Source organism: Delphinapterus leucas, chromosome 3 (genome assembly GCF_059928025.1).
Source record: "Delphinapterus leucas isolate spDelLeu-1000000601 "Yukka" chromosome 3, BTC_Dleu_Yukka2, whole genome shotgun sequence".
Lineage (NCBI taxonomy): Eukaryota > Metazoa > Chordata > Mammalia > Artiodactyla > Monodontidae > Delphinapterus > Delphinapterus leucas.
This window is the reverse complement of record NC_143131.1, coordinates 33,052,624-33,194,428: the sequence shown is the minus strand read 5'-3', so window position 1 is coordinate 33,194,428 and position 141,805 is coordinate 33,052,624. Positions and strand designations below refer to the sequence as shown.

Genomic DNA, 141,805 nt, shown 5'->3' with positions numbered 1-141,805 from the left:
AGCTGCTCTGGGCTATGATCGTGGCTGTGGATGGCTATCTCTGGAGGTGACATCCTTGAGGGCAGAGGAGGAATGACTGGACAAGGGGCAGAGTGTCAGACAAGGAAGGTGCCTTGATGGGATAATGGTCTCGTGGGGTGTTGGGGCAAAAGCAGGGTGGAGAGGAACAGGAAGATGAGAGGAAGGAAGGGGTGGTCAGGAAGGTCAGGTCCCGGCCCTACAGCTTTGGCTGGGAATAGGCTCACGTGATTCTGTGTCCCTATCAGTTCTGGGATGTTCTTAACAATTCTTGGGAAGAGACTAGTTCACAGATCCAGTTTGCCTAGAAAGTGACCAGTGTTTCATCTGCAATAGGAAGAAAAGCAACCAGGAGGTCCTTAAATAAAAGGTGAGATGAGAGTAAACATAATTTAGTATTGCTCCTAAGATGGCACTACTGGAAAAAGCTCTTTATCCATTTTCCTGTCACGTGCACCATCCCTCTGCCTCACGAGCATGGCCTGGAGCTGCAGAGTGCATTCAGTAGTGAACAGTGGAGGGGACTTTTGTCTAAGGCTTCCCAGAGCCTGAGCCAGACAGCAGGAGATCAAGTTTGCCCTCCCCAGGCAGGGTCTCAGAGCAGTGGGCGAGGAGCAGGGTCCATGACACTGACTGCTTCACCAGGCCAGGTGCAGAGCAATCCAGCCCCGGCCTGTTCCCTAGAAAGCTGCTTTCCCAGTCTTTTGTCCAAGTTTCCTTCTTTCCCTCACTTGCCTTGGATACATTGATTGGTACAAGCCAATCACGATGGTTCCATTTCTCTTGCAGTGGCTGGTTTAGGGGTGGGCATGTGACCCACTGTTGTCCAATGAGACAGAGGAAATTTATCAGGAGGATTCTAGAAAAGACTCCTTTCCTTTTTAATAGAGTCACATGAAAAAAAAAAAGTTTTTTTTACTTGCATGGGATATTGCCATGATTTATAGCCATTTAATGAGTATTTATGAACAACTATCTTATAACCACAAAGGGTATAACCATTGGAAAATACGCTGAGGATAACAAGGCAGGAAAATGGGTCTTTGAATAATACCATTGATTATCTGAATTAATCAACTCAGGATCCAGTCTAAGTCTGGACAGCTTGTTATGTGAAATAATAAATACCCTCCATGTTTAAGACATGTTGAGCTGAGTTTCCTGTTACTTGCAGCCAAAGGCATCTAACTGAAACAGACCCTGAACTTGACTTTTACCTGCAGCTTCACACACATGCATACGTACATGCACCTACATATATGCGCACAGGTGCCGCTGGGCTTTCTGCTTTGGGGCACTGCACCTCCTACTTTCACCAAACCCCTCTGCTCCCAACCACCCAGGGCCTCTCACTAAGCACCAGGGGGCTAGAAACTTGGGCCCTGTTCACACCCTCCCAGTTTCTGGGGACTGAACACCCTTCCATCTCTGGGGAAAAAGGGCTTAAGAAAGAAGAGGGTTTCTCGGCTGGGAATCCATTTTGCCTAAGGCCCATGAAAGACAACCTTGATAAACATAACATGGGATTAGAGAAACAAAGCCCTGTCTGTCTGGTGTGTGTTCAGAGTCACCAGGGACATCCAATGCCCTAGGAAAATGTCTCTCAACCTCTTTTGTTCCTCGAAAAGCCACCAAATTCCACCCTAAGAACTGGATGCCTTTGGCTTAAAGCATTGCCTTAGTCTGTGAAGATGTGATCAACCTGAAGAGGATGGAAACATTCTAGAATGATTGTGCTGGTGGTAGGGTGAGGGATGGCACACTCTAAACTACAAAGAGCTAGGGGGGAAGGAAAAGAAAGAGAAAAGGGTAAACTGAAAGCGCTGTTGTCTGGTGGAGGGTGCCCCAGAACCCTTCCTCGGCTGGCTTCTTCAGACCATGGCCACAGAGCAGCATGACGCTGACTGCCCTGCTGGGGAATCGGACTCATATAACCTTGGCTTCGGGAGCATCAAGTTCTCACTGCCTCTCAAAGCCTGAATATTAGAAATCCCGGGGCTGGGCACGTCCCTTTCTCTGGGAACGTCCCTTGGACCAGAAAGGCTTTGGGTTGTTTGTCATGGGCTTGTTTCAAAGGTTGCATTTTTGAGTTTGTTTTTTGTGTTTTGTTCTAGTTTCTATGTTTATTTTGTATGTTTTTTCCCCTCTGGGACTATGGCTAAATTCTCGTGCCTTTTTGGAGAACTATCTTCTGGCACGGAAGATAAGGAAAAGCTCTGGGAAAGATATTGAGAAATTGACCTACCAGGAGATAAGGAAGGTGCCTGTGGAAGCTTCTTACCTCTTGAGGATATCCGGATGGTCATATGTCAGGTAACTGCGGCCGATAAACTGAGGGATCTCAATGGCTTCTGTGATGGCTGAGACAGAACAGAAAATGGAGGTTACATGCTACATGGCTCTCCTGACCCCTACGCTCCACCACGTGGCAGGAAAATACAAAGAAAGCCAGTTCCTGGAAGTAGGACATTTATCAACTTGGCGGCCCCTTCCTCTTGGCTGCACAGGCACTTGGCCTGGTTTGGGACTGCCCGGACTGATGGCCTGTAATTGGCATCTCCCTGCTGTCCCCTCTCTGGGGCTGGCCGTCACTCCTATCGGTCTCAGCACTGCCGAGAAGGCCTTGCAATATGCCAAAACTTGAACTGTGCCCAATTATTCTTGGAAGCCAAAGGGCAGGTCTTGGGCCATGCGAGGAGCAGCTGGGGATAACCCTGTTCTCCAAGGGAGGCAGAGAAAACAATCCCCCCAACAAAACCCACCAGGATTTCTCTAGCTGAAGCCAATCTGGTCCAGAGCCCTTTCAGCCCTGACCTCAGACACTGGTGAAGCAGAGGGGATGAGGCTTTGACAATTGTTTGCAAATCACCTTCCGGTGTTGTATTTCACAAGATTTTCACCACAATCACAGGAAGGAGCAGGGAGTGCGGGGTGAATGGGAGGGTTTGATTGTTCCCATTTTTATTTTATTATTATTATTTTTTGCGGTACGCGGGCCTCTCACTGCTGTGGCCTCTCCTGTTGCGGAGCACAGGCTCCGGATGTGCAGGCTCAGCGGCCATGGCTCACGGGCCCAGCCGCTCCGCGGCATGTGGGATCTTCCCGGACCAGGGCACGAACCCGTGTCCCCTGCATCGGCAGACGGACTCTCAACCACTGTGCCACCAGGGAAACCCCCCATTTTTATAGACTAGGAAATTGAGGCATAAAATCATCAAGGATTTGCCCAAGATCATACAGCTAAGAAAACAATAGACCATGAGCCAGACCGACTCTCCCTAGTTCTGGCCCTGAGCCCACTTTTTACTTTTCAATGTTTTAGAGGTGTGTTTCCTTCCTCCCAACTTCTCATCTTTGTTTTCTTGAGGAATCTCCTTCTTCCATACAGTCAGTAAAAGAATAGGCTAAGGAGTTGTGTTTGGTGTCACAAATTAGGGATAATTTAGGGGATTTCTTCTAAAGAGATTATAGCAATATCTCTTTTCTCTTTAGAAAGACACAAATGGCAGTTTAAATAAATTAAGGTAGAGTGAATCTCATGTTTAAAGAAATGTGCAAAACGAGAGAGAATAAGCCAGCTTATAAAACGAGCTCTAGCTTCACAAAAATATGCTGTTGGTACAAAGACACTGAACTAAGGACTCTATACCCAGGGGAGAAAAACGTATAATTATTGACACTACAAACGACAGGAGGGTTTAAACTCCACTTCTAAACATTAAAAGAAAGAAAGAAGGAGGGAAGGAAGGAAGGAAGGAAGGAAAGCAAAACACAAAACCCAATGACATTGGGCCCCCAAATATAGGTTCCTATGTTAGCAGGTCACCCACAGCATGCTCGCATTCTCTTCATAAAAAAATGAAGGAAGGAAAGGAGGAAGGGAGAAAGAAAGAAAACAAGAAATGCAGAACAGAAGTAAAAAATGTTAAAGACAGTTTCTGAGGTAACTAAGAAATTGCTTCACTGTCCTGAGGCAGCACAGCCCAAGACAAGGGCCTGCTGACCGGAGGGCCTTTAGAGACTGAAGTGAACAGCTCTTGCATCTTAAATTCTGGGCTGTACCACAGGCCTGTCTTCCTCTGCTTAAAGCGAGTAGGAGGAAGAAGGAAGAAAAGGGAGTCGAGAGAAAGGAAAAAGATGCAAAATGGCACGAGCAGAAAGATGGTGGGAAGAGGGAAGAAGAAGGGGAAAGTAGACGCCAGAAGAGGAGAAAAGAAAACCGTGGAGAAGGTGTAAAAATGGATGGCAGCCCCGGGCAGGGGAAGGAGAGGGGGATGGGAAAGGTGAGGCTGGGAGAGACACCCAGAGGAGCAGAAATAGAAAGGAGAGGGCCAGAAGGGGGGATGAGAAGTAAAAGTGCGGAAATGCAGGAGGGCAGGAGAGCTCTTAGCTGGGCTGGTAGGCCCCGGACTGCAGGCTGCTAGTGCTGAGACAGGAGGAGAGACTATCCCACCCAGAGCTAAACATCACTCCGGCGCCCCTGCTGGGTTAGGCTGAGCCTCAGGCAGGGCCTGTCCCCGCTGTTGGGTCTGTGGCCAATAGTCCTCATTCCCCTGGACTCCTTGAAATGGTCAGGGCTCGCTCTGCACCTGGACCCTCAAAGGGGTGTGTAGGAGCCCCGTCCAGGTGCCTGCTAAGCCCCCCAGCTCAGGAGCTCAGGGCTTCCCGAGGTCCAGCTGGGGGACAAGTGTGTTCCCAGGGCCGGCGATTTTGGAGGGAGGATGCCCACCACCCTGGGAGGTGTGTCCCCCTCATTACCTGTGCAGGTGGTTGGCCTGCACTGTGCCCGCAGCCTGCCTTGGCATGAGCCCAGGGCACTGTCACAGCTTCTCAGAGGACTCGCTGTACTTACTATTGAGGCAGTAGTTCCCACACTCTGCCAGGTGCCAGCATGAAACAGAACAAGGAAGGTCAGAATCTCACAGTCATTGTAAAATCCCAATTACTTTGGTTGCAGATTTCTGGGAACCAGCCTTGCTGCCCTCGTGAAGCCCTGCAGGAATTCACATTCCTCTTACGGAATGTGAATCTGACTCCCAACGGGAACCACTGGAAATCTGCATGGTTAGCACCAAGTCACCCAACACACCTCCCCAGTCCCAGCTCACGAGTGGAGGCACAGGTGGTGGTGGACCAAGAAGATGTATGTAATAAATTGTCTGACACCTCTGAGGCTCCCCTGAGCTTGTGCTGACAATCCCCATTTAATCTAAACCTGGGGAAATAATTCCTTGCTAAAGTTACTTACCTTGTCAATGACCATTAATTTTCTTGTTTCCAGGCTACGTGTGAAAAAGGCATGATAAGCCAGCCAGCTGCCTCTTTTTTCTCTCCGTAGTGGAAAATATCACGCTAATTCCCACCCCACCCCCTTTGCAATATTTCAGAGCCCTGGTGATGTGGTGATTAACAAAGAGCAGGGGAACGCTCTAGAAATGACACCACTGAATACAAAAATGGTGAAAATATACTCAGTGTCGTCAGCATATGTGGATAAATATTAATTCCGTCCTACAACATAGCAGCTAGAAGTGACCATCTAGCCCTTTCTGGCCCTTTGTGGTTTGTTTAAATATTGTAAGCACAACTATATTTGATCCTAACCCTTTATATCTACTTTCTTCTACACATTGTCTTTTTTTCTGTGGCAAAGGCACTAGTCGAAAAGTGTTTTTGGTGCTTCCTCACATTTAGACCTAAAAGCTCGTGCCATCTGGTGACACAAATAATACCCACAATGAATAGCAGCCTGTAAGCTAGGCAAAGCATTTTCCACTGCAGGGACTTGAAATTTCCAATGGACCATATGACGAGTTAAAGGGAGCTTGCTGGCTCCTTCATAGTCCCAGGACCAGTGAAGGAAGGACCTGGGGTGTTGTAACCTAGCTTTCCCAGCAGCCAGGACTCCTCTCAACAACCCCCTGAGAGATGGCCATCCAGCCCCAGGGAACACTTTCCACGATGGGTAGCTCTCTCGCCCATAGGGCAGCACCCTCCCCTGCTGGACAGCTCTACTTGGAGCAGATATCTTGGTTCCATGAAACTGACTCTGCAGCCATAAAGTAAAGAACAGCAAAAAAATGTTTTTCAACACTACCAGTCTTCAGCTATCTAAACATGAACATCTAGGTTGAACACCCCCCCAAATTTTCCATTGTTTATGATACACCATCAAAAGAAAGCAAATTCCCTGTAGTATGCACAATTTCTATGCCTTATTCACTTGTGTTTTTTCATACTGAGTTTTCTTAAATTATAGCCCATACTTAATGATGCTATGTGTTTTATGCACTGGGACCCCTCTCCCCGGCCAAAAAAAGCACCCAAATCACACCCAGCAATACGATGTGAATTTACTAGACACAACATAAAATGTCCAGAATGTGGGAGATCAGTATGGACCAGGCAGGTTCACATCTCTGAGGACTGCGCATCCCTGACAAATGTGTGACCTAAGCCATTAGCTTTTGGTGTCGGTAGTGAGTGTAGAGCAGCTTCAGCTGCTACAGAGAAACAACCCCATCTAGTGGCCTGCAGGGTCCTGCATGGTATGAGCCCAAACTCTAATGCAGGGAAGGGAAAGGAGGACCGGCTCAGAGGTCTTTCCCAAGTGGCCTGTCTGCTACGGGCTGGGGGAACCCCAGGATGAAACAGCTGCATCCTGCACCCCTGTCTTGGACACGCAGAACATAGCAAATGCTCTGAAAAGTCCCACAGAAGAGACAGTGGTTTGTTTACCCAGGATTACCCAGATTTATTTGACCCCAGAAGCCCCCTCCCATTTTGTGCCTATGAATGTATGCTGTCTGTCTCTCTGTGTGAGAGCAAAACAGCCATCAGTATTCCTTGGAACTTAAATTTTTACACATGCTTCGTGGAACTCTGCTTTAACTTGTTAGTAACTTAAATACAAGAGCCCTGAGGGACTGGGACACAGGTGGGTAAATGTGGATGAGAGCAGAGAGAAGACAGAAATCTCTAATGATGGCGAGTATCTTTTTGAGGAGGGCAGTTTTTTTGTTTTTTTTTTGCGTTACGCGGGCCTCTCACTGTTGCAGCCTCTCCCGTTGCAGAGCACAGGCTCCGGACGCGCAGGCTCAGCGGCCACGGCTCACGGGCCCAGCCGCTCTGCGGCATGTGGGATCTTCCCGGACTGGGGCATGAACCCATGTCCCCTGCATCGGCAGGCGGACTCTCAACCACTGCGCCACCAGGGAAGCCCAGAAGGTGGCTTTTGGACACCCCTCTGGTGAGGTGAGAAAAGGGCCTCGGTACTGGGGTACAGCATGGGGTGCTGAGGTTTGAGGTGGAAGAAGGCACCTAAGAGTGACAGCCCCCGAATGGAAGGTGAGGGGACAACCAAGCCCCGTGGGTTTTGCTGGCACCTGGAGTCGCGGCTGGGAGTTGGAAGACCCTCTGGCTCCTCCTGCCCCGGTTGGGGACAGAGAGGCTCACTTTTCTGCATTTCAGTGGGAGCCCGGTGCCCACCTCCATCTGGGCTCAGGCTCTGCTCCTGCCTCTGATTTTTCCAGAGACAAAGGGCAGGATGGGGGCCCCAAAACACCCTCAATGTTCTGATGGTCTGGGAGCCTGGACCGCTCCAGGATTTGTCTGAGTTTCTGGCCCCAGCCTGTCTGCACCACCAAGAGGTGAGAACAAGTTTCCAATCTCCCGACTAGGGTCCCAGTGGAATTCGCCTCTGAGGAGGGTAGAAAGAACCAGACTCACTGAGGATCCCAGAAGCTAATTTCCTGACGGAGAAGGTACGCCTTGGTATGGACTGAGCGAGGCCTGGTGCTGGGGGTTTCTACAACATGCTGCTCACTGTAAAAGGGCTGGTTTAACTTCTGTGGGGAGTGCTAGGAAAGGTTCGTGCTTTTGAAGCATGATCTCTTAATCAGGGAGGGAAACAACCCTTAAATATATGAGGCTAAGAATCACCTTGCTAGGGCTTCCCTGGTGGCGCAGTGGTTGAGAGTCCGCTTACCGATGCAGGGGACACAGGATCGAGCCCCGGTCCGGGAAGATCCCACATGCCGCGGAGAGGCTGGGCCCGTGGGCCATGGCCGCTGAGCCTGCATGTCCGGAGCCTGTGCTCCGCAACGGGAGAGGCCACAGCAGTGAGAGGCCCGCGTACCGCAAAAAAAAAAAAAAAATCACCTTGCTGGATCAGACAGGATCCTCTTTGACAACTGAGGCTGGCTTCTAACCATTCTTTGTCTCTCTCACGAAGAATATCCCCCAACTTTTAGACTGTTCTCCTGCATCTCTGTGGAACCAGCTCTCCTCCCTTTATTTCCGATCCTTACTCAGGACTAGAGGCTCACCTCAAAAGTCTGTTTGGTAACTGTGCACCTCTGAGAGCCTGCTGGGGCCTGGAAAAATTGTCCTTAACGGTCCTAACCTGCACCCAGAGTCCCACTAATCCTCTCAAGCCACGTAACAGGAGAAGTTGTTACGTGACACGGGCCACACGTCCTATAGACGAATCTTCTTAGGATTGGTAACAGTTGCCATTTTGCCAGAAACACCATCGTTACTTCAAAGCACAAGGAAATACTGACATAACACAAGGACAGCTGATGTTCCGCCTGGATTTTAATCTTGGCTCTAGCCTAGGATGTTGAAGAAAAAGAGCCCTGAAAGCCCCCCAGAGCCCCCGCGCCACTGTCCATCCCCTTGGATCTCGTCAGGAGGCCCAGGCCCTCATCAGCGATCTGACTCTTTACTCTGGGGAGATTTATTTCTCATTGAACCCGAGCCTATAGTTACAAAGCTATGCACGTGAGCACTTTATATCTGTATGGCTCATGTTCTGTAACAGGAAAGGAGGGTTAACACGATCACAAATTATCCTCTCCTTCCTCCTTTAATTCCCAAAGCTAAACGTTCACTTAAGCTTGGACTTTATATATTGCCCGTTAGTGTCAGCATTTAAGGCAGGAGCAAGCTTGAATTTGCCTGCAGTGAAATTGAAGACCTAGGAGATTCAAATGCTGATGTGTGAAATCCAGATCCGGTTTTCAGAGTGAACGGGCCACTCGAGCGGAACCTCTTCAAGTACCTGCTATTAGCTAAACAGTGATTTGCTTGTTAGAATTATAATCAGGCTCATTCACAAATGTTCTTCTTCTTTGGGGGTTCGTCACCAAGGTGAGCTATGTTAATAAATATATTTCATATGATTTGCCATGCAGGTTTCAAAATTCATTTCACTATACTACTACCCAGTCTTCCAGCTGGAAAACGGGCACCTTTCATATTTTCCAAGACTGCTGCAAAACAACCTCTCCTAGCACTCCATGTCCCGAAATAGCTACCTGTTTTCCTCTAAGCCCCACTTCTAATAAAAATCAGGAACCTGGAAAAAAATAGGAAGGAGAAAGAGCACGTTCCTTCGCTTAGGATGGCAGCCTTCTTTCCTTCAGGCCTGTCTACCTTTTCTAATTAGTTCCCAGACAGGTGAAGTCACCTGGCATTCTAACAAGAAGGCCCACATGGCCCGACATGACACAGCTGCACAACGCAGGCCTCCTCTGGACCCGCCGTGGCCTCCGCCTCCTTGAGCGGGTGTGGAAAGCTCAGGCCAGCAGGGCCTGTGGTCTGGGACCTGCTCTGATTTCACACAAGGGCAGGTTGAATGCTGAGCGGCTCACAGCACTTGCTGGTGCATTTTATTTTTCTCACCAAGAATAATAACGTTTAATATCGGTTGAGTACTTACCAGGCGTTCTTCTAAGGAATGTGCACTGCCTCATTTAACCTATGCTACAATTCTCTGTGTTAGACAACATTGCTCTATTATTCCCATTTTACAAATGAGGAAACGGAGGTACAGAGGAAACATATACAGCATGGAAAATAGTCTACAGAAGGTTATTCATATTTTTGTTTGGAGCAACTAACGTACAATTCAGATTTTGCCATACTTGGCAAGATGTCTCAGATTTCTCTTTGCAGCATTCACAGATAGGAGTCAAAAATATTTAGTCAAGATATTTATCAGTCTATAAAGCCCAGGCATCCACCTGTCAGGATAGGCTCTGGGAGTGGCTCAGAGGTAGGAGTCCTGGAAACCTCCCTTACCCATATTATGAGTTAAACTTTTTCTTTTTAATTTGGCTGCCTGACCAGGGATCGAACCCGGGCCCCAGAGGTGACAGCGCTGAGTCCTAACCACTAGACCAACAGGGAATTCCCTATGAGTTAACCTTTTGATTGCTAGAACATGAGGGGATTCTCAGGGAAGGAGCCATAGTAGGTTGGGGGAAGGGGGGGGAACTATTTACTTACTGTTTACAGAACTGTTTCAACATTTTAATTCTTATTAAATAATTACAGTAGTTTATATATAATTCATCATCTAATATGCTATTGACATCACTGATAAAAATAATTGGTATGGCTGTCCCGGGGTTATCAACTGGTCCCCCAAACGGTCTGTCCATTCCCTCTGCTCCCAGAAGCAGCACCTGAGTCCCCTCTCCCCCTACCCTCCCTGTGGTGTACCTTTCTGACAGTGCAGCCCCTCAAAGCCCAAGGGGCAGTCACACTCATAGCCCTCCTTCCTGGGTCGGCAGCTGCCCCCGTGGGCACAGGGGGCTCCCACGCAGGGGTGAGCTGCATTCTCCACGTTCACGCCCCACGTGAAGTCATGCTTCACGTGGATGGTCCGGTCATTCAGGATGATCTTAGGAAAGAAAATGTAAAGAAATTCAGGAATTCAGAAAACGTCTTTTCGGTCTTCTACAGCTTTCCTCAGCTAATGTGAACTATGCCTAGTGAGGGAGCTTTAAACAAAAGAGAGAAAGTCCGGTTGCTGCTTTTATAGTCTTGTAAGCAACACAGGCACTGCAGTGATTACATCTGGTGTTTGGGACACTCTGCATCGCTTCTAAGACTATACACACAGCTTCCTCTGTCTCTGGAAGACCTGGCTACTCAGTGAGGTCGTAAAGAAGTCCCAATAACCACAAAATTAGGGTTCTAATTCTACATATTAGAATCACCCGAGGTGGAGGGGGGGAGGGTTAAGAAATATACTCATGCCCAAGCCCCACCCAGATCAAGTGAACTAGAATCTCTGTGGGTGAGATGGAGTCATCGGTAACTTTAAAAAGCTTCCCAGGTGATTCTAAGGTGCGGCCAAGGTTGAGAGATGCTGCTAGTAAAGCCGAGTAAGGAAGAACACAACACAAAATGCTACACAGGCAGGAATCCAAGGGCGGGTGACCGCGTCTGGAGGCGGTGGAATTGTACTGCTGTATCGTCCTGGCCAGAGTTCTCTGCCGCTTCTTCCGGCTCCACCATCTCGGCCCCGCAGTTGCCCCCCTCCCTCCTGCTTCCTCCCTCCCCTGACACTCTGGAATCCCCTTCCCGTTCACATCCTCTTCCCTGGAGTGAAACTCAGGTCACATTCTTAGCACCGCTGTGCATATTCACCGGACGAGAGAGCTCTTTGCTCTCACCCTTTTTCCCTGCAATGGGGCTTTAGTGAAACTGATGAATTATAGGGTGAGGTTACTGGTCTCCCCAGACACAAATAAACGGAGCGTGCCTTGGCCCTGAGCTGTTGGTACTTCAAAGTCTCACAGGCTTTGCTGAACTCAGAGACAGAGAGAACACATCCCCGGGGAAGGTCCACCACGCAGGGGGTCCTAAGAGATTAGCAATGGCACTTCCAGCCACTAACCCATGTTTCCACAGGTTTGCCTAGTTGTTAGAGAGTGTCAGGAGAGCTGGGAGAAAACTTTTCCCTAGCCCAGAATCTCAGAAGCTGCCGGACAAGAGCCAGAATCTTTCCGCAGTCTCCTCTTCTTGCTGAGAATGCAGGACTTGAACAAGCCACGAATGGCGCGGCCCACTGCAGGGTAAGGCAGAGCCGATGACTGGGTCACTGGGAGGGGAGGAGGGCCTTTCCAGGAAGTAAGGAGGAAAGGCTTGTGCGTGCTGTGTGAAGAAGGGGCAAAACCTGACACAGTAGGAAGGAAGGTGAAGCCTCTTAGCACCTCAGCCTGCTTCCTAATTTCAAACCCGTGATTACACACGTGGCCGATGGGGGCCATGTCCCCACCCCCATTCCGGGAGGGACAACGGTCCGAACTGAGGTGTCACTGATATCACAGTTCAGCAACAAAGGGAAGCACACCAGAGAGAGGAAATATTGACTGGGCCCCTTTTCTGGGCCCTACACTGGGACACAGAGTACAGAGCCCCAGGGGCCCTTCCCAGAGTCCAGATGTGCAAATCGTGAGAGGACCCTCCTCTCTCACTGTCCCTCCATCATCTTAGCCTCTCCTGGCTTTGCTGCAGGTCTGAAAGGGATCAGTGGCCCCCATTCCTCCAGTGGTTGCTGAAGGGAAACAGGATACTGCTAACATCCAGGAAACGGATGTGCTTTTCTTCAAATTCTTTTCCCCCAGTGTTTAGTGGTCCTGGAAATCTGGGTTGGTGGGTCAACCTGCATATCTGTTGCAGACAGAACATAATCTCATGACTGGAGGGATCATGGACAGCCCCAAGAGAAGGAATAAGAGACAGATATGAATGGGGTCAGCATCCTGTCTCTTTTACTAGCTGAGTGGATTTTTTCCAGACCTTCTATGGAAGGACTTTAATCTGTGCTCAAGAATATGGTTACTTGATTGATGAACAACTGTTAAATCATGGTGGTGGGGATGGAAGTGGAGGCGGTGAAAACAATTGGGTCTTGCCTTGAGCAGAAAGCAAAGTGACCCCAAAGAGAAGCAGGAGTCCCTATGAGACTCCATCCTCTTCCTTCCCTTTTGTAGAAGTGTCTATAGCGACCCGGTGCCAGGTGCCTTCCTCAACAATCCCAGGATATTTTAGTGGATGTGTCGTACAAATTCATCTTCACTGAGTTGCATTCATGGGATGTCTGCTGGATATAGCTAGGAGCAGACGTTATAAGAAAGTGGGGTTGCAAAGGTATGCTCTGAGCACTAAAAAATATAGTTTGAAAAACGTTAAAAATTTCTCAAGCTTTTTTTCTTGGGTGCAGCAGGTTGCACGGATCAAAGTGCTCAATTCCACTGTCTGCAGTCAAGGTCACACAATACACATGAGGAAGGGAAGCCTGTACCTTCTGGATGCTCCCACTGAATGGCTTGAGGACGCCTGAGTTCTTCTTCACGTCATCATAATTGGGGACCCCGCCAATGAAAATGTCCGAGTTGCACTTAATCTGGGTGAAGCCTCCCTGCCAACAGGTGAAAAAACAAAACACGGTGCAACTTCAGAAAAAAATGGTTAAGATTATCAAAGGTACCTTTGGTTTCCTGTCAGGGAGCAAATGGCAGAGACAGTCTCAAGACTCATCATGACAATCTGTCTACACATTGGCTTGACCTTTGCCTTGTTTTGCATTGCTACTTACCACCTGTTGGAAAGTAGATTTCTTGACATTTCTGAGACTCAGTTTCATCATCTATAAAATGCGAGCGAATATGGTAGACTGTTCCATCATCAATACCCCTCTCCCTGTAGGAAGATTACCTCCAACCTGTCAATCTCAAGTGGGGCTATGTAACTTGCTTTGGTCAATAAAGCATGAGCAGAAGAGAAGTTAATCACTTCTGGGCAGAGGCTTTCGGAGCCAGGAGGGGTTCGCCATGCCCTCTTCCCCCACGCCCTGTTCCTTCAGCCTGGGTCTCAGATGAAAGCTGCAGCTGACCATTGACGGACATGTAGCGTGAGTGAGAAATAACTCCTTATTATAAGGTGGTGCTATTTGGGGCTTATGTGTGCAGTACGGTCTAGCCTGTCCTGGCGGCTGAGATTCCACTGATTTAGCACTTTGCCTAGAGTTGGATGCATATTCCCTAATGGTAAAGATAGAACCTCTTTAGGCCAAGAGAAAGGGAAGGCATGGCAGGTGGGAGGCATTCCTTGTTATCAGATACAAGGGCAGAGAAATTCTTTTCCAGCTTCTCGGAGAATTCCCCATTGTCAATCCCCAAAGGCTTCCCCTGCTTCTGGTCACTTCAACAGCCTAAACCCAATGGCTGGGCTAGATAACAAGCTGTGTGTGAGATGTAATGTCTAAACTCCTTTAAACATGAGTCTTAGTTAAGTAAAATGTCCTAAGATAACACACATTTGAGACCTCTGGGGGATGAACACACTTTGGGTAACTTAAGTTATTGTTTCCTTTATGATCAAAAGAAATACAAACAATAGCAGCATTTAATAATTTAACAAATATTATTGGGTACCTACTATGTCCCAGGGACTAAGTGCTGCACAGACAACAGTAAATAAGAAAGCCCAGGTCCCTGCCCTCCAGAGGCTTACGCTGGGGTGAACACAGACAAGTGGCCGGGCAGGTAAGATTAACCCTGTGACTCTGGGTGCACCTGGCGGGGAGGGGGCATCACATACTCTACCGCAGACATAGGGAGTGGGGAGGTGCACTAGGGAGAGTTAGAACTGAGAAAGACACTGGACAAACTCAGGGCTTAGGGGGCACGTAGGTATAGGGCAGAGGCAAGGAGGGACCAGATCATGCATGGATAGAAATGTGCACTTCACCCCAAAAGCAATGAGTTTTCAGCAGGAGAGAGAACAGTCAGACTGTGTTTTAGGAATATAACTGGCCAGAGGGAGGAGAATGGATTTGGGGTCTGGTTGCGATGGAGACAGAGAGGAGGGAGCTCCGTCTAGGGGAGCACTCACGGTGGTGGGGTCCAGCCAGGTAGAAGCAGAGAGGTCTTGGATTAAACAGATTGAACTGCCTTCCGTCAATAACCTTCAGGCAGCTTCGAGGGTTCTTATTTAACTAGCGGGGAGGTGGAGGGGGGTGGTCATCAAAGAAGGGCTTTCGCGAATTCTTGTGGCCCCATGAAACAGAGAACCAGACAGGAGCTGTCAGCACACACCCCCATGAACCCATCTCCATCTTGTCTTTAAAATAAAATACTAGGAGGAAAGCAGGAAGCCTGCAGGGTCAAAGGGATTTCAGAGAAGCAGGCTGTTTTGAAAACACTTGCAGTTTCTTGGTTGGGTCCAGCGAACGGGGCGGGGTCTCATGGGGTGAGAGGCGTCCCCTTTGGCTGCCCATCAAAATCCTCCCCCGCCGCCCGCCGGTGGATAAGAGGCGGAGCTGCAGCGGCCACGCCCACGCAGGACCGCAGGAGATAAACAAACAGACCCACCAAGGTGGGCCTGTTCTGCGGTGGGATGCTCTGGGCCTGGATCTGCCGCTTCCGTTCGGCTGGGAGTGGTTGGAAAACCTGAGCAAACGCCCTGGTTGGGTTTTCCTGAAGTCCTGGGAAGCACTGCCTTTCCTCTAAGTCTGCAGAGCTTGGCTCACCGTGCACTGTTGGTGTTTCTCAGTGCAGCCAGGAATCTGGCCCGGATACTTAGGGGCTGGGATAGCCCCCAACAGTATCCTCTAATCCCTGACCCCACCCATCTCTAAACTCCAAGACCTCTGCCCCTCTCAGCCACACCTTTGAACATGGTGTGGACAGGACAGCTGCGGGGGCAGAGACCCCTGCGGGGTGATCTGATTAAGGTTTAACTCCTGGAGCTCAAGCACTGGGCCTTCCCACTCCTGTCTCAAGGCAGCCTCACAAGAACCACCCTCAAATGCACACACAACAGCCACGCCTTCCCTCCCACATGTTTATACTGCTTTCCAGGTGGGCAGCCCTCCGGTCAGCTCCATCCGTTCAAATAGCCAATAGGGAGGACACAATTTTACCATATTGTCTAATTCTCATTCCCTGGCGTGCTAGTAACAGAACCCGAGGTGTGGTTTCTACCTTTGTGTTACCTCTTCACTGTAGGATCCCAATGGTAAATATTGCCTCCTGAAGTGTTCCTTATTTAGAATCAAAGGCCTTAAGCCCACTATTTACAAACATGCCCATCCTAAGTTTTTGTTACTGTTTTACAGATGTTGGTAACTAGAGCCTAAAGCGATACAATGCTTTTTTGAATTTATATTATTAAGTCAACACACAGTCAGATCTATGCTTGTGAGCTTCTGATCTTGTCTTGGACTAAAGTCAGCTGTTAGAGTTTTCTGGATTGCACAAGAAGTGACTCCAATTCTCCCTTTAAAATCCATTTTCTTTTATTCATCTCCCTTCCTTCTTCCCTGCTTTCCTTTCTTCCTTCCATCTTTCCTCCCTCCCTTCCCCTCTCCCTTCCTTCCTTCCACAAATATATATGGGATGTTTTCTAAGGTACTCGCCTCTTGAAGCAGAGCCCAGTTTCTGATTCTTCTAATTCCCAAGGAGGTCCTTGGTTCTGATAGGACCACCCACCATTGCTGTCCCCAAAGCTGCCTGCTTGACATGTGTGTCCTTCTTTCTTCTCTCCTCCTCAACCAAATACCTCTTACCACCAAGAGTCCTTTTTCCTTCCTTTTCTTTTCTCTATCAATTCATTTTCTTATCAGAACACCCACATTCATCGATGCCCCCTTTAAATCTGTGATGCACAAAATGAAGACTGTTGTAATGAACATCCTGGCTAATCTAAAGTCCCCTCTGTTTTAGGGGTCTGTAAATTTCGTACGTGTACAGAATCGCAGTAGGTTACAGTTTAAAGCAAATCTCTCTTATCCCTCCTTAAAAGTGTCATTTTTCCTTTGAACGTGACCTTGGAAATAAAATCATGGATGAAAGTTATAAACTTGAGTGGAAATTCTGAGCTCTTGAGGCTATTATGATAGCACACTTTTAACAATAAGTAAAGCTACAAAGTGCTGGTCATATGCCAGGTTCTGTGGTGTTCTATAAATACAGTTATCCTAATTCTCACAACTCTTTGAGACAGCATTATTGTGTCACCGCTACCCCATTTTTTAGATGCAAAAACACCAACTCGGCAGATCGAGGGACTGGTCTGAGTTCACACTACTGGTGAGGGATAGAGCTAGATTTTGAGCCCCGTGAGTCTGGTTTCAGAGTCTGTCAGCTGTGCGACCACCCCATCTCTGGCCCTGCCTTGGAGTTGTGTTCTGAACTTCCTTATACACGAACATGAACAAAGGCAGAGGTTGGGAGGCATGGAGGTAGCCGGGCACATTTTCTGAGCGCTACATTTGCATTAGCTCACTCCATCCTTCCAACCACCCTATGAGGCCCCTCTTATTATCATCCCCATTCACAGCTGAGGAATTGCAAAGCTAAGGAACTTGCCCAGTGGGAAGCTTGGTTGTTAGCCCAGGTAAACTGGCACTGTGTTTAATCATTATGCTGCCACTTTCATCTCCAAGACAGGGAGGAAATAGTAACCCCATTCACATAAGCCGTTAGGAGGTGATGTCCTTCTTACCTCCGCCATTCCCTGCACTATTTTCTGCTTATCCACCTGTAAGATACCATTCTTCGCTGTGCGGGACACGTGCAGCTCGTGCCAGTGACCCAGGGTGAGGGGCTCTTCACTCCTGTTGAAGGAAGGAAACTGAGCATGGGTTAGCACCACTGGTGTTAGAAATAATGTCCACCAATCTGGCTCACATGAAACGTGCCAACCTTAGGCACCTCACTCCCTTCAGCAAAAAGAAAAACCTTCTTTCCTTCTTGGTAAACACAGCAGTGCTAGCTCCATTCATGGGACCCCTTCATGGAAGGAGTAAGTATCTCACTTATCATTTTACTTATTCCTTACAACAAGTCTGAAATGGGGGTAGGATCAGTCTGGTTTTCAAGATGAGGGGTGACATGAGGCTAAAGTGTGATCAGAGTTGCATACAAGCTTTGGAGAAGAGAAAATTGTATAGGCTATGATGTAAAACAGATTCCTTGATGTACTGATATCTGTAGCATCCTCTGAAATGCATAAAAAATAAGATGGGTGGATGGATGGATGGGGAATATAAAGATAAATAGATACATGATAAAGCAAATACAGTATAATGTTAATTGTAGACTATAGGTGGTGGGTATAAGGATTTTACTGTACAATTCTTTCAACTTTTCTATATGTTTGAAATGTTTCATAATAAAATACTGGGGGGACAGTTTCCATGTTGTCTGATATTGTGAAAAGGATTAAAAGTACTTTAAAAATTCAGTTATTAATTCAAGATGGAAACACTTGAAGTTTAAATGATATTGATAAGAGTTTTACATGTTACATTTTACAGCGAGGTGTGTAAAAGGGTATAAGTATTGCATTTGTGTTTCTAAAGATGTCTCTATAGTTCCTGGCCTTCACTGAACCTCCCAATTATTTTTTGGTCCTGGATCATCTTTAGAAACCCACCAGGAATACCAATGGGCACAATTATTGAAAGGTCTCCACCCTCTCACTTGATTTTTTGCTCTGGCAAATGCTTTTGCCGTTTGTCCTTAGCAATTAGAATTTAATCACCTTGGCTCCATCAATATGCAATAAAGATCTTGTTCAGCAGCCCATCTCCATAATAACTAACGGCGCCTGAGCCTGTTCTTGTTGCGTAGAGGTCATTCCCCGTCCACACGCTGCTTCCCTCAGCAGAGTGATACTGACTGTGGCCATTATGAGCTCACTGCAGTTGTCTCGATTTTTGAATCAAGTTCAGACCACCTTATCCTTTTCCTAAAGTGAAAATGATTTGGCCAATTCCGCAGCTTCCTGTAGTTGAGCCTTTCACTGAATTGTCTTAATGAAGCAGGAAGTCTTGGAACTGGTTTTCAGAATAAACATCTTCCAAAGGGCCGTCTGAAACACTAACCGTGATCAGTGTGGTCAGTTACACTGGAGAGGGGATGGCCCAGGGGAGCAGACGGTGGTCTGTTCCTTGGAATCTCTGAGTTCTTGCCTCCTTTTCCTCACACCTAATACTAAAGAATTCTTTTTCCAGGAGCCCTTCCTGACAGGCAGGGAAGCAATAACTTATGTGAAAAAAAAAAGAAAAACACCTCTTGTCAAAAATAGAAACAGAATTATGAACGAGGGAAATGCTGGACTTCTAAGGTTCCACTGTGACCCCATAGCTGGAGCTGCCACTGTCGAGGTGCAGGGGGCAGGGGGCAATCTGTGCAGGAGGAGGGCCGATGAGCCCTGACCCTCCCCAGCCCTTTCTGTTCATTCCTCATCCAGGAAGAGGCCGTTTGAAAGTACAAGGTGATATTCAAGGTGTCTTCCTTTCTCGACCTGACAAATAACTCCAAGTGAATTGCTTATACTGTTTTGCATAATCATATGTAAATTGAATCAATTAAATACCCACCAAAGTTGTCTTGAGACATAGGATGTTCTTGCATAACCAGAGGTACGAAAGTGTCCATTCCCCAAGGTGGGAGGGCTCACTGATGTGTAGGAATTCAGCTCTTGAGGACAAAAATGAACTGTCCTTTTAAAGAATTGTTGAAACCTAATGCAGTAAGCACTTCCCATCAGCCATGAAAAATGATCAGCAATTAAGGGCAACGCGTGGCTATAAGATCTCAGCGACAAACTCTTTCTAGAAACGACAGTCTAGCAATATGAATTGTGATTCAATACAGCCCACGATTTCCTTTAACACAACGACAAAGACTAACCGATTTCCTGCTGCAGGGCACTGTTGAACAAAACACCACAGTGGGTTTCAAAAGCGAAGAAATCACCAAATGAGGCATGTCTGCATTAGATTAGCAGGCCTCCCGCTTGAAGGTAAAAACTACCATGGGAGGAACACGGTGAGAAGAGGGAGACATAAACAAGTAAGAAGAATATCTGCACCTCCCAGCTGCAGGCTCTGAGGGATTCACAAGGATGCTACCACACTGTATGGGAACAATCCACCTGCCAAGTCAATGAATAGTACAAACTAGATAGCAGAAGGAAAGTTTTGATAACCCAGAACCCAACCCGCAGACACCAGCAAGCGCTTTAGAAGCACTCAGTTACTCCATGCTTTTGAATCCAGTCATCACACAGCCTTCACGAGCACGATGGTCAGGGACGGGTCTTTGCAGTTGCTGGTGATTTGCTATCAGCTTCTCTATATGGAGAATAAGAGCCATGCCAAATAACTAGTTGCCACCAAAGAAATAAAGCAAGAGGAAAGTTAAAATTTAAAGCGAGGCCACCCCAGTCTATCGATGCACAGCAATGAATGATTACGTGACAATTATGTATTTATTCACGTATGAGCACGTGTAATGTAATGCCGCGGTGGGTTCACTGAATGCTGGTGAGGAAGTCGGTGTCCTTTTGAAATCCTCTTAATCTAATGGAAACAACTTGTTAAGCTTCTATCAATAGGACGTTCGTGGGGAATAGGGAAGATGAATAATAATTTGATGTTTTTGTTTTGTTTTCTGCGGTACGCGGGCCTCTCGCTGTTGTGGCCTCTCCCGCTGCGGAGCACAGGCTCCGGACGCGCAGGCTCAGCGGCCGTGGCTCACGGGCCCAGCCGCTCCGCGGCATGTGGGATCCTCCCGGACCGGGGCACGAACCCGTGTCCCCTGCATCGGCAGGCGGACTCTCAACCACTGCGCCACCAGGGAAGCTTTGTTTTTAAGTGATTGTGGCCCTGATACACACTTCCAATGCACAAAATAAATAAATAAAGTGAGGTCACCAAGGAAATTTCTGTTCATTACATTTCTATTGGTGCTTTTTAAACTAGTTGTCATATATTTGCCCACTAAGTGATGCTCTGAGCAAGGTACTGATTGACTATTTATCACGTTTCTGCTGATTGCGTTGCATGATCTTAGGTGGAGAGGACTGGGTAGTTATTCGAGAAGAGGAAACCTTGCCAGTAGGAGAGCATCATCTCTGGGAAGCACGTCATCTGTATGAATCAGGACAGGTTTCAGAAAAGATAACTGTGTAAGGAAGACAGGAAGAGAGCAAGCTGGTAGATGACAAATTTGTCTTTCTGCAAAGTGACTGTTGTCTGGCTTTTGAAGGGAGGGCGACCCTGACGGTCTCAGCCCTTACCTGAGAACACCAATCCCAGAGCCGCAGTCAAAGCGGAACTCCACGTGGCCCCCTGCCATGTTGATAGACAGGAAGTCTTTGCTGCCCGTGTCATAGCTGTACAGGAGGACACCGTCATCCGAGTCAGGCCAAAACGTGATCTCAAACGCCATGAAGGAAAGGTAGTGCCTGGGCTCCAGTGGCCAGGGTGTTGCAGCGTAGGACCTCAGAGACTCTCTGAACTGAGGAATGGTCAAGGTGAAAGCTGAAAGAACAAGCACGTGGTTAGAAATCCCTCCGTGCCAGAACCAGCATCTTCTTTTCCTCCTGGAACTAAACTCTATTTCTCAGCTGCTCTGAAGATAGGTGGGTGGTGTAGCTGAGGTCTGGCCACTGGAATGTGGGTGGGAGTAGTACAGAGAATTCCAGGTCTGGCCCCTAAAGCTTCCCTCCATCCTCCACTTGCTCTTTCTTCTTCCCCTGCTGGCTGGATGCAGGAATCAGTGGAGGATTCTAAGGCCCCAGCAGAGCCACTAGAAGGCAGGCGTCTGCGTCCCCGAATGACTACGTGGGGCAGAGCACACTCCTCCCACTGACCTTCAGTGATGTGAGCAAAGATCAACTGTTAGTGTGTTAGGCTACAGAAATATGAGGACGGTGTGTAATGGCTTTGGCTTACTCTGACTCACAACGCCCTCTTCTAGGTGACGAGAAATTTGAGATTATACAGTGTTAAAAAAAACTTTTCCCCGGGATGGTGTCTTAGGGTCAAATCTGAATCACTGGCCGAAAAGTTAAAACATGTTCAACCCTGCTTGGGTTTTCCAAAATCTTTTAAATCTTTCAAAATTTCCATTATTATATGTGTGTATTTGTGTGTGCGTGTGTGTTTATATGTATGTATACATATATGTGTATATAGATAAATATAATCAATATATACAGTATTGAGAGGTAGAATAATTCGGCAGAACAGTACAAAGAGAAAGAAACATCACATTGTTAATGCTTCTGTGTGTACCTTCCCGACATTTGCTCTGAAACCATCAGATATTCTAAGGAGCCTGGGCTGTGAATGCCTCAAATTCTGACACAAACTACACAAATATAGGCTTTTCAAAGCTATTTGAGGGCCAAGATGAGCCCACCAAAGCCTGGCCCAGGACCATCTTAAAGAGAACTTGTCTTCGGCTGGTTTGCCACTCTGACACTTGAAGACCCTCCAACCTGGTTAAAGAAAAGATTCTCCCGTCCCTCCCAACAAAGCAACATTAATCCCATAAAAATATATGGGACCTTGCTAAAAGTACATTGATGAAAAATTACATCAACATGAATTAACAATGCAGACAAATCGTCATCAGCTTGCTTCTTTCTCACCATCTTCACAGTGGCGACCTCTAAATCCCAGGGGACAGAGACAGATGTAGGAGTCAGCTTTGCTCGCTGTACAGGTGCCACCATTGATGCAGGAGGCTTCATCACAGAGTCCACTGCTGCATTCCCCTAAATACAGAATGGGAATGACAGAGCCAATTCATCACGTGAGCCAGTCCAAGACTGAGCACGCCCACAGCTCACGATTCTGAACAAATACAGTTCATGCCCCACTCCTGTTGATTTGCTCCTCTGCACAACTGCAAACCAGCTTTCAGGATAAGTGGAACTTCCCTTCATTTTAATTTGATTTTGGTTTACTCTTTATGAAGAGCCACAGGGATGCTTTAAAACATGGCGGACACAGTAAATCAACTAATAAATAACTGGGCAATTTTATGACCACTGACAGGGATGACAGAGTTGTTTCTGCCTGTAACTCATCTCACTGTTGTTCTCACAAGAGTGTGTTACCATCCCTCCAATGTCAGCAGAGTGTTTATGTTAAAAGCGTTCTCATTTGTTTGGCCCCAATTACCTTAAGTGCTGCCCGCCTTCTTGGTTGAACGTTGGGTCAAGCAAGATAAGCACAGAAGGAGGTAAGGAGCCTTGTCGAAGCTTATTAACTGCCCTGGACTGTCAACTCATCTGTCTGGAGCAGGGAGGGGAGGGGGGGGGCTCCATAATACCTTAGCAGGGGGTTCCAGAATCTCTACTTCTAAACTCAAGGTTACAGTCTTATGAGGGACAGCAAGGTGACCGGAAGTAAAAATTGCTGAAAGGTTCAACATCAGATGGGTTAGTTCTCTCTACCAAACACACATCGGAGAGACCTGTGAAGGGTACACTTGGTCTTTTTCAAGTGTAGGTCACCAGATGAAGTGAAAACAAACTGACTTTTCCTGGGCTGCTTTTCTTCTGCTCCTTTGCTCTTCCTTTTCTCCTTGCGTATAAGAAATAAATTAGGCAGATGGGCCACAACCTGGCCCAGAACTACAAAGGTGAGACCAAAGCCCTTTTTCTTGGGATGGAGGCAAAGGGGTGCATCTCTGGTTGAGCCACGAGGGGTCCAGCTCTGCATCGCACAGTCTCCAATGTGATGCCCATGGGAGCTGGTAGCCGCCCCCCTCCACCCCTCTACCACCGCCCCCCACCGCCCCGTGAGATGAGGAACCCCCGTGGCCTGATTGTGTCATCTCAACAGGGGAGTCTCTCATCCTTTCGTCATCAGTCATCTGTTTTTGTTGAACGGATCCAGTCGTTTCTTTTCCGAAAGCCTCCTCAGGAGGAGGGGGAAGGGCTTGGCATACCTTGTACCCAGGAGAGGAGAGCCACTCCAGGAGCTGATAACAGAATTTGATTACAGCCCTTCCAGATGGCTTGCCCCTCCAGCCAGGTGGGCTGGCCTCTATGAATTCCAGCTGGGGGCCACTTGAAGTCCAGGCAGAAGTGACGGTGGTCTCTTTTTTTTTTTCAGCCACAGCCCTGAGAACATTGCCAGCAGCCACAGCCTCCATAGAGAGGCAAACTTGAATTTAGAGAGCCAAACTCTCACAGGTCCCCATGCTCCACCGATTTCTGTGGGCTGGGAGGCTTTCTCAGAGAAGGGCTGGTCCCACAGGAAGAAGTGGAGTCCTTGGCTTATCTTAGATACACATGGGGAAAATTATTTTACAAATTTGCTTTGTAACTATTTTTTATAGGTGGGAGTTGACGGGGAGGGGCGTTGAAAGCCAGCCAGAGATGTTTACTGGATGAAAGCAGTGTTTCAGCAAGATTGTGCTGGCAATGGTATGCAAGATAGATTGTGAGCCATGGGGGTGGGAAAGAGGAGAGAAATCCTACGGGGAGGTAAACTGCAGCTGGAGAGGGTGACCGCAGAGGAAACGGAGAGAAAGTGAACAATCAAAGACGCACAGGGCAAGCAGGAGTAGCCAGTTCATTCTAGAAGTTGAAGGTGGAAGGAGACTCCAGCATAACCTCAAGGCTTCTAGCTGGGAAGACGGAAAGGAGAGTGGCAAGAGGAAGGAGACGAGGGAGGCTGCGAACAGGACCTGGCTGCCAGTGAGCAGCGCAGCTGGCTTTCGTTCGACTTAAGCACAGGGTGGTGGTGGAAGGATCTGCTGCTGAGCCCTTCCTGCACACAGGGGAGGGCTGGAGGGGCCGCAGCAAGGTAGGGGCGACCCTGATACCAAGCACATGTGCGCTCCTTGAGAGAGGACAGGATGGGAGGGCCCCTGGAAATCCCAGGGCACCAATGGAGGGTGAGGAACTGGCAGAGAAGACAAGGGGGGAACAGATGCAGGACACAGAGGACCCAGACAAGGTGGGTTCCCAGAAGCTCAGGGGAAGCAAAAGCCAAGAGAGGAGTCAAGTGAATACCGCTGAGAGGTCCAGGAGGGGTTTGCAAAGAAAGAACCACTCACAGCTTCAGGGGAGCAGCTCTGCTTTGCAGTGGAAGGCAGAACCCCAGCACAGGAAGTTCAGACAGGGGGCCTGGAGGGTTGCTGGACTCAGGTTTTGAAAGAGAGGAGACAAGTCCGCAGGGTTCCCGAATCAGAAGGGTCCAGGCTCACGGAAACATGGCACTGGTTGAAGCTGGAGAGGACCTGAGTGGGTGTGAATAAGCTAGAGCAAGGCGTCCATGAACTTTGATGGGGAAAAACCTTTATCTTTATTTTCCATGATCTCTAACTGGACTTGAGTATTTCCCTTACTTATTAACGGAGGTAACGAATCTCCAGTATTAGCAGTTCTTGTGAATTGTGCCCAATGGACCTGAGAATGGGGCGAATCACTTTCCACTTGCTGCGGGTATCTCAAAACACCATTTATTCTCATCGCTCCTTTGAGAGCATGGTCGTTACTGCACCCACCATTGAAGAATCCTGTTCTTTAATGCTTTATAAAGAAGCACATACATTACTATAATAACAGAACTTTACTATATAGCTTTATTTCAATATAATTTTTTCCTATCATGTATATTTATTATCTGCATTTGAAAACATCCTTCTTTTTTTTTTTTGTGATACATGGGCCTCTCACTGCTGTGGCCTCTCCCGTTGCGGAGCATAGGCTCCGGACGCGCAGGCTCAGCGGCCATGGCTCATGGGCCCAGCCGCTCCGCGGCATGTGGGATCTTCCCGGACCTGGGCACGAGCCCGTGTCCCCTGCATCGGCAGGCGGACTCTTAACCACTGCGCCACCAGGGAAGCCCTGAAAACATGCTTCTGAGAAGAGGTCCATAGATTTCACCAGACTGCCAAAGGGGTCCATGGCATACAAAAGCTTAAGAAGCCTTGGGTTATTGAGAAGTGACAACCTCGGCAGCAAGGTCCCAGGAACGTAGGGAAGGATGGGTGCAGAGTGTAGATGAAAAGGTTAGTCTGAGAAAGGAGAACTCTCAACTCTGAGAGTAGGAGGAAGGAGGTGCCAGATCATGTGTACAGGGAGCTGGCAGGACCGCATCATCAATATATAAAATAACTTTTATTGACACTGATACTTCCTATACACCAGCTGTTATGTAAGTTTATGCAAGAAAATGAAGTGAGGGGCAGGAGAGAGATCAGGCTCCCAAGGATGGAAGAGAAGGTGGAGTGGAATACACTAAGAAGCCCACGGACGGCGAGGAGCCTCCCCGCCCCTCGCCCCCCAATCCAGCGCAACAGTGAGGCTTGTCTATTTCCCATCCTAAGGATCTGTCAAGTGTGTCACCACCACCACCCTGGATCAAACCACCATCATCTCTGATCTGAACTCTTGCACAGCCTCCCAGCTGGTCTACATGCCCCCCATGAAGACCCTTTCCAAAAAGCTGTCTATAGTCAGAGGGATCGTTGCAAAACACAGACAAGATCATGAGACCCACCTCCCCTCATACTCCCACTGGGACAGGGCATTTCCTCTGCCTGGAATGCACTTCCCTCTCATCTCTGCTTTTTAACTCCTACTCTTGCTTCAGATATCAACTTCACATTCCAGCCTCAGAAATGCTTTTCCTGACCCCCAGCCCATAAATCTCCCTATTATACATTAGTATTGCACTTCCCCTTTGTAACAGTCCAAATTGTAATTTTACATTTATGTCTGTGATGTTTATTTGATTAATTTGGTCTCTCCTAGGGAGAGTTATGACGGGAGGGATGAGCTGAGATCCTGTCTTGTTTATTGCTTTATCTTAAGCACCCGGTGCTGTGACCAGCACAGGAGCTTAAATCAGTATTTACCAAGTGGAAGAAAGAGTAAGAGAGTGATAAGCCATAGTGAGACCCGTGGCCCCTGCAGACCTCATGAGTCTTGAATAACTTGGGAAGTTGGCTCTGTGACACTGCAGGGCGGGGATCCAAGAAGGGATTGGAAAAAATGAGTGGTGGTGGCTTAGGTTGGAGAATTTGGGTGGAAATAATAAAAGAAAAGTCTGGGCCAGAGAATACAAAATTTTGCTGACTATTCTAGAATGTGAGTTCACAGAGAATCCAATAGCTGGACATAATTTAATGAAGGAGATGAGGTGGGAGGGGTCGAGTAATGAAAGGCCCCTTGGAAACAGGTTTCTTGGGTTTGGGGAGGTGGGACAGAGAAAAAACTGTGGTTGAAGCCGGCAAGGCCAAGTTAGAGATCAGAGTGAAGGAGCCATGACTTGCAACTGTCCTCACCCTCTTCTGGAAGCCTGCATCTCCATGGGAAATTAACCGCTGTTTCCAAGAGCCCAGTCTCCCCCATGGTGAGACTGCATTTAAGTTATAGGAACTTGAACTTCCAGAGGACTTATTCAAAGGAAAGCAAATATGGAGGTGAGGAAGGATAGCCAGCCCTGTTCTTGTACCCCAGGGGGGAAAATGGGAAGAAATGGAAAAAAAAAAGGCCATGTGACCAGTGCCTGCCACTAAGGTTGACAGAGAGCAACGGAATAATCCAATAGCTGCTCCCAGGGATCCCAGAGCCAGCAAGGTGGGTCCTCCGGGTTCATCTGCTCCATGGAGTGGTTAGTATTGTACCGGGTGAGAACTTAAAACGCTGTCAGAAACTGGCCCTTACTCAATCTTGCAACTTCTTAACTACCTGTCAGAGATTACAAGACTGCCTGATCTGTCCTTCAGGGCTGTTTCCCTGTGAGTTCAATGAAGAGAGAAGAAACAACTTATACCCTGTGGATTGGTAGAGTCAGATTATTAATAATAACATCAACAACAGGAAACACTTACAACATATTTGCTGTGCAAGGCTTTATTCTAAGTACTCTATGTGCACCGTGACTCATCCGGACAAAATAATCTTATGAGGCAGTTACTATTTATAGATGGGGATACTGAGTCTCAAAGAGGTTAACTGACCTGCCAAATCCAAGCAATCTGCCTTCAGAGTCCAGACTCTTCAACAGCACAGGAGACTTCTCGTGGGCTTGCTGGTTCTCACCTTACCACAGCGGGAGCCTTTGTAATAGCTTTAGTCACTACTGTTGTTTGCTTTGACCAAGTGATCAATTGAGGGAAAAAGTAACATAGGGAATAACAGGTGGAGAGTAATCTTTTCCTTTCAAGTAAACTCCATCTTTTGTAGTTTTAACAATGGTGTCACCTTTAGGAGTGAGAAAAGTAGAAGGAAGCAATTTGAAACCAATTCGGGAGCCTCTGACGTGGCAGATGTGGTTAAGAGGGCAGGCACTGGTGCAAGAACTGCTGAGGTCACCATTTACCAGCTTTGCCACCTACTAGCTGTGTGACCTTAGGCAAGTTACTTAACTGCTCTGAACCACCAGCTCTCATCTGTAAACACTAAGACTAATCATAGCACCTACTTTGTAGGAATCTCGAGAAGATTAAAGTAGTTCTGGATGGTGGCTACATGTAGTAGGTGCTCAACTAATATTAGCTACAAAACAAGCAAACTGTACTTGGAGTCATGAAGATCGAATCCTAGCTCTGACTCAGAAATGGAGAGAGGGTGGAATAGGATCATATGTGGTAGAGCAAACGCAGGCAAATGTGAATGGTAGAGCTAGATTGTGCGCACGTGGTATTCACCATGCGTTCTTTCAAAATGACATCTTGAAGATGGAGAACAAAGAGACCCAAGAAAGGAACTTGCCATTTCTTGCAATAACAATGTCATATGAGGATGTGATGCTCAGGGTTGTGGCACCACCTTGGGATTATGAGTGAAAAACAAGAGAACCACTGAGATACCAACCCAGAGTTCTAACGTCATTGAGTCACTGTTAGGGACTGAAGTGTGTCCTCCCAAAATTCATAGGTTGAAGCCCTAAGTCCCAATGTGACTGTATTTGGAGTCAGGGCATTTAAAGAGGGAATGAAAGTTAAATGAGGTCATGTGAGTGGTCCTAATCCAATCTGACTGGTGTCTTTGTAAGAAAAGGGAGAGACACAGGATTCAAGCACAGACAAAAGGCCATGTGAGGGCACCGTGAGAAGGTGGCCATTTGCAAGCCAAGGAGAGAGGCTTCAGGAGAAACCAAACGTGACACCACCTTAATCTTGGATTTCCAGCCTCCAGGACTGTGAGAAAATAAATATCTGTTGTTTAAACCACCCAGTCTGTGGTATTTTGTTACGGTGGCCCTAGCTGACTAAAACAGTCATTGACTTAACCAACCTTAGAATTATCTATCTGCTGCCTTCAGTGATGGAATAAATGTCCTTATTTCTTTAAAAATAATCCTAGTCTTTTCAACAAATGGTGCTGGAACAACTGGTCTTCCACATACAAAAAAAAAAAAAAAAAAAGATGAATCTAGACACAGACCTTACACCCTTCACAAAAATTAACCCAAAATGGATCACAGACCTAAATGTAAACATGAAACTATAAAACTCATAGAAAATAACATAGGTGAAAACCTAGATGACCTTGGGTAAGGCAACGACGTTTTAGATATAACACCAAAGACAGAATCCATGAAAGAAATGATCGATAAGCTGAACTTCATTAAAATTAAAAACTTCTGCTCTGTGAAACACAATGTCTAGAGGATGAGAAAACAAGCCACAGATAAGAAAACATTTTCAAAAGACACATCTGATAAAGAATTGTTATCCAAAATAAGTAAAGAACTCTTAAAACTCAATAAGAAAACAAACAACTCAATTGAAAATGAGCCAAAGATCTTAACAGATACCTCACCAAAGAAGATATATAGATGGCAAATAAACATGTGAGAAGATGCTCCATATCATATGTCATCAGGGAAATGCAAATTACAACAACAAGATACCACTATGCACCTATCAGAATGGCCAAAATATGGAACACAGACAACATCAAATGCTAACAAGAATGTGGAGCAAAAGGGACTCTCATACATTCATGGTGGGAATGCAAAATGATACAGTCCACAGTTTGGTGGTTTCTTACAAAACTAAACATACTCTTACCACATGATCAAGCGATCACACTCTTGGGTGTTTACCCAAAAGAGCTGAAAACTTATGTCCACCCAAAAACCTGGATGTTTATAGCAGCTTTATTGATAATTACCAAAGCTTGGAAGCACTCAGGATGTCCTTCAGTAGGTGAACAGATAAATTGTGGTCCATCCAGACAATGGAATATTATTCAGTGCTAAAAACAAATGAGCTATCAAGCTGTGAAAAGACATGGAGGGAACTTAGATTCATATTACTAACTGAAAGAAGCCAATCTATTAAGGCTACATAATGTATGATTCCAACTATATGACATTCTGGAAAAGGCAAAACTATAAAGAATATAAAAAGATCAGTGGTTGCCAGGGGTTGGAGATGGGGGGAGGAGATGAATAAGCAGGGCACACAGGAATTTTAAGGCAGTGAAAATACTCTGTATGATACCATAATGATGGATATATGTTAGTATACATTTGTCCAGACCCATAGAGCATAAAACACTAGAAGTGAACCATAATGTAAACTATGGATTTGGGGCAATTATGATGTGTCAACAGGGTCATCAATTGTAACAAATATACCACTCCAATGGGGGATGTTGATAATTGGGGGGTGGGGGGCTACCAGAGGGCATATGGGAAATCTCTGTGCCTTCCCCCCAATTTTGCTGTGAACCTTAAACTACTCAAAAAATAATCTTAATTTAAAAAAAGGAAAATAGAAAAAACCCACAATCCTAGTTCTGCCCTATTTTAGATAAGTTCTTTAACTTTTACAAGTCCCAGTGTCTTCATGTGTAAAATAAGTATAATAATAATCTCTACCTCCTCGAGTCAGTATGAGGAATAAATGAGAGGGCGTCAAGAACGTGTTTGGCACGGTGGTCAAGAATTGGAATGTGGCCATTTCTTTTAGAAGCAAAGAGTATATGAAAGATCTTTCTACATTATAGTGTTGGTTCTTCCACTGGACTGGGTGAGGAAGGGTCAAAGGGCTGAAATGCTGTTGCCTTGTCAGATGAGACCAGGCTGCGTTTCATGAAGAGGGCCAAGATGACAGCAGGACACAACCAAGGGTTTGGTCCACCCTTGGTCTTATTTACCACATCTGAGTGTTCAGATTCAAGGTCATCATGTCTTCAGAGCACCAACCTCACCCCTCAGGCCCACCTCCCTCCTAAAGCTCTGCATTAACCATCTGCCTAGGGTTGTAGCCCATGAAGCTTCTCCCCACCCTGGCCCAAAGCAGAAAGGCAGTCCCACGAGAGCATCCCACCCACTGGGCAACCACTTACCCACATCGGCCCCGCTGAGTGCCTTCCCCAGCGGCCAGGGCCTCAAGTCCATTCTCTTCCCATTAACAGTGAGTGACTGTACACAGCCTTGAAAGCCTCGGTTTGTCCCTGTTGCTCTCACCAACCAGTAGGCACGGGGAGCCCCACCAAGATAGAGAGGCGTCTGGAAGGTAATTTTACTGTACTGGCCCTTTAAGAAAGATGAAAACAGTAACTCACTACACAAAGTCAAAAGCTAAAACACAACAGGTTTTCATGAGGGACACGGTTAAGATGCAATTTATAGCACCAATGTTTTCTTCCATCTGTATTTAAGTTACTGTCCTACTGGAAAATTAAACCCACGGTTACCACAGAAAACTCAAGAGAGCTTCTCAGAGGGCTGTCTTTCGAGAAGGGATGATTTTGGAACCTAGAAGGGAAGGGAAGGTGGGTTAGAGCCAGGAGCAACCCAACAGGCAGTGTACCACGATGGGCATCCCAAAAAAAACTTTCTCTTTCCAGTCCTGACACCAATTTACTGTGTATCTTGGATGGGTCATAGGGCTATTCTGTGTCTCAAAAGGTGATAATGCTAATTTTGTGTATACGTGGGCTAACGTTTACCCTTTTACTGTCCTAGTCACCTTTATACTATATCCTGCAAGAGGCATTTGCGAGGGAGAGGGAAATTGCCAAGACTGAGTTGCAAAATATTTTGAAATTTGCTCATGGATACAATTTTTTTAAAGTGTTATGACAGCTAAGTAGGGACATTTCCAGTCTTAGACTAAACCACAATCTGGATTGTAGATTTTGAGGTTACAAAATACAGAGCTGAACATTAGGTGGGACAGAATTAAGGTGCTCTTGGTTATTTGTTATTTTTATTGCAGAAATATCTCATTTGCTTGGATTAAAGGGTAGAGAAGGAGGTTGGGAAAAGGTATGCTGCGAGAAGTTATAAAATGTCTAGAATGTAAGCCACTGAAATGTAATCTTTACCCTTTATACTTCTGTTATCAGTAAGTAAAACATCTAATCATTGCTTTTCTAATGAATAGATAAGAATCAGTTGTAAATAGTATAGTAAATATGAGCTAGGCAGCTTTAAAGTATTTACAGTGGATTTTAAGGATTAATTCTTTGCCAGCCACTGGCATACAGCTTTCGTGAGATGAATTGAGTGCCCTGTTGGCTTATTTCACCAAGATCCTCAGGATTTACTTCTTCTGGATCCCTTCCTCACCCTTCTGGCCCTATTCCCTGATCCAGGACCACAGCAGGAGCCCAACAGCTAAATCCTTTTCTCCTTGTTTGGAACATTAAGTGCATCAGAGGGGTGGGTAGCTCCTCTGAAGCTCCCTTCACAACATCCCAGGCAATAGTGTTTGAGCCTAGCCTTTACCTTCCTCTAATGAGGGTTGTCTTTGGGCCTCTGGAGGCTGCTTTGCCTGCCCATGCAGAGAACTGGTGGTATCCTGGAGTCTGCAGTCCCCTGGCACAGCCCTTAACAAGTTTTAATGGGTGCTTAAGTGTGGAAGTCCAATTCCCTTGCTTTGGGTTGGCATCACTCCGTGGTACTACTTGCATGCCAGAGCTCCCCTGTGGGATCAGGCTAAAGCCAGATCCTGATGAACTTTGCCTGAGATCTCACTCTTACTGACTTCTGCCCCTCCCCCGTTCGTCTTAACCCCCTCTCTTACAGGTTTCCTATGGGATCCCTTATTTTTTTTTTTGCACGGTACACGGGCCTCTCACTGCTGTGGCCTCTCCCGTTGCGGAGCACAGGCTCCGGACGTGCAGGCTCAGCGGCCGTGGCTCACGGGCCCAGCCACTCCGCGGCATGTGAGATCTTCCCGGACTGGGGCACGAACCCGTGTCCCCTGCATCGGCAGGCGGAGTCTCAACCACTGCGCCACCAGGGAAGCCCTGGGACCCCTTTCTTCGTGCATCATTTGCATAAGACTCCTCATCTCAGGTCTGTTTTGGGGGAACCCTGACTTAAGACAGAGTCACTATCTCTTGAGACAGTTTTCTCAAACATTCCACATCTGAGGTCCTGCTTATACAACTTGCTTAGCAAGTCTTGGTCGTAGAGAGGCAGATGTTGCCCTGAGTATCCACAAAATCATATGCTTTTTGTAATTAATGCTTACATGCATTAAAATCATATACTCGGAAGGCAATCCTCTTCGAGGATTAGAGTCCCTGTTAGAGTACTGCAAACTACACACATAGGCACCAGAATAGAATAGGATTATCACCTCCATTTTCCTAGATGCTATGCCTCTATTAATGCAGCCTATAATTTCTTTAGCTTGTTGTTATCACATGGCCCTATTTATTAACCTTTATTGAATTTCCTTGTTTTAAACCATAAGACATTTACACATGTGTTACTTCTGTTACAGCTTCTCCACCTGTATTCATGTTAGTATTTTGGACCCAAGTTCAAAATGTCTTTATTCCTGTCAAATTTAATTTTAACCACAGTAGGCCTATTGTTCTGGCGTTTACGTGATTCTGCAGTGCATTTATCCCATCTTTCCCTTCCTTAGAAATATATGCATATCTGCATAAATGATCTTCCTGGATTCACATTCACTCTATTTGGATTCTTGTTCTTTTGGAACCACTGGGATTCAAATGAATGAGATTTATTTTTTCTATTCTTTTTTTTTTTATCAGCAAGTCATGACCCTTAATATAACATGTCTTGTCAGCAAAGAATAGTGAAGAGCCCGGGCAAGGAGAAAGCTATACACATATACACAAAGGCTTCTTTGCTACTTTTTTCCTCAGAGAATACAGATGCTTGCCTGATTAGAATTACAGGCTCGGTTCCTTGGCGGGTTGCTAATCCCAGCTGTTTATTCTAAACACAGTCCTAAACTTGCTCAGAGCATGACAAATGTGTGAATACCTAGTTACGCTGCTTTACCACTTCCTATAATCATGGCCCCAAAAAGGTGGATGAATGGATTACTCCTGAATATTGAACCAAGTGAAACTTTCAGGACGATTTTCTATAGCTACAGGATTGCAACACCTCTGCCTTAAAAGCAAGCTTTGTGTTTGGCAGTAATAATGGCTTCAATTCTTCCAATATGGGCCTTCCTCCACCCCCTGGCATTGATGTCCTTGTAGAAAGAGAACACGTCCCCAGGCACAGAGCCTACTGCATGTCCCTGTGCACCCAGGGCCATGATGCTGGCAGTCACCCTTCTCCTTGGTACATGTGGGATGGACACGTGCCCTGAAAGCCCACCTAGGGTGGAAAGCCGGCAGGGTCACATCAGAGCCAGGTTGCATGGGTTTGCCATGAAAAGCAGCCCATCTGCCAGGGCTGTCAGCTCTCTGCAGTGGGACCCTGCCAGGGTGCTTGTGGTGCGTGCTGGGCAGGGGGGCAGGGAGTGAGGCTCGCACTCACCTGGGACTGGCCTGTCACCGGGGTGCCGTTGTTCAGCTGCAGCAGCCCGTTCAGCCCATCTCTGTAGAGCGTAACCGTGTGCCAGCCCCCTAGCTTGATTTTGGTTTCACTTACGATGATGGCAAGCCCAGTTCCACAGTTAAACCTGTGGGAGAAGAAAAGAAAAGGAAAATTCTTAGATCAACCAGTTCATTATGTTTTCAGACTCCATGGACATCACTTCCAGGGTAATGGCTTCTTGGAGAGCCAGTCTGTTCAGAGTTAGGTTTACAAATATCAAGAGCTGTTTAAATCTACACATGGAAGAACTAGACGCCTCCTTCCCTGGGACCTCCTCAGCCTGGTTGTCTTTAATCTGCCCATAGAACCTTTCAGTGTGGAGTCTCCTTTAACCCAACTTTCTCTGCAGCTTAGAGAATCCTGGGCAACTAAGATCTTCTCTCTCCTTCTCAGCAATGACCAGATGCTGAACATGGACTCAAGGTGCAGAGACTTAGAGCTTGAATCATTCTGCTTCCGGGGATTTCTCTGGGGACTTCCCACAACTCCGAAATGACAGGCTCAGTGATGTTAATAAAATGTAAAAGAAAAAGAAAAAGAAACCAAGTCTTCACACTCATTTTGACAAGCTGGCCAGCAATGCCATCTGTGTTCAGCTGGGCCTGAGTGCAGGGATGGTTTCCATGGGAGTCTCCAGCTCAGAGGGGGTGTGGGTGGAGAACGAGCATTCTCAGACAGTTGCATTATTCTTGTTTTTTTTCCCAACCTCCGTATGGCCTGGGGTGCCCTCTGGTCACTATGCCTGACATGTAGGATTCTGACCTTTTCCAGGCAACCTCCAAGCAGCCACCGTGCCATGTCCCCCATGAGTTCTGAGACTGCCGGTGGGGAAGGAAGTATGGCGGGTGTTGCCAGGATGTGCACTAATTGCAGCCCACTTCTCATGGCCTCCCTTTGTCTCCTGATCGTCAGTGGAGTGGAATGGGGTGGAGAGGCGTCGCAAAACAGGCTCACATAGCGGGGGGGATCTCAGAATCACGCAGTAGGAGTTGCAGAGATGGAGAGCTGCTACCAGCAAATAACCAGCGGGGCTAGCGGGAGTCAATCAGATCCTCCAAGGGTTAGATCCACATAAGGTTAGGGCCACTGCCCCAGATCCTGCTGGCTGACCTCAATCTCCCATCAATCAATGCATTTAGCAAAGGATGCGGGGACGGGGGTGGGGGCATTTTCTACCCCACGTGAGATGCTTGACAGTCTCATCCTTCTTAACCGAAAGTAACTTTTGTGCTAAAATAGTGAAAAGACAATCGTGGTTGGTGCTTACTGAGTGCTTTTGCTACGGGTCAGGCGCTGCTCTAAGTACCCTCATGTTTTCATGCATTTAATGCCCACAGTAGCCCTGGGAGGAAACATGCGCTCGGAGAGGTTAAGTCATTTGCTGACGGTCAGGCCGCAGGAGAATAGTGTCATCAGGATCTTAATCAGTGAGCCATGGAGAAGCACCCAGCTGATCCCCACTGGTTGTCCTCTAATAGGCGCCGTGTGCACCTCCGTGAGGGTGGTTAAAACACTCACACGTCCACAGAGCTCTGTGCGCAGAAAACCACACATAAACCAAAGGTGGCTTCCAAGGTGCGTTGGGACACAAATGATCAGGGCAGAGGAGGTAAGTCAAATAGCCCACCACAGCCCCGAGGAAAGACGAGGATGGGGCCTGAGCCTCTGGAAACGCTTAGGAGGCTAGGGGCTCCTCTCTGGGCTCTGCGCTGTCAGCTGTACCTACCGCAGGGGACAAGGTGGAAGTCCCAGCCTTCTGCCCATCGCATCCACCGAAGCTCCAGGAGAGAAGGGACTCAATCGCTTTGGCTCACTGCCACATTCCCAGGCGCTGCAGCAGTGCCTGGTACAATGTGGCGGCTCAAGAAACATTTGCTGTTGAATGAATAAATGATTACAAGGTTCCAAACTCAAATTTGAGGGGCAACCCTGCAATCCTGATACCCCAGTATTTAGTAAACTGGTCCATGCTCATCTTACACACACCGTTCCTTTATTTACAGGGATCCATTGTGTACAGATTTTGTTCACACTATAAAAAGGAAAACATAACATAGGGTAGTATTAAAAATCTGAGGGGTTTTTGGCAGGAGTTACCTGAACTGGAGTGAGCGCTGGACGACAGCCAGGGACATGAAATCCCCCCTCCCGTGCTCATTCTCCCCGCAGTAGAGCAGTAAGCCATCCTCCGCCTCTGCCTGTCATTATAGGAACGAAAGCCACACGGACAATGAGCGCCTCTTCCTCCATAAAGGGCCACCTGGAAACACTCATGAATACGAAACTTGAGCATCTCCACTGTGTTCCTATTTACAAGCATGTGGACTCCAATTACTTCCCAGGTACCTAGTCCCAGTTCACTTTCAATAAGCAGAGGGCAGCGATATAAACAGTGTATGAGGAATGTTGCAGTGACGTGAGAGGAAGGTGGCCCCATATCTGACCCCCTCTTTACTTGGCTTCATGGATCCACCAGCAGAGGCTCTGGGAAACCATGTGCACAAAGACCGCAGTCACACAGGGGCCTTCTCTCATGCTCATCAAATTCTATTCTCACCAAAGAGCATTTTAGTTTTTCCTTTTTTAAAAAAATTTCCCATGCAAATTTGCTTCCTTCCTTCCATTAGGAGAACATGACAATACAAACAGCCCATGGACTAGTTTAGTTTTCACCCATGTTGTCTGTCCTAGACTGGGACAGATCATCTTTTGGACCCTCAACACTTTGACCGTGACCTGAAGGGGACTTGTTTCCATATCTCCAAACCTTTTCCTGTCATCTGAGATACCCAAAAGGATCACTTTAAGCTGAAGGCGATGAATTCTGATCCACAGCTGATTCAGATCAGAGAGCATCTATTGGGCCCTCACTGTGTGCCAGGGTTGCATATAGTCATTTTTCTATCTGTTCAGTTACAGTCATAATCATGAACGTTGTTTGGGCTTCCTTTAAAAGGAATTTTGGGCTGGAGAATGCATTTATACCTTCTGAAATCCTGGTCTGAGAAGTGTCACTATTATGAGTGTTGACCGAAAAAAAAAATGCACAACCAGAAGTTGAGGATTATGTTTTATTTGGTGGACTTGCTGAGGACTTTAGCCCGGGGAACAGCCCCTTAGAGCTATTGGGCTTAAGTCCTCAGCAAATTTGCTGAATAAAACATAATTCTCAACTTTTAGGTTATGCATTTTTTTTTTCAGTCAACACGAGCAACATGTGTGGGACCCAAATATTCTTCCTGGGAACCTTCAGGCCAACCATTTCCATAGTTCAGTAACATACAGAACCCACCCTCCCTTTGCTGCCGCCCTTGAGTGTGTAAGTGTGCCCATCGTTCTCGCTAACCTGTGAATGGGTTTACCCCCTGCTTCCTCTCCCCTCTCCTCCTCCCTTTGATGTAGTACACTGCTGTGTTACGGTGTCCAGTAAGCACTGATCAAAGGATTAACCCTTCTTACCCTAAATTCAAGAGTAATTTGAAATGCCTGATAAGAGTTCTTCAAAGGTTCAAAGGTTACATAGGAGTGGCCAAAGAACTGAGGATACTGTATAACAATATCTGAAAAGAGAAAAAGACAAAACCAAAGCATGCTGTTTCCTCACTTCAAATGCAAAAAAATCAGTACACACCATTGCCTGGATGTCATTAAGTAAAAACCCCTGACAGTCTGTTAAACCTAGCTTGCCGTCTTCTTCACTCTACTCTTTACCCCCAGGATTCTCATTCCTGGGGACTTTGAGCTTCTGAAATTCTTAGGGAGAAACTGGATCTTTGGAGCTGGTTACTTGCCACCCTAAAGAGAAATCTTTAAGTGGCTTGAAGGCCGCTGACACCTGCTTCCTAGCTGTACATCTGTGTGATGTAAGTTGGCTCAGCAGAGGTGTGATCAAAGTAAGCCCACCCCCAAGATGCCATCAGGGTGACTTATTAATTGCTCCAAAAGGACTACATGTTTGGCACATGTAAGAATAGGGCTGCTATCTACCTAGAAGCAATGGAAGTTGCCTCACATTTGCCCTGTGTAGCTAGCTAGCTGATTTAGTGACTAAAACATGGGAGAAGGGGCTTATCTTAGAAAAAGGACTTGAAGGAACCATGTGTGGATGCAAAACTGCCCTCTGGCTCCCAGTAGGGCCAACGCATGACCATGTTCCCCACCCAACCACCCAAGGGCCTACCTTCTGAGCAGCTCTCACCACCTTTGCCCAGGTTGCAGTGGCATCGAGAGCCCCCCCAGGTGTAGTCATTGACACAAAAGCTGTCAGCAGAGCAGAGAATTTCATCACAAGACACGTCAAAAAGCCTTGGCATCATAGCCGCACCATTCTTCCCTTTCCTCTCCACTGGAGTGGGCTGAGGAGCCACCTCAGTCATGGGGAGAGATGCTGGGGTAGCGGGGACAAGCCTAGAAACGGTCATCGGGTTCGATCTGGGCGCCATCTTGGATTCCACCCAAAATTTCTTATTCCCTTCTTTGATAGCAGGAAGCGGTTTAACCTGAAGACAGAGAAGGAAAAGAAGTTCAGGATTAACACAGAGCACGGTAATTAGACTGCCTTATTTATAGCTGACGCCTAACACTTGAAAATATAGTCACTTTTGATACTTACCAAAACCTTGGAATGTACAGAGGACAAATAGTACTGACTCCAGTTTTATGGATAAAGAACTTGAGGCTCAAGGATTTTAAGTACCTTCTCCTGTATTACTCAGAAAAATCACTGCTAAAGCTGATATTATGTGATTTATTATTATTACAATATCACGAAGATGCATTTACCTTGTCAAGGAATTGTTCATTTCCTTATAAAAACTGAGTTTATAAAATTTCATTTGGTGGGAATCTAAATACGTTTTTGCCAGATTGTGAAGTCAGCAGGCAGGAACTGACTACAGAGCATCAGCATGGTTGATACCTAGTTACTATTAATTTATGATCACCTGGTGCCTAATAGTCAGAGGAAATAAATGTGTTAAAAGCAGATGAGCCAAGTTAAGTAAGTTTTAAGTAAAACGTTAGTGGTCCATTGACTAAATCACCTTGTTCAGCAAGGAAACAAAAACACCCAGGTTTTCAAGCAGTACTTTTCTTTACCTCCTCAAAGGAAATATCCAAATCTAAGTCATCTTCATATGTGTCATCCTCGCTGACTTCTGTGTCGGTTATATAATGGGGTCCATAGCGCCCACTTCCTGATTCCTCGGGGCCTTCAAAGAGAAAAGCAGCACGCCGCAGTCAACACATGCCTTCGCTCCCTTTTTTACGCTAACGCAGCCACATACAGAGCTGTGCTGAATGGATGGAGATGTATCGGAAACACACAAGGAATTCAACACAAAAGAGGAAGCAGCACTGAGCAAAAAGTATGAAAAACATTTCATCTCCTAAGTAATCAAGGAAATGCCTGTTAAAACCAGAAAGAGCCGCCATTTTATACCGACAAGACTGGCAAATACAAAAGTTGGGCAATGAATATTACCAAGGATGGGATCAATGGAGACTCATACTCTGATGTTAGGTGTGTAAACCGGTACATCCCCTTTGCAAAACACTTAGAAATATTTAATGAAGTAGAATATGTTCATAGCTTTTGATGCAGCAATATCACCCCAACTTACAAAATCTGGAGAAACTTTTCCACACGTGCAAAGAGACATGTGCATAACACATTCATAGCATCAGAATTTGTAATTGTTAAAAAACCCAACTTTGCTATTTTTATAATATCAAGTAATATCCCAAAAATCTATCAACAGATAATGGATAAATGAATTATAGTATATCTATGGAATGGGATACTATGTAACACAGGAAATGAACAAATGGATATTTAATCAATCAAGATGGTTTAATCTCACAAGATTTCATGCAAAAAATGCAAGTTGCACAGGAACATATCCAGTTTGATGCCATTTATATAAAAGTCAACAGCAAGAAAAACTATATATTATTTAAGGATATATATATACAGTTGTCCCTCTTCCCTTGGCATCTGAGGGGTGGTTTTGGTGCAGGACCCCCTCAGATACCAAAATCTCCGGATGCTCAAGCTCCTTATATAAAATGGCAGCGCACAGTGGGTCCTTGGTATCTGCGGATTCTGCATCCACGGATTCAACCAACCACGGATCAATATGGACGGCCGACTATGTTCAAACTCTTGAGAAAAGTAAGGCAAGGACCAAAAATACATGGGAAAGGTTAGAAGAGGGATATGAATGAGGTGTGACACACAGGGGCCTTTGATAGTACTCTATAATATTCTATTTCTTAAGATAGATGCTGGGTACCCATGAGTGTTCATATTATTTTTATATATTATATAAAAACACAAAAGTAATATCACATATATATATATAAGTATATATATATATATATATATATATATTTATACTTTTGACGTATGAGATATTTCATTAAAAGTTCTTCAAGGGGCTTCCCTGGTGGCGCAGTGGTTGAGAGTCCGCCTGCTGATTCAAGGGACACGGGTTCGTGCCCCGGTCCGGGAAGATCCCACATGCCGCAGAGCGGCTGGGCCCGTGAGCCATGGCCGCTGAGCATGAGCGTCCGGAGCCTGTGCTCCGCAACGGAAAAGGCCACAGCAGTGAGGGGCCCGCGTACCACAAAAAAAAAAAAAAAAAAGTTCTTCAAAATAAGAAAGAGACATTATACTAGAACAAACATTCCCACACCCAGAAAAAAAAGGGTCCCTGGGTGGCTTCTTGCAGGTCAACCATTTCCAAACATCTTAGCAGGACAACAGGATCTTTCAGAACTGTAAGGTGGGCTGAGAAAAACTCATAGAGGACAATACAGGGTATTGTTCTTTGGGGGATGGTCAGATTAACATTTTTATTAAGTTGTCATCCACAAAGTCTACTGATCCACAGTAGTCCTGACTTAGGCTAGACACAGGAAGCTCTACCCCAGGATCTGAGAGCCTTTCAAAGTGCTGCTCCATAGCGCCCCCATTTCCTCCTGGTGGCTTTGGATAGGCACAGGTACCAGCTGCCTTCTCTAATCCAGTCACACCAGGCACCAGGCTTTACGGCTGTAACAACTGTGGCAACAGGAACTGACTTTTGTAGGTCATTGATGCCCATTAGTTATTGAATGATTAGTTAAAAAAAGAAAAAAATGACATTAAAAACATAAATTGAACTTAAAGACAATTCTGCTTTCAGAATAAGCTAAGCCAAACACCTTTCTCACAAAAGCAAACTCACCGTCTTCTAAGCAAAGAGCAAGCAGATTGAACACGAAACTAAAGGAAATGTCAGAAAGGAAGTGTGGGATGCCTGCTCAGTGGGCACGCTGCTGACCGGATATCTCCTCCTGCACCAGGAAGAGGGAGACGTGGTCGGCAGGTGATCCAAAGACATCGGAGAAGGTCCTGTTCTCAGGTATCGGGCACATCTTGGTGGAGATGTTCTCACCACCTCCACACCAATTCCCCAGTTTTATTTAAAATAGCCCACACGTCAGCTGAAAATTCAAGCCAGTTGATGTCAGATTTATACCTGGATGCAAATTCTCTTAAGCCACCTGCATCCAGCCAGCACAGCTGTGTGCCAGATGTCTTCACACAAAAAGCCAGAGGCCCTTGAAAAGAGCTTCCCCTCTCTTGTCTCTCTGTATCTTTCTACCTCTCTCCCTGCCTCTCTCTCTTTCTCTGGGCCTCTTTCTTCTCCCCTTCCTCACTCTCCATTTCTATCTCTGTCTCTCTCCTATTTTGAGAATGGATGAATTTCACTAGAACCAATTCATTTGCTAATAAAAGAATTATGTAGCACATGCATGGAGAGGCCTGGGTTTTCTCTTCCGTAGGTGGGCCTCCGTACCTCCAGGGTGTTCACCCTTGCCCTCTGCACATGCTAGCCATTCTTGTATTATTCTCATCATCTCAAGATTCTCTGCATTTCATCTTATAATACTCTATCTGGAAAAAAGTCTTCAGAGACCCCAACTGCCAACAAGACAGACGTCCAGGCTCCTTGGTCGAGAATCCCGAAGATCACAACTCCTCTTTCTCCTCCCTTCTCCTATCACCATTATTTACTGAAACCTACTGCCTCTCTCCTACTGATAGGTACTGTTGTTTGCTTCATATCATACATTTCTAAACTTTACAATAATCCTGAAAGGTAAGTGTGGTGAATTTCATTTGGTAGATAAGAAACTGAAGTCAGGGCAGTTAAGTGGTTTGACCAAGATGAAACCCTTTGTAACTGGCCGAGCCTAACTCAAAACCAAGTTTGCTGCTTTCCCAGTGCCTGGAGGAGAAGAAATCACTGTGGAGAGAGGAAGAGCCTGGGATTGAGAAAAATCAACATTTATTGCTCATTTTTACTGTGCCAAGAGCTTTTCATAGATTGTTTCTATTAATTCTCACAAAATCCTGTGAAATTGGTATTATTCCTCCCATTTTACCATGTGAAGGTATAAACTGAAAAAGATTAAATAACTTGCTCAGAGGGACACAGACAATATACAGCAGCACTAGATTTATCCTTGGTCTCTTTTTTGATTACATCATGCCACTTATAATCGGACTCCAAATCATGGTTTTGACTCTTTTTTTCCCCCTCTTCCAAAGTCTTCATGGCCAAACTGGTTTACCAGTTGACTTGTGAACACATCTTGTGTTTTCTTACCCCAAGACTTTGGTTAACGCTCTTGTCCACATCACCTTCCTTTTCCCTCTTGTGTGTCCTTATATACACAGTCTACCCACCCTTCCAGCTGCATGCATTCTGTGGAGACAGAGCTGAATGTGTGTCATCCAAAGACCAAAATCAAGTGATATTTTAAAAAGAGAACAACAGGGCTTCCCTGGTGGCGCAGTGGTTGAGAGTCCGCCTGCCGATGCAGGGGACGCGGGTTCGTGCCCCGGTCCGGGAAGATCCCACATGCCGCGGAGCGGCTGGGCCCGTGAGCCACGGCCGCTGAGCCTGCGCGTCCGGAGCCTGTGCTCCGCAACGGGAGAGGCCACGGCAGTGAGAGGCCCGTGTACTGCAAAAAAAAAAAAAAAGAGAGAGAGAAAACAGACTCTTCTGGGAAAAAAATGGTGACTCCGGAAAAGATGGAGCAAGCCAAGGCCTGTAGGACATTCTTCCAACTCCTGGATGGTGCCATCCACCCACGAGTATATGTCCCTAATCATGAGCTCAGAATAAGCGCCCACAGTTTGTTGAACTCAATGGATATTCAAGATGGTTTTTACATCCTCTGGACTCCTGGCCTCGGAATGTTGCCCTTGTGTTTCTCAAATCAGTTGTGAACCCCCTGAGGGCAGGAACCGTATTTTAGACTTCTTGATATGCCTCCCCATCCTCCATTTAAGTAATACTTCACGTACCCACCAAAAGCAAAGGCTTCCACCAGGCACGGGAGATACTACCACAGTGCTGCACTATGGAGGGACTTTGTCCTGTCCTGGCCCAGCTGGTCAGGCCTGTTTAAGTGGTGGAATATTGGGGACAAATCTTTGTATGGTGAGACTTTGCCCCCAAATCCAAAGACATTCTCCCCAAACTGCCGCCATTCCTGTCTCTTTCCCCAACTCGGAGCTAGAAGTTTAGAGCTAGAAGAGGACTTAGACACCATCCGGTCCAAAAGTCTCATTTCATAAATGTGGAAACTCAGGCCACAGAAGAGAAGTGACTTGAAACCAAGGTCATGCATCTCATTAGTGGAAAATTCAGAACCAAACCATATGACCCTTAGTTCAATACGCAAAATAACATACACATGTTTTGACACCGAGTATCTAATATACTTTAGCCAGAAGGATATAGAGGAACCAGGGGTTGGAGTGTGGGTAACTGAGTTCTTGTCCTGCCCTTTAACCCACCCTAGGAAGTCTACCTTGAAGGAAACTCTTAGAGGAAAGGACCACAAATGCATTGCTGCAGCTATGAAATGGTACCATGATGAGAATGGAAATGACTCCAGCTTCTCTGCTCATTTTGACAAGTAAAATAAGGCATATATTGTTCAATGAATAAGGTTCTTTGGTCCTTATAATCATTGCTTCTGTTTGACACTGCATATAACCTATCTCTTTGAAGCCAGAGGTTACTGCTCAGTTTGGGGAAACAAAGCGTGTGAGATAAGGGTAGGATGACAATGTGGAATTAGAAGGACTTAGAGTCAAAGACATCTTGACTTTTGTAGAAAGGCCTTGGAGATCAGCTAGCACAAGTCCATTTTACAGAGGAGTAAACTGAGGCTCAGAGAGCCCATGTGACTAGCCCACAGAGACAGTTCAGTGGCAGAGCTGGTCTAGAATTCTGGACTCCTGATGCTGCACTCCGATACTCTTTGCAGCATCTCTTCCTGTTTCTCATAATTATCCAGGCTAATTGTCATTTCCCATTTTTAACAGGAAGGAAATGAGCAGAGAGAGGACCAGACACAGTATGGTGTGAAGACATCTGGAATGAAGTTCCCCACTCTTGTTTCCTGATGACCACACCACCTCAGATCTCAAATCCATGGCTTCCCTAAAGATTTTACCAATGCTGTTTCTAAGTGAGCACAGAACGTACAGCCCAAGCCACTGATAAGAATTCTCCCAGTAGCCTGGGGTTATTGTAATTAAAGTGCATAACTCATCTCTCTCTACTTGACACTTTGTTAATTAGGAAAAGAGAACATTAAAAAGGAGTCATTTATTTAGAACCAGAATAGTCAAACCATTAACTGAATACAAAACAAGTTCAAGGGCTATTCCACTACAAGGAAAACTAATATAGAAAAGACAAATTTCTATTACTATATTACAGGATGACTTTTGTTTAAAAAAAAACAAACCTGTATGCTTGGTTTTATTGAGTCATCACCAGTTTTCTATAAACAGGAAGTTTCTCTGCTGTATCGTGGTATAGTTGGAAATACCCCTAGTCATGGAAACCAAAAACTGGGAGAGAGATGGACACAAATGACCGTGTGACCTTGAACGAGTCATTTAATCTCACCGGTTCTCGTGTTTTCTAACAAAACAAGGAACTGGACTGGATTTGATGACCTGCTGGCACTAACATTCTGTGACCCTAAAGTTTACACTTTTAATTCAGACACATTGCAAGCATCTGTTACTCCAAGCGAAGTTTGAAAAAGAAACAACTAGGGAATTTCACTTATGTGGATGAAAAAAGGAGTTAGTTCAGCATGGAAGTTACACGCCTTGGGGATTGTAACTTTGTGTTCAATAGTATAAGCCTCCCAGAAGATGTGAGTTATCATTTATCAGAATTCATCTTCATTCATAAGGACCAGGTTGTATTTGGGTCTCTTTTCTTAACAGCTCTTAGCAATGATGAGAGAGGAGCACTTATTCTTCACTCCTGAAGCTGCAATCATGAGAAGAGCTGCCTGAAATACTGTTGAATGCTCGTCCAACCTTTTCGCCTCCCTACAGAGGTAGAGACAGAAACTTAGATGCTGAGTAGAAGCATTTGGTCCATATTTCTGAACTGAGTGAAGCTAATCTATCAAAGGACCTGGGGGAGGGAGGAGGAATTTGGGGCAAATTTGGTCTCTCCCACCTTCCTTCTCTACCTCGACAAGTGGAAAGCAGTGACCTGGGCAGGTGTGATCTCTCTGCAAACCCAAACTTTCCCTCAAGTGGGTTCCATAGCCTGGATTGGGCAAAAGGGAGTTTGCAAAAGGGAGCTTGTGCCTTAGAGTAAACTATGTTCTCTGATCTGGCCTTTATCATAAACAAGGACAAGCATTTGATTCTTTATCGCCTGAGTTTGTTGTCTTATTTCTCAGTTGGTTCAGAAAATGGACAAAGAGACGAAGTGTTATTAGCTGGGCATCCTCAAAACCCCAACATCAGCCTCGGCGACAGGGACTCAGAGGCTCTGCAAGAATGCTGAATGGTTTCCTTTGCTCCTCCCTTTCCCACAAATAATCTGTCTGGTTCTTTTCTTTCCACCTGAGCGAAACTCACTCATCCCGGGGTACGTTTCTGTGGTGGTAGGGGTGGGATGGTTGGGAGAGAATGGCTCTAGAGAACCAGCTATAGGCAGGTATGTTTGCTCTTTTCCATTCATCATGCTTCATGAAACCCTTACTTGACAACAGCCCAAGAATGTCACCCCAGACACCAAATGACTTCTAGAGCCCTCACCTCAAAACTTCCCTGACTCCTTTACCTTTATGATCTTTATGCCTGCACACACACAGGAGGCGTCAACTGCACAACCCCTGTGGAGTGTTGTCTTTTGAAGAACACAAACCAGTCAGCCAAGCACAACCCGCTGTAGCCTTCTCCCTTGGAGTCTCCCTTTCTAAAGATAATGGGGCTGTGGAAAGCTAAGCAGATAGCCAGAAACCAAGGTGTGAGGTACCTGCGTCTCTACTTCCTGCTGATGGAGGAGATACATAGGCAAAACATAGCGCAAGAGGTGGCTGTGAACACAGCAGGACAACCTACGGCCATGTTTTCATCATGGTGTGCTGAAAATTTCAGGTGTGGACTCTTTGTAACTTCAGAGAATAATGAATACTAATTTGTTGACAACATTCTGTGGGGATGCTCAGGACTTGAGGTGGAGTGGGCAGTGTACAAGCTAGATAGGCAAGTCAAATATTTCTAAACAGCTGAAAGAGTGGCTGGCAGGGTTATGTATACAGCAGGCCCTCAGTACGTATTACTTAGATAAGGGAGTGAGTGAATGAGTGAATGTTCTCTATAAGAGCAAAATCTTCTTACAAGGTGCTCTGCACATGACAAATGCAAAAAAAAAAAAACAAAGTTTGTTGAAAGACCCTAGCTTTAATCTGGTCATTAGCAATGCTGTAAGTGCGTAATCAGTCATTTTCACTGGGAGTTTAGTAGTAATTCTCAAGTAACTATTAATAACAGAAAACTCCGGTCCATAGTGTCAGGAAGATAACAGGGCTTGAAAAGTGAGAGTTTACTCTCTCTCCACCCCACCCCTCTCTTTCTCTTTCTGCAAGATAATTTGACAGTATATACCAAGTGTTTGAGTTATTTGATTTTCTGATTCTACTACTAGGAATTTGTCCTAAGAAAATAGATGTATAAAAACATTCATTATCATTTAAACATTACTTTAAGAAATTTAATGGCATGTTCTATGTTCATGGGATGAATTTATGTTTGGAAATATGGAGGCCATTGGCTCTCTTTACATGAGTGGTGGGGTTGGAAGCAGATTGGAGTGAATTGAAGAGTTAGTAGGAGGTTGGAAAAGAAGTAGTAACAGTTAATGTAGACAACGCAATAACTCTAGCCTGAAGGAAAGCAGAGAAATGAGATGGTAGATGGAAGGGTTGGGGGATCCAGAAAATCTTTTCTGTGAGTGTGGTAAACATGGTTGCATGCTGACGGGAATGATCTAGAAAAGCAGAGCGTGAAGGATGGATCAAGTAGGAGAGATTGGGGGGCAGCAAACAAAAAACAGATGTATTTGGTGTCATCTGCAATTGGCTTAGTATTGTACAAGACAGGGCTTGGTTCAGATCTTGCACTTGGGAATCAGGAGGTAGAATAGAGAGACTGAGATGAGAAAGAGAGAGGAGACGCAGCTCGCCAGTGGCTCACAATCCAGTGAGGAGGAAGACACATGTACCTACAACCGCAGGGCAAGATGACTGATGCTATTGTGAGAGTGAGCTCCAGTGTCTCTGTGGGTTTTCTGTGCTCCTTAAAGTGGCTTCAGAGTGGAGCACCAACTGTGGTTCAGTTCTCTTGTAGGTATTCTGACTGGCAAATGGTTTAAACCAAAGACACTTACACCCTATCATCCCTCTTCTCTCCTCTGAGAAAAGGTGCTAGGAGAAAATAATTACCATCATGAAATTCTGTGTTTGATTAAATGATTGTTCAGCAGTGAGAGTGAAACAAAAACATGATTGCAAAGCCTGAGAGAGTTTGTCCCTAACAGACCTTCAAGGATTTACTGAGAAGTAACTTCAGGAAGAAGGAAAGAGTAAGATGCAAAGGGTAGTGGGCAGAGAAACTGTATGGATAAATCTAAACAAGCGTTACTATAAAAATAAATAAATAAAAAGCCTAAACTTGTACCTATTAAACAAAGTGGAACAAAAATGCTGAAAAGTAACATGTAAGACAAGAGGGAATCGATTTGGATCAAAGCTGCTAAGGTCCTTTTATTGTTTGTGAAGAGGGTAATAGATGTTTATTAACTTTAGACCATAAAAGTTTGAAAGTTAACAATTTATGGTAGTAAATGAAAGAATATATAATTTCATCCCAATGGAGAGGAAAGGGGACTAAGAAAATACAGTCAATTCTACAGAAGACAGGAAAGGAGCAAAGATAAAGAGCCCCTCTCCAAGAAAATGGAAAAAGCAGAGTAAATAGTATAAAATAAGATGGTAGAAACTTAAAGTAATGTCAACAATTATAATAACTATTAACGTAATAAACTTGCCATTTAAAAGACAGTGCTTGTCAGATTGGAATTTTAAAAGTTAAGCATTAGGTTGTTTCCCCAAAGTACTTAAAACATAAGACACAGAGAGGTCAAATGTTTAAAAAAAAAAAAAAAGAGTAATAGATGTTTCAAGCAATACCTAAAAGAAGGCTAGTGGATCTACATTATTATTGGACAACACAGACTTTAAGGGGAAAATGAAGTATTATTAATGATAACAATTGTTACTAAGTAATGAGTAAAGGAACCATCAGGAATACAAAACGTGTAGGTATCTAATATTACAACCTCATATATATATCAATAAAAAAATTGAGAGAGGTGCAGGGAGATACAATGGAAAATTTTAACATATCTCTCTCAGTAATTGTTAGATCAAGCTGATAATATAGAAGATTTGAACAATGATATTAAAAAGCTTGATCAAAAGGACATATATAAAACCCTAGACACCAAAGTAAGAGAATGCATATTCTTTTCAAAAGTACATGGGAAAAGTGCATGAAAAGAAAATTGTAACTACAGAAAAAGAAAAGAAAATTCCACAGATTCCAAAAATTTAAAACAGACTTCTAAATGTAAGAGCCTTGGGAATAAATCTAACAAAAGCTATGAAGGACTTTTATGAAAAAATGTGAAAAGTCTATTAAAAGTCTTTGAGAAATATCCAAATGAACAGATGAGATATAGCCATGAAGTAGATGATTCTATATCACAGAGATACTAATTCCTCCAAAATTATTTATAAATTTAATATAATTCTAATTTTAAAATTCAACATAAGTCTGATTTTTAAAATCCCTTCAGGGTTTTTCACCGTATTGGAAAACTGATTCTAAAACTTATATTGAAGAGCAAAGGGTCAAGAGCAGACAATTTTGAAGAACAAAGTGCAGTAGAATTACCTTCCAGATATCAGGACTTTATAAAGTTGTAGAAACTAAGACAGTGTGGTATCCTATTTTATTTTATTTTATTTTATTTTATTTATTTATTTGGCCGCACTGTGTGGCATGCAGGATCATAGTTCCCTGACCAGGGATGGAACCCATGTACCCTGCAGTGGAAGCATGGAGTCTTAACCACTGGACCGCCAGGGAAGTCAGTGTGGTACTGATAAAGAAATAGACTATAGAACTCAGGAACAGACTCACAGATGTATGGAGATCTGATACATCAGAAACATGCTGTTGCAAATCAACAGGAGAAAAGATGAATAATTCAATAATTGGTGCTGGGGCAAGTGGTTGTCTGTATGGGAAAAAATATTAAATTAGCCTCCTACTTCTCCATACCTAAAACTAAATCCTAGATACATTAAGATTCTAAATATGAAAAGCAGAATTTTCAAAATTTTAGAATAAAACAAGATTTTGCTTAATGACCTTGGGGAAAGGAAGTAGTTTTTAAAAAAACACACAGAAACCATAAAGTATAAAGAAAATTGAGATATTTAACTACATTAAAAAATACTTCTATTCAATACTTGATGTCATAAGTGAAGTGAAGGATAAGTCACAGACTAGAAGAAGATATTTGCAACACATTATTGGCTAAGGATTAGAATTTTACTCTACATATATTAATGCTTATTAATATTTATTTATATGTAAATGTACACTATGTATATAATTAAGTACATGTTTATTCCAATAAAAATAGGCAAAACATATAAAAAGTCATAAGATGATTAATAGTTATAAAATTATGTTTAACTTCACTAACAATAGAGAAGTGCAAATCAAAGCAATAATGACATATTTTATATCCATCAGACTGACCATGTGTAAAAGTCTGACTAATACCAAGTGTCAGCAAGGACATACAGCAAGAAGAGTTTTGAACACACTTCCAGGGGGAGTGAAGATAGCTACAATCACTTTGAGGAACAAATTTCCCAAAGCTGATGGAGCTGAAGATATGCGTGCACTACAACCTAGCAATTCCATTTGTAAGCACATACTCAAGGAAACATATATGAGATTGTTCATTGCAATATTGTAATGGCCAAAAACTGGAACAATTTAAAGGTCCAACATCAAAATAATTGATGGATAAACTATGGTATATTTATACACCAGTGTCACTATACAGCAGTGACACTGCATGAAGTAGAACTTTACAATTTAATTTGCAAAAACACAATGCAGTGGGAAAAAAATCAGTCACAAAAGGATACTTGCCATGTCATTGCATTTATAAGAAATGTAAAAACAATCAAAACAATACCACATTGTTTGTAAATAAATATACATATATATATACATGTTACATATAATGATTAAAATGTAGGGAAATCATAAACTCTAAATACAAATACCTCTCAGAAAGAAGGGAGAAGAATGGTGTGGGGAAGGGTACACAGGGGCTGCCCCAATATCTGTAATTTTTGTTTGTTTGGCAACACTGAAGAAAATATGGCAACTGTTAAGATTCGGCAAGAAAGCTTTGCCAGTGCCCCGAGTTGTGGCACTCGGGATCTTCATTGCGGCATGAGGGATCATTAGTTGCAGCATGTGGAATCTTTAGTTGCGGCATGCATGTGGGATCTAGTTCCCTGAGCAGGGATCGAACCTGCATTGGGAGCATGGAGTCTTAGCCAGTGGACCACCAGGGAAGTCATGGATCCAAAGGATTCCTGATATCTTTCACTCTGCTTGAAACTGTCCATAATAAAAAGAAAGCAATGTAACAAAGCCTGAATTTTATTAGGAGATTGAAAATCCACACCTAAGATAACAAGGAACAAAACTGATACTGGAGAAACTTGAACCAGTGATTTTCAGATGAACTTGAGGAATTACCCCAGAATGCTGAGAAAAATGTCAAAGAGATTAAAAAATATATGAGAGAAAATAATAGATATGGATGTGGATATAGAGCACAAGGTCCAAACTGAGGGATTATGGGTGTTTCTTTGGTATTTACCAGAATAATGGGAACAGAAATGAGAATTAAAAACATAAAAATATAACTTGTCTGAGCTGGAAAAAAAGCAAGAGAATATATTTTGAAAGGGCTAATATTTCCACTGAAATAAGATCTACACCTAGACATAAACTGGCAAAATTTCGACAGGATAAAGAAAAACTTCAGGAGTCAAGATGGTGATTTCTGTGTAGACAAGCAGTTGGGCAAGTAAAGAAATACTTGATGCTGAAATACATAGTACAGGAGGTGATTTATCCAGATTGTTTCTGGTTTAGTAAAGACAAATTAGGAAGGCAAAGGAAGTTCTACTATCTTCAGAGAGAGTGTGTCTGAACTAAAAAGAATTAAGATACTTTTGATAACCACTAGTTTGTTCTCTATATCTGTAAGTCTATTTCTTTTTTGTTATATTCACTAGTTTATTTTTTAGATTCCACATATAAATGATATCATACAGTATTTGTCTTTCTCTAGTAGGGAGAGGAAAGGCGGGAGGAGCAAGACAGAGGTAGGGGGTTAAGAGGTACAAACTATTATGTATAAAATAAATAAGCTACGTGGATATATTGTACAACCCAAGGAATATAGCCAATATTTTATAATAACTATAAATGGAGCATAACCTTTAAAAATTGTGAATCACTGTGTTGTATACCTGAAACTTATATAATATTGTACATCAACTATACTTCAATAAAAAAAGACAAAATAATTTGGACCAGGTGCTGGGGAGAGGAAGGAATGGAGAATTATTACATTGCTTAATGGACAGAGTTTCTGTCTGGGGTGATGGGAAAAGTTCAGGGGGTAGATGATGGTGACAGTTGCGAACATTGTAAATGAACTTAATGCCACCAAACTGTACACTATAGATGGTGAAAACGGTCAATTTTACGTTATGTATATTTTACCACCATACTAAAATAATAAACGAAAGAAAAAGAATTAAGATACTTTTGAAATATCCTTTTGAACTCCAGTTAAAAAAAAATCTCTGGTATTCAATACCAGAATGTATGTTAGGTGTTGGTCTTCAAAATATAGTCAAGGAATTTATTGACTAATTCTAAGGGACATATTATCCCTGCGTCGAATTTTCGAAGGGTTTTCTTTCTGTCAAGTTTGATCATTCCCATAGACATTTCCTCATCATTAAACCACCATTACAGTCAGTATTCACTATAATGCTCAATATTCTTTATGTAATGATTTCTTTGGTAATTTCTTCCTGTAACTGTAACCAGAAAAAAAAAATATTTTCACTGAAAAACTAGTTTGCATCCTTTGGTCAGACATTGAGAGTTCTATAAGACCTTGATTTCTTTCTTGTCTTTGCTAATAGGAAGTTTGGCCTTTAGTGACATCCAGGACTTAACTGTCTCATCTCATACAATTATGTTACCTACCTCTATCTGGTTTCTGATCATCTTATCATATTTCTTTTTAATTAAGGTGTGTGAGTGCGTGTGTGTCAGTGTGTATGTGTGTGTGAATGAGTGTGTGTGTGAGACAGTGTGTGTGCGTGTGCGTAAATTTCCTCAAAGTGGTATTGTGCATGGGTGAAATACAAATGACTTAAAAATACATTCACTGTACATCTCATACCTGTGACTCATTTATTTTGCAAATGGACGTTTGTACCTCTTCATCTCTCTTACCTATTTCTTTGCCCCCCACTCCCCCTCCCCTCTGGCAACCACCTGTGTGTTCTCTGTATCTACAACTCTGTTTTGTTATGTTTGTTCGCTTGTTTTTGATTTTTAGATTCTGCATGTAAGTCAGACAGTAACTGTTTTTCTCTGTCTGACGTATTTCATTTAGCATAATACCTTCTAGGTCAGGTAACATTTTTGTATGGTGACACATCATGACTAGACGTGTCGAATCACTATAGTGTGTGAGGAACTAACATAGTGTTGTAGGTCAATTACACTTCAAACACAAACAAACAAACAAACTCATAGAAAAAGAGATCAGAATTGTGTTATCAGAGGTGGGGACTGAGGGAGGGGGACCTGGATAAAGGCAGTCAAAGTGTACAGACTTCCAGTTAAAAGATAAATAAGTATGAGGGATGTGATGGACAACATGATAAATCTAATGAACACTGCTGGATGTCATATATGAAAGTTAGTAAGAGAGTTAAGTCCTGAGTTCTAATCACAAAGAAAATTTTTTCTACTTTTTAAAATTTATATTTTGTGTCTGTATGAGATGATAGATGTTCACTAAACTTATTGCGATAATCTTTTCACGAGGTATGTGAGGCAAATCATTATGCCTCACACCTTAAACTTACACAGTGTTGTATGTCAATTATATCTCAATAAAACTGGAAGAAAAAAAATACATTCCAATGTCTTGAGTAAACTCACATTCCCAAAGCTTGCATGGCCCCAGAAGACAGCCATATTGTGGACAAGACTGTTGGTGGTAACTAAGCTGGGGAGGTCCCATCATGATGAAAACAACTCCTACTTTGTGAGTATTGTCATGGGAGCAGAGCCAGTCTTAAATCAGGGAAGGCAGTCTGACCTTGATCCTCAATCTGACCCACAATCCTGCCCAACAATTAATCGAAAACTCCATAAAGAGCCTGTGACAGAAGCAAGCCAGCCTCTCTCCGGGTCATGAGATTAGTTGTGCCCAAGAAACCTTTTCAAAATGAATGAAAACAAGAGTAATCTGTTCTCATTGTCAGTAGACATTGTGGCATACTGATTAAACCAAGGCACAGAGAGTCGAGGTGGAGCCGGGGTGCCCTGAGAGTTTCCAAGCACTGAAGCCTCACAAACTTTTCTTCATCAGAGAGAAAATCATGAAATGCCAACGCTGAGAATTCACTGAATGGAATTATCCAGTGGAATTGCCATGCGTCGCTTTTTAAGGGAAGAATTTCTGCAGGGTTTTGAAACCTACACCTTGAGAAGATACCACCTAGAATCTGCTGAGCAAGGGAAGAGAAGGAAGTGACAGAGCAGGCAGCCTCCTGGGCACAGTGGGTGTAGCTGGGATCCATCTGCCGGGATGGAGGCCTCATGCTATGAAGTCAAGAGCGGTAAGGGAGAGAGGTTGGCTGGGGCTAGACCATGGAAGATACTGAACGTTGAGCTAAGGAGTGTGGCCTTTATCCTGTAAACAAGGAGGGGCGGGAGAGCAACACGCTAATGAAGGTGGTTTTACATTACCCAACACGGGGTGCAGGGGAGGTTCTACTTTCTCCCTCTGCACCCCTGTATCTTTTGGCCTACTTCATACCCTTGAAGATCTCCCTCATCACTCAACCCAGAAATCCTTCTGCCTGGATTCTCCTGTTCCTATTCCTCCGTCCCTTTGGAGAAATCCCACTCGATTCTTCCCAGCCATGCCCAGTGTGACCTCACTGTGGAATCTTTGCCAACCCACCTCTCAGTTCCCACACCCACAAAATCAATCGCTCCCCTTCCCCACGTGCAGAGCACCTCCGTATAGCGCACACCACGTGTCTGTTCACTGGATTGGATCCTGAACCCTGGAAAACAAGGACTGGCTCAACTCTGACAAGGGTGTGGCAAAAATAACCATTTGTGGAATTAGTGGCTGATCCTTTTGGTGGCTTCTATACAGAATCCACCCGCACTCTATGCCGTTCAGTGCTGATATGTCATTTATATGAAACTATTTAATTTCCTTATATATCTGATTCAGTATTATTCTAGCTGCACATTTTAAACCCATTAGTGGCGAGTAAAAATAACTCACTGGGGCCTGACCACAGTTTTCAAAAATGGAACCAAATGGATGAAAATATAAAGCTCTGAATTTAGCATCGGTGAGTATTTTTCGATGAGGCATCTGCACATACACACATGTATTTCTAGATGTGTTTGTGTGCTCTGGGCTGCAGTACAAATTGTATATTCTTACTGTGTGCTGCAGTCCAAAACACTTTGAGAAAAAGTCTTCACTTGAGTTGATTTTTTGAATGTCAGTTAATTTTCCAGCCTGATTGCCATTTTATTTTGAGCAAGGCTTAGATTTTCTAATTTTATTTTTGTCTTGTAATAGGATTTCTCAGCCTCGGCACTACTGACATATGGGGCTGGATCACTTTTTGGTGTGTGTGTGTGTGTTGTGACGGTGGGGTTCTGTGCGTTGTAGGCTGTTTAGCAGCATCCCTGGCCTTTCCCCGCAAGACGCCAAGAGCACCTTCCCCCCAGCTGAGACAGCCAAACATGTCTCCAGAGGCTGCCAAGAGCCCTGTAGGGGGCAAAATCACCCTCAGTTGAGAACTATACCCTATGGTGCCCCAAATAATAGCCCATTGCAACAGAAGATCTGGGAACACTGATCCCTACAGATTCTTAAACTCCATCAGGTTTACAACAAGGTCCCTGTAGACCACGGTCTGACTGCACAGAATGCTAACGGTCTAAGCACAGGATTTCCTTTGGGGGGTGTGCAGCAGGACCCAGAATGTGTTCAGGGTCAGAAGGTGTTCTTGGAAGCACCAAGAGAAGAGAAGGAATCCCAGCACTTCTGACTGAAAGACATAAAGCCTTGCAACGGAAGAAGCGTCTCAGGAAACTCACGTGCAATGTCTGCACCTGGGACCATGGAGACAACGGTCCCCCTGCTCTAAAAAGGAGCTACAGGCATCCAGAAGATGGGTGAGAAATTAAGCATCAGATGGTAAGAAGTGGCACTGCTCTTACACGGAAGGGCCCAACCACGCAGGCAAAGTGGTGTCTCTGCACAGAGAGGAGGGTAGGAAATGCCAGGAACCCTGGACAGAGAGTCCTGTGAATCTAACACTCATGGCAACTAACTGTGACCTAGAACTAGTCATATAATCTGGTGATAGCTCAGCTCCTTATCAGAAAATTGTGGAAGTTTGGCTAGGTCCTTAAACAACCTGCTGGTTCCAAAATTCCATGATTTTGGTTTGGCTCTCTACCTTTTCTTTTCATATATATTCTCCTTCGAACAATATATTCCCTCTCTATTCATCTCCCTTCCTCTCTGCTGGGGTCCACACACCATAGCCATAGTGATCATGTTCAAAACGTAGATCAGATCAGATCATTCTGCTGCTCGAAACACTTCAAGATCTTTGCAACTAACTTGGAATAAAATCCAAAGTCCTCACCAGAACCTACAAGACTGGACATGATCTGACCCCTGGCCTCTGGCTACCTTTCTGACCTCATTTTCTAACATTCGTCTCACTTACCATATTCCTTACTGTTTGTAGAATATCCCAAGGCTGCTCTCACCCCAGGACCTTTGCACTTGCTGCTCCCCCCACAAGGAGGGACTCTGCTCAAACCTCTTTCTAAGAGAAGGCTTCCTTGGTAGCCTATTCCAAACAGCAGCTCCTGCATCCTCTATGCCCTCTCACCCCCTCTCTTTTCCTCTTAACACTTAACATTAAAGGTATATTATTTATGTAGGATAATGTAATAAGTATTTATTTTATTATCTACTTATTTACTGAGACTGATTCTCCCACATATAAGCTCCATGAAGGCAGAGATTGTCTATCTTACTTACTGCTAAGAACCCAGCACCCAGAAACTGCCTGGCATATCATTGGTATTAAATACACATTTTAAACAATGAATTGGCAGGAATTCCCTGGTGGCGCAGTAGTTAAGAATCCACCTACCAACGTAGGGGACACGGGTTTGAGCCCTGGTCCGGGAAGATCCCACATGCCGCGGAGCAACTAAGCCCGTGCACCACAACTACTGAGCCTGAGCTCTAGAGCCTGCGAGCCACAACTACTGAGGCCACCTGCCACAACTACTGAAGCCCGCGTGCCTAGAGCCCCTGCTCCGCAACAAGAGAAGCCACAGCAATGAGAAGCCCACAGCACGGCAACAAAGAGTAGCCCCCACTCACCTCAACTAGGGAAAGCCCACATGCAGCAACAAAGACCCAAAATTAAAAATAAATAAATAAATACATTTATTTAAAAAAATGAATTGGCAAATGAATGTTTAAACAAGAGAAATAATCACTGTAGACTCAGAAACTAAATTCTTTACTTTCTTGAGCATCACCAAAACATTTTCCAGATTAATGTAAATAATTACCAGTGCTGATGTCTGATGCAAAAACAATCAAAAATTTGGCCTGACTTAACTTCCAGTCATTTGCAGTTTTTCTTCTCTCTCACTCTTCTGTTTTTCATTGTTTAAATTCTTTCTGAATTTCACAGCCCTTTATTTCGTTTTATTTTAGAGATAAATTTATTGTATCAGTTCTTTTTACCGTTAGGGCTCAGCACTGATTAAAAGTAAGATATTATAAACGTCTCAGATCACTGAAGAGACTTCAGTTTCTGCCTGTGAACTTTTCTTTCCATTGCAAGAACTAAAATCTAAAATTAGCTGCCCTCTCCCATTTTGGTGGGACTAGTTAACCATGGAAGAAGTCAGTCGTCTGAGGCAACATAATGGAACCTCTCCGTTTTGTCCTCATCTCAGCCACCACAAGGGACTCCAAACTGATTCTAAAGGGCTCTTCGGGCTCTGAAAGTCTGTGAACTATCGCCATCTGCTGGGTGACTTGTGAACTACCATCACCTGGGGATCAGTCTTCGTCCTTCCTCCCGAGGAGCAGTTGGTCATTCCCTACTGTTTGTGATCCTCAGAATCTGTGGGTCTCTGGAATCCCACCATGACCACGTGATCAAGACTACTGATGGGAGAAACATTTCACTGGGCCAAAGTGGACATACATTTACCTTTTAAAATATGGTAAATGGTACGGTTGGAGTTAGATGGCAACACTAATGACTCTCCATGCAAGCGGGAAGGGGAAGCTGGAACCACCAAAACCTCCAATATGAGACCTAAGCTTCAAAACTAGATAGTTTCATCCTTACGGCAGGTGATTCTTTTTTAAGATTTTGTCTCAAAAGTGTGTATGAACACCACGCTTTAGTATGGATACTATCTATCAAAACATTTAATAATGGTTAGAATAGCAGGAAGAGAGTTGGGCTTCAAATGCCATCCCTAGTGCAACTTGGCTGCACACATTGGTCTACCCATGGATAAACATTAGGGAGAGACAACTAAAAGTCCTGACCCACCCTCCTTCACAGAGATATCAAAGGGGTAAATACAAACTTGGACAAGCCAAAAGGTAAGTAAGGGAACCATCAAGTGGCCCAGTTTTGCATATAATAGTGAAACAATGTAAAAGCCCATCAATAAAAAGTTAGTTAAATAAATGGTAGAGATTTACAATAATATAGACTGTGGTCACTAAAATTAATGATGTAGATCTATATTAATCTATATTTAAAGATGTATACAGAAAAAGTATATGTTCTATGATCTCACACTGGAGTTTTAAAAATTCTGGATGATTATATACCAAAATGTTAATAGTGGTTATGTTTGTATGCTGAGATTAGAGATAATTTTCATCTTGATTTCTTTTTGTTTTGCATTTTATATGTTGTTCATTTTTTTTTCTAATAAGAAGTATGGTTTACTTTTACTATTTAGAGACAACAAAAAAGCGATTTCTGCTTTGGGATTATCGCAGAGGTTTCATTAGTCTCCCTGCTCTTGCCTTTGCCCAGCTACAGTCCTTCTTTCACATACCAGTGAGGAGTGATTTTGTTGAAACCTAAGTAAGGTCTTTTTGCCCCTCTGGTCAAGCCCATCCTGCCTCCCAACTCTCCCAGTCTTCCCATCTCTTTCCGAGAAAAAGCATAGTCCAATGGCCTCCACTGGCCTCCAAGGTCCTAATCAGCCTCCACCGACTGTGACCTCCCTCTCTGACCTCATCTTCTACCTCACATCCCCCTAACCCAGCCACACAGGCAGCCCTGCTCTTCTATGAGCAGCCCAGGATGCTCCTGTAACGAGGCCTCAGCATTTACCTGGAGAGCTCTCCCCCGGGGTGGATGGATAGATGATAGATCTATCGATCCAGGTTTATCACCCTGTCCTTCTTACTCAGATGTCACCTTCTCAGGAGGCTTTCTCTGACTGCCCATCCCCTTCCTTGTTTCGTTATTCTCCAGAGCCCTTTCACCACCTGACGCACTATTTACATTTTTAATGTTATCTGTTCACCTCCTGTCTGTCCTGACTAGAACGTAAGGTCTGCGAGGTCAGGGATTCCTTTTGTCTGCTTTGTTCACTGCTGAATCCCCAGCATCTGAAACAGTACCTGGCACATAGTGGGCATGAAATATTTGTTTGAAAGAGAAAACGGAGATATCATAAAATAACTTGAGAAACTGATTCTTTAGAAAATAGGAATTCCACTAACATTAGGAATCAAGTTGAAAACAAAGTGATCACCAGACTGGGTTCTTGCCCAGGATCTGCCACCAAGTGACCTTGAGAGGGCTGCTGGGGTATTCTGGGCCTCAGTTCCCTCAGGTGTTGAATGTGGAGGTGGTCCTTTCCAGCTCTATGAGTTTACAAACCCTCAGTAAACGAATATTAGCTGTGAGACCTCATTATCTCCTATGTTCAAGGAAATAAGTTGCCAGCTACGAATTGGCACTTGCCATCTACCTCTTCGAGGATTAAATTATGAACCGCCGCAGCCTCTGCCCTTCAACACCCCCTGAAAGGAGTTCAGGGTGAAGATCAGGAATGAGGCACTCTGTGCTCTGGGAAAACCTGGCAGAAAAGACCTTCACTTAGTTACATATTCTCAGGAGAAAATTTGATGAGCCCCATTCTTGCATCTCCTCGTATCTAGAAAAGCACAAAAATCCTTCAAGGTGACCTCTGCTCCTCGTGACCAACAGTAACCTTCATGAGGTTAGCAGTAGCCTTCTGCAAAAAGTACGCGCTTGATTGCATGTACTCCCCCTTCACCAGAATCACAGGTATACTGACCTCCCCCACTTACCTCTTTGGAGCAGTTTCTCAGAGTTATCTGAAATGCCGTCTCCCAGGCTATAGTCCTCACTTTGCCCCGAATAAAACTTAACTCATAACTCTCACGTTGTATATTTTTTTTTCAGTCAACAAAGCTAAATAGGCAAAGATGAACGAGATAAGATCTGTGCTCTCTGAGAGCGAAAGACCAAAAATAATCAATATTTTTGCAATCCACCAAAAGGCACCATCATTTTATTATAGGAGATGATCCTATTACTTCTTATACGAGATTCCTCCCTCTGATCTACCTCTGCCCTGGGCCCTGGGAGGCAGACTTGTCTGGCTTCCCACTGTGTCTGCCCAGCCAGAGGCCCCAGGAGGGGAGTGAAGGAGAGAGGAAAAGAGTCAGAGTGTTTGTTCTCCTACTTCCTCCCTAGGTGGTTATCACGGGACACGTGTGTGAAGGTCGCAGCACTTGCCCTCCCTGTTTGTCTCCAGACGCTGGTAATTGCCCCCTCTTGGTTTCCTTACGCCTACTCAAACTTCTGCAAATAGTCCCTTCGCTAAACTCACTTCAAATTACCAAACTGCATGAGCCCCTGCTCCCCGCTGGGAGCCTGGTGACACCTGAGATCATGAGAAAAGTCACCTTTTCTCCCTTCTTTGCTTCTTACTTGCACAAATCTGTTTCCTATGTGGTTGCATAATCAAAGGAGATCCACCAGACTCAGCCAGCGTGCACGGTGTCCCTCGCACACGTCTGTCACTGGGTCAAGCTGATTTCCTACAGCCCCTTCTCTGTGCCAAACCACGAATGCAGCCCTCCTTCCTCATCAGAGCACCTAAGTGACTCAGGGATTTAGATGCTAAGAAACAATCCCAATGGAGAATCGTGGATGAGCAAGAAGTGCTCCAAAGAGCAGAAAAGAGTAACCATGAAATGATGAGTATAAAGGAAGGAAAACAAAACGAATAATAAGCAAGTAGGAGGAAACAAAAGGAAAAATAGTTAAGAACATTTGTGTATTACTTCAATATACTAACGTTTAAAAATCCATCGAGATGGAGTGAATAGACGGCATATTCACCGTGTGGCTGCGAAACACTAGCTGACTGATCAAAGAGATGCTACCGTTGAAACTAGAGCACCGTGAGCGCCATTTCTTTAGAAAATTACGTTTTCCTATCATTTGTTTTAGTCTTTCATCCATATCTAGCCAGAGGCGGTAAGATATCGGTGCATCGATGATAAGTAAATGTATGGTAACGTAGGATGTATGAAGGTCTCAGAAGAGCAATTAATAGGTAGCAGGTATTTAAGCAGCAAAGTGAACCATTCCCTTTAGAACCAATGAAGTTGCACAAAGGAGTGTTCCTCAGCTTTACAGGCATCGTGGCGTTAGCAAGTCAATGGAGCGGTTACCTTGGAGGGCACCTGAGTGTAAAATCACACTTGAAATTATGCATATGCACATTTAAAACGCAGACTTGTCTAGGCGAGGAGTGAAACAAATGATTTCTTCCTCTTCCTGTTCGCTTTTTCATCTTACATTCTAAAGATTTACAAATCCACGAAGCTCGCCAATTTATGGGCCAGCAGGCCCATCCCAAGCCCCTGGAGTAACACCAAGCAATGCCTCTTCTCTCTCCTCTCTCTCTCTCTGTTAACAGCAGTACAAACCTGTCTGAATATAGGTAGGTTGCAGGCTCTCCAGGTCTCTTATTTATTTCAGAACATTCATGTGAAAATTAAATGGCAGGGATTTCTATTAAGGGGACAATTTCCTTAGTATGCACTAATTGATTCCTTCCAATTTTGACAAAATTACTACCAAAGAGAGGATTTCCCAGACTTCCTGAAGAATCTCCTAAAATTTGGGAGATAAGCGCCAGCAATGTACTACAGAGGTCAACAAACTACATCTCACAGGCCAAATCTGGAAGACCACCTGTGTTTGTACCTGTGAAATATATTTATTTCTAGGCCCAAGATGAAGCCACTTCTGCCAGGGTTGCCACATCAGTAAACCAAAACTTTCATGTCCCTGAAAATGTTCCACTCAACCAAAAATACAGCCTACAGGCACACCTCGCTTTGTTTGTGCTTCACTTTATTGCATTTTGCAGACATTGCGTTTTTTACAAATTGAAGGTTTGTGGCAACCCTGCACCGAGCAAGTCTATTGCCACCATTTTTCCAACAGCATTTTCTCACTTCGTATCTCTGTGTCACATTTTGACATATCTTGCAATCTTTTAAAGTTTTTCATTATTATTATACTTGTTATGGTGATCAGCGGTCTTTGATGTTACTATTGTAATGCGGGGGTGGTGGTCACGAATTGTGCCCATATAAGACGGTGAACTTAATCGATAGATGTGTGTGTTCTGACTGCTCCATTGACCAGCTGTTCCCCCATCTCTCTCCTTTCCCTCAGCCTCCCTATTTCCTGAGACAAAACAGTGAAATTAGGCCAATTAATAAACCTATAATAGTCTCTAAGTGTTCAAGTGAAAGGAAGAGTCACATGTCTCTCGCTTTAAATCAAAAGCTAGAAATGATTGAGCTTAGTGAGAAAGCCATGTCTAAAGCTGAGATAAGCCCAAAGCCAGGCCTCTTGTGCCAAACGAGCAGCCAAGTTGTGAATCAAAAGAAAAGTTCTTGAAGGAAATTAAAAGTGCTACTCCAATGAACACACAAATGATAAAGCAAAACAGTGTTATTGCTGATGTGGAGAAAGTTTTAGTGGTCTGGAGAGAAGATCAAACCAGCCACAACATTCCCTTAGGTCAAAGCCGAATCCAGAACAAGGCTGAGAGGTAAGGAAGCTGCATAAGAAAAATCTGAAGATAGCAGAGGTTGGTTCATGAGGTTTACAGAAAGAAGCTGTCTCCATAACATCAAAGTGCAAAGTGAAGCAGCAAGTGTTGATATAGAAGCTACAGCAAGTTATCCAGAAGATCTAGCTCAGGTCATTAATGAAAGTGACTACCCTAAACAACAGATACTCAATGTAGATGAAACAGCCTTATATGGAAGAAGATGCCATCTAGGAGCTTCATAGCTAGAGAAGAGAAGTCAATGCCTGGCTTCAAAGCTTCAAAGGGCAGGCTGACTCTCTTTTTAGGGGTTAATGCAGCTGGTGACTTGAAGTTGAAGCCAATGCTCATTTATCATTCTGAAAATCCTAGGGCCCTTAAGAATTATGCTGAATCAACTCTGCCTGTGCTCTATAAATGGAACAACAAAGCCCAGATGACAGCACATCTGCTGACAACATGGTTTACTAAATATTTTAAGCCCACTGTTGAGACTTACTGCTCAGAAGAAAAAAAAAAGATTCCTTTCAAAATATTACTGCTCACTGACAATGCACCTGGTCACCCAAGAGCTCTGATGGAGATGGACAAGATTAATGCTGTTTCCAGAACAGTGTGAACTGGACTGGGGGGTTGGGGATAAGTGGGGGGTCTGTCCAGTCAGGTTTGTACATGATTTTAAGCAGTTCTCATCTCATCCTAAGGAACACAGGAAGCCATTTACAAGCTCAAAGTCATGGGATGACAAAATATTAGAAAAGACACAATATGGGCACATCTGTGAACACAAACAAGCACAAACCCTGAACTGGAGAGCTGCTGCCAGTGTATAGAGTGGTGGGCAACTTACATAACACAGTGGCACCTCCCTCCCTATTTATTTCATTCCTAACAATCAATAAATTTCATTGCCTGTTTATAAAAAAAAAAAGATTAATGTTGTTTCATGCCTGCTAACATAGCATTCATTCTGCAGCCCATGGATTAAAAAGTCATTTTGACTTGTTTTATTATTTAAGAAATACATATTGTGAGGCTCTACCTGCCATAGACAGTGATTTCTCTGATGGATCTGGGCAAAGTAAATTGAAAACCTTCTAGAAAAGATTCACCATCCTAGATGTCATTAAGAACATTCATGATTCATGGGAAGAGGTCAAACTATCCACATTCACAGGAGTTTGGAAGAAGTTGATTCCAACCCTCATGGATGACTTTGAGGGGTTCAAGACTTCGGTGGAGGAAGTAAATGCAGAAGTGGTAAAATTAGCAAGAGAACTAGAATTAGATGTAGAGCCTGAAGATGTGACTAAATTACTGCAGTCTCATGATAAAACTTTAACTGATGAGAAGTTGCTTCTTATGGATGAACAAAGAAAGTGATTTCTTGAGATGGAATCTATTCCTGATGAAGACGCTGTGAAAATTGTTGAAATGACAACAAAGAATCAGCAGATGAATGGATAAAGAAGATGTGGCACATACATACAATGGAATATTACTCAGCCATAAAAAGAAACAAAATTGAGTTATTTGTAGTGAAGTGGATGGACCCAGAGTGTGTCATGCAGAGTGAAGTACGTCAGAAAGAGAAAAACAAATACCATATGCTGACACATATATATGGAATCTAAAAAAAAAGGTTCTGAAGAACCTAGGGGCAGGACAGGAATAAAGATGCAGACGTAGAGAATGAACTTGAGGACACAGGGAGGGGGAAGGGTAAGCTGGGACAAAGTGAGAGAGTGACATGGACATATATACACTACCAAATGTAAAACAGATAGCTAGTGGGAAGCAGCTGCATAGCACAGGGAGATCAGCTCGGTGCTTTGTGACCACCTAGAGGGGTGGGATAGGGAGGGTGGGAGGGAGACGCAAGAGGGAGGAGATATGGGGATATATGGATATGGATAGCTGATTCACTCTGTTATACAGCAGAAACTAGCACACCATTGTAAAGCAATTATACTCCAATAAAGATGTTTAAAATTTTTTAAATATTACATAAACTTAGCTGATAAAGTAGCAGCAGGGTTTGAGAGGACTGACTCCAATTTTGAAAGAAGTTCTGCTGTGGGTAAAATGCCATCATATAGCTTTGCATGCTACAGAGAAATCGACCGTGAAAAGAACAGTCAATCAATGCTGCAAACTTCATTGTGTCTTATGTTAAGACATTGCCTCAGCCACCACCAGCCTGATCAGTCAGCAGCCATCGACACCGAGGCAAGACCCTTCACCAGCAAAAAGATTACAACTCACTGCAGGCTCAAATTGATGACTAGCATTTTTTAACAGTAAAGTATTTTTTAATTAAGGTACTTAAATTGTTTTTTTTAGAGATAATGCCTTTGCATACTTAATAGATTACAATATTGTGTAAACATAACTTTTATATGCACTGGGAAACCAAAAGATTCCTGTGACTCGAGTTATCGTGATTACTTGCTTTATTATGATGGTCTGGAACCCAATCAGCAGTGTCTCGAGATCTGCCTGTATCCAGTCAGCCAGTCTCCAAATGCCAAGGCAACTCTGAGCTCTGTACTCATGTCCTTCTTCTCTCTTCATTTTCTGCTTTTTTCTTCCTTGTTCCTCATTCTTTATCCTATAAAAGCTTCCTGCCTCCTGCCTCATTTTGCAGTCCTCTGGTCCTTTGAGAATGGACACTGCTTACTTCGTGAAATGTTTAAGTTTGTTTGTATTACCTAAATTGTCTTCTTTAATCATTTTTAACAGTATACAACTTAAGAAGGGTTTTTATATTCTTAAATAGCTGAAAAAGGTTAAAAAGGGAATAATCCTTTGTGACACGTAGAAATTATATGAAATTCAACTTTTTGTGTCCATTGATAAAGTTTTATTGGAACACAGTCACACACATTATTTATTGTCTATGGCTGCTTTCATGCTACAACAGCAAAGATGAAACAAAAGTCCAGAAATATTTACTGTCTTGCACTTTGCAGAAAAACCTGCTGACCCTGTCTAAGTAAAAGTCTAGTTTTTGGAAGGTTAAAATCAAACAAATGAAAACTAGAGGTACAGTACTATAGCTCTGTGGGGTTTTGTTTTTCTCCTTGCCTGAATCCAGGATGTGCTTGAGCAGTGAGGGACGTGAAATTATATTGTTAGTGTAGTTCATTGTGCCTAGCAGTTTTAATTCTCTGATGTCTTCTAAATCTGCAGTCTTTTAAAACTAACTAACCAACCAACCAAAAGCCATCCTAATGATTCTACTTGACTTAACTCATGTGGTCTCTTCTATTCTTCCACTTCTGTTAGGAAAGTTTTCGCTCCTGACCCTTGGTTCCTAAAATCTAACATTCTAATGACTTCAAGTCCCAAGAGCACAGCTCGGGGCACAGAGTCATAAAGAAAAAGCAATAGACCAGCTGGTGGTCACCCAGGTCAATTATACCATCCTTCAGTAACTATGTGAGGAAACAAGTATCAACCTCTCCTTCATCTTGAAAAGTGGACTGACATCATAATCTCTGTTTCACATGTATTTTCCTCAAAATAATCTTGAGAAGTAGAAAATATCACCTGCCTCAGACATTACTGTGCCCATTTTAGAGATGAGGACACTGAGGCCCAGGGAGATTAAGTGACTTTCCAAGAAGGTCTCACAACAGGGTTATTACCTGTTGTGTCTGTCCAAGAAGACAGTTCTCCAGGTGCAGCCATGGCTGCCAGATTCTGCCCTGTCCAAAGGTACTGTGTTTGGGGGCAGTAAGAAGGTTTCAAGGGTTGCCGAGGACTTTCCATAGACATTGACCAAAGGAGGCAGCAGGTTGTATGGAAGCTGCAGGAGGGTGATGATAAGTCATGGGGATTTTGGAAGAAGCTACTTCCAGTCCCTTCCTGAATGTTCCTCCCACCCCTAGGGATGCCACTGCCTTCTGCCCCCACTTGCTTCCCCTCTGCTCACAGCTGCAGGCAGTTCAGGGCACTGCCACCAAATAGGGGCCCTTCCTAGTGATTGGGGATAAAGGAAGTCTATTTTGTGGCTACATATATGAGAAACCAGGAGACCCAGCACGCCAAGCTGGTCTCTGGAGAGGCAGGCAATTTAAAACCAGGGTCCAAATCTCAGAGCAAAACTAGGTCAGATTCACACATGGACACTTGTATGACAAAAGGACATAAACAGATACACACCCAACAACAGCTGAACAGAGCAATGTCTGAGTAAACAGGACCGCAGAGACAAGAAAAGGGGGATGGGGTAGTGGGGGAGGCAAAGAACATCATGGAATCAGGTTTATTGTAGAAATTTGATTGATTGGTGTCAAGGAGGGTTGTCTCAGCTCAGCAGCAGCAGAAGTTTCTGAAACTGTTGAAGAAAATGGATTGTGGGGAGAAGAGTATGTCAAAGAGCAAACCCCAACCAAACACCTCTCACACCTTCCTACACAATCTCTAAGGATCTGAGACCATAATTAGAGTCATGAGGACCAGAGGGAAAATGTACTCTAACTTAGCATGGAAATGTTAAAGTTTATTCTAATGATCAAGAAAGAACACAGGAGTACATTTACCATTGCAACAAAAAGAAGAAAATACCTAGGAATAAACCTACCTAGGGAGACAAAAGACCTGTATGCAGAAAACTATAAGACACTGATGAAAGAAATTAAAGATGATACAAACAGAAGGAGAGATATACCATGTTCTTGGATTGGAAGAATCAATATTGTGAAAATGACTATACTACCCAAAGCAATCTACAGATTCAATGTAATCCCTATCAAATTAACAATGGCATTTTTGTTACAGAACTGGAACAAAAAATCTTAAAATTTGTATGGCGACACAAAAGACCCCAAAGAGTCAAAGCAGTCTTGAGGGAAAAAATACGGAGCTGGAGTAATCAGACTACCTGACTTCAGACTATACTACAAAGCTACAGTAATCAAGACAATATGGTACTGGCACAAAAACAGAAATATAGATCAATGGAACAGGATAGAAAGCCCAGAGATAAACCCATGCACCTATGGTCAACTAATCTATGACAAAGGAAGCAAAGATATACAATGGAGAAAAGACAGTCTCTTCAATAAGTGGTGCTGGGAAAACTAGACAGCTACATGTAAAAGAATGAAATTAGAACACTCCCTAACACCATACACAAAAATAAACTCAAAATGGATTAGAGACCTAAATGTAAGCCCGGACACTATAAAACTCTTAGAGGAAAACAGAGAAAGAACACTCTTTGACATAAATCACAGCAAGATCTTTTTTGATCCACCTACTAGAGTAGTGGAAATAAAAACAAAAATAAACAAATGGGACCTAATGAAATGTAAAAGCTTTTGCAAAGCAAAGGAAACTACAAACAAGACAAAAAGACAACCCTCAGAATGGGAGAAAATATTTGCAAATGAATCAATGGACAAAGGATTCATCACCAAAATATATAAACAGCTCATGCAGCTCAATATTAAAAAAGCAAACAACCCAATCAAAAAATTGGCAGAAGACCTAAATAGACATTTCTCCAAAGAAGACATACAGATGGCCAAGAAGCACATGAAAAGCTGCTCAACATCACTAATTATTAGAGAAATGCAAATCAAAACTACAATGAGGTATCAGTTCACACTGGTTAGAATGGGCATCATCAGAAAATCTACAAACAACAAATGCTGGAGAGGGTGTGGAGAAAAGGGAACCCTCTTGCACTGTTGGTGGGAATGTAAATTGTTACAGCCACTATGGAGAACAGTATGCAGGTTCCTTAAAAAACTAAAAATAGAACTACCATATGATCCAGCAATCCCACTACTGGGCATATACCCAGAGAAAACCATAATTCAAAAAGACACATGCACCCTAATTTTCATTGCAGCACTATTTACAATAGCCAGGTCATGGAAGCAACCTAAATGCCCATCGACAGACGAATGGATAAAGAAGATGTGGTACATATATACAATGGAATATTCCTCAGCCATAAAAAGAAACAAAATTGGATCATTTGTAGAGATGTGGATGGATCTAGAGACTGTCATACAGAGTGAATTAAGTCAGAAAGAGAAAAACAAATATCGTATATTAACGCATATATGTGGAACCTAGAAAAATGGTACAGATGAACCGTTTTGCAGGGCAGAAATTGAGACACAGATATAGAGAACAAACCTATGGACACCAAGGGGGAAAGCGGCTGTGGGTGGTGGTGGTGGTGTGATGAATTGGGCAATTGGGATTGACATGTACACACTGATGTGTATAAAATTGATGACTAATAAGGACCTGCTGTATAAAAAAAAATAAAATTCAAAAAGAAATAAGGGTTTCAAAAATTTACTGCTAATAGGAAAATGGAAAATATCAGTGTAATAATATCCTTAACCACCTTCCTAAATCTTCAGATCCATCATCTTTTCAATTATAAAAATGATCATAATTCATAATGGAAAAATTAAAAAAAAAACACAGTGGTAAAATAAGGGCTTGATTCGAAAGAGTTGGGAAATGTCTTTCCCTTCCTCAACCTCCTTATTAGCAAATGGAACTCTATTGATCACTGAAATCTCTCTCAAAGGCCTCTTTTCCATCCTAACTGCCTTGAACTTAAACTCCCTGTGTTTGCTTTCTCCTTCCCTCCCTCCCTCCTTTCCTTCCTTCCTTCCTTCCTTCCTTCTTCCCTCTCTCTTTCACTCTGATTTGTTCTTACTTGTGTCTCATTGCAATTCTGGGAGCTCGACTTTGCCTATAAACCTTGCCAATGGGCAAACCTAATTTTGGCCTGGTGGGTCTCTAGACCAACTTTCTCCTCACATCTTCTCTTCAAATTTCCCAGACAGTAGCAGTAGAAAGTTATCCAGCCACCAAAGTAGTCACAGGTTCTTGGCTTGTGAAGTCGCATTCAGTCATTCATGTACTCAATCAATATTTTATTGAGAGGCTACTTTGTACAGGGTGTTAGGAACACAACCTTGAATGAGTCGATCCAACTCCAGTATGGAGCTTATACTGAAGAGGGGAGACAGATAAGTAAAGAGTTTCAGGCAGTGAAAGGGCCATAGCAAAGCTGGGAACGGGCTGAGGAGACACTGTGTGAAGTTTAGGGGAGCCTGTCTGGGGAAGTGACATCTGAGCTATGATATAAAAGAAGAAAGGGAGGGAGGTCATAGGGACATAGAAAGATTGGGGAGAGAGAGTTCCAAGTAGAGGAAACAGCAGGTACAAAAGCCCTCAGGCAGAAAGGAGCAAAATGACTTTTGCTGGGAACAAAAGAACACCTTCTACTGGGGACTTCCCTGAGGATACCAATTTCACTTCAGTGAAAAACTTACTGGTTCTTTCTCTGCTTATATCATGAGGCTAGAACACGAGAAATTAAATGCTTTAGGGTGTAGGACCAAGTTCCATACCCAGGGAAGGTTATATAATCCTAGAGTGGGTTACACATATGAGTGATTTTTCATTTCATTTCATTTGTTTTTGGGAAAAAGAAAGAAAACACATGACTTCTGCCATTTCTATTATTTACAATTCATATTCCTTATTACTTGTTCCATCCTTCTTGATCAAGATAAGCTTGGATCCCAGAGGATAAGTGACCACCAGACGGGGTGAATACGTGTCTTACTACAAAGCCACATATGTGCCCCTGTGTTCGTGAGGCTCCACCAGTCCCGTTCTGATTGGCTAATTTATAAGATCAACCAAGGGAAAATAGAATGCCATGGAATAATAGGCAAATTATAATGTTGTTGGCATTTCTTTCTGGAAGAAAAAAAGTAGAGTAGAATGGGGTAAAGAATGAGGAATCGTGATCTTTGTCTTTCTTGTATTTCCTTAGAGGAAGAGAAGAGGTGCTGACATGTGTGGAAAATCTCTGCTGAGAGGATGGGAGTCAATACAGGGTAGCGTCTTTATTAGTCAAGGTCTGAAATGATGTAGTTCTCAGCAGAGGATCTGGACACTAAAACATCTTAATTTTTCCTTCCCTTTCTACCTGTAAGGTTATGGAGCTGAGCTAAGATGTGGACATTGAACACACCTCACGATTCCCCGGCGAAGCCATCAAAACCCTCCATCAAAACCCTCTTCCTCACTCAGGCTGAGCACCAATTAAGGAAAACGCTGGGCCCTGGCTTTCAGTAACTACAGACACAGAGCACCCGAAGTATGCTAACAGGGTCGGGCGCTAATAGGTCCAGGGGAAGTCAATGCTCTGTGAGTAACTAGAGGTGATGTCTTATATTTTTTATGAAAGGAGGTGGATGCAAGTCTAAAATAGGTGACAGAGGAGCTCAGCAAGTGGCAGTGTCTGGGGTGCGATCCAAGGGTTCCCATCGAGCCCGCTGCACCTTGGTAGTGCATTTGACAACTGTCCTGAGGTTCACGGTTCAGGGAGCATCAACCCACAAAACATCCATGAAGGAAGGACCCGGAGGTTGGGAGGAGTAAGAATTATGAGAAAGGGGGAGCCCAACATGTAGAAATACTCATCTCACAAATTCCTTCAGGAAGTGTTCAAAATATTTAACAACTTCTTGGCTTGGGTCTAACCAATCACAAGGGCTACCAGCTGTAAACTACCAGGGCTATACTGATGCTTGCTGGTAGCATTTCAGACCTGTAAGTATGTTTTACTCACCTTTTGGTATGTGCAATACGCCTTACAGGTTTTAAAAGAAAAAAAATTCTTAAAATTCTTGTTCTGTGCTGTCAGAACTTCCTTGGTCCATAGATTCTACAAGGACTGTCCCCTGTACTTTATTTAACTGCGAACCTTACCTTTCTCATGCCATTTCGCACTAGAAGAAGAACATTCTTTAACTTGAACCTCACTCAGGGAAGTGGTTTAGCAGTCAGCCAAACCCAAGTTCAAATCCTGCCTTTACAATGATTATTCTTGGGAAAATATATAATTTTTCAAAGACTCAATTTTTAAAAATCTATTTTTTTAAAAAAAGGATACTATGAAAAAGGGATACTATTCCTCTGGCACAGGGTTTTTGTAAGGATTAATATGGGGTTTCCCAGGTAAGTGCTTGAGATGCGGCCGGCTCATAGGAGCCTTTCCCAACGGTAGCTCTGATGTTCAGAATTTATTATAATTCCAATAAGGGCTATTTGGTAATTAGGCATTTTTATACACGGAAAAGTGGGGTTTGGAGGTAAAATAATAGTCTAGACAAAGAGCAGAATAAGAAGTATGAATTTGCCAGAATACAGGTTTTTCTAAAACATTAGAAATGATCATGACCAAAAAAGTCACAATTGAAATACCAATGACAGCACATTCTTATATATTCATAAAACAGGCTATCTAATAAATTCTATTTCTGTTACCCTGATTTGAGTCACCATATATATATAAACAGTTAAATTTGACTTACTGAGGAATATTTCATAATCGAGAGTTTTCACTGAACCAGCCACATCCCCTGCACACAATTACTTTGAAAGGATAAATTTTACTTCACAAAGGAGGCAACTGTAACAACATGTTACATATCTGTAAAGCACTTCCACATACCTTATCCCACTTAATTCACAGAGCTGGCATCTACCAAAGGGGAAATAATTATCAGAAACTCCAAGACCAGACTAGTGTTTCAGTTTAAAAAGAAAAAGTTCAAGAGATGCCCCTCCACGCCCCCTCCCCTGACTCCAGTCTCCACATCTACGTCCAGGGCCGGCTGAGGTGTTAGAGCTCATCCTTTTTGCACTTTCTTGCCTCTGTGGAGAAGGAGATACTAGGGGATAGAAGGAAAGAAGTGAACATGGGGCGGCTCACAAAATGGGAGTGGAGGAGTTCAGTGCTGGGGAAGGGTGGGTAGGCACACAGCACACAGTGCCTGCTCGGTTTATAATACAAAAAACAAACTACGTGTTTCAAAACACAGTCAGATCCTGAGGCCTGCCTCAGCTACTGTTGCCCCATTTTTTGGCCATGCATCACAAAGCTTAACCAAAGATTACAGAGTAGATCTCATCCAGCAAGAGTGGAAGGTGGCCCTCCTTTGATCTGAAATAAAATTGTTAACATTTCTTCTAGAAAGAAGGAGTTTCATCCCTTGCCGCATGAATGGGGAGTTGTAGCTTCTAACTTCTAAGGAAGAGCGGTGAAACAATTGTTGGGTGATGGTAGTTACTGCGTATGTAGGGGTGTGTGTGTGTGTGTGTGTGTGTGTGTGTGTGTGTGTGTGTGTGTGTGTGTGTGTGTAGGGTGTGGACTCACTACATCCCCATATTCCGCAACAATTCAATTTGAAGGATGGAGTCCTAACATTCAAGGTTAGGGTAAGGGCTGGTTTTAGAAGAGCCAAAATTCCTAGGACTTAGGGAACTTGGTGAATCTCCACCCCTGGAAATAGCAGGTGGGCAGGGAAGTCAGCTGTAGGGCTGCTGTGAAGCAGAGGGGAGGAGTTTAGAAGGATCAGCTAACCAATGAACGCAGGGCTCTGTCCTGGCCAAGGCAAGCCTCTGGCAGTGCTAAGTAGGCTTCTTTTCTGAGAGCTCCTTTCCTGGCTGAAGAGACCCAGGGATGGTAGTGGGGCTCTTCAGGCACAAGAACCTGGAGGAATTTACTGGCAAAATTGAAAAGATTACAGTTTTCAAACAAAAGAAGTGTCAACAGTTCAGTTCTGAGACCTCCCCACGACACTGGGTTCTAGGTTTGTGTACATGTACCTCCCGCTTCCAAAAGACAAAGGTTTCTAAGCCAGATTGGCAAGGTGGAGTAAGCAATCGAAATATAGTTCTTGAATCATGTGGGAACTTCTTAAACCCCAGACCATAATCTGAATCTGACTTTTCACAAGATTCCAGATGGTTTGATGAACTGGCCCAAGCTTCCCCAAGGCCCCCAGGAGAGGCACTATGACAGAGCCTATGCTACAGACCCCCAGCTACATATCGGCGTGCTAGCAACTTGGATTCTCCTTCACCATCCTTCAGAGGGGTTGATTTTACTTGAGCGTCCTTGATTTCCCGGTGAAGAATAACCCTGAAGGGTCTGGGAGCAGCATTTTTTCTCCTATGACTCTAAGCTGAACCCATTTTGTCCAAAAGATGGAAAGGGGCAGGGGCTGCACATCACCTTGGTATGTGATCTGTTTTGTACCCATGAAAGAAAACTGACCTCAAACTCCCTAAGGATAATGCAAAAATAAGCCTTCTGCTGACCTCCTGTACAAAGAAGCAGCCTGGCCCTGTGGAGGGCCTCTAACTTCCAAAGACCCGGGAAAACCACAGCAGGAAAGGCTGAGGACACCCCCTTCCAGACTGCCCTTTTGCGGGGCGCTAAGCAACCTCCGTCAAGTGGGTCCTCAGGAGGCAATCCCAGCAACGCAGCTACTTCTGTCTGTCCTTCAGAAGGACCGCAGTACTCACGGGCGGTTCGGATGGTGTCACTGGGCTGACTACGGGGGCTGAGACCGTGGGGGTTCACGGCCCTCACGGCAAACTGGTAGCTGGTGTCCGGATCGAGGCCCTTGATGACCATGGAATCCATCTGGAGCTGCTCTTGGATTAAGGTCCAACTCTTGTCAAAATCTGGCCTTTGTTGATTAAAAAACAAAACAGAATGAGAAGCAGTAGTTCAGTTACAGCAGAGGGAAGGAAAGCTTGCTGGCTATGTAAACTAACAGCGTTTGACTTCTGCAAGCAAGACTTATCAAAATGAGTGAACATTTCCCATCTAAAAGTGATCTGGATTTGAAATGCCAGGTCATGATTTTTAAGCCCTTGCCAATAAAAGAAAGTAGATCCTTTTTAGGGCCAGTTTTAAGCACTGTTTAAAGATCACCCGCTTTTCCTTGCATGGCCTTGACTGTGGTAAAAAGATCCCCAAGTAGGAATTCGGTTTCAGGGACTCTGTCTTCCAGATGTTTCGTAAACAAGCCTTCCCCTGATAGTTCCCATTCCCAGGGGTCAGGAGAGCACAGATTCCATCTATTCACAATCTGTTCACAAAATAAACAAATATAAATGTTCTAGGGTGACTAATTGCGTGAACTGCCATGGGAAAACCCAACAAGATTCTGTAGCACAGCCATTCTTACTCTTCACAAAACTACAAGTGTGCCAACTTGCCAAATGTTCACATGGACTCGGACTTGTGCCTAGTGGTGGGAGACAGTTTAAAAGCAGAGAAGGAGCTAATGGTATCAGTCACTGAAGCCATTCCCATCACCCGAGACTGGGAGTTATTCCCCAGTGTTTCTGCCTCAGCTGAGCCACAATCCAAGCACCTGGGTTCCGGGCACTGTGGCCCAGAGACCAGCTCATCAGGCCAATGCTTGTACCCTGAGGTCTTCTATGGCAGCCCTGGGCCTCCCATTTCTCAGGTTTCAGGGGGAGCCACAGCCCCTCAGCTATACCCCAACGACGGAGGTTTCTGCCCTGGGACACCCTCATTGCACCCTTGCAGATCACAGCCCCGTACCTCCTCCCAGGCCCAGCCCGACCCTCGGCACTGCCCTCTGGGGTAGCTGTCAAGGGCCAATTTCTGGATTTCTCCACACTGCAAGCAACAGAGCCGGGGAAGTTGCTAGCTGGAGGAGTTCTCTACCTTCCACCTTCCTTCCTCCACCCTCCAGCTTTCTGCCCCAGCCCTTTGCCAGACCTACCCTTGCTTCAGGTGCGACAGGATCTGCCTTCCCCCTCAGATCTTTATTCTCCTCCTCTGCAACCTGGCGGCCAAAGTGGCTTCCTCCCCTACGGGGCCCCTGCCCAGCAGATGCTTCCCCCCACGGTGGACCCACAGCTGCCTGTGGTGAATTGCGGCTCCCTGCCACCAGCGCCGCCTCCTGCCTGACCCCCCCTTTCTCTGTTACCTGTGGGCCCTGCTCTGCGGCCCCCCAGCCTGGCTGTGCGGCCCCCGCCTGCTCCTGCTATGCGGGTGCTGCCTTCACCTGCCAGGCCCTTCGGCCCTAGGTTGGGGCGAGCAGAGCTGCACCCAGTAGAACTAAAGCCATTCCAGGATTATCGAAAACTGAACAGCAACCTTGGGGGACCTGGGTCATCACGTACTCCTCCAGCTGGAAGGTCTTTCTCTGGCCTCAATTCCCATCTCAAGGTCCCACCTTCCACCTACAGTGGAGTCTTCCGCAGCCAGCGCATCGACCTCTACCAGCAGGCCTCCCCACCGGATGCCCTGCGCTGGACGCCGAAGCCCTGGGAGCGGACGGGACCCCCTTCTCGAGAAGGGCCGTCCCGAAGGGCACAGGAGCCTGGATTGCCCCCACCCCGCTGAGGGAGCGCCCTTTGCCCCCACCTCCTGGGGCTTGTATATAGATTATAAATATATAAGGGGGAAAGGGGTGGGTGGGGAAGGGTTGCGGGGCTGGGGCCTTGCTTCCCCTCCTCCCCCCTCCCCTGGTCCCCTACCCCTGGGGCCGTTTGTTAAAAAAGAATAATAAAAGGATTAAAAAAAAAAAAAGTCCAGCTTCCATCTGGGGGACAGCATACAGGGGGTAAGAGAACAAACTCTGGATCTGGGCTGAGCTGTTCAAATCCTGCCTCTATTGCTCACTGGCTGCTATTTCACCTCTTTAAGTCTCTAGTTTCTCATCCGTAAAATGGGGTGATAAAAGTACCTACTTAAGAGGGCTGTCATAAAGGAGAAATTAATTCTGTATCCCAGCACAGTGCCTGTCAATGTAAATGAGCAGGACCCTATGGGGCCCTCCCAGAACAGGAGCTCCCTCTTCCCAATGTCCTCAGCCTGCCTTTTGCCTGTAGAAAAACTTTAGTCAAAGAATTTAATCAGAAAAGTGAGAAAGTGCAGAAAGGAAAAAATAACGTCAAACAAGATAAAATAATAATAGTTTAGCCATTTAACAAAGTCAAGGACCTTTAGTTCCTCCTCAAGGGCTATAGATAATATTCTGAGCCACATCTTTTGAGCTGTTTTGCAGAAACTGAAACACTCACCGGGTGGAAGGAGGTAACTGTCTGCTGCTCACAGGCACATACAGCCCAGACCGGTTGGAACCAGAAGGTTGATGATATTGACTCACGATTATCTCACCACCAACCAATCAGAGGAGTGTCCACGAGCTGATCACACACCCCACAACCCCCTTCCATTATGCCTTTAAAAACCTTTCCCTGAAAGCCTTCGGGGAGTTCGGGTCTTTTAAGCACTAGCTACCTGGACTCCTTGCTTGGTGCCCCGCAATAAACGCTGTACTTTCCTTCACCACAATCTGGTGTCAGTAGATCGGCTTTACTGCACTCAGGCAAGCAGACCCAAGTTTGGTTCGGTAACAGCATCACACTGTAAATGCTCAGCATGGATTAGCCATTATGTAAGGGATGTACCCACCTCACAGAGCTGGCAGGCAACCCTTGGCCACCTGCTCACTCTATACCCATGAGCTTCAATGCAGTAGCACTAGCGCACGTGGCTAGTCAGTACTTGAAATGCAGCTTGTCTGAATTGGAATGTGCTGTGAGTGTAAAGTGTATGATGGATTTTTTTTAAGTGTAAAATATTAATATTTATATTGATTACATGTTGAAATGATGATATGTTGGATTCAGTGAGTTAAAAATACTTATTATTGATATTAATTTCACTTGTTTCTTACTACCCTTTAAATACCCCTATCAAAAAACTTAAAATTTCATATAGGCTTGCATTTACTATTGGCCAGTGCTGTTCTATATGGACTTCCTAGTTGGAGGGAGAAAGGAGAGCTTTCCAGGTAATAAGAGCTACAAAATGAAATTTAGGAATGTTTGTGCATGGCTGGGGGACAGTGCAAATGGCCTAACTGGAGTGGAGAGGTTTTGTTAATAACTAATAATAGCTATCATTTATCATGTTCTTCAATGCGTATCAAGCATTGTTCTAATAGTTTAACTCATTTACTTCTCACAATTACTCTATACAGTAGATACTAATATTAAACACCCCCCCATTTCTTTGAAGAGGAAATTAAGGCACAGAACGGGTAAGTAACTTGCCTGAGGTCACACAGCTGATAAATGGTGAGACCAACTTGGGTTGATGGGGGAAGATTAGATTAAGAAGATCCTTGATGCTGAATGAAAAATTGGGGTGCTAGGGATTGGGAGATTCTCCATCTTTTAGTTTGCTCCCCAACCAACCTCTCTGCTCTTCTATTGTTAAACCCCTCTGCTCACAGATATTTAGAGGAAGGCAGGAAGCAAAAAATACTGATGTTTGCCCTTTACGAACAACTTAATAGGCAAGGAGGTAAAGACTCATTTTGCTAAAAGGAGACGCCTGGATGGTACACAGATTTCTCTAATATGTGCTCTTCTAGTTTTTCATTAGCAAGAATTGTTGAAAGCTAGATGGAGTCCTTAAGCCCAGCAAAAGATGCTTCCTTGGGCTCACCGTGCTGCTGAGGAGTTTATGGGGCCCATATCTCACAAGAATTCATGTGTCTGGAGAAGCAGAGGTCACAAGCATGTCCACTGTAGGATGCAGGGCTCATTTCTCTTTCTCGGTATCCTTTCCCTAAAGATGGATTTCTCATGTAAACTAACTTTGTCATCAAAGAGAAAACCTCGTGAGTGGAAGGAAACACATTTACAAACTCAAATTAGAACAAAATCACTTCACAGAGGAAAGCCACAGGGATGCCTAACAGTAAAGTCAGGAAAGATATGATCTTTAGATAAAACTCTCCTGTTATCCTTTGCTAAGTTTCCCTTGTGGCATTTATAGAGGAAAGGACCTGTCACTGCTCTCAGAATGTGCCACTGTCTACCCAGGGCTACCTGCAAATACCTGCAACAATTTTCATGTAAAAAATTACAGCTTCCCATCCCCCACAAAAAAAGAGATGATTTTCTATTTGCTCATTTAATGCAAGAAAGAAAGCTACATTTTCAGCGAATAAGAGATTGACATCATTAACATTTAATTTCATTATATACAGTGAGAGAGGAAAGCTCATGTAGATTGAATACCAGTCCAAAACCTTTAACATTTTGCCTCTGATTTTGTCATGGGTTTTGCATTTAAATGTTTTTAGAGTCTCTTGAGGTACAAAAGTGCAAAGGCAAGGTTGAGAGAGAGATAATCAGGCAAAAGCATTGTCTTAGTTCATCCTCAAACAATAACTTTATCTTTTTTCACTAAAGAAAATCATCCTAACTACAAAGTTGCCAGTCAAATCACCATAGCAACACTAGCCCCCCAATTTCCCCAACCAGGAAAAGCCTAGAGGGGAAGAAGCAGCCTAAGAAAGTGCAGCCATCCCAGGTAAAGATGGGCAGCCACCGGTAGGGCAGGCTCTTAAAAACTTTTCCAAGTAGTGGGATAGGTTGGGTTGTGCATCCTGTATCTCAGGAGGTCAGTAGGACACCTTTGGAAGGTGGTTGGGTGGGGAAGTTCAGGTGGGACAGATACAATTCGGTCAGCAGTGACTATTCAAAACCCAGTTAGCTGATTCAAGTAATCAAAACACCCACTGGTTCATTTTGGTGGGAGGAAGCAATATTAGCATCCAGCCTGGTTATCAGGAATCTTAGAGATTGTTTGGTCTAAGTGTCTGAGGGCTCTCAGAAATTACATGCAAGATTCTATGTGTGAACTTCATTTGCCTAAGAAAAGCGTCCTCAGCTTCTTATCAGATTCTCAAAGATAATCATGATCCCAAAACTTTTAGAGTCACTGTCTAGTCCATTCTCTCATTCTACCCACGTGGACACTGAAGGAAAATAATTTATCCAAAGTCATAATACCACAGGGTGGTATATTTTTCTGTTTTCTTCCCTTTCTTGTGGCATTTTGACCACCTCAACTATTGCCAAGTTCACCCTTAGTGGACAATCATTTTTCTTGGTACCATCAAACCCAGTAGGTGACTGCCTTGGGCTATTCAGTTGGCAAGTGATTAATGATTATCAACCATGAATCCATCACAGAAGTTATATTCTGGGAGGCTCTAAGGAACTATAAACACAATTCCATTCTCAGGGAATTTATAATCTAATTGGCAGATAATATATCTAAGGACCATTAGGAAGCCAGTGCAAAGTTGCATATTTCAAGAGCCATATTTGAACAGGTCAATGTGAACTGGCATCCTGGGGAACGTATATGAGACCAGGAAGAATTTAAGTTAGATTTCAAATATATTTGAGTTGTGATAACTGAAAAGGAATAGGGCATCTCTGGGTGGAGAAGAGATGAGTGCAGAATTAGCTCTATGTATGAATGTGGATAAATTAAGCACCAACTACATGTAAAATATAGTGTGGAATGTCCAAAGAGAATAAATAATATGGGTTCCTAACATGAATGATCAATTAACCTATATAAAAGATTGGTATAATATATAAAAACATTAGCCATAAGTAAGTAGGTAAATGAATATACAGTACCTCTGCATATCACACATAGTCAAAGCTTTCCTTGTCAGCCTCTACCAGTTTGTTAGATTAACCAATGATCCTCATTAGTTCCCACTAATTCAGCTGTTGGCTTATCAAGAGTCCATTGTGTTTATTTCTAAATTTATTTATGACTTTCATGTTTGTTATTGTAATTATGTTATTTAATGCCATATTATATAAACTAGTGAATATGAGTAAAAAATATAAGTGATAGCTATGTTTAATGGTTTTGAAAGACTTGGTAAAGCTGAACCACTAAAACATAATTGCCTTTGAACTAAGTGAAAGCAAGGCAACTGTAAAAGAGTGAAAAGAAGATTATAAAATTCTAGAATGATTTTGTAGTCAGATAACTTTGCAAGTGACTTTAAATTTTTAACTTGAAAAAACTATAAGTAGAAATTGTAGGTGATACCTTCAAGGTGTGGTTAAAATGTCCATATTATCCAAAGCAATCTACATATTCAATGCAATCCCTATTAAAATTCCAATGGCATTTTTCACAGAAATAGAAAAAATACTAGCAAACCAAATTCAACAGCACATTAAAATGATCTTACATGATCAGGTGGAATTCATCCCTGGGATGCAACATAGTCAAATCGATAAATCTGATACACCACATTAACAAAATGAAAGAAAAAAACCAGAGGACCATCTCAATAAATGCAGAAAAAGCATTTGACAGAATTCCACATCCCTTCACGATAAAAACTCTCAACAAATTAGGTATAGAAGGAATTTACCTCAACATAATAAAGGCCATATATGACGAGCCCACAGCTAGCACTCAACAGTGAAAAGCCGAAAAATGTTCTTCTAGTATCAGGAACAAGGGTAAACAAATGTGCCCACTCTGACCACTTCTAAGAAACCTACTACTAGAAGTCCTGGCCAGGGCAATTACACAAGAAAAGGAAATAAACACCATCCAAATTGGAAAGGAGGAACTTAAATTGTCTGTGTTTGCAGATGACATGGTATCACATATAGAAAACCTTAAACACTCCATCCCAAAACTGTTAGAACTAATGAACAAATTCAATAAAGTTGCAAGATACAAAAAAAAATCAGTTCCATTTATATACACTAACAAACTATCTGAAAAAGAAGAACTTTAGGAAATGCACATAGTTGCTTGGGACGTGACCTCACAAGACATTCATGACAGAATAAAAAGTCAAAATGACCTCCGTGTGCAGAAACACAAGGGCAAAGCCAACTCAAATGATAAATGTAAAATCTTATATTAGGTTTTTTAAAAAGCTGATGGCATAGAAATAAGGTAGAGAAAACCTGGTGTGGCAAAGATCTATGGGGAAGGCAGGGGGCATTGATCACAAACTCAATGTGAATCCTCTGGACTACCTGCTGTTGAAAAGGCCTAGTGTCCATATCCTAGGAAAAAGTGGTTTTCTAGGTTGATCACTTGGCAGACGTGCTCTAGACCCAACTCCACTTGAGGCAGAGTTCAAAGGGCTGGTATTGATTGGCTTGGGGTAGAGAGGATACACTGAACGTATGCCAGTGTCGTTAGAAAGGAGATAGACGGTCAAATGAAGATGGTGACGATGCCTTCTGTGTTTTCCATATCGGACTAGGAGGCCCAATGGCTCCTTACAGGCAAGCCAATGGCAGTGTGTTATAAAGAAGACCCTTTGACGGCAATTAGGAATGGCTGACAACAAAGCCAACTGCACGAAAGGGCTGAGCTCTGCATCAGCAGCTGTCTTGAAGCAGAGGTTGGGTAGCCATCCATCAGAAGTGTGACCAGCTACTTCCTGAACACAGTAAGAAGGGTGGACTCCACTCAATGTCTCTGACCTCAACTCACAGTAGGAAATACATTTTTGTATAGCAACCCAATATACCTATTCATATATGTATACTATATGTGTATGACTCACACGTGAGTACAAAACTGAAAGAAAAGTTTCAAGAAAAGATACTTATCCTTACTATGTTATTCACTTTGCTATTTCCTCTTCTTTCTCTTCTTTTCCTTTCTTTTCTTCTTTTTTTAAAAATTCTGATAAGAACCCACTAAACTGATTTCACCACCCACTGAAGTGTTGGGACCCATAATTTGAAAAACACTGGACAAGGGGTTTTTCTTCTAGAATACCTTAGATGGTGCTTCCAACTCTAGAACTCTGAGAATAAAGAAAACAGATTTTTTTCAGCCATGAAGACAAATTTATGACTTACAGATAAATGTTCATAAAGTGGAAATGCAGCCTGTTAAACTCCAAGTATGCTCTGGATACATCACTCTCTAGAGCACTGTGTTTCAACATTTGTGAATGATCCACAATAAGACATACATCGAACATTGTGACCTGGTACACACCACAAATACGCACACACAGCTGAAACACAAGTTTCACGAAATAATTCTTATTTTTATTACGTGTGATGCCTTCTGATACTTTCTTTCCTGTTTCATTTTACTTTTGAAAGCCTGTTGGTCAGGACCCCCTCAGCTGATTTCTTTACCTTCTAATGAGCCCAGGGGCTGAGAACCGCTTCTCTAGAAAGTTCAAGCTGAGGTGGGGAGTGATATTCAAGCACGTTACAGACATTAACTAGGAAACTGGGCTAGGAATGGTTAAATCCGGCTAAGAAAATACTTCTGAGAGAGGAACTCGTTGGAGCAGAAAACAGCCCTCTTGGGGATCCACAGAACATCCGAATGGCCTTGACAGTGGAGGCCACTCTATAGGCCCGAGATGGAGGGGACCAAAAGCCTAATTACAGTACAACCAGAGATATGTGTGTCCTCCCTCCCTCAGTATGGGACCTAGCATTCCATGGTTTAATGTTTTCTGGAGGACCTTGGATTATTTGGAGGCTCCTTCCTTCAATACTTTCCTTCATGTTATTCCTTCTAAGCATCATTTCAGACACAGAATCGAAAAGATTCTTCTCTGGGTCCTCCTACCGCTTAAATCTGATTCTACCATTACACTGCATATACCACCTTCTAGTGGAATTTTATATTTCTGTCTTCCCTACTAGGCTGTGAGCGCATTAACATGCTGATTGTCTTATTCATTTCCATGCTCCTTGGAATGTCTGCATGATCTTTCAAAATGCAAATACTATCAATTCCTTTTCTGCTTAACCCTTCCCATAGCTCCCTATTCCTGTCAGGACAAAAGGAGATCCTTTATAAAGGCTTTCCTGCTCCAAACCTTGCTTACCTAGCCAGCCTTATCTCTCACTACACAGAGCTCCAGGCTTCTAGGCAAGTCCAAGAACATTTCCTTTTTGCCTCCAAGCCACTGCTTGAGCAGCTTCTTCTGGCCTGAGCCTTTTCACACTGCTTCCTCCCTCCCCTTGTGCCTGGTTATTGCTGATATGTCCTCCTTAGTTCCTGTAAGAAGCCTTCCCAGATTCCTTCAAAACTGGGTTAGATGTCAAGGCTGTGTTCCTCTAGGCCCCTGGCCCCCACCCCTGCCCGCAACACTCACAGCTCTGGACTCTGCTCACCTGCATTCCCCACTGGACTGTCCAAGCAGAGGCAATAGCTGATTCACCCCGAAATCTCTTGCACATGCTTTGCACATGGAAGATACTCAATATGTACATGTTTGGATGAATGCATGCACATAGTAAGTATCCAGTAAAGGGTGAATTGAGCTGAATTCAAATATCTTCAAACTTAGACGTCAGCAATAACACAATGCCCTAAACCAGCGGGTAGCAAACTTCAGCTGCCTGCCAGTTTTTGTAAATAAAGTTTTATTGAAACACAACCACAACTGTTTGTTTAGGTATTGTCTAGGCTGCTTTCCTGCTACAATGGCAGAGCTCAATGGTTGAGAAAAAGACCACATAGCTGGCAAAGCATAAAATACTTACTACCTGACCCTGCAGAAAAATTTGCCAGCCCCTGGTCTAAGACAACAGTCTTGGACTTCCCTGGTGGCACAGTGGTTAAGAATCCACCTGCCAATGCAGGGGACAAGGGTTCGAGCCCTGGTCCGGGAAGCTCCCACATGCTGCAGAGCAAATAAGCCCGTGCACCACAACTACTGAGCCCGCGTGCCACAACTACTGAAGCCCACACGCCTAGAGCCAGTGCTCCGCAACAAGAGAAGCCACCACAATGAGAAGCCTGCGCACCGCAATGAAGAGTAGCCCCTGCTTGCCACAACTAGAGAAAGCGTGCGCGCAGCAATGAAGACCCAACGCAGCCAAAAAAAAAAACTGTTTAAGACAACAGTCTTTAACCTTGTTTGTGCTACTTTGACAGTCTGCGGAAATCTGTGAATCCCTTCTTGGAATAATATTTTTAAATGCATAAAATGCATAGGATCACAAAGGAAACCAGTTATACTAGAAACAATTATGAAAACAATAAAAAATTATGATATATTAATATACATACTTCTTCATTAACACATTAAATAACAATACTTAGCAATGGATTTAATAATTTCATAGTAGTGATAACCATAACTGGTATTTTGAGATATGTGCAACAATTGTAATGGGATAAGAACATATCTGTGATTCTAATAGTGACAAAGTCACAGGAATTGCTAATGCCACTGCAGTTTACATTCATATTTGAAGAAAACATTACATTTCAGTCGGTAAAACTAAGAGCGTAATTTTTGTCCAACCGAAGTTCAGGGACCCCTTGCCTTCCATCCATGAGCCCCTTGGGGATCCACAGACTGCAGGTTAAGCACCCTGCTTTAAGATCCCGTAGTTATCCAGGGTAAATACGACAGGAGTGAAAGAAAACCTCATGCTCAGAAAGGCCTCCAAGTCTCTCTCAATTTTACAGACTTGGTGTTATGCAGGATTTGCTCTATACTAAAATGAATTGCAGAGGAAGTCCAAAACCACTAAGTAATCACAGTTAAGAAAAAAGAAAAAGAAAGATGTATTATTTGACCTGCAGCTTCCAGCCGTATTTCTTTATTAATGAATTGGTTCCACCCAACCAAATGACAAACAGATGGATAGAATGGGGTAATGATAAACTCAGCTAGCAATTTGTCCCTGATGGGGCAACTGGAGAGCACACTTTCATTTACAGTTTACAAATGGCTCCCAACACTGGTACACAAGAATTCAATTTGTGTCAACTCCCATCAGTTCGACCAGGGATTACATCAGGAAAGCTCACGGTAGGAGGGATTGAAGCTTTAAGGGATCAATTTGTAGAACTGTAGGTCAAACTTCTGCAAAAACATTCAGAATCGCCCTTCCATTTGAACCTGAATGGAGGAACTTGATGGCTACCAGAATTTCTGGGACTACATACCACTCTGGAAAGTGGTTCTGAGATTTTCAATTTGGAAACTAAAGGTAAGAAAAAGGAATTTTTCACAAAACACCACTTGTTAATATGAAATGTCAGCTGACACCCAAACAAGCCCACTCTTGCTTATTTCTAATTCTATTGTTGGCTGTAAGGAAGGCTTATACGTAAACAGCACAACTTCCTAAACAATTTCTTGAAAAGAAGGGGAGATTTTTGTTGCTGTTTTTTCCCATTCTCCTCAAAATTGATTAATTGTATAAGAACGATTCTTTAAATATATCAAGCTCTATAATTTTGGGGGGCAGGAAAACCAACACAGGGCTACATCACTGTTAAATATGGCAGCCATTTGCCCAGTTATTGCTATAAGTTCTAGTAAAACGCTATGAAAAAAGTTTGCAATTCATTTGCAGGTATGAAGGGCTCCGAAACACAAGTTATCATTCAATACGAAATAAAATCGCAATGGTAGCTTTCAAGTTAGTCTTACACATTAGGTATTATTTGAAGCTTTACCACATACCACTACCCCTTTTATGATGAGAAAACAAAAGCAATAAGTAACTTTGGGTCGGGGGGAAGGAAAGGGGACGTGCTTGCAGATCCAGGTTGGACTCTGCCTGCCTTTTATTTCTGCAGTTAGTAAGGAATGATATTGGTTACTGCTGTGGCCTTGGAAATTAGCGGTAAAGGATTCATTCAATCTGCTGTGACTAGTATGGCAATACACTTCCATTACCATGGGGCTCAGGGTAAGGAAAAGAACTGACACTTAAAAATATTCTTCCATAAGCCACTCTTCTAAGTACTGTATAGACATCTATTTATCTTCACAACCCTCCCGAGGTATCCACTATTATCATCCCTACTTTACAGCCAAGGGAAGCAAGGCTCAGAGAGGTCAAGGATCTTGTGCAAGGTGACAGCTAGTTGTTATCACTCTCTGGATGCAATCACATGACTGCCTGCATCCAAATGTTCTCCAGCACCTACTTGACGCGTGCTATGTTTACTTCATGTAGGTGCCATATTCCACAGAAGGGAGCTAGTCAAGACGTTGCCCTCATGTCCCGGCAAGGAGGACAGACTTCGAACAAGTAATTAACTATAAGTGTGCTGAGTGTTGCTAGTAAGTGTTGCAGGTGTACCTAACCTAGTCTGAGGTGGGGGGCAGGGTTCAGGGCAGGCTTCCTGGAGGAAGTGGTACTTAAGCAGGGGAACTGAAGGATGAACAAGAGTTAACTAGGTAAAGAAGTAGAAGATATATCCTGGCAGAGTATAGCAAGCATAAAGACCTTTAGCCAAGAAACAACATGGCTATAAAGGAAAGCAGGAAAGACCTATCATAAAAGCCTTAATAAGAACAGTTTGTATTGATTGAGCATTTACTGTATAACAGGTGCTATTCTGTGCATTTCGTGTGCATCAACTCACTTTATCTCACAACAACTCGATGAGGTAAGTAAATCGTTATCCCCATTCTTCTGTCTGAGGCACAGAGAAGTTAAATAATGCAGCTAAAATCTTATGGTTTAAAAGTGGTGGAGGCAAGGGTTGGACCAGGAAGATGGGTCCAGAGCCCTGTGTAGTAAACCGCCTATACTTCCTCACCTTTGTCATGAGGACAGAAAATCAGAGCCACCAGATTTTAGAGGTCAAGCAGTCCAGCCTTATTTCATATGTAAGGAAGCTTAAAACTGGAATCAAGCCATTTGTCCCCAGGATTAGAGGCCAGCTCAGAGCTGTGTCTTCTGATTCCACATTTGGACAAACTTAAACCTGAGAGACGATACCAAGCATTGGACTGTAAGTCTCGATTCTGAATGAAACACTTCTTTAACTTTCATAGCCTGCGCCCTTGACCATAAGTCATATCACATCATCCCTTAAAACTGTTCAAGGAAAATCCATAATCCGTTCAGCTTCCGCTCTGAATCCCACACTTGATCTTCATGTCAGTAACAGCCTTTGCAGGGTCACTTCCTAGGAGGAAACTAATTAAATTCATTTGTTACTTGTAGGCTGATGATGGGATGGAAAGACAGATGACTTTCGACAAAAATATCAATTTGTAAAATAATTTTCAAAATTATTTTGAAATAATAATTTCAATGCACCACCCAGGTGTGCATGGCCTTGAGAGTCTCAAGGAAAACCAATACGCAGGCATTGCAATCAGCTTAAAAGCAGCTCTGCGTGAAGATGAATTTTGCAAGTCTTATTATGGAAGGCATCTGCAAGGGACCAGGGAATTATTTAGGCAGAAAGGTGTGAAAGGGAAAAGAAAGGAAGCATTGCTCTTTCATATTTATTAGTATTAGTGTCTTGGGCTGAGATTTAGAGATCATTTCTTGACCTATGTCCCTAAAACACACAGAAATATTTTGAACTTTCACATGCACCCAAAATTAGCCTTGGTGGACTTTTTATTAAAAATTGCCACTGAAAGCTTTAATCCGCCCTTTCCAACAACTGACACTACCAAACTCTGAAGCAGTTTTAACCAATCAGGTTACACCTACAGAAAAGCTACAGTAAGTCCCTTACATACGAACCTGCAAGTTGGGAACTTTCAAAGATGCGAACGTGCATTCGCTTGTCCAATCATGTCAGTTAGTTCATGTGTCTGACGTACGCTGTCACATGCGTGCATCCTCTGCAAGTGGTTGTGCTTTTGTGTACTTAACCGTACAGTACTGTATAGAGACAGTAGTACATTATCTTTATTTCAAGCCCAGGATGTCCGGAAGCAAGTGTTAAAGCAGCAGTGATATAGCTGGTACTACTGGACTTTTCAAGGTACTGTACTGTAAGATTAAGAAATGTTTTATTCATTTCTTGTGTTTGTTTTTTATGTATTCTTTGTGTGAAAAGTGTCATAAACCTATTACAGTACAGTACTATATAGCTGATTGTGTTAGTTGGGTACCTAGGATAACTTTGTTGGACTTACGAACAAATTGGACTTAACAAATGTGCTCTCAGAACGGAACTCATTCATATGTAGGGGACTTAACTGTATAGGTAAGTTAAACGAAAACTATTTTCACCTTTAACCAAACAGAGAGATAGCATATATGGAACATAGCACCCCAATTGAAACATTACTCGTAAGGACTATTTGTCCAGGCCTTTGGGTTTTCATTGCCACCATAGTATATATTTTTCACTTATGAGAAAAGCACTTACCCTGGGGAAATTCTTAGGCAGAAGGAGGAAAGTTTCTCAGATATTTATAGACAAAATATTTCAAAACATAGGTAGCTATATTTATGCTTGGTTCTTATTTTAATGAACACTAAGATTGTTGCCCACAAAGAAATTTTCAGTATCACTTTAGAAATAAAATATTCTTCCTGGGATAGTGGCGCAGTGGTTAAGAATCCGCCTGCCAATGCAGGGGACACGGGTTCGAGCCCTGGTCCGAGAAGATCCCACATGCCGCGGAGCAACTAAACCGGTGTGCCACAACTACTGAGCCTGCGCTCTAGAGCCCGCAAGCCACAACTACTGAGCCCACGTGCCACAACTACTGAAGCCCACGCACCTGGAGCCCGTGCTCCGCAACAAGAGAAGCCACCACAATGAGAAGCCCGTGCACCAAAGAGTAGCCCCCGCTTGCCACACCTAGAGAAAGCCCGCGTGCAGCAACGAAGACCCAACAGCAGGCAAAAAATATATACATATATATTCTTCCTACTTCGAATGCATGTTTTTTCTGTTTTAGAAAAGCAGGAAGAAAAAGTTTTAAAAACATTGCAAAATATGTTACAGCTTGCAGGCTTACTTAGAATTTGCCTCTTCAAATCTTTTCTACACTGATTAAAAATTTTAAATCTACTGTAAATAAGGAAGTTGATGAATAGTCCCCAGGCCAACTTTGGGAGACGTTATGAAGATTACTCTCATCCTGCCTGAGCCAGAGACCAAGTCTCCTCTCTGATACAATCACTGAGAGCACCCTTTCAAGGTGCTCACCCTGTGGGCATCCTCCATTTTACAGGAGGCAGAAGCTGGATGAAGAACAAAAATTTGCTTGGTCCTAAGCCCATGACCTAAGACAGCATCACAAACACATGGAATGTCCACCCAAAATACGAACAAAACTAGCGAGTAAGCAGTCAGTACCCCACACCCTGGTCTAGTGTAATTTTTCAGGTTAATCTCTTATTAGCCAGTTACATATTAAAAGTCTTTTGAGACTACTTCCCAGCAACGCCTTTGACACCATCGTCCTCACTGAATAAGGGCAACTGGTGAATAAGCACCTACCAAGACAGAGGACTGGAACCTAATCCTCCAGTGACAGAACTCAGACAAGAACTTCACATTCAGATGGGTGAAATCTGAGGAGAACTTCTGGCAATACACTGATTTCTACAATTTCCTAGCCTTGGCCTGTCAGAGGCCTGCCTCTGGGATAGGAAAAGACACTTTTGGCTCACCCAGAGACCTGTCACAGGTGTTTGTGTACACAGTAGGTATCTGGGCAAAAAGAATTCAATGTTAAACATTAAACAGACCTCTCTGGGAAAAACAGATAACTGTAGGCCCCCAAAGCTTTTCCCACTGACTGCAGTTTCTGATTTAGAGCCCAGGAAAGCTCTCTTTAAACACATATCCTCAGGCTCTCAACTGAAATGGGATAGACTCTGAGATGTTTACAAACGAATGTGGGGATTTATTTTGCAGCCAAACATTAAATGCTGCGAGAGCTTCCCTTCTGGAGTAACAGCCAACAGCAGCCTAAGATGAGGCTTCCCGTTTCCCCAGCCAGCAGAGCTCCAGGCGGGCGGAGTCCAGCATTCCATCTCTGAAGGTGGGTCACAGACATGAAGGGGACATGGGGTTTTGTAGAAAGAGCACCGGGCTGGAAGTCGAGAGAGTTCAGTTCTAATTTTAATTTTGTCCCTAACCAGTCATTTTACCTTGGCAAAGCAACTTAAGCAATTGAGTCCCAATTTCTTTCTTTGTAAAGGGGCAAGAGTGGTAGGGAGGGAAGGAAATAAACAGCTATTGAATGTCTACTATGCATAAACACTTTATGAAGGCTATGAACAATAACCCTGCTATGAGGGTCACATGAACTTGATGTTACAGATGAGGAAATGGAGGTCCTGAGATTAAATAACTTGACCGAGGTTACATATTCTGGAAGAGATAGCAGGAGCAGAATTCCTAGTATAGGGGCTGGAGCCAGGAGCTGGCTTTCCTTATGCTACCATGTTCCATTTGGAACACCAAGATATCCAAGAGTTCTAAATATGAAGACATCTACAATGTCTCCAGGACACTGTAGAGGTATATTTGTTAAGATAAACAGATATAACAAATATTTAACAGTTTGTTAAAATGGTATATACTTTTAAAATATTTATACATAAGAATTTGGGGTCTGAGCCCCTCAAATGTTAGAGGTTTGAATGTTAAGATGTATTTTTGTTGGAGAAGAATTAAAATTGTTAAATGTAGGTACATAACACCCATATATACCTTATGTACATAACACCCATATATACCTTAAATGTAGGTACATAACACCCATATATACCTCCTTTTCCTTAGCTTGGTTTTTGACATGTACATGTCAAAAGAGCTTTGTAGAAAGCTGTTTTTCATATGTGATTTCACTTGATCCTCCTAATGAGGACATGCTATAAGGCTGCAAGAAGTTATCACCCGTATTTTGCATTGTAAGGACATTGTAGTCAATGCCTCTGGGGCCTGTGTCACCTCCCCTTCTCCCAGTTCTGATTTCAGCTGCGGCTGTCACGTGGAGAGTTTCCTGTGAGCTCAACTTGCCTCGCAAGACCAGCATCGAACCTCAAGCACATGCTGTGCTCACAACACTCCTCCTTCTTCCCTGGACCTGCCTCCTTAATCCAAGGGCCAGCAGAGCCTAGAAGGGCGGGAAGTTGTACCTCTGGGGGAAACTTTCAATCAACAAAAAGAGGACAGAAGCCAGCGCGTAAATGGCTCTTGCCTTTTTTTTTTTTTTTTAAACATCTTTATTGGGGTATAATTGCTTTACAATGGTGTGTTAGTTTCTGCTTTATAACAAAGTGAATCAGTTATACATATACATATGTTCCCATATCTCTTCCCTCTTGCGTCTCCCTCCCTCCCACCCTCCCTATCCCACCCCTCCAGGCGGTCACAAAGCACCGAGCCGATATCCCTGTGCCATGCGGCTGCTTCCCACTAGCTATCTACCTTACGTTTGTTAGTGTATATATGTCCATGCCTCTCTCGCCCTGTCACAGCTCACCCTTCCCCCTCCCCATATCCTCAAGTCCGTTCTCCAGTAGGTCTGTGTCTTTATTCCTGTCTTACCCCTAGGTTCTTCATGACATTTTCTTCCCCTAAATTCCATATATATGTGTTAGCATACGGTATTTGTCTTTTTCTTTCTGACTTACTTCACTCTGTATGACAGACTCTAGGTCTATCCATCTCATTACAAATAGCTCAATTTCGTTTCTTTTTATGGCTGAGTAATATTCCATTGTATATATGTGCCACATCTTCTTTATCCTTTCATCCGATGATGGGCACTTAGGCTGTTTCCATCTCCGGGCTATTGTAAATAGAGCTGCAATGAACATTTTGGTACATGACTCTTTTTGAATTTTGGTTTTCTCAGGGGATATGCCCAGTAGTGGGATTGCTGGGTCGTATGGTAGTTCTATTTGTAGTTTTTTAAGGAACCTCCATACTGTTCTCCATAGTGGCTGAACCAATTCACACTCCCACCAGCAGTGCAAGAGTGTTCCCTTTTCTCTACACCCTCTCCAGCATTTATTGTTTCTAGATTTTTTGGTGATGGCCATTCTGACTGGTGTGAGATGATATCTCATTGTACTTTTGATTTGCAAACAAGACCAAAAGACAACCCTCAGAATGGGAGAAAATATTTGCAAATGAAGCAACTGACAAAGGATTAATCTCCAAAATTTACAAGCAGCTCATGCAGCTCAATAACAAAAAAACAAACAACCCAATCCAAAAATGGGCAGAAGACCTAAATAGATATTTCTCCAAAGAAGATATACAGACTGCCAACAAACACATGAAAGAATGCTCAACATCATTAATCATTAGAGAAATGCTCTTGCCTTTTTGATAGGCAAATTAGAGAGGAATTCTGTGTGCTCCAGAGAGATCTCCATAGAATTCAGCCCCTACAGAGGCCCCCATTGCCTGCAGAAGTGACTTCTGTAACACACAGTCATATGTCCTCCATCCCTCACCCAACCTTCTCATTCCTGCTTCCAAATAAAATAAACTACTTGCACCCAAGTCCTTGTAAAACGCTCTCCTTTTGGGGACCCTAAACTATGTGAGGCACTGAGGCTACAGAGGTGAAGTGACTTGCACAGGGCCCCCTGCTGGCAGTAGAGGAAGCAGCAAGCACTCCCTTCCAGTTCGGGCTCTAAATCCATCTCATTTTCTACTTTCAGTTGTACACACAGATTAAGAAACTGCAATTTCCACCTTTTGCCAATATGCCAGGCTGAAGTTTAAGAAAGAAATACATGTTTTACCACAAAATTAATGATTCACTTTGTTATAAAGCAGAAACTAACACACTACTATAAAGCAATTATACTCCAATAAAGATGTTAAAAAATAAAATAGTAGGGCTTCCCTGGTGGCGCAGTGGTTGAGAGTCCGCCTGCCGATGCAGGGGACACGGGTTCGTGCCCCGGTGTGGGAAGATCCCACATGCCGCGGAGCGGCTGGGCCCGTGAGCCATGGCCGCTGAGCCTGCGCGTCCGGAGCCTGTGTTCCGCAACGGGAGAGGCCACAACAGTGAGAGGTCCGCGTACCGAAAAATAAATAAATAAATAAAATAAAATAATAATAAAATAAAATAAAATAAAATAGTAAATGATAACTGTCATCTTTGCTGAGGGTCACACAGATGACCTGCTGGGCTATTATGAAAAACGTTGCCCAGTTTTCAAAATTTTAAAGTATTACATTTTGCTTTGCTGATGTTAGACAAGTAAATTAGAAATGCTAAGTTTCACTCCAAGTTTTACAGATGAGAAAGCTGAAGTTTTAGGACTTTCCACTGTTGCAGTTTAACTACTTTTGGAACCAGGCTTAGAATCTTTTCTACTCCAGACACATTCCAGGCTTTGCCTACCAAATCTGTTCAACAAAGGATTGTAGATTATCCTCACTGAAGGACACTGGTCTGGAGCTTGGCTGGGGGCATCTTTTATTTATTTATTTTTTAATTTTCCCAGCATCTGTTTCTCCCTTTTCCATTAATTGCACAACTTCGCTTTGAGGAACCAACCCTCTTGAACTCTCAGTCTGTGTACTTCAGGCCTGAATGACCCACCAGTCTTTAGTTCCAGAGCTCAGAATATGACGCGTATCTGCCCAGTCAATGTACTCTTCTCCTTGGCCGCAGTGATTGGCTCAGCGAATGAAGAGGGACCAGAGCGTGGCCAGCTAGAATGAATACTGAGACTCTACTGTGTCCCCTGAGAAAGAGTCACTCCTTTCCAGTGGGGAGCTGAGCTAGTAGACAGCAAGCCTTCAGTGCCTGGTGGCCATCTTGCCACCATACTGGAAAAGCCTGAAACTAAAGCCAATAAAGGGGGGAGCAGAGCACAGAGATGGATGGAGACAGACTGCTGATGTGATACACAACTAGTCTTCCCCAAATTTAGAGTTGTCACAGGACTTGACACTCATAGGGGCCAATACATTACGGTCTCATCTTCTTTCAAGATTCTGCCACTTGCAATTCAATAAGTCCTGCCTGAAACGAGCTCTGTACTCAAGCATTAAAGAGACTCAGTGCAGTACTTCTCTGAAGAAACAAGTATCTGTTTTCTACTACCAAAACATAGGCTAGGAAGTCAAGAAACAGAAGCAGACCTAAAGAAATCATGGCAGAATCCTTTGCCTCAGCTTCAGAGAGCCTAGGAATGAGGTGCTGAGCAAGGCTTTATGAATCCATGAAGCAACCGGCCTCAGACAAACCCAATCACCTTTAATGTAGAGAACAACGTTGTTTCATCAGCTAGGTGCTTCAATTCAAAAGTCAACTGCAACCAGGGTTCAGAGGAAGAGCCCTAGCTGGGGAATAACTTTTGCTCATTGGTTGGGTGGGTGTTTTTTTTGGTTTTGTTCTTGCTTAAAATTACATAGCAGCATTGAGAATCCAGGTTTTTACATCTGTAAGTTCTTAGAAGAACTTCTAATCACTCTTCTACCGCTGATAAGCTGAATATGAGAGCTGGAGAGGTAGACAAGAGAAAAAAGCTGAAACCGAACCAAGAAACTTTCCCCACGGCAATATGGATGCAAAGGCAACAATGCATTGCACGTGTTTTTAAAGGTTTTTTTTCCTCTCCCTCGAGAAAAGTCACCATCTAATATATACTTCAGACATAATGTTTCAAAGCCAGGGAGGCAAGTTTTGAGCTTGAAATGCAGGCAGGCTGGCAGTGGTCCCTCTGGAGTTTTCAGAGCCTAGGACAGTGTGACTGTGGCGGGGAAGTGGGGAAGAGGTCAGGTGGGTACAGACAGGTTAACCAGATGACCCACCATCAAAGAGGGCTGGGGACAGGTGCTGGCCCAAGTCAGAGTATAAATACAGGCCTCTTTGTCGTCTCTTAAATTCACAGACAGTGGAGTCTTCTATCGTGTTTGGAATGACTGAGGTCAGTACGTTTGGCTTCTGAATGTGACCCACTAACTTACCTGATGAACTCCACAGAATAGTACTGAATAGGGGAGCTTCCTTCACTCTCTCCAGGTTTCCAAGATAGGGCCACCTCGGAATCAGAAACCACAGTGACATGCAGCTGCTGAGGTGCTCCTGGAAGCAGGCAGGAATCTAGGCAGGACAGCGAACAACTAGAGTTGGCTGTGGTCCTCGCTGCTGGAGAGGTTTCATGTATAAAAAAACATGTGTGCTTTCTACAGCCTAAACATCTCTGTCCAGAACTGCCTCACCCTCCAAACCAAACAAACACACACACACAAAATCACAACTGGATTCATGCAAGGTTTGTCAATGACAGCTGGTCTTCCCTTCTCCTCAAGCACCCCAGGCTGGAAATCCAACTACATTATGTCCAGACTATGGACCCCAGGACACACAATGATGTGTACCCTTTAGGACCTCTGTTAGCATGTCGGAATTGATGTTTACCTACAAGGAAAATTAAATGCTTAGCGTTACTGTCACTTACTTTCAATTCTTTTGTGTATCCCTTCCTGCCCCCTGTCATCAGAATATATATCAATGGCAGGACATTTGGAAAAAGCCTCATGGGTAAAGATGTAGGACGATCCTATCACCCCAAGGTAACTGCTGTTACTGTTTTCATATCTAGACTTTCACATTTCCCAGCCTTTCTTTATTGCTTCGGCCAGAAGTATTTTTTCTGCCTTCTCTTCCTAGCAAAACCCTATGCAGGTTTCAAACACCGGGCCAAAGATATGGTTCTTTCTGAAACGCTCCCTGAGCCTTGGGGTGGAGAACGCGCTCCTTCTGAGTGCCTCCAGAGCCAGCTGGGCAGACCTCGGATGCACTGGATCTACCTGCCTACCATGTGCTTCTCCCTCCACAAGGAGCTCCTATGAGCAGCGATGTCTTCAAGCCACTTTTGTCCCCCAGTGTCCAGCGCAGATCACCTCAATGAGCCTTTGTTGGGTTCCCCTGGCCTGTAAGATCTCTTCTCGCACTCCCCTTCCTCGCCTTCTTAACTCCCACTTACTTAATTCCCACTTAGCAGTCATGTCCTCAGGGAATCCTTATCGAACCCCTATATGGGATCTTACAACGGAAGATCTTACAGCACCATGGGAAGCACTTCTCAGTATCCGCGGCCACACGTTAATTAGATAATGTCCTGACCCACGCCACTCAGTTCTGAGAGGGCAGGGGCTGTGCCTGTTTTTGTTCACCACTGAATTCCCAGAGCCTAGCATACCACAGTGCCTGGTACCTAGTAGGTCCTCACTGATATACTGAATGAAGGAATGAATGAATAGCACCCATCACTTTCTTCTTATTAATGGATTGAACGCATTTTACCTTGGAGCAAAGTGGTAATGTGCCGAGGAGAGCTAAGCCGCCCTTTGCCAGTCTGGCTGTAAGCTGCCATGCTTACTCGGTATTCAGTGCCTGGTTTCAAATCTCCGATCACTTCCTCCTGTCAATGACCAAACAGGAAATGTGTCAATGATCAGTTCTTTTGAGGCAAACCAGACAATCTCGTGAGGGTTGCATCTTGAGGCCCCTATGAAATTTGCTTGGGAGATTGTTTTGTTTTCTCTAAGATTGGCCAAGTTTTTTAATTTGCAAAGAGGAAAACACCATGACATATTTCCCAAGACTAATGAATTATCCTTTATTGGAATCAATACACTGTCGTAGAACTGGGACTCATTCACCCTATCAGATGTCGCTCATAACATCTGAGTTCTTCAGTGAGAGTACTAGGCTGCTGGAATTCAGGTCACAATCTTTTCCAGGGTTAAAATCCCCCAGTTCTTTCTTTCCATTTGCATATCACAGATGCTCAGGGACTAGCCACGACAGCAAATTGAGGTTCTTGATTTATATCCACAAAGTAGGGACTCAAACTTTGGTTCTCAAATTTTAAACTGCCTCAGAATCACCAGGAGGGCTTCTTAAAACAAATTGCTAAGCCTGGCCCACAAAGTTTCAGATTCAGTAAATCTGGGAAGGGGTCTGAAAATCTGCATTCCTAAAAAGTTCCCAAGTGACGCTGCTGGCGATTCATCAACGCCCACATTGAGAACCACTAGGACTGATGATGGAAGTGTGTGTGAACTTCACCTGCACAAACAGCCTAGACCAAAAAGTCCCAGCTGAAGATGACTTGCCCCATCTTGAGACTACAGTACCAAATAGTAAGTGGGAGCCTGGTGCCCCTGGCCCCAGTACACTGTAGTGGAAAGGATACTGACTCTGGAATCATTCAGTCCTGGGCTTGAATTCTGACTCTGCCACTTATTGCTAGCTATGGCCTTGATATTACATTCCCTGAGCCTTAGTTTCTTCCTCTGTAAAATGGGGATGATGTATAACTATCTTGCATAGTTACAACATTTGGGATAATGTACGTAAAGTAGCTGGCACCAAGGATGTCCTCAAGAAACAGGATTGTAATGATTACTGTCTTAGGCATGTGAAACCCTTCTTTTTCTCCACTTACCTAGGTTCCACCTTCTCTGAGGCCAAAATCTTCCCCTTGACAGCTGACCACACAGAACTGATATTACCCTACCAAGTGTTGTGCCACTAAATTAGCACTTATACATATTAAAAATTATCACTGTTTCTCCCATGGAATCGCAAGCCACTTGAAAGCAGGTATCCTGTCTTATATTTCTTCACAACACCCTCTGCAAATGATTAAACATTCATTGCTGCTAAGGAGAACTAACCAACTGACCGACAAAACGTTTAAAAAGATTCAACAAATAGTTATTGAATGCCTACTACAGTAGTTCTTAACCCTGAAAGCACGGTAGAATCACTCGAAGATCTAAAAAAGATACCAGTGCTAGATTCCACTCCAGACCACTTAAATCAGAACCTCTGGGGGTGGGCAGAGCCTGGTGTCAGTTTGTTTTAAGTTCTCCAGGTGATGCTAATATGGGCAGCCAGGTTTGTGAACCACTGGTCTAGGGCTTGGTTCACCTCCTGGCCTCTGAACTCCATCTGTCTCCCCTCCTCTCTTTCTCCTGTATCTCCGATCTCTCCCTTATCTACCTGATGCTTCCGTAAGTATTTACTGCGCTCAAGTCTCTCTTATCTTAGACAATCAATTATTCCCCACCGCGCATGTGCCCCTGTCTCCTCTCCAGAGATGCAACCTTCTTAAAGAAGTTGTCTCTACCTTCTCGCCTCCAATTCGCTCCTCAGCTTGCTCCCGTCTGGCCTCTCCTCACTGCAAACAACTGAGATGTTCCTACCAAAGTCACCACAACAACTCTGCAGTCCACCCAGCGGGAATGTCTCCATCTTTACCTGACTATTTGCAGCTTTCAATACTGTTGCCCACCCTTGCTTCTGAAATCCCTTGGTTTCCTTGGAAACTGTGACTTCTCCTCCATGTCTCCTTCTACTTCTCTTGTTGCTCCTTCCAAGTATCCTCCACCCACTCCCCATTCTCTGCTGGCCCCTTAGGTGTTGGTCTTTCCCAGAAGTTCACCCCTCACCATCTCCTCTCACTCTGTAGCCTTGCTTAGGTGAGCTCATCTACCACTCCCTTAGCTTCTAGCACCTTTGAATGATATCTCCCACCATCTCCAGCTCTAACCTGCCTCTTGATCTCCAGACATGGGTTTGTGATTGCCTCTTGAGCTTCTCTACCCAGCAACTACCATGCAACTCAAGTTCAACATAACCAAAGCTCAACTAACCATCCCTCCTCTGACTACCAAAAACAAAACAAAAAAGTGCTTCACCCTTTGTGTTCTCTCTCTCTCATTACCTAAACCAGAAATTCTCAACACTTTCCTCTCTATGTTCACCACCCCTCCTCCCTAACCACCATTCAATCAGTTACCAATACTCTTTCGTATCACTTGAGTCTGTTTATGTCATTTTATCCTCACAGCCATTTAAGTCCAAGTCCTCATAATGATGACAATGGCTCTGACTCTCTCGGCCACCAATACTTCCTGCACATCCAATCCGTACTCCACACTGCTAAGTTATTTTCCTGAACCCAAATCTGATCATGTCACTTCCACTTACAATAGCATCTTTGCATCCCCCTGTTTATCCTTCCAGCATCATCTCATGCCACCTCACTTCCTTACATTCTACATTCCAGTCATACTTAAGAACTTGGCAGGGCTCACATTTATGCCATTCAATTCCTTGCCTCTGGGCCTTTGAACTGGCTGCTCCCTCTCCATGGAATGTCCTTCTCCCTGCTCCTGCCTGGCTCACCCCTGCTCATCCTTCATGACTCAGTTCAGCTAAGACATTACCTCATTTCTCTGAGCCCCTAGCCCCCAGTCTGGTTAGGCATCCCTCCTCCATGCTTCCCTGGCATCCTTGGTGTACCTCAATCATAGCAACACTCGCCTTATACTGTAATTGTCTGTTTACTGGTCACCTTCTCCCCACCTGCTTGAGGGCAGGAAGCAAGTTCTTATTCCTCTGGCATCCCAAAGCTTAGCATTATCCGACATGTAGCAAATGCTCAAACAGTGCTTTTTGATGAATGAATAAATGAACTACTGAGTGAATGAAAAAAAATCAAACCAAGATGTAGGATATAAACAGATTACCTCATCAAGAACCAACTTCTCCTACTGACCCCTCCAACTTGATTAACAGCATCTGTAGCTCTGCCCCAGACCCCGGTTAGTAACCCCAGAGACAAGTCTGACTGCCTCTTACCCACCTCCCTCCAGCCACCTCCACATGCCTTTCAGACCTGTTCCCTTCTTCTGCTTCCCTTGAATCCTTACTTGGGCCATTTCTACAGGCTCCAAGAGAGTGTCTGTCTCCAATCTTCCCCTCCTTCTCTCTCCCCCTGACTGCATCCTACATATAACTGCACAAGGGGTCTTTGCTGAACATATGGTCCTGCTTTCACAGCTCCCTGTCCCCCATCCTCACCCCTGCTCTGATACTCTGCATCTGTGCATCCTAGTTCCACCATCTGTCTCCTGGTTTCATTTCAAGTCGGGTGGTTAGGAGGCTGGGGGCCCCAGGTGTATACAAGACTCCTGTTTCCCTCCTCTCCCAACTGCCACTCCCAGGTTTTTCCCAGGGAAGCGGAATCACACTTTCAAACCAACCCAATGCTCTCACAGCCTTTGCTGTAGAATCCCTTCCTCCTGTGACGTCATTACACTGTACGAAGTACAGGGGTAGTGGTGTGGTTTCATAGAGATTAGATATGCGCCAATACCAAACACAGCTACCATTAGTTACCACTTATTGAGTGTTTTCTCTGTCCCAGGAACATATGTAGCCTGAGCCTTCCATCAGGCCTATGAGGTAGGTATCACTCTTATTTTCACTTCCAGAGGAGAAAACTGAATCTCTGAAAAGTGAATGATTTGCTCAAGGCTGTATATTTATTAAGCGGCAAAGTGGGGATTTGAATCCTGCTTTGTTTGACTCCAGGGACTAAGTTCTAATTGGATAATACATGAATGAAAAATATTAAATAATATTTAAATCAAAAATTCGTATCATAAACACTGAAGACCAGATAATTATTTTATCTATAAACATGGAAATTTATGTATCTGCAATTTAAAAGTGATCACTGAAAACCAAGGGAAACTACACTTGTAGAAGTTCTTAATGTGGATTAAAAAACAACTAATCTTTTTGTTTGAAGATCAGTGCTACCTTTAGCCCAGGTATATTCTGAGAGGTGGAGGGTCACCCTCCCAGAAGCTAACTATTTCCAGTCTTTTCTGGTGTCTTTTCCTGAGCTGACAGGCTGGTAGATTAGCATAAGAGAGCAAGGGTCAAGGGGACTGAGTAGTTGGGGTCATAAAAAGAGGGGTTGGATTCAATGATTTAACTGTCACTTCTTCCTCCAATATCTCTCCTTCCAAATGGAATCTCTCAGAATAGTGTGACTTGAGATAACCCTTGAATTTTTTAGTAAAATGCTGCACAATTCCACAAGTCTTTCTATTTCTGTCCTTAAATGTCTTATGGCCACTACTTCAGCCTTCATCAAACTAGATAAGATGCTAAAAATACCCTTTTCAAAGTAGAAAAAGTGGGTTTTTTTACCTTGTGGAAGTTTGAAAATGAGTCAAAATATTTATCTCTCTTGGACCTATTTCTGCACAAGATGGTGAGAAACAAAGTCAGAGAAATTGCTTTCTTGGGGTAGAAGCCAGAGTGAATTCCACAGTCTCCTCTGGACCCTTCCATACTTTTTTGGGGGCGGGCGGGGAGCAAAATTGGGTGCATTGCTGCAAAATAACCCTATTTTGTGTCCCTTTCTGAAATACAAAACCCCTTCCAATGGTTGCCTCCTTTGTCTTTTAACACCACCAGTGGCTGTCATGTGATCAGAAAATTTATATTTGTGGAAGATAAAAGCAAGGCTAGTTGGTTAGTTCACTGAGCCCAGGAAGAAAGCTCCAACAACTTTACAACCAAGTGAGCTATTCCCCAGGACACTTGCCTCCCTCACAGACTACCAGAAACAACAAACTTTTGTCTTATGATTGTATAATCATAATATAGTCATAACTTATACTCCATTTTGGAATTTATAAAATCCCTGTGTACCAGTGCCACATTTAATTCTCACAACAGCTCTGAGATGTTAGTCTTATCCTCCTCATTTTATAGATGATGAAACTGGACCCAGAAAGTTTATATAACTACACTCTGGGCGGGGCAAGAATGGGTCTGGTTTCACTGATAAAATGCACGACTTAATATGCTTCCGATTGCCTGACTCAAGACGGAGTACATCTAATCCTCAGGCTAGCACCTTGTTTTTCAGATGTCCAACTGCCTTTTCCATGTCTACTGCACCAGATCTATTCCCTCCATTCACAGTCTGTGATAGGAATGACTCTCTGCCCCTAGTATCCATTCTCTCCTTTCTTGTAATAGAACCCCTGTACATTTCAGTTGGCCCATGGCCACTCAAAGACTACATTTCCCAGCCTCCCTTGCATCTAGATGTGACCATGTGACTAAATTCTGTCCGATAGGATGTAAGCAGAAATGCTGAGGGCAATTTCTGAATTATCCCTTCGATAGTAAATGATATGTTCCCTTTCCCCTTTTCCTCATCTTTTGGCTAGAATGTGGATGAGGCAGTAAGGTATTTTGGATGATGGAGAGGCAGGCCAGAGGGGTTGGCAAAGCAATGAGATGGAAGAATCCTGGCACAAGGAAGCCACCAGAAGAGCCCTAAACTGGTTATATCCAGACCATTACATGACAGAACAAGAATGCACATCTTGCTAGGATCACTGTTATTTGGGGTTTGGGGACTGCTAAACTTTCATTCTAATTCATGCTAGACACAATGTTCAAAAACAACCTGGACAGCTATGTAAGAGGAGCCCCTGAAAAGAATGGACTATTCTTAACTGAATCCCTGTTCACTTTGCCATGATGAAACCGTGCTGAATGGCTCTGAACTTAAAGCTCTGACCTTGAATCAAACCTCACCTTTACCTGCTTCCATGCTGCACTCTTCTCCTACTGCTGGAAACCCAGGTGGTTTGTTTCCAGAAATGAAGCTGTATGTTGTCTTGTTCACTAGTCTGGACAAGTAGCCCCTACACCGGGAGGGCACCCAGTGAGCACAGCTAAGAGGAGGCATGAACTGGGACAGCACTGGACTAGGAGCCAGGAGACCCAGATTCTAGAGCCAAAGAGCTTTGTGGTTTGGGGGATGCCACTTAACTTCTCTGGGCCAAAGTTTCAATATGGAAATTCTCCAATTCTTCTAAAATAACCTTCACTGGCAGCTAGTAACCTTGGGTTCAACTTCACAGTTGACTCTATAAGTTAAGTCTGTGCCTCGGCTGCCTTAGTAGAAGTTGGGAATATTTAGCATCATTAGATGGAAGGCACAGGGAAATAGAAAAGGGTTATCTTCCAAACAGCCTTCTTCCAAAGGTCCAGAGGAAGGCTGTGCAGGCCAGAGGGAGGGATTTCCATTCCCTGAGTGGTCACAGAAACATAGAGTATTTTCCAGGGTTTTGCAAGAGGGGCAGCATTGGGGCTGGACAACTCTTCCTTGTATGGATCTACCCTGCATATTGCAGGAGACTCAGAATCCCTGAAGCTTCTTCACTAGAATGCCCACACCTATTTACATATGCCCACAGGGAACAAAGAATCCCCCAGTTGGCAGCCATTACTAATTGGCCTCTTCATTTTATAGTCAAAGAGAGGCTCAAGGGGGTTCAGTGACCTTGCCCACAGTTACCCTTGCTCTAGTGACAGAGCTGGGACTAGATGCAAGTCTCATGATTCCTGTCTGCTTTATCCCTTAACCCTGGATAAGACCCAAATAGAATCACGACTGTGGGTCAGCCAGACCAGTGGACTCCAAAGCAGGGCGGTGGTGCATCCCCCTGAGAGAGCAAGACAACCTACTGCGATGCTGGAAGAAAACATAAGAACTTGCTACTTCTATTTTATCTCCTCCTTTAAAATGCTGTGGGATTTGATAATGTACACAATATATATGTAGAGTAGCAGATGTATTTACAAGTACATACACCTACGTATATTGGTATATGTTCAAATATTTTTTAACTGATGGTATGCATGATCAAAAAGTGTTGAAGACCACCAGTTTAAGCATCCATTTCTATTTCTAACTCTAAAAACATCACCAAATTGTCCTGATTTGTTTTACTGTTTATTTTTCCGGGATGAAACCTGCCAGTTGTTCTTCTAAGAAAAGGTTAAGTATCAAACGCTAATCAAATCAGAAGCCTTTATATAAGCAGACTATCAAAAAGTGCATCAGGATTCCACATAATCCACCAGGTTATTTTGGTCATTTCTTCAGTTGAATAGAACCAATCCTCTGTTCGGCATTCTTCCAGAAAGTCAATCAACCACGTTTAGGTGACCCGGTTTTGTCTCATTGAGAAGGTCTAGGATTGTTAGAGGCAGTGAGGAAAGAAGAAGGAAAAGCGGGTGAAGGAGCTCCCCTCACACTGGGGCTCGCTAGTTGAAATATTTTCTCTCCTTTTCAATCTTTTTCACCTCGTCTTGGAACAGAACTTAAATTACTTCAACCTTTAAAAACGTTGCTCTTTACAAATAGCTCAATTTCATTTCTTTTTATGGCTGAGTAATATTCCATTGTATATATGTGCCACATCTTCTTTATCCATTCATCCGATGATGGGCACTTAGGCTCTTTCCATCTCCGGGCTATTGTAAATAGAGCTGCAATGAACATTTTGGTACATGACTCTTTTTGAATATGTATAACTGATTCACTTTGTTATAAAGCAGAAACTAACACACCACTGTAAAGCAATTATACCCCAATAAAGATGTTTAAAAAGAAAAGAAAGAAAGAAAAACACCTAGCAAGAAAGAAAATGTATGATGAGAAAAAAGAAATCTGGATTTCACACAAAAATAAAATTCCTTTCGAAAGTATAAAAAACAAACAAACAAACAAACAAAAAACGTTGCTCTTAACCTTACTCTACCATGTGAGATAAGACAGTTTCTTTCTAAATGATTAAAAATTCACCCGGTATGCTCCGCGACTGCTGCTTCCACTAGAACCAAGCACTCTCCGTGGGCCTTAATCAGCGAGGGAGATGCAGAAAAATCAACATTTTGATGTAAAGAGACCCCCTGAATCCAGGGTTGGGGCAAGGGTTTAACTTTTCGAAAGCATACTTACAAAAATCACCTGATGATCCCATCGTCCCTGGAGAGGAGAAAAAACAAAACAATATGAAAAGGAAAGCAAAGCTTGCAGGAACTAAAATGAACTCGTAGAGTAGCTGCCCTTCCACCACGTGCAGCCAAGGGCAGCAAACACACACCCTGGCAATGTGATTTCTCTTGAACACTCACTCAGTTCTTACTCTGTGCCGCATGTGGTGCTGGGGGTTCTATGACCATGACCTTGTTTAATGCCCACAACATTAAAAGCTGCTGTTCTTGGGCAGCTTTTGGTCTTATTGGGAAAACCACATTTACACTGATAAAACGATTAGAGAGCAACATGAGACCAGATGTCATTTACATGCAACTTATTAGAGAGCAACATGAGACCAGATGTCATTTACATGCAACTTACTAGACAGATTGAGGTCTGTAGGATGCTACAGGATGATGTGATGGAGTACAGAGGTTCCCAAACTTTCTCTGTTCATGGCACCATTAGTATCGCCGTATTATTTTTACAGAGCACCTCTAATCTAGAAAAAATCCCTAACGGTTCCAGTTATTCAACAGTTATACCCAAAAGATTTGGTATTAGTAGTTTACACAGATGTTGCTGTTTCCCGTGCAAAGTTCAAATATTCCACGAGGCCCCTGTGAGTTTGCTGCAGAGCCCTGCAGCACACAGGCTGGGAACCACAGATACGCTATCCATGATATAGCTCCGTTTCCAGTTGCTGTTTTGTCGATGAGGAAACTGAGACCCAGTAAGGTTACCCAGCTGGTTTGTCGTCATACAGGAATCTGAATGCGAGTCATCTAAATCCAGAGCCCCCTCTGCTGTACCAGACCGCTCCCCTCCCGCTTCCTGACTTGCTGCCTTTATGTCTAGTCATCATTTCCTCTCTCCATGCTCTGTATTCTGCACCTCCCCTGCCCCTCTGCCCAAACACACAAGCCCACGAGCATGTACACACACATGTGTTGATTCCCTCGCTTCAAACCATTCCTTTCGACTTGAATGCCCCTCTCTCTCCTCTGCCTTTCCAGAAACTGCCCCTGCTTCAATTCTCAGCCCCCACTTTTACCCCTTGACAGCTTGTTCCTATACTAATCTCTCCGTCTTCAAAACCTCAGTCTGTCTAGTAAGTGGCATGTAAATGACATCTGGTCTCATGTTGCTCTCTAATTGTTTTATCAATGTAAATGTGGTTTTCTCAATGAGACCAAAAGCTGCCCAAGAACAGCGACAGTGTGTTATCTCGTGCTGGGTGGAGAGTAGCAACCGTGCAAGTCTGTTGAAATCGGCAAGGTAATCAAATGCTGTAATTTGGTAGCATATTCTAACACCTCGGTGTAGTTAATGGAGAGAATATATTGAACATAAAGGCAACGGTCATCAGGAAAACAACTAACATCTATATGGCTTCTTACTTTTTACTAAAGGCTTTCATATGCACAATTTTATTTGCCACTCACAACAGTGTAATTATGACACCCCTTTCATGGGAGAACGTTGAGGTTTAGACAGTTTAAGTAGCTTTGGCCAAAGTTACCCAACCTGCAAGTGGAGGAAGGAGGTCTGGAAGCCCAGGGTGCCTGTCTCCCTTCCTGGCCTCTGCTTTCTGTTTGCACTGCAGTGGCCTTCCCAGAAATGCCAGAGTGTCGGGCCCGGGTTCATGTAACGGGGCAGGATCTTGATTTAGGAGGCACCGTGCGGGGTCCAGGACCCCTGTCACCAGCACCGTGCCCTCTCCGCACAGGCTGTGCGTGAGCCACACTCACTGCAGGACAGGAGGCTAGGCAGCTGGGAACACCGCTAGGGATGATGTCAGCCCCACGGTGGGGTCCAGGGGCTCGTTGAAAGTTCCAGTGCTGTCAAGGGGAGATGGCACCTCAACTGGTGGTGGCCTAGGTGCAGCCAACCCGATCTCCCCACCTCGGGAGAGACTAAACCACAGAGGCTGGGGCTGAGCGCTCCTGAGGCAAATGAGGGGTACTTAAGCAAAAGTCTGAGAATAAAAGCAGCATGCAAAATACAAATAAGCCAAACACGTGCATCTCTTCTTCTTTGAGTCATGAGAGCTTTGGTAAAAATAGCCAGAGCAGGACCCGGAATTCAGTCTGCCCTGGGTTTACAGTCAACCGTTACTTGCTAACGTACGGTTTGAAGAACGTGACTTCACCTCTCTGAGTCTCAGCATCCTTGTCAGGAAAATGAGGTCACAGTATAGTCGTAAAGATGAAATGGAAGAACAAATGTAAAAGCATGAGGGAGAGTGCCTGGCAGGTAAGAGACTCTCAGGAAGTGACAGCTACTCATCACGGATGACAAATAAGTTTCTAGATGCTGCGCCCCGCAGGCATTTACTAAATAGGAGTTACAAACACCACCTCTTCCTCCACCACCATTGTAGCTATGGTATTCTGGGCACTGATGCTAACTCCTTGTAGAGCAATTAGAAAGGCTCTAGCCTGTAGAATAATTGTAGTAGAATGGGGAAGGAGGCGGCGAGTGAAAGAAAAGAAAACAGAATATGCCTAAGGCAGAGAAATTCACCCCAAGAGACCTTGACAGGAAACAGAAAAGAAACAGATGAAGAGCCAGCAACTGGTTAGTGGAAGGACAGGATGCCGGCTGGGGAAGAAAAATAAACAACTTGCACCGTTTGAATATACATTTCCAATTACACCTTCTGCATTGTGTCTCTAGGGAGTTGAGAAGATACAAATGTGTCATATTTATTTATAAAGCTTTATTGGGATTTCAAAAAAAAACCAGAATTGAATTTTATGGAGAAAAGAAGGGGAGAAAACAGCTGTAAGATAGCTGTTTTCTCGCAGGATAAATGGGGTGGGCTGAGTCCAGCATGGAAGCTGCCTTTCTGGAAGCTTTCCTCATATGGCTGCCTTTCCGGAGATACACATGCACGTGATGGGTTTATGGCCACGAAAGACGTTATAAATTCCAAAAGACTATACAAACATTAGTTTTCATTGTTGTTGCTATTATTATTATACATTCATCAGCACATATACACACCAAACTAGAAATCCTTCCGAATATCAATGATGCCAACCAGGGATGTGCTTTTAGGAGGCTTCCAGGACGGAGCTACTCACCGTGGTCAGGGTATCCAGGCCGAGTGGCACACCGTGGGACCGCTCCTGCAGGGATTTATCTACGCCGACCTCAGAGTAAAAGACCTGGAAAAGATGCAGACATCCGTGTGAGAGCGGGGCCAGCACTTCTCCACCAGACCAAGGGCCCGTGGTTCGAACTGTGCTCACAACCACAGCGGGTCCTGAGGCGCGCTGCCTCACCTCTCTCACACTAGTTCCTTGTCAGCAAACATCAGACATACCTGGCCAGGGTTGCAAACTCCTAAGCCTGCAGAGACCCAGAGGAGGACACGGAGTAAAGTGGAATGGAGAGGGCTGGGCCCGGCGCCTAGTATTTTCCCCGAAACCGTGATTCTCTCAGGTAATCTTTCATTTTCCCACTTTTGATTCTACCTCAGTCTAGAAATCCATTTCTCTACTTTAAGGTGACAACAGGACAAGGGTCATGATACATGGCTTCTCTCCCTTGGTGAAGGGGAGACAGGAGGGAATGGTGGGTCTGGGGTCTTATGCGGGGTTTACATCCCGGTGGGCAGCTCAGCTCCAGCAGGCTTGGCGCCCCATAGGAAGGTGAGCCTGGGGTGGCCAGCTCTCCAGATAGTCCCAGAGATTTCAGCCTTTCAAGTATTTATCTGAAATCTCCTAACTTCTTTTTTTTTTTTGGAAGTTTTTAATTTAATTTTATTTATTTTTGTATACAGCAGGTTCTTATTAGTTATCCATTTTATACCTATTAGTGGATATATGTCAATCCCAATCCTAACTTCTAAAAGTTGACTCATTTTTAAAAACACTGTTCAAAGAGAACATTTTGGTAAACTGAAAAAGGGTCAGTTTGTAAACTCTCGGAGGTAGGAATGCATTCTCTGTTCCCTTCTCCACTTTGCCTGTCCACCCAGTCACTTTCATTCAGATTTTAGATTATTTTGTCCTATTGACAAAATAGGACAGTGACTCTCTATTATTTCCCATGTTTCTGCTTTAGTCTCCAAATTTAACTGTGGGCAGTTGGAGATCAGGAAGCATGCCTTCTACTGAGTTTATATTTTCCCATCCCAGAACAGGGCAAGGACTCAGTAGAGCCAACTGACTTTCAGGGCACTTACAAATGACCTTAAAGGGAAACATCTCTGGTTTCACAGAGGGAGAATGAAGCCCCACACGGGAAGGCTGGTATCAGGAGGCCGTATACAGCAGATGGGGAGGAGGAACAGTTACCCCAACACACCCACTACAGAAATCCCCGTGCCCAGGTACTCACAGTATACCCCATGATGGGGCTCCCAGGATGCCTTGGCATCTTCCACTGGATGCTGAAAGCTGTACAGTTCAGTGCCTCTAGCATGATATCAAGAGGCGGCCCCACCTTGCCTGCCCCAAAACAAAAGAGATGGTGTTACACATCCCACCTTGAGTACACTTAACACGAGATATAAGAGTGTGTGCTTACAGATGGAGAGCATACTTAAAGATGATTTCACAGGCCAGAAATGCAGACATCTCTCCAGAAGGCCACACCTGTGGCAGCTGACTTCACCAGACCTCTACTGACCCCTCCCAAACCTGCAATGGGAGGGAAATCAGCCCAGCTATCGCCCACAGTGCCTTCTGTAACTCCTAATACCTCAAGGACCAGCAAAGGGAGATTCAGGGCCGCATAGACCAAGGTGCTTGGAATGCATTAAAGCAAGATAGTGAATTTTTTTTGGTTTACTCAGTAACATATATGTTTTATAGATATGTTATATAGATTCTGTTTATATATCTCGTATATTCTTACTGCTGAATATTTCAAAAATGTGGTTTAGTATAAAATGGGGTTAGGAAATTTCAAATGTTTTACCGTATTCTTACCTTAAATAATTTTATGGTTATAAACAATAAATTTTATGTTTATAAAAACAACATACGCAGATTTCAAAATTTAGAAAACAAAACCAAAAAATTCCATCATTCAAAAATGAGTCCTGCCAACATTTTTATATAGTATACCTTCTTTTGGTTACATGGAATTTTTTGAAATATATATATATATATATACACACACACACATACAAACATGTTTATATAATGTATATATAATTTTAATTGTTTATTGTGTTCATTACATATAATATTCATATTATATATATTCAATATATATTCATAAATATTATTTGACTTAGTATATATAGTGTATATATAAATATTAATATATATATAAACTGATAGTATGTATTTACTAATCAAAATAGTTATTTTTATTTTTAATGGCTGTTAGCTCTTCCATATAATGCATGTGCCATAATTTATAGTGTATCTCATTCCACTATTGTTAGACACAATTTATTTCTGACATTTTGCTATTTTAAATAATGCTCCATGAGGGCCGCAACTAGGTATGTCCTGTTCAGAGCACAGATAAATGCAAGAGCTCAATAAACGTTCCTTCAGTGAACGAGTGTTCTTCAGTTTGATTTTCCACTTACTAATATGTCCTGATGATCTTTCTTTTTAGTGACTGTGTATAATTCTCCAGCATATCAGTTGGGATACTCTGTTTGCAATTCACAGAGATCTAATGTGTCTATTTACTGGGCTACTGCTGGTGCCTTCCACCACCAATATTTCCAATAACAAAATCGAAGGCCTTTCTGGTGGACCAAGTAACAGAGGTTCAGTGTCATCAATCGGCAATAACGGCCATAGACACCTACCACTGCCACCAGTGCTGTGACTCAGGGATTTGATCTTCAGCTGTTCTCTGGCTCTGCCTTGGTTCAAGATTTAAAGTCCCATCTGATTGGCCAAACTTATGTCACGTGACAAACATGTCATGTGACCAAAGGATCAGAGAGGAAAGATCAGTTTTTTCTGGTTTCCAAACTGGAAACGGACAGGATGAATGGAGTCCCGGAAATAGTTCTTCCACCAAGCCTATCCACTGTACAGGAGTTTCCCAAAGGAGGACAGGATCATAGGAAAAGAGTAGTGGGCAGTGGGATGGCCAAATACTCTGCTATGCAGAGCGTGCACGGACATTAACTGTTACTCCAGTCATTGACATTTAGGTTGTTTCCAAAATTTCACTGTTAAAAATAAGGCTGAGGGCTTCCCTGGTGGCGCAGTGGTTGAGAGTCCGCCTGCCGATGCAGGGGACGCGGGTTCGTGCCCCGGTCCGGGAGGGTACCACATGCCGCGGAGCGGCTGGGCCCGTGAGCCACGGCCGCTGAGCCTGCGCGTCCGGAGCCTGTGCTCCGCAACGGGAGAGGCCACAACAGTGAGAGGCCCGCGTACCGCAAAAAAAAAAAAAAAAAAAAAAAATAAGGCTGAGAAGAACATCTGTGTGTGTGCCTTTTCATGCACAAAAGTCCGAGCATTTCTAGGATGGATATCTATTAAAAATTATGAGTAGATGCATCTTCATTTTTAATAGCTACTGACTTTTTGCTCTCTAAAAAGGATTTAATAAATGAATCTTGAAGTACATTCAATTTTTTCATTTGGGTAAATTCTCAAAGCAGAATTTCTGTGTCTAAGACAGAATTTCTCAACCTCCACTCTACTGACATTTTGGGCTGTATATTTTTTCGTGCGGGCTGTCCTGTGCATTGTAGGATGATGTTGAGATGCATCCCTGGTCTCTGCCCACGAGATGCTAGTAGCACGCACCAACTGTAGTTGTGGAAACCAAAAACATCTGCAGACATTGTCAAATGCCCCACGGCAGGCAAAACTGACTCCGGCTGAAAACTGTTGATCCAGAGAATGAATGCTTTAAAGATTTTTATAAATATAACCAAACTTACATCTAGAAAATTAACCAATTTAGAAGCTTATGGAGGTGTATGAGAATGCCCAGTATAAGGAACACATCTTCCCCAGATCTGAGTATTACTTTAAAATCGTTGCTACTTTGATAAGAAAGAAAGAGGAATATTTTAATATCTTCTTTGGCTATTTTTCTTCCTCCCTTCATGTGTTTTGTACATTTTTCAATTGGGTTATTTTTTTCCCACTGATTTAAAAGGGCTCTTAATATGTTCAAAGATCTGAGTCATTCACCTATACTTTTTCCTGTGTAGTTTTACATTTGGGTTCAGCTGTATAATTATTTATTACTGGGCAGTTTTATTGCTGAGTGGGGGTCTATGCTATCAAAATCTCAAAGGAAGCTGGGAATGGGGGAAAAGATAGTGGAAATGATTTACAGAACCCTCACAGACCACAGAATAACCAGTAAGCACAATCTCATCCTAGTTCCTAGGAGTATAGGACTACTCTCTTCATTTTGGGGAAAATTACAACTTATCAAGTTGGGCTACTTGGGTCAGTTCGTGGGAAACCAGTCCTTGTATCCCTTGTGGATCTGTTCAGTACAGAAAACAGAAAACTCTCTAGGTATTTTAAGCAGAAACATGGTTACAAAATTGGTGGAAAGACTAGAATTCAGGAGTCTCCATTAGCTCCATTTTATAAATATGTAAATAAATAGGTGAGAAAGAGAGAGAGATAATAGGTAGATAGATGATAACTAGCTAATTCGCTATTGCAGTGATTCAAAACCAAGAAACCCCAGCCTTCACACTTGATCCTGCCATTCTTACCATTACAATTGCCTCCAGACACACACGAAAGTGGTGGTGAACCTTGGAATGATGAGTTGTCATGTTTTGATGGCTTGCTTGGCAGGAGAAACAGCAGCCGGAAAGTGGCCTTCCTCCCATTCCTGCCTTCTGTAAGTCCTAATAGTGCATCTAATTGGTGGGACCTAATTTACCTCCAGAATACTGACTGCAAGGCAGTCTGGGAAATGTTTGTATTTCTCCAGCCTTTGCATTACAGTAATGACACCTAAAAGGAGGGTAAAATGGATGTTGAACAAGCCAATCCACAGTATCCATGACATGCTGGTACCATGAAAAGCCTGAATTCTAATATACTATCCCCTTTATGTTCATATTCTCTAAGAAAGTATTCTAATCAAGCCCTGCTGGAACACAGCTAGATATGACTTCTATTTTTATCGGCATATTCTTTCATTTATTCAATCTTTCACACCCCTAACATATATTTATCGAGCTCCTATATGTATCAGGCACTGGCTTAGTCAGTGAGGCTACCTTAATAATGAAGAGACACAGGGGACCACCAACAAGTTAGCAGGACATTACAACTGGGTGTGAGGAACATAAAGGGAAGGATGGAGCACTTTGGTGGCACAGAGCAAGGACACACGTGACTCCACCTGGCGGACTAATAAGAATGCGACAGAGTGGGGATGGAGAAGTGTCTCAAGCAGAGGGAGCAGTATACACTCTTCCTCAAAGAGTCGGGGGAAGCACCACATAACAGAGCGCCACGGTTGAGTAGATGTGGGTGGGGTGATGAATGAGAGTCGTGAAAGCTCCAAGGATTCTGCCTTGAGCAGCGCAGGGGAGGGGTGCGTGTCATCCACTCATCTAGGATCACAAAGGCACCTTTGACTGCTGCTGGTGTAGGAGGTGTGGTCGTCGGCAGCTGGTGAGTGAGAGGTAGCCAGGTCAGACATTTGGGCCAAACACCAAAACCATCTCAGACGAATCAAATGGTTAAAGATGGGAAAGCAAATTATGGAAAAGAATTGAATTTTAAAATCAGATACTTTTTTTTTGAAGATAAACCTTTCTAAGCTTAAAAGTGCTAAAGAGGGCTTCCCTGGTGGCGCAGTGGTTGGGAGTCCGCCTGCCGATGCAGGGGACACGGGTTCGTGCCCCGGTCCGGGAGGATCCCACGTGCCGCGGAGCGGCTGGGCCCGTGAGCCATGGCTGCTGGGCCTGCGTGTCCGGGGCCTGTGCTCCGCAACGGGAGAGGCCGCGGCAGTGAGAGGCCCGCGTACCGCAAAAAAAAAAAAAGTGCTAAAGAAAATAAATCAAAAGTGATGGATCCACGTCATAAAACTTCATTATGCTCTTCAAAGATTACAAAAGAAAAAATAAAAACAACAGATCAAAAGGTAAATAATTGCAGCAAAATGCAGGCCAAGGGATCCCTTTATTATAAAACTCATACATAGTGAGAAAAAACATTCAGGCCCTGAGTATGTTTATAAAATATACACAAATAAAATATGAAGAGACAACTCCCATAAGAGAAAATATAGCTGATAAACACACATGACAAAATATTCAAATTTGCTCGTTATTAAATAAATACAACTTCTTAAAATTGAGCTGTCATTTTCACCTATTAAATTAGCCAAAAATGTTTAAGTGATAGTAACTAATGCTGACAAGAGTACATAAATGTGCTAGTCTCAAAAAATTACTTATGGCAGAGTAAATGAGCGCAGGCATTTTGGAAGACAACTTGGCAAAATGCAGTAATATCCGGAGCCACAAGTATGTTCCTTCCCTTGGATTCTCTGAGGTGGGATTACAGTCTGTCGTGAGGAAAGAATCTTAAAAGAAGAGAAGGCTGCTCGCGTGAAGATGTTCTTCAGAGGATCACTTGTGATATGGAAAGACCATAAACAATCTAAATATTTAGAAACAGGGCAAAAGTCAAGTCAATAATAGTACATTACCAAGATGGACTGTTATACAAACATCAAAAATGAGATTTGACTAAACACGTTACGGTTTCTTAGGATCTGGAACAGGGAAAGACGTAGTGGGAAAATGAGCGAAATCCAAAGTCAGTAGTTTATTTGATAATATTGTACTATTACTAGTTAGTACTAGCACTAGTTAATCTTTTAGATTCGACAAATGTACCACGGTTATATAATACGTTAACATGAGGAGAAACTGGGTAAAAGACAGGAATTCTATTATTTTTGCAACTCTCTATAAATCTAAATTAATTTCAAAATTAAAAGTTTATTTTAAGAATGAGGTTGTATCACTCTGTAGCAACAATTAGGATGTAGTGTTAAATAAAAAGTATACCCAATTACCATCAATACTGTTATTAGAGTCATACGAAATACTCATTTGTAAAATAACTGGAAGGCAAGAGTAAAAGGCTAATTGTTACATTAAGGTAGTTGAGATTAAGGATGATTTTTTTCCCTGTTTTCTTCTATTTAGTAAGCTTTACAGATTGTTATTATATTATTTTTCATAATTTGAAAAAATTACCCGGAAAAGTATTTTTATATTCAAAGACCAAATGTTGCATGGGCGCCTGTATGACCAGGCTCCTTCAGAACTAAAGGAAATCTACAAAATAACGCTTCATGAAGCGTTTGTACTAGTTTATACCAGGCGGTTTAGGGGAGGCTGCGTTGTCTCATGTTTGCTGTCTGTCTCTCAATCTAGCAGTAAGGTTAAAAATAGTTTGTAATTAATGAAGCAGATTTACTAGCTCTTAACCAAAGGTAATGTACCTGCATAAAATAATATGCCCGTATCACAAGTCAACTATCACAGTAAAATGAAGGTGTCCAGGAAAGAGGCTATTGCTGCCAAAAACAGTGCCACACAGATTTGTCAATCAACAGTGACTGAAGCACTAATGGGGGGACCTGATATTATAAAGCACACAGAACAGGCACTCTCTTGCTCCGCCCTACTTTGGAGGCTGGCCATAATCTAGAACAGTATTTCCCCCAATTTTTTGCTCCCTATGCCCTCAATTCTCGACAGTTCCGATTCTAAATTACATCTCACAATTATGTCCCTTTGGATGTAACTGTGTCCAAGGGGGCATCAACACGGGACCTCACAGGACATAAAGGCCTAGAGGATGGCCCAGCCAGATCTCACGATGTGTAGGGGAGGAGAGGTGGGGTCATGACCATGGTCCTGGCCTCACATCTTCATGAAGATTCTAAACTAGAGCTGGTGGGGAAGCCAGTGCTCTGAGCATGCTGCCTTTATAGTATACTCATTCAGGTGTCCTTGAATACTGATTGGAAGATTTTCTTTTCCCTTTCTCAAAATAATTAACATGTAATGCTATAATTATTATTATTATGTGAATTTTCAAATCTTTTTTAAAAAGAAATAAAATAGGACAAAACTTTTGCAAACCATATATTTGATATATATAAGTATATAAGGAACTCATACAACTCAACAGCAAAAAACCAAATAATATGATTAAAAAATGGACAAAGAACATGAATAGACATCTTTCCAAAGAAGATGTACAAATAAATAGCCAACAGATACATGAAAAGGTGCTCAACATCACAAATCAGGGAAATGCAAATCAAAAGCAGAAGGAAGTATCACCTCACACCTGCAAGAATGGCTATTATCAAAAAGACAAGAAATAACAAGGATTGGCCAGGATGTGGAGAAAAGGGAACCTTTGTGCACTGTTGGTGGGAATGTTAATTGGTACAGCCGCTATGGAGAACAGTCTGGAGGTTACTCAAATAATTAAAACTAGAACTACTATGTGATCCAGCTATCCCACTTCTGGGCAGTTATCTTTATCTGAAGGAAATGAAAACAGAATCTCAAAGAGATATCTGTACTCCCATGTTCATTGCAGTGCTATTAACAATAGCCAAGATGTGGAAACAACTAAGTGTCCATTGATGGATGAATAAAGAATATGTGGTAGATATAGATATAGATATATACACACATATACATAAAATGGAATATTATTCAACCATAAAAAAGGAAATCCTGCCATTTGTGATGACATGGGTGAAACTTAAGGGCATTATACTAAGTGAAATAAGTCAGACAGAGTAAAGCAAATACCATATTATATCACTTATATGTGAAATACAAAAAAAGCCAAACATAATAAAAAACAGAGAGTAGATTGGTGGTTGCCAGAGGTGGGAGAAGGTGAAAAGGTAGACGGGGTGGGCAGGGAGAGTGGGTGAAGGTGGTCAAAGCATACAAAGTTTCAGTTATAAATTGAATAAGTAAGTTCTGGAGATCTAAGGTACAGCAAGATGACTATAGTTAATAGTACCTGAAAGTTGCTAAGACAGTAAATTTTAAATATTCTCACCATACACACACAAAAATGCTAACTATGTGAGTGACGGATGTGTCAACTAACCTTACTGTGGTAATCATTTCTCTCTCTATGTATCAAATCACCACACTGTACACCTTAAACTTACACAATGTTATATGTCAATTATATCTCAATAAAGCTGGAAATAAATAAATAAATAAATAAATGTATGTATGTTGGGGGATGGGATAAAATACAGCTGAAACGCCATTCTCCGTTCCTCTCTTCCAGAGGTAACAACCATTTGGTGTTACAAGTCCTATCCCCATGTGAGTTTGTGCACTCTGATTTTATCTGCACATTTCTTATTTAATATTTTTACTGAAAATAACTTAATTGTCCACCGGTAAAGGAAGGGATAAACTGGTTTATTCATACAATGTATCAGTATCTTTTCTACGTGAACAGTTATTCCTTTAAAGAGAAAAAGAGATCTGAGAAAAAAGAGAGAGAGAATGAGAGAGAGAGAGAGAAGAAAACTTTTGTGTATTTTAAAGCACTATTCAAGTATTAGCCAGCTTCTGGTCTTCCCCTCACTGCTGGCTTAGCAACCACCATTCTTTGGTTTCTAAATACATTGCCACTTGACCATGGGCATTTCAGTTTCCAAAATCTCATCACTGCCATCTGCTGATCCTTTTGTCCTGCTGGTTAACGCTCTTCGCCCCAGCTGACAAGCATTTTAGTGCAGTTTTTTAGGGACCGGTAGTAAATATGTTTGTTCAACCCACCACGTGTCACCAGAAATCAACTGATCCTCATAAGAGTATGGGATAGCGGAAGGAGACATTATTCCCGCTTTACAGATGAAGAAACTGAGGTCTAGAGTCTACTGATGTAAGATCTTATCAACGGGGCAGGAGATAGAGACAGTGAGTAGTAACAAAGAAGAGATGATCTCCTCTCAACCCCTTTAAGTTTGTGTTCTTGGTGATTCTGCCGAACGTCCTCTTCTCAGCTCCACTACACTCTCTTCCTGGGTGCTCTCATCCCTGCCAGTCATTACCACATATATGCTGGTGGGCTCCCCCGTCCCCCCGCCCCGTTCCATTTCCCCAGCCCGGCCCTCTCTTCCAGAGGGCAGGTCTATGTACCCAACTGCCAAGTGGACCCAGATGTCACACGGGCCTCTCAAATTCAACAGGTCAAAAGTGAATTCATCATCTTTCTCTTTAACCTGAGCCCCTCCAGTAATCCCTCTTCTGGCAAATGGTATCATCAGCCACCATGACGTTCAGAAACCTGGAAGTCACCCTCGGCATCAAACTCATCACATGGAAGTCCATTCTCTCCTATTCATGGAGGCCTCGGAAACCTCCTCAACCCAGTGCCTGGAGCAGCGCCACCAACTGTTCAGAGCTGTGCTCGCAATGGAACTTATTTGCCATTTGTCAAGACCTCCCCCAAGGTTTCTCTGGCCTTTCCAGATTCTAAGGGATATGGTTTCCCTCCCACAGTTCCCTCAGCCTGCGCCCTCCTCGGAAGAATGTGTGTTAGTAAACTAAACGGAACTTTTTTCAGCAAAGCAGTTGAAGGCCATAGGATTGGTGACTCTAAATCATATGAGTAGGAGGGGCGTGTGAAGGGCCATCTGGTTGGAAGGAAGCATCAGAGGCCTTGTCTTACGGCATATTTGCATCCCGAGCACAGCATTCTTCTCTTTGTGTGTTTGTCTGGGGTGTCCTTGAAGGAAAGGCAGGTCTCCAGCTGGGGGCCGTCTGAAGCTGTATTTGCAGGGCAAGCACAATATTTATACAGACATTGTATGATTATCGGAGTATCTACAGAGCGGGCAAGCTGAAGCCAGGAGCAAACCACCCGGTAGGGCCCCTCTGAGCTGAAGACAGATTCCAGACAGGCGGTGGCAGACCTGGAAAGCCCAGGGAAACCAGCTGGGAAGTCTTGAGGCTTGGCCTGGTATCAGCTTTGGAGATAAAGAGACATCGAAGTGTAGTCCCAACCGGAATGAACCAAGCAAACCATTTCTCTCAGTCTCTTCCAGCTAGGGAATGAAAGATGAGGAGTGAAACTAAAGAGACTTTCCTCACATGTCTACAACCTCTGAGTCATCAGGAGAAAGTCCAGTCATTTGACAGGGCAAGTCGAGCCCAAGTTACTCTCTCTAAAAACTCTTAAGGAGGCAAAAAAATGTTTATAATAGTTATAACACTGAGGTCTTCTGGGATTTTTATCTATTATGATATAAAAACGTATTAGTGCTTCCTCAACATTAAAAAAAAAATCAAAGTGGTAGGCCACTTACATGTGGACTAAACAAGATTTAAGCAGTTAAGTACAAAAATAACTCATATTTCAGCAACTATGGTTAGAATGTTGGATTATATATTATATATATATTATATATAACACGCAATAAAAAACTAGTTTTGAAGAACTGTAGCATTTAAAACTAGTATAATGCATTTATACAATCCATCCCGAAGCTGTGTTCTTATAAGCTAAAAGCCATACTTCTTAAGAGATAAATAAATAAAGAGTGAGTTTCTTTGCCATGAGGGAGCTGTCTTCTTGGGCTTTCTTCTTTGGAGGGCTTTCAAAACCGTGTTTTTCCATTAGAAACTTCTGAATGATTAAGTCAATTTCTTATGGTAATTTTATTTCATAAAATACTTCAACTTCCTGTGTAAAATTCATCTCCGATTCAATTAGTTTTGTAATCCAATTCATAAAAACACTCCAAAATGCAAACAAAAATGTCATCTGTGACAGAAATACATTGCTCGCTTTTTAGTTATTTGATTTTCATGGAATGAACAGAGTTATATTCACTGATGCAATGGAAAATGCCCAGACTAACTAAAAATAATCAGGAAATTCTGAACAGGAAAAAAATCTTATTTCCATCTTTTTGAAGCTTGCTCCAACTAATATTACTAAAGCAGCACTATGAATATGTAACCAGAATCTGCCACTAGAGCCACTTTCAAGATGATGCCTTCAAGGCAGTAGTAAAAATGTGGGTTTAAGACACAGAACAGTATTTGTTCTAGTGACCTAGGGATTCAGGAAATTCTCAGACACTGAGGGGCAGCATGAAATGTCTTCCAGAGCCCTCCCGGCTTCTTTTAGTGGGGGGTTTATGGTTCACATCACAATCATGCTTCCCTCTGAAATCCACCGTTCCAGCATGTAATTCCACAATCTACCACTCCAGAGTACATACAATTCCAGGGAGTAATGCATCTTTCCAGAATGTAATCCACCCTCACGCAGTGCCTCGATTTACTCGTCTGCTAACCAATGGGCTGGATTCTATGATTTCTAATGTCCCTCCTACTCTGACATTCATACTTCCCTGAATAGCACATGGGGAAGCATCCACAGAACACTAAAGGTGACAGGGAAGAGAATCACTCAGAGCGGTTCCTGGCACAATTAGACCCAGACAAACGTGGGCCCTGATTTAGAAGACCCAGTTTGGATCCTCCTTTGGCCACACCATGCTCCTTGGCTGGAGTGTGTGTCCCAGGCCAGGAGGACATGCCTAGAAGAGCCTGGGGCCCCTCCGCTCATGGACCACTCCCTGAGCACACAAGACCCTGGGTTCCCTGCCTGGAGAGTCCTGAGCCTGTGTCCTGGTCCACAGTGGCCTCTTCCCTGGGTCTGTCCTTCTGAGGGGGACCTGTGCTGCCGGTGTGTGCACCCTCAGTGATGGGGTGACCAGTGGGTCGCTGTGTGCCAGGACGGCCAGCGGACGGAGCTGGGTTGTTGGTTGCGGTGCCCACGTGTGTGCACAGGCGCAGCCTCCAGGGAGGGGCAGAGCAAGCAGAGCAGCAGACCGGGCCTCAGGGACCAGTCCTGTCCACACTCCCTCTTTCGAAGTGGAAATTCAGGGAGTCTGAGAAATCTAAATTTGAACCTGGTCTTCCAGGTCATTATGAAAGTATATTTGTCAAGGCGGAAGGAGAGAAAATCTTGCATCTAACTGTTTATTTTGTGAATGAATTGTAAGTTTTTACAGGTGGTAGGTAGGTGTCCATTTGAACTCTTGCTCTAGATGCACTAGCATTAGGGGCAGGCCCAGCTCGAGCATCACGCAGCTTCATAAACTGGGCTCAGCTGGGTTGTGAGGGGATCTTGCAGAGGAGTCCTTCCGGCCCAGCTGCGGACTTCCAGCGAAGGGAAATCTAGCTGAGAGCCTCTAACAGCAGTTCTTGGTCACGGTCAGCAAGGCAAATAAAGCACATGCCAGAAATGGAGAAGGACGCTGGAGACAGCGCCAGCACCAGAGAGCTGGCAACCTACTGGAGTAACAATTAGACGGTGGACTTCGAGGCCCCGCTCTCCCCTAACTCCAGGTGTGTTACAGAGGGTTAAGGCCCAAACCAGCTTCTGAGCGCCTACTGTGCGCAACCACACCTTGTGACTCTTTGCTTTCACTGGGGCAGGCTCACTCTGACCACATCATCCGAAAAAGCAAGCAGGAAGGCTGAGTCTCCACTCGCCAGCCTCCTGTTGCCACACACACGTGCACACGCATGCACACACAGGCATACACATACACACATGCGTATCCTCCCCATCACAAGCAGAAATCATTTAAATCATTTTACAATGATTCATTGCTAAGATCATTTAACACGGGAGAGGGACAAAGAGACTCAGACTGTGAAACTTGACAAAAGCGTCTGGACAAGAGTATAGAGCAGAAGATTTTAAGCTAGAAGGGAGTTCCAAATTCATCTCATCCAGCGGTTCTCCGACGTTTGGGAGCATCCGAATCACCTGACAGGCTGGAGTAATAGATTGCTGGCCCCGCCTGGAACTTCTGATTAAGGAGGTAAGGGATGGGGCCCAAGAATTTGCGTTTCTAACATGCTCCCAGGGGATGCTGGCACTGCTAGTTCCTAAACCACAGGGTGAGAACCACTGCTTTGGCCTACCCTCTGATCTTAATGATGGGGAAATTAAAACTCAGAGCAGCTAAGCGCCGTGTGAGATCTCAGCAGCTAGTGAAAAACCGACACTAAAGCCTTATTTGTTCAGTCCCTAGCCAGCAGCTTTGGAGCTTCTCGCAGGTAATTCCGAATTTCACGAAGCTGTCGAGGCTTTCGGTTGGACGCTGGCCTCCTCTCAGGTTGTACCAGTAACTCTCAACCCTTTTTGTTGCTTCAACGTAATCACATTCCCCTTAGAGGACATCTCAATGGTGGTAGTTTAGGGAGGATGCCCATATGGGGTATTTCAAAATCTCTAAATGTCTGGGTCAAGGACACTGATGCCCAGAGTCTGAAGAAGCTCCCCAGGTGGTCCTGATGTACACCTGCCCCTGGCTGAGCCCTACTGTGAGTCCCATTCTTCCAGGTGGTCTCATCCATTCCCACAGTATCTCCAAGCACCTGCCCAGTGTATCTTTTCAAGTAAGCCCTGCATATCTAACTAAGCATCTCAGCCTTGATGGTTCACAGACGCCTCAAACTCCAAATGTTCTAGATTAAAACCATATTCAGTCTGCAAATCTCCTCTCCCACGTTCCTCACAGTCCAAAAATCTGGGAGCATGTTTATCAAGATACAACACCACCCACCATGCTGCCCCCAATAGACCATAGAATGTAAGCTCCATGAGGGCCAGGCCTTTTGTGGTCATCCTTTATCCTCGGCACCTATAGTAGTCTCTAGAACATAATAGGCATTACAGAAATATTAGCTGTCTGATTGACTAAATGACTGACTGAATAAATCCACATCTTCCTTGTAGTGCTACTGCCATGACCTTAGTTCAACCTCCTATCAAACTGTACTAACATCCCCAAATTAGCCACAAACCTGAATTTGCTCTCCCAGGTACCCAAGTTACCACAAGGACTGCTAGAAAAAAGAAATCATGGTGGCAAGAATGGGTCACATCTCCATCACTAGATCTCTGGTTGAGACCAGAGGCCATTTGCTCTAGGTCAGAGACCCACTGAGACCTGTGGGTCATTCCCAATCTGAGGTATAAAGAGATAGACCTCAGATAGAGATACAGATACCCCTAAGCAGCAGGGGTCTGCTGCAGGAAACATGGTCATCTTTCCAAAGAGGGTATGGAAGTGAAACAGGAGGGAAGGGAGCAGGGCACAACTTCTAAAAGAATGACATAGCCATAGGACAAGACAAAACTGGTTAGAACCAACTAGGTCCAAGATGGCAGAAGGTTCAACCTTCAGTAGACCTTGAGCCTCATTATATGCTCATCATAATACATTAGCATCTAAATGACGCACCCATAGGCACCATGACAGTTCCGAGGGCCACCACACAAGGTCGAAAAGTGGGTGGTGGCCCAGTTCCTGGAAATCTCACCTCTTCTGCAAATTAGTTGGAATAATCCTCCTACTCACTAGCCTATGAAATTACACAGCCCATAAAAACTAACCACCCTGGGGGACCTTCAACATGGCAGAGGAGTAAGACATGGAGATCACCTTTCTCCCCAAAAATACATCAGAAATATATCTACACGTGTAACAACTCCTACAGAACACCTACTGAATGCTAGCAGAAGACCTCAGACTTCCTAAAAGGCAAGAAACTCCCCACATACCTGGCCATGTGGCTGACAGGGTCTTGGTACTCCAGCCAGGTGTCAGGCCTGAGCTTCTGAGGTGGGAGAGCCGAGCTCAGGACATTGGTCCACCAGAGACCTCCAAGCCCCATGTAATATCAAATGGCGAAAGATCTCCTACAGATCTCCATCTCAACGCTAAGACCCAGCTCCACTCAACGACCAGCAGGCTACAGTGCTGGACACCCTATACCAAAAAACTGGCAAGACAGGAACACAACCCCACCCATTAGCAGAGAGGCTGCCTAAAATCATAACAAGTTCAGACACCCCAAAACACACCACCAAACACAGTCCTGCCCACCAGAAAGACAAGATCCAGCCTCATCCACCAGAACACAGGCACCAGTTACCTCCACTAGGAAGCCTACACAACCCAGCTTTCCAACAAATGCTAAAGGAACTTCTCAAGGCAGGAAACACAAGAGAAGGAAAAGACCTACAAATACAAACCCAAAACAATTAAGAAAATGGTAATAGGAACATACATATTGATAATTACCTTAACTGTAAGTGGATTAAATGCTCCAACCAGAAGCCATAGACTGGCTGAATGGATACAAAAATAAGACCCATATATGTGCTATTTGCAAGAGACCCACTTCAAACCTAAGAACACATACAGACTGAAAGTGAGGGGATGGAAAAAGATATTCCATGCAAATGGAAAACAAAAGAAAGCTGGAGTACCAATTCTCATGTCAGACAAAATAGACTTTAAAATAAAGACTATTACAAGAGACAAAAAAGGGCACTATATAATGATCAAGGGATCGATCCAAGAAGAAGATATAACAATTGTAGATATTTATGCACCCAACACAGGAGCACCTCAATACATAAGGCAAACACTAACAGCCATAAAAGGGGAAATCGACAGCAACAAAATCATAGTAGGGGACTTTAACACCCCACTTTCACCAATGGACAGATCATCCAAAATGAAAATAAATAAAGAAACACAAGCTTTAAATGATACATTAAACAAGATATGTTTAATTGATATTTATAGGACATTCCATCCAAAAACAACAGAAGACACTTTCTTCTCAAGTGCTCATGGAACATTCTCCAGGATAGATCATATCTTGGGTCACAAATCAAGCCTTGGGAAATTTAAGAAAATTGAAATCACATTAAGTATCTTTTCCGACCATAACGCTATGAGACTAGATATCAATTACAGGAAAAAATATGTAAAAAATACAAACACATATAGGTTAAACAATACACTACTAAATAACCGGGAGATCACTGAAGAAATCAAAGAGGAAATCAAAAAATACCTAGAAACAAATGACAATTAAAACACGACGACCCAAAACCTATGGGATGCAGCAAAAGCAGTTGTAAGAGGGAAGTTTATAGCAATACAATATTACCTCAAGAAACAAGAAACATCTCAAATAAACAATCTAACCTTACATCTAAAGCAATTAGAGAAAGAAGAACAAAAAAAACCCAAAGTTAGCAGAAGGAAAGAAATCATAAAGATCAGATCAGAAAAAAATGAAAAAGGAGATTGGATCAATATGGTGGAGTAGAAGGACCTGCTCCCACTCCCTCTTGTGAGAGCACTGGAATCACAACTAACTGCTGAACAATCATCAAGAGGAAGACACTGAAACTCACCAAAAGAGATACCCCACATCCAAAGACAAAGGAGAAGCCACAATGAGATGGTAGGAGGGGCGCAATCACAATAAAATCAAATCCCATAACTGCTAGGTGGGTGACTCACAAACTGGAGAATTATACCACAGAAGTCCACCCACTGGAGTGAAGTCTCTGAGACCCAGGTCAGGCTTCCCAACCTGGGGGTCCAGCAATGGGAGGAGGAATTCCTAGAGAATCAGACTTTAAAAGCTAGCGGGATTTGACTGTAGGACTTCGACACGACTGGGGGAAACAAAGACTCCACTCTTGGAGGGCACACACAAGGTAGTGTGCACATTGGGACCCAGGGGAAGGAGCAGTGACCCCATAGGATACTGAACCAGACCTACATGCTAGTGTTGGAGGGTCTCCTTCAGAGGCGGGTGGTGGCTGTGTCTCACTGTGAGGACAAGGACACTGGCAGCAGAAGTTCTGGGAAGTACTCCTTGGTGTGAGCCCTACCACAGTCTGCCATTAGCCACACCAAAGAGCCCAGGAAGACTCAGTGTTGGGTCGCCTCAGGCCGAACAACCAACAGGGAGCCCAGCTATCAGCAGACAAGCAGATTAAAGTTTTACTGAGCTCTGCCCACCAGAGCAACACCCAGTTCTACCCACCCCCAGTCCCTACCACCAGGAAACTTGAACAAGCCTCTTAGATAGCCTTATCCACCAGAGGGCAGAGAGCAGTAGCAAGAAGAACTACAATCCTGCAGCCTGTGGAACAAAAAGCATATTCACAGAAGGTAGACAAGAAGAAAAGGCAGAGGGCTATGTAGCAGATGAAGGAACAAGATAAAACCCCAGAAAAACAACTAAATGAAGTGGAGATAGGCAACCTTCCAGAAAAAGAATTCAGAATAATGATGGTGAAGATGATCCAGGACCTCAGAAAAAGAATGGAGGCAAAGATGGAGAAGATGCAAGAAATGTTTAACAAAGACCTAGAAGAATTAAAGAACAAGCAAACAGAGATGAACAATACAATAACTGAAATGAAAAATACACCAGAAGGAATCAATAGCATAATAACTGAGGCAGAAGAACGGATAAGTGACCTGGAAGACAGAATGGTGGAATTCACTGATGCGGAAGGCAATAAAGAAAAAAGAATGAAAACAAATGAAGACAGCCTAAGAGAACTCTGGGACAACATGAAATGCAAGAACATTCATATAATAGGGGCCCCAGAAGGAGAAGAGAGAAAGGACCTGAGAAAATATCTGAAGAGATTATAGTTGAAAACTTCCCTAACATGGGAAAGGAAATAGCCACCCAAGTCCAGGAAGCACAGAGAGCCCCAGGCAGGAAAAACACAAGGAGAAGCATGCCGAGACACACAGTAATCAAACTGACAAAAATTAAAGACAAAGAAAAATTATTGAAAGCAACAAGGGAGAAACTAAAAATAACATACAAAGGAAATCCCATAAGGTTAACAGCTGATTTCTCAGCAGAAAATCTACAAGCCAGAAGGGAGTGGCATGATAAATTTAAAGTGATGAAAGGGAAGAACCTACCACCAAGAGTACTCCACCCAGCAAGTATCTCACTCAGATGTGTCGGAGAAATCAAAAGCTTTACAGACAAGCAAAAGCTAAGAGAATTCAGTACCACGAAACCAGCTCTACAACAAATGCTAAAGGAACTTCTCTAAGTGGGAAACACAAGAGAAGAAAAGGACCTACAAAAACAAACCCAAAACAATTAAGAAAATGGCAATAGGAACATAAACGTGAATGGATTAAATGCTCCAACCAAAAGACACAGGCTCGCTGAATGGATACAAGAACAAGACCCATATATATGCTGTCTACAAGAGACCCATTTCAGACCTAGGGACACCTACAGACTGAAAGTGAGGAGATGGAAAAAGATATTCCATGCAAAAGGAAATCGAAAGGAAGCTGGAGTAGCAATACTCATATCAGATAAAATAGAGTTTAAAATAAAGAATGTTACAAGAGACATGAAGGACACTACATAATGATCAAGGGATCAATCCAAGAAGAAGATATAACAATTATAAATATATATGCACCCAATATAGGAGGACCTCAATACTTAAGGCAACTGCTAACAGCTATAAAAGAGGAAATCAACAGTAACACAATAATAGTGGGGGACTTTAACACCTCACTTACACCAATGGACAGATCATCCAAACAGAAAATTAATAAGGAAACACAAGCTTTAAATGACACAATAGACCAGATAGAATTTAATTGATATTTATAGGACATTCCACCCCAAAACAGCAGATTACACTTCCTTCTCAAGTGTGCACATTCTCCAGGATGGATCACATCTTGGGTCACAAACCAAGCCTCCATAAATTTAAGAAAATTGAAATTATATCAAGCATCTTTTCTGACCACAACGTGATGAGATTAGAAATCAATTACAGGGAAAAAAATGTAAAAAACACAAACACATAGAGACTAAACAATACGTTACTAAATAACCAAGAGATCACTGAAGAAATCAAAGAGGAAATCAAAAAATACCTAGAGACAAATGACAATGAAAACATGATGACCCAAAGCCTATGGGATGCAGCAAAAGCAGTTCTAAGAGGGAAGTTTATAGCAAAACAAGCCTACCTCAAGAAACAAGAAAAATCTCAAATAAACAATCTAACCTTACACCTAAAGGAACTAGAGAAAGAAGAAAAAACAAAACCCAAAGTTAGCAGAAGGAAAGAAATCATAAAGATCAGGGCAGAAATAAATGAAATAGAAACAAAGAAAACAATAGCAAAGATCAATAAAACTAAAAGCTGGTTCTTTGAGAAGATAAACAAAATTGATAAACCATTAGCCAGATTCATCAAGAAAAAGAGAGAGAGGACCCAAATCAATAAAATTAGAAATGAAAAAGGAGAAGTTACAACAGACACCGCAGAAATACAAAGCATCCTAAGAGATTACTACAGGCAGCTCTATGGCAAAAAATGGACAACCTGGAAGAAATGGACAAATTCTTAGAAAGGTATAACCTTCTAAGACTGAACCAGGAAGAAATAGAAAGTATGAACAAACCAATCACAAATAATGAAATTGAAACTGTGATTAAAATCCTCCAACAAATAAAAGTCCAGGACCAGATGGCTTCACAGGTAAATTCTATCAAACATTTAGAGAAGAGCTAACACCATCCTTCTCAAACTCTTCCCAAAAGTTGCAGAGGCAGGAACCCTCCCAAACTCATTCTACGAGGCCACCAACACCCTGGTACCAAAACCAGACAAAGATAATACAAAAAAAAGAAAATTACAGACCAATATCACTGATGAACGTAGATGCAAAAATCCTCAACAAAATACTAGCAAACAGAATCCAACAACACATTAAAAGGATCATACACCATGATCAAGTGGTATTTCTCCCAGGGATGCAAGGAATCTTCAATATACCCCAATCAATCAATGTGATACACCATATTAACAAATTGAAGGAGAAAAACCATATGATCATCTCAATAGATGCAGAAAAAGCTTTTGACAAAATTCAACACCAATTTATGATAAAAACTCTTCAGAATGTTGGCATAGAGGGAACCTACCTCGAGAGCGCAGCGATGGGGGTACGGAGGGCAAAGCGGAGAGATCCCCACACAGAGGATCAGGGCCGACCGGCACTCATCAGCCAGAGAGGCTTGTCTGCTCACCCGCCGGGGCGGGCGGGGCTGGGAGTTGAGGCTCGGGCTTCGGTAGGAGCGCAGGGAGAGGACTGGGGTTGGTGGCGTGAACACAGCCTGCAGGGGGTTAGTGCGCCACGGCTAGCCGGGAGGGAGTCCGGGAAAAGGTCTGGAGCTGCCAAAGAGGCAAGAGACTTTTTCTTCCCTCTTTGTTTCCTGGTGCACGAGGAGAGGGGATTAAGAGCGCTGCTTAAAGGAGCTCCAGAGACGGGCGCGAGCCGCGGCTAAAAGCGCAGACCCCAGAGATGGGCAGGAGACGCTAAGGCTGCTGCTGCCGCCACCAAGAAGCCTGTGTGCGCGCACAGGTTACTATCCACACCTCCCTTCCGGGGAGCCTGTGCAGCCCGCCACTGCCAGGGTCCCGGTATCAAGGGACAACTTCCTTCCCCGGGAGAATGCACAGCGCGCCTCAGGCTGCTGCAACGTCACGCCGTCCTCTGCCGCCGCACGCTCGCCCCGCACGCACTCCGTGCCCCTCCCTCCCCCCACCCCCCCCCCCCGGCCTGAGTGAGCCAGAGCCCCCGAATCAGCGGCTCCTTTAACCCCGTCCTCTCTGAGCGAAGAACAGACGCCCTCCAGCGACCTACATGCAGAGGCGGGGCCAAATCCAAAGCTGAGCCCCTGGGAGCTGTGAGAACAAAGAAGAGAAAGGGAAATCTCTCCCAGCAGCCTCAGAACCCCCGGATTAAAGCTCCACAATCAACCTGATGTACCTGCATCTGTGGAATACATGAATAGACAACGAATCATCCCAAATTAAGGAGGTGGACTCTGAGAGCAAGATTTATGACTTTTTCCTCTTTTCCTCTTTTTGTGAGTGTGTATGTGTATGCTTCTGTGTGAGATTTTGTCTGTATAGCTTTGCTTCCACCACTTGTCCTAGGGTTCTATCCGTCGGTTTTTGCTCTTTTTTAAAAAATTTTTTTCTTAATAATTTTTTTATTTCAATAACTTTATATTTTAATTTTATTTTACTTTATCTTCTTTCTTTCTTTCTTTTTTCCTTCCTTCCCTCCTTCCTTCCTCCCTTCGTCCCTCCCTCCCTCCCTTTCTTTCTTTCTTTCCTTTTCTCCTTCCTTCCTTCCTTCCTTCCTTTCTTTCTTTCTTTTCTTCTAATTCTTTCTTTCTACTTTTTCTCCTTTATTCTGAGCCGAGTGGATGAAAGGCTCTTGGTGCTGCAGCCAGGAGTCAGTGCTGTGCCTCTGAGGTGGGAGAGCCAACTTCAGGACACTGGTCCACAAGAGACCTCCCAGCTCCACATAATATCAAACGGCGAAAATCTCCCAGAGATCTCCATCTCAACACCAGCACCCAGCTTCACTCAACGACCAGCAAGCTACAGTGCTGGACACCCTCTGCCAAACTAGCAAGACAGGAACACAACCCCACCCATTAGTAGAGAGGCTGCCTAAAATCATAATAAGTCCACAGACACCCCAAAACACACCACCAGACGTGGACCTGCCCACCAGAAAGACAAGATCCAGCCTCATCCACCAGAACACAGGCACTAGTCCCCTCCACCAGGAAGCCTACACAACCGACGGAACCAACCTTAGCCACTGGGGACAGACACCAAAAACAATGGGAACTACGAACCTGCAGCCTGCAAAAAGGAGACGCCAAACACAGTAAGATAAACAAAATGAGGGAACCTACCTCAACATAATAAAGGCCATATACGACAAACCCACAGCAAACATCATGCTCAATGGTGAAAAACTGAAAGCATTTCCTCTAAGATCAGGAACAAGACAAGGGTGTCCACTCTTGCCACTATCATTCAGCATAGTTTTGGAAGTCCTAGCCACGGCAATCAGAGAAGAAAAAAAAAAAATAAAAGGAATCCAAATTGGAAAAGAAGAGGTAAAACTGTCACTGTTTGCAGATGACATGATACTATACATACAGAACCCTAAAGATGCTACCAGAAAACTACTAGAGCTAATCAATGAATTTGGTAAAGCTGCAGAATAAAAAATTAATGCACAGATATCTCTTGCATTCCTATACACTAATGATGAAATATCTGAAAGAGAAATTAAGGAAATGCTCCCATTTACCACTGCAACAAAAAGAATAAAATACCTAGGAATAAACCTACCTAAGGAGACCAAAGACCAGTATGCAGAAAACTATAAGACACTGAGGAAAGACATTAAAGATGATACCAACAGAGGGAGAGATATACCATGTTCTTAGATTGGAAGAATCAATATTGTGAAAATGATTATACCACCCAAATCAATCTACAGATTCAGTGCAATCCTTATCAAACTACCAGTGGCATTTTTCACAGAACTAGAACAAAAAATTTCACAATTTGTATGGAAACACAAAATACCCCGAATAGCCAAAGCAATTTTGAGAATGAAAAACGGAGCTGGAGTAATCAGGCTCCCTGACTTCAGACTATAATACAAAGCTACAGTAATCAAGACAGTATGGTACTGGCACAAAAACAGAAATATAGATCAATGGAACAGGATAGAAAGCCCAGAGATAAACCCACACACATATGGTCACCTTATCTTTGATAAAGGAAGCAAAAATATACAAAATATACAATGGAAAAAAGACAGCCTCTTCAATAAGTGGTGCTGGGAAAACTGGATAGCTACATGTAAAAGTATGAATTTAGAACACTCCCTAAAACCATACACAAAAATAAACTCAAAATGCATTAAAGACCTAAATGTAAGGCCAGACACTATAAAACTCTTAGAAGAAAACATAGGCAGAACACTCTAGGACATAAATCACAGAAAGATCCTTTTTGACCCACCTCCTAGAGAAATGGAAATAAAAACAAAAATAAACAAATGGGACCTAATGAAACTTAAAATCTTTTGCACAGCAAAGGAAACTATAAACAAGATGAAAGACAACCCTCAGAATGGGAGAAAATATTTGCAAACGAAGCAACTGACAAAGATTAATCTCCAAAATTTGCATGCAGCTCATGCAGTTCAGTATCAAGAAAACAAACAACCCAACCCAAAGGTGGGCAGAAGACCTAAATAGACATTTCTCCAAAGAAGACATACAGATTACCAACAAACACATGAAAGGATGCTCAACATCACTAATCATTAGAGAAATGCAAATCAAAACTGCAATGAGGTATCACCTCACACCAGTCAGAATGGCCATCATCAAAAAATCTACAAACAATAAATGCTGGAGAGGGTGTGGAGAAAAGGGAACCCTCTTGCACTGTTGGTGGGAATGTAAATTGATTATAGCCACTATGAAGAACTGTATGGAGGTTCCTTTTTTTTTTGCGGTACGTGGGCCTCTCACTGTTGTGGCCTCTCCCGTTGCGCAGCACAGGCTCTGGACGCGCAGGCTCAGTGGCCATGGCTCACGGGCCTAGCCACTCCACGGCACGTGGGATCTTCCCGGACCGGGGCACGAACCCGTGTCCCCTGCACCGACAGGCGGACTCTCAACCACTGCGCCACCAGGGAAGCCCTGGAGGTTCCTTTAAAAACTAAAAATAGAACTACCATACCACCATGCAATCCCACTACTGGGCATATACCCTGAGAAAACCAAAATTCAAAAAGAAGCGTGTACCACAATGTTCATTGCAGTGCTATTTACAATAGCCAGGACATGGAAGCAACCTAAGTGTCCATCATCAGATGAACGGATAAAGAAGATGTGGCACATATATACAATGGAATACTACTCAGCCATAAAAAGAAATGAAATTGAGTTATTTGTAGTGAGGTCGATGGACCTAGAGTCTGTCATACAGAGTGAAGTAAGTCAGAAAGAGAAAAACAAATACCGTATGCTAACATATATATATATATGGAATCTAAAAAAAAAAAATTGGTTCTGAAGAAACTAGGGGCAGGAAAGGAATAAAGACACAGACGTAGGGAATGGACTTGAGGACACGGGGAGGGGGAAGGGTAAGCTGGGACGAAGTGAGAGAGTGGCATGGACTTATATATACTACCAAATGTAAAACAGATAGCTAGTGGGAAGCAGCCGCATAGCACAGGGAGGTCAGCTCGGTGTTTTGTGTCCACCTAGAGGCATGGGATAGGGAGGGTGGGAGGGACACGCAAGAGGTAGGGGATATGGGGATATATGTATATGTATAGCTGATTCACTTTGTTATAAAGCAGAAACTAACACACCATTGTAAAGCAATTATACTCCTATAAAGATGTTAAAAAAGAAAAAGAATTGCACGTCTAGGAGTGTTGTGTTTAGCCAGAAGTAGACTTGTTAAACTCCTCAAAGTATCTTCACAATTATTCTTGGAAACAAAAATCAGAACAATTATTCTTGCTTCTGATTGTATTTTGCAGTTTAAATAGCACAAACGCGAAATATATAACAAGTATTCCTCCACATTTCAGAATTGCTACTTGAACTACCTAAACTGTGATACTGCCTTCACAATGTAGGTAGTGTAAAGCTATGTGGTCTTTCAACCCAGTATCAATTGAAAAAGGAGGTGAGCTTAGCAATGGATTACATTCTGCTTTACATAGGCTTTTTTACTTTTCCTACTAGAAATGTGTAAGGTAGGCTTCACTAGTTGTCTGATAACTATCACCATAATCTTATTTATTGTTTGGGTGCATTTCGGGAATGTGGAAAGGTATACAGTTATATTACTTACCAAGTTCAAATCAGGATCCCCCTCTCAGTTCCAGCATAAATTTTTAAAAAATCAATTAAATTCTTATTTGTAAAGGATACTTTTCTAACCTTTTCCATGTGTTGAATTATTGGGACTCTTCTAACATACACCTGAAAGAAGAGAAGGGATGTCCTATTTGGTCATCCTTATTAGACAGTTTGTCCATCTATATATTATTCATTAGCCATATATATTTTTAAAATTTTCCAGTATATTATGTTAAAACACCCACTTATTCAAAGATCAAACATGGTCCTCTCTCTGTCTTGATTACTAGCACAAACATGCTTCCCTTTTCAAGTCCATCAAAAAAGCCCAGATCACTACAATGTTCCACGGACATTCTTTTGTAATAAACTATCCACACATTCTGGTTAGTGTGGATATCTGGAATCTACCTGTGGTTCTTAGTCACGGCATGCTGTCATCAGTATGAGCTTTATTGTAAGCAATTAATGACTAATCATACCTAAAGTACCAAAGTTTAAGAATGATTTGCTTTTTTAAAAATAAATCAAGGTAGGGCTTCCCTGGTGGCGCAGTGGTTGAGAGTCCGCCTGCCGATGCAGGGGACACGGGTTCGTGCCCCGGTCCGGGAAGATCCCACGTGCCGCGGAGCGGCTGGGCCCGTGAGCCATGGCCGCTGAGCCTGCGCGTCCGTAGCCTGTGCTCCGCAACTGAAGAGGCCACAACAGTGAGAGGCCCGCGTACAGCAAAAAAAAAAAAAAATCAAGGTAGATATACTTTTTAGAAAGGGAACAGGATGGTAAATTATAGATAGATCCAAGACAAACCTGTAAAATCTATAGCCTATCTTATCTTTTTTTAACAGTGGCAATGGTTCTGTATGGGAGAATCATACTCTATGTGTCATTTCAGGATGGCCATTGTAGAGGGGCATTGGAACTTCCATGTTTATACTGCAGAGTTGCGCCACACATATGTATCTTGCATATAGGAATTCAACGTACGTACTTGGCAGTAGGACTATTAGATTATTGACAAAAAATATGTAACCTCCCCATGCTCCAACATGGAAAGAGTATATTTCCCCGCCCCTTTGACACTGGGCGTGGCCATGTGCTTTGCTTTGGTTTCAGGGTAAGCAGTGTGTATCTATTGCCTTGCTCCTTGTCATTAAGCTTAGCAGTATGTGACCAATGAGTGTTAGCAGACATGATGCCATAAAAGGTTTGATACGTTCTGTGCCCTTGGTCTTGCCTCTATTTTTTTTCTTAATACTCCTTGCTTTTCTTTTTTAATACATTTATTTATTTATTTACTTTTGGTTGCATTGGGTCTTGTTGCTGCTTTTTTTACAGCGGCCATTGTTGCTGCGTTGGGTCTTTGTTGGGGCTTTCTCTAGTTGCAACGAGCGGGGGGCTACTCTTCGTTGTGGTGCGCGGTCTTCTCATTGCGGTGGCTTCTCTTGTTGCGGAGCACGGGCTCTACGCATGCGGGCTTCAGCAGTCGTGGCTCGGGGGTTCTAGAGCGCAGGCTCAGTAGTTGTGGCTCACGGACTTAGCTGCTCCACGACACGTGGGATCTTCCCGGACCAGGGTTCGAACCCGTTTCCCCTGCACTGGCAGGCACTGCGCCACCAGGGAAGTCCTGGGCTTGCCTCTTGTGCCTCTGTCATTGCCATGACAACCCCTTCAACCAGAATCGACATAAGACCTACGTGGAGTGGACCTGAACCTAAACTGTTACAACGGATCAAGCCCAGAAAAACCTGCACCCTGAAACAGCACTGCCCGGCTGGGTTCAGCCAAGATCAGTCTGACACCAGCCAACCCGCAGAGACATGAGTGAGAATACATAATAGCTCTTATAAATCATTGAGTTTGGGAGTGGTTTGCTATCCAGTAATAACTGACAGATGGAGTAATAAAGAAAAAGAAAGAAACATCAATATAAAGCGTTCCTAATGAGTGAGCACATGGAGTGAGTGTGAGATGGGGATCTGTAATCTACTTTTCCTTAATAGGTATCAGTTTCCACATGCATCTCCCAGTGTGGGTATCAACCCCACAGAATGCTTAGAGAGAAATACTTTTCCTACAAATGGCTCCCTAAGTGGGAGTCACATGTGTGGGCATCAAAGCTTATATACTGTACTTTATGAATAATAATAAAGACTTTCAAGAATAATGTTGGCTTCTTGTGCAATTTTGATATGATGCACTAACATTAGGAAATAACCCCATAAAACCTAAAACTCCACCACTTACATCTTGAGGAACCACATGTGAAGACACTTTTGGGGACTGACAAGGGGCAACTGCTAAGGAAAAATATGCTTTCGGTGTGAGTAACTGTTTACAGTTAAAGTGTTTCAGGAATGGAAGAAGACCTTAAAGGGGAAATTCTTGGCAGCCCAGTCTCCGTTCAGTGCCTGCACAATTATAGCACTGATCATTTAAAATAACACATTTAAATTTACGCAATGTATGTGGCTAACTGTAATCCTTACTGTCATTCTGGAGCCAATAAGTATTGTCCTCCTTATTTAATTTACTTTGCAAACAAGGAAACAGAGGTTCAGAGAGGTTGAAGGTCTTGTCTAAAGTCACACAGCTGAGACTGGGACTCGAACCAAGGTCTTCTGCCTTCAAACCCCATGTTCTTCCCACCATACCACCTACGAGGACAACTACAAACCAGCCTAGATTAGAAAGCAAAGGGTCTTCGTAGTTTGAAACACTAGACAAATTAAAAGGTCAAAAATAAAAAGCCTTATTAGACTAGACATTCTCAGTCAACAGCAGTCCTAACTCCTCTGAGTGGAAATGAAAAACATATGGAGTCAGAGGCTTAAAGGCAGAAATAAAAGCTGCAACCTAAAAACAAACAGAACACAGGAAAGGAGCTTTCCAACAGAGCAGTTTTTCACAAGGGCAAATCTCTGTTGTATGTTCCATAGAGAGAGGGGTAGACGGAGAGCAGGAATTGATTTACTTTTAACAATTGTTAATGGTTCTCCGTGAAAATATCAACTATCTCACCAAGTATAATAATAATAAATGTTTATATGACTCGCTATGGAATTATGCCCTTTCCTTCCAACACTGGCACAGACATTGACTCCTCCAGAAAGTTCACCTTGATTAATCACTGCTCGCCCTCCCAGCCCTGGCCAATCTGCTTACATATACATATACAAAATTCTCCTAATATCAACACATACCTTTGCAAAGTGGACTTAAATTGCCTATACGTATACATGTGAGCACTGTCCCCTTTGTACATCTGGAATCTTTGTGGTTTTGATACAGGAATAATGATTAACTCACTGACTGTGGGTACTTGGTTAGTGTCAAACAGCAAATGGGGGGACATGAGCGATTTATAAATGGGATGGATTTCAGAATCTGAAAGATAAAAGCAAACTTTTAGGTTGTCGGCTCTTGCAAGAGACTCACAACTAAGAAGCTGATTTTTTCAGTGTTTTTCTGGTAGACTTTTTATTTAGGCCATGGAGACAGTCAAAGGAAACACGACAAAGCCATTCTTCAAACAAACTCTTAGCCCTATAAGAACAAAGGGGCAGTCAATGAAATTGAAAGGCAACTCGTTCAAAACAGATAAAAGAAAATGCTTTTTTTTTTTTTGATCCACTGCATAATTAAGAATTTTCTGTGCAGGAAACTGTTAAGGCAAGTTATTATATAGTTTTTTCAAAAAGGATTTGACTAAGAATATAATCTGTTTCCATAATTGGGGGCGGGGGGGAAGATGAGAAAGGTCACCTATCTTTGTTTAGAATGAATTACCACCTGTGGCCAAAGTGCCTCCTTGGGCTCAGCGTTTCAAAAATGAACAGCAGTATTCCCAAGGAGGGGTTGGGATTGCCATATGAGAAAAGCTCACGGGAACAGCAACACCGTGGAGGCCAGGGCCATCTATTCTGCTGTTATTTCTTGTCATGGAGCTCCAGTGGGCAATGGAAATCTGAAAGGTGATCTTCAGCAACAGGAGAATGTCTCTTTGGAAGCCAGGGAGAGCCCGGTGGAATTCCCTTCTTCACCGCACCACCGAGACTGCAGGTAAACCAAGTTCTGAACACGCAAAGCTGAAGGTTTTTGTTGCCTCCCAACCACTAGAAACTCTTGGCATATAGTCTATGGTGATATGGTGTGTCCCCTGAAGGTTAATTACACTCTCCTGGTCATGTCACCTGAACTAGGCAAAGCATCTTCATTCCGCTGCCATTTCAAATGGGAATAATGACAAGTACGCATCCCCCAGACATGACGTGTACAAACCGCTGGAGGCCACTGTGTCCTCATCGGTCAGCTCCTTCGCTTGTCCGTCTCCGGAGCGGACACGGCAAGCGGCAACACAGGGGCTGGAAGTCAGGTGAGTAGAGAAGCTGATGGTGGCGCATTAAGCAGAAAAGCAGAAAACCACCTCCTCCCGGAATCCAGACTTCAGTGTGACGTTTGGCAAATTCAGCCAACCTGGACTGAATGTGAAATGAATGTGCATGTGGACGTGCGCACATGTACAGTTATATTTATCTACCTTATTCCACCAAGTGTTCGAAGCAACTGCATAAAATAGGATTCATGCCCTCAAGGAGCCTACAGTCTAATCCAGAGAGAGACCTGTCCATGCATCTCTGCCACGCAAGCAAGGACAGGGGAAGTGCTAGAAGAGTGAAACTGACCACAGTAGGGCTGAGAGGGGAGAGCAGGATTTCTGATGATCAAATAAGGCTTCACGGAGAAGGCGCCGTTTGAGCTGAGCAGAGAATATGGATAGAACTTAAATAGGAGGCACGGAACAGAGAGAATTCCCAGCAGAAGAAATGGTATGAGATTTCCCTAGCGGTGCAGTTGTTAAGAATCTGCCTGCCAATGCAGGGGACACAGGTTCGAGCCCTGGTCCGGGAAGATCCCACATGCCGTGGAGCAACTAAGCCCGTGCGCCACAACTACTGAGCCTGCACTCTAGAACCCGCGAGCCACGACTACTGAAGCCGGTGCGCCTAGAGCCCGTGCTCCGCAACAAGAGAAGCCACCGCAATGAGAAGCCCGTGCACTGCAACGAAGAATAGTAGCCACTCGCCGCAACTAGAGAAAGCCCGCGTGCAGCAACAAAGACCCAACGCAGCCAAAAATAAAAATACGTAAAATAAATTTATTTAAAAAAAAAAGAAAGAAATGGTATGAACCCAGGGATAGAAAGATAAAGGACAAGAGCGCTTGGAGAGTGGTCAGTGATACATTTTTGGCTGGAGCCCGGATCCACCTCCAGTGTTAGTAAATAGTGAGAGGTCCGTGTGGACAGTGAGGGACAAGAGTATTTGGATTTAAATCTTATTCACTGTATTCCTTGGGCAAGTAGATTCACCTCTCTGTAGCAGAAGCTGCCAATGCCCATATCCCCTCAGGGAATCAACACTGTTCCAGAAAACTGGCAACCTGCTTGCCTCTGCAGAAGGCTGACAGCATGTGCTTGGCTTACGGGTAGGGTAGGGCAAAGGTGCTGGGGGGTTCACATCTCAAGAGCAGCCCTCAAGCAATGACGTATAGGAGTTCCTTGGCCCGCGGTGTACAGCCCTGTTCTGCAGTCTCTCAGAGGGTCTGCAGCTGCCCCCTGTGGTAACCCACTCATTGTCCCATTATTGACACGCCTCTCTTGCTGTTATCACAAGCCCTCTCCCTCACTGAGCTTTCTGGTGCCCAAGTCCTTGCCACGTGGTCGGATTTCGGAGAAACCCAAACTAGGACATTCTTTAAGTCTCAGTTTCTTCATTTGTCATATGGGGATAATAGCCTACTTTGAATATTTGTTGTAAGAGATAGATAAGATAATGGATTAAAGAACGTAGCAGGGTACCTGACATAGCAAAGGCTTGAGAACTATTGGTTGTTCAATACATGTTAGAGATCCATGAATTCTAGGCCATCTGATAGAATGGGAATGGCTGAAAGGTTTTAGGTAAAGGGGTGCTTGGCAGAAACTCCAATGGCCTTCATTGGAGGACTTGGTCTTTAGTGGAGGATTCTGGACTTCACTGTAGGATGGAACAGTGCAGCCCCCTAGTGCGCCTCAATATCCATTTCTCCACTTGTTGCAAGCACGTGAGTGGACTCCACATGTCCGCCATGTGACTAGTTCTGGCCAATGGCTGTGAGTGGAAGTTAGTGTGTCACTTCTGGGACAGAACATTTAATTGTCAGAGTAAGATCATCCAACACCCCCTTCTCCTTGGAAAACTGATGAAATTCTAAAGAGTGGAGCTTGGGTCATTGAGTAAAGAGGCAATGGAAGTCAACCCCTAGAATCTATGATAACCAGGTAACATAAACCCCAGGTAAATTTTGTTTTAAGCCACTGAGATTTTCTAATTGTTTGTCACTGTAGCATAACCTAGCTCACCCTGACTAATACAGATGGCGAGGAGGCAGAACGACAGGAGGAAGGTTAGTTAGGAGTCTATGTTAAGCCTCGAGTAAGAAGAGTTTGAACTAAGATCTAGAAACTGGAATGTGGAGGGAGGGAAATAAAAGGGCAATTTCCAAGGAAGAGAAATCAGCAAGTAGGGGAGAAGAGAAAAGGGCTTAAAGATGACTCCTGGGATTCAAGCTTGGAAAACTGGAAGATGGTACCTTAAAAGAAAAAGGCAAGTCTAGAGGAAGAGTGGATCTTGGAGAGGCTGGTTTGGTATAAGACATGAGTTTAAAGACGTTCTACTTTATACAGTACCATCAAAAGAAACCTTCTTATGCCCCCTCTCCACAGAAGGCAGGAATTGGGGGTTAATAATGGGTAAGCAACAAAGGGTTTCCCTAGTATTTCCCTCATAATAATGTGTGGTGATCATGGACCCAATTATAGGACATAATGATGGGATGGCTTGTACTCAGGGCTCTTGGCTTATAACCCAGTACTCTTCCTACCCCTTAAAACTGCCCCAGTATTGAAGAAATAACACACATCTGGTCTACACAACCAAAGGAGGGGTTACTCAACAATATGGTTAATGTAATATTGTCTAGACAACTGAATTATTGTAACTTGTAAGGAAAATAAAGCAAATGCTTGTCATCTTTTTCCTTCTTATAGTTGAGAATGTTTTACCACATGAAAAATTAGCATTTAGGTTGCCCTAAGCTTTATTCTGTAACCAAAAACTACCACTTCTCTCCAAGAACTGATAGGAGCCCTATATTTTCTCAACTTGTGGACCAAAATCTCAGGAGTTGAAAACTCCACTCTCAACCTTAAATATGAACTCCTCAATCAGACTCTTTGATAAAATTTTATGAAATTATTTAGTTTTCCTAGTTAAAGTTCAACTGCAAAATAAGGGCTTTCTATTTGACCAGAAGAAGAAAATAAATAATATTAAAGTGGAGGTCCTTTCTTTCCCAGCAATATGTTTTTTTCATTTTCCAATTTTCAAAATGACCGTCTTTCTTTCGTAAGCTCAGAAGCTACAGCTATTTTACTAATTATACTAAAAGTCCTAGAAAATGTCAAGAAAATTGAGTAATACAATAAAACAGCCTTACCATATATTTAAGACCTTTTATCTTTAACAGTTTCTTTTTAAATCTCTAGACCATCTAACGTGTGCACTGAATTTCCATTTATGTAAAAATAAATTAATAATGGTATATATTAAGAAATTATACTGAAAAAGAAGTTCAT

The 141,805-nt window shown here is 43.5% G+C and overlaps 1 protein-coding gene and 1 pseudogene across 1 annotated transcript; one reads left to right on the top strand and one right to left on the bottom strand.

Moving 5' to 3' along the window:
* Positions 1-20,223: 20,223 nt before the first annotated feature.
* On the bottom strand, positions 20,224-74,943 carry LOC111187348 (pikachurin). The gene is made up of 10 exons (XM_089908555.1): positions 74,823-74,943; positions 41,746-41,862; positions 39,518-39,630; positions 38,601-38,919; positions 37,880-37,980; positions 36,518-36,618; positions 34,361-34,505; positions 30,949-31,138; positions 22,270-22,419; positions 20,224-21,154 (listed from the first exon to the last, which is right to left on the bottom strand). The coding sequence occupies exons 1-10, from the start codon at positions 74,941-74,943 to the stop codon at positions 20,907-20,909; spliced, it is 1,605 nt and encodes a 534-aa protein (XP_089764681.1). The 3' UTR covers positions 20,224-20,906.
* A 592-nt stretch (positions 74,944-75,535) lies between these two features.
* LOC149749528 (protein PRRC2A pseudogene) lies at positions 75,536-76,686 on the top strand (annotated as a pseudogene).
* The last annotated feature ends 65,119 nt before the right edge of the window (positions 76,687-141,805 follow it).

Coding starts and splice junctions, on each gene's coding strand:
- LOC111187348 (XM_089908555.1), bottom strand. CDS start 74,943: ATGGATTCCATGGTCATCAAGGGCCTCGATCCGGACACCAGCTACCAG. Junction 39,631..41,745: donor GGTGCAGGAGGAGATATCCG/GTCAGCAGCGTG, acceptor TTCTCTTTGAAG/GCCCCGAGGAATCAGGAAGT. Junction 22,420..30,948: donor ACTCAGCGGGGCCGATGTGG/GTAAGTGGTTGC, acceptor GATGAATTGGCT/CTGTCATTCCCATTCTGTAT.